General features: G+C 38.9%; 1 protein-coding gene and 1 pseudogene across 2 annotated transcripts; both read right to left on the bottom strand.

Annotated features, from left to right (window-relative positions):
• Window positions 1-5,093: 5,093 nt before the first annotated feature.
• On the bottom strand, window positions 5,094-112,596 carry RNF128 (ring finger protein 128). Of its 2 annotated transcripts, none has more exons than XM_028089746.2 (7): window positions 112,191-112,596; window positions 39,356-39,603; window positions 24,303-24,374; window positions 21,203-21,285; window positions 13,594-13,690; window positions 12,341-12,509; window positions 5,094-5,227 (listed from the first exon to the last, which is right to left on the bottom strand). In XM_028089746.2, exons 1-7 carry the CDS (start codon window positions 112,594-112,596, stop codon window positions 5,094-5,096), a joined length of 1,209 nt encoding a protein of 402 aa, XP_027945547.1. The 2 variants fall into 2 exon arrangements, with proteins under 2 accessions (XP_027945547.1, XP_027945546.1); XM_028089745.2 differs by lacking the exon at window positions 112,191-112,596 and adding an exon at window positions 64,400-65,128.
• Window positions 37,778-37,907, bottom strand: LOC114198374 (U4 spliceosomal RNA; annotated as a pseudogene).
• Window positions 112,597-115,333: the final 2,737 nt, after the last annotated feature.

The raw sequence follows: 115,333 nt of genomic DNA on the forward strand, positions 1-115,333 counted from the left end.
TGTTTTTATTTATTTCGATAACTGAGACCGCCAGAATTAAAGAGTGCACTGAACGCAAAAACGGTTTTGTTCGAGAAGACAGAGTTGGGGGGCAATGTACAAAAAAAAAAAAAGGAGCTCTTGGTATGCTCTTTTGAGAATAAAGCCTCAAGGCCATTTCACTAAAAAAAAAAAAAAATGGGGTGGGGCACAACCAGGAGCCAAAGATCTGTGCCTTGGAGGAGTGTCTCTGGCTTACACCTCGCAAGATGTGGGCCAGCTCAAGGGAGGCAGGCGTGTGCTACAGCAGGGATTTTTTTCTTGGGGATGAGAAAAGGGTCAATTTGGGATTCTCTACTGCTAAAAGGTGGTAAATAGTCCCAAGGCAGCTTTCTGGAGAAGATGGGAAGAGACACTCTTCCCAGAGCCCAAACTGCAATGTATCTTTGGGGAAAGCCATCCCAATTTGGATGTATACTAAGGAAGAGAATTTCTCATGTTCCTGGTAAAAGATTGGTAAATGTAGCAGAGATGTAAGGTGCCCCTTTTACCTTTCCTTCTCCTTTTAATTTTCTTCCTCAATAAACCACATTCTTTCCCAATATCCTTAATGGTTACAACTGTGACAAGGGCTGTCCGGAACTGGATAGTTCCTCTGTATAATATTGATTTAATCTTTATTAATAAACTTGCACATTTTTACATCCTTACTTTATAGATGAACAGCAGTCTCAGAAAATTTAAATAACTTGCCTAAGATCACACAGCTAAATAAGTAGCAGAGTTGGGGTTTGAACCTAGATCTGTCTGACTACAAAACATGACACTATACCACCTATGCATATGGTTTGTAGATACCTCAAATATGTGTCCAAAGCCAAACTTAATTCTCCAATATTTCCCCTGCCCAAAGTTATTTATCCTTCTAGGTTCTCATAGTTCAGAACACCACTGTTTATCAAGATGATCAAGCTAAGAACCTTGGAATAATCTTGAACTTCTTACTCTCACCACCTTCATTGCCTCACACACACTCACACACTCATCTACTCACCTCTACTTTTTTTTCAAAAGTCCATCCCATCCTATTACTACTTCAGATTAGCCTCACATCACTTTCCGCCTACACTCTAATAGCATCTCACCTCATCTGTCTGCTTCCATTCTTGTTTTCTGGTTTATCCAAGCCACATATTTATGGACATAATGTTATACCATGCAGAGATAATAACCTCATTTATCTAGCAGTCAATCTTTCAGCTGACTCAGCCTTCTAAATCATGGCCTAAGACACCTATATGAAAAGATACTAGAGGGGCACCTGGGTGGCTCAGGCAGTTAAGCGTCTGCCTTCGGCTCCAGTCAAGATCTCAGGGTCCTGGGATTGAGCCCCACATCGGGCTCTCTGCTCAGTGGAGAGTCTGCTTCTCCCTCTGTGCTCTCCCCCCACCTCTCTCAAATAAATAAATAAAATCTTAAAAGAAAGAAAGAAAAGGTACTTGAAAACCCTAAATAGCAATTCCAAACCCTATGCCATGGAAAAACTGAGGCTGTCAAAGATTCTACTGGATTCTTATTTGAAAGGAGTTTCACAAGCTTAGTTGACACTTTACAGCCTACGGCAGGTTGAGAAACAGTAAGATTCAAAACAGGCGGAGCACTGCTGGAGGAGAACCATTTAAAGGTTTGCTGCTCAAAATCCGGACTCTGGTCCAGCAACATCTGTGTCACCCAAGAACTTGCTAGAAACTCAGAATCTCAGACCCCATCCCAGACCTGCTGAATCAGAATGTGCATTTTAACAAGATCCCTAGGTAATTTGTAGGCACATTAAAATTTTAGGTGCATTGATTTAAGCAAATTAGATATTTGAAAATCAAACTCTACAACAACTTGGGGGCGATTAATCATGTTTCCATTAAGACCTACATAGGCATCTTTTAAAAATAAGCCTTGTTAAAGATTTTTAGATGACTGAATTGCTTTTTAAAAAAGTTTGTATCAGGACATGCCCATTAAATTTTTCTAAGGCAGTGGTTGAGAATTGGGGTATTGATTGAAGGAGAAATTGCCACTATCCATGCTAAACCCTATTTATATATACTATTCTCTAACCATCAAAATCTAGGTATGTCCACAAGTATCTCACATTCATGATGTTTTTGGAGAAAAAAAGCTAGTGGGGAGTATTTTTAAATCTTTACACCAAATTAGCTCTAAGGTAGAGGACAATGAATCTCTGGAGGTCAAAGTGTCCACTGTAATCAATTTCTTAACGTAGTATGTAAATATAAATTTTTATATTTTTTAATGTTTAAAAACATATTTAAAATTCACTCACTCTGAACAGAAGAGGCAATTATTTGTTACAGCCTAGGGTGATAAAATTTCTCCGGATGTTACAGAGTTTAATTAAAATACTTAGTAAATGAAAACTAGATGGGGGTGGGGGAAAGGAGTGTTCCTAGCATTCCAACTGTGTCTTTAAATGCCTGGGAACCATTATTATTATTTGTAATATAATACAAATTAACTTCTGCTAAACCTATAGATGAACTCTCTGAAAACCCCTCCTTAAGTTGGAGACTCCTTGTACATATATTTCTCCTGCCACTGTTAAAGGAATCAGTTTATATTTTGATTATTATGTGAGAGTAATATAAAGTCTGTTGCTCAAATGATCTGTTCTCAAAAAAAAAAATTCACAAGTGATATGGAATTCCTCTTTGTATATGCTGAAGAGAATTGAAAACATACATCTACACAAAGACTTGCACATATTCATAACAGCATTATCCATAGTGGATAAAAGTGGGAAAAATCCAAGTGTTCATTAACTGATGGATAACCAAATGTGGAATATTCATACAATGGAATATCATTCATTGATGAAAAGGAATGAGGTAGGTGCTGATGCATGCCTCAAACATGAATGAGCCTTGAAAATATGCTAAGTGGAAGAAACCAGTCACAGAAGACCACACACATACTGCATGGTTCCATTTATACGAATATCCAGAATAAGCAAATCTATAGAGATAGAAAGCAGATTGGTGGTTGCCTGAGTCTGGGAATGGAGCAAAAATTGACTGCAAATGGGTATGAGGGAACTTTTTGGAGTTAGAATGTTCTAAAACTGGATTGCCATGACAGTTGCACAACTCTATACATTTGCTAAACATTGTGGAACTGTACATTTATAATGGGCAATTTTTTGGTATGTTAATTATACTTCAATACAGATGTTGACAATTTTAAAAATTATAAATTCCACCCCAAAAAGAACCCCGCACAAAACAAGAAATAAGAATATAGGTCAAGTTTATTGTGTGGCATCACACACGTATACCTGGCATATTGCCTCATAAGACATATGTGTACCCTGGTTTGAAAATCATGGCTCTGAGGTGTCCCAAGCACATTTATTCCTCCCATGTTTGACAAAAAAGAGATATGCACTTAACTCACTAACAGCATCCCAGCAACCATATTGCCAAAGAGAAGGCTGAAGGAAAAGAAATTTTAAAGTAATAAAATGGTTTTATGTCTTGGGTAGTATAAAGATGGACTGGCATCAATGTGTTTTTCTAAGCTTATCAGTGGTCAAGCTCATTATTTACCTGACACTGAAAAATAATTCATGGTAGTTCAGTTATATTACAATGATAGCAATTCCTCTTTATGAAATGAAATGTATAAATATATATCTCAAAGTTTTAGTTTTTATTCATCAAATATATCAATGACCATTTATATCAACCATTTTTTCCCTCCCAAATCCAAGCATATGTGAAAAGTTAGTATAGGCTAACTGAACTAAACACCAGACAAAAACTTTTATTGGAATATTTTATTTACATTTTATATTTAAAGAGAATCAATACAAATCGGGAAATATTTACAGCATTTCAAATCAGTGTACAAGAATGCAATGGTTTTGTCCATTCTACATTTAGCAAACAAAAATACGTGTCTGTTCAGCTTTTGCCTAAATTCTGCTGGAATTTGCACTGGAAACACAACTTTAAAACCAAGATAAGCCACACAGAATACAAATAAAGTGCATTTTTAAGTAGCTCTATTTTACTTTGGTGGATGAAAGCTTCAAACTTTATATTAAGGCACCTGGAATTCTCCCCCCCCCCAATTCTTTTTCAAACACCAAGAAAATGCGTTCACAAAATTTATAGCTATATGGACAAATTTTAGTTTACCTAATGTAATTTTAGCCCATTTAGGTAAAATGTAAACTCAATTTTCAAAGTTGACATTGGAAAACATTTTCTACAGACTGATTTCTGCAGACTAATTCATACACAAAGATCAATTACCAATTTTTGTGTGACTTACTCTATCATTTTCAAATAGTATGATAATTTATATACTCTGCTTTTGAAAATCCCATAATTTTGAGAAATAGTTATACAGCATTTTTATAAAGAATCTTATGGCTATAATCTTATGTCAAATTGGTGTCATTGATATACCAATCAATCCAGTCCAGTCCATATTCTCTGATAAACTATGCTCAACACTCACATGAAGTACATTTAGCCTAATTTTTAAAAACAAGAAATTGTTAAAATGAGTATTTTGCTTTAATCTTGTTCTATCAACTTAATGTAGCCTAGAGAGACATTTCATGAAGTACTAGCCTAAGTTTGCATTGCTTTTTACATTACAATTCCAGATCAATATAAGCACCTGGAGAAAAACCCTGACACATATAGCCCAAGCTAAAATAGTAGTATTTTTAATTAAGATACTATCATAAAATAAAGTGATTACAGCTATTCCACATTTTAAAAGCAACATGTTTTTATAAGAAAATTGTTATAAATGAAAAACATGACTACTTGAAGAGAGTTTTAAATGTTTAAAAATGTTGCTATCACTACCAAGAGGACACTTGCCTATGAAAAACATTATGTTTGTGGGAAAAAGTTAATAGATTGAATATTTTAAGTAATTTAACTATAGCATTATAGTAGTCATCTCAGCACTTTCAGTATCATTCTTATTTAATTAAGTTTATCCAGTTCATTAATAGTAAACTAGCCCTGATTGGCAGTTCTGTTATTATTAAGGTTTCAAGTTTTCTATTGACACAGATTTTATGATTTAATTTCTCGAACAACAGTCTCTTGATCAGGAGTTTCATCTTCTTCAAAGGTTGGGTTGTCAACATGAGGAACAACATCCACTGCCACGGAACTTGCCTCATGGTTTACTAGCTGGAGATTTTCATCTTTAAAAAGAAATGGCAATTTTAGGATGATTTAACCCCTCTCTTAAGACAAAATTCAACACTCACATCTAAGAAACCTTTCTTGTCTATCATACTCTGATCATTATACTCATTCCCTATTCCTTTAGTAATTATATGACTTAGGCTATGTCTTACACAAGGCATATATGACCTTATTAAACTGATTTACAATTACTTTCTTTTATTCACATGTGTGTTTACCTAGATTATAGCCTCCTTAAAAGCAAAAGTTATGTCTTCTGCTGCTTTTTCATCCTTAAACCTGGCTTCACATTTCAATCACCTAGGTGCTTTAAAAAATACCTATGCTTTTTCATATGCACAGATAGATACACAGACTTATAAAGCAAACAAACAGGAAGGTAGAAGGAGTTCCCCAAAAGGAGTACAAACAGTAACAGATGAACATAGTTATATAACAGAGGAAATATAGAACCATCCTGAAAACAGTGGGGAAGAAAAGAACTTAACCTAAGTAACTTAGGAAAACAGTATTTTGACTATATCCGATAAGGCTAAAAGCAAAAAGGACACTTGTTAGTGAAATTGTGAGTTACAAATAAGGAAAAGGGAAGGCCAGAATAAACTCTGTGGTGTTTAACTAGAATCAGATGTATCAGTATTGAGCTCACTGTTTTTCAGATAGAGAGACAGATGTATATAGATGTGTGTGTATGCATTTTTCTGAGTACGTACACTTATTTCCTAGCTTTGTTCACTGAAAGGGCTAATAGCAATGATACTCCCATAGCAATGATCATATCTAGTGCCCAGATCCTGGTTTTGAAGTACTGTTCTCCAAAAAAGCCACCCTCCCCCGAAATGGATGATTCTAGGGCTAGGGCAAGGAGAGTACAAGATTAACCCCTTGTAACCTAGAGGTCAGCAAACTACAGCCTGCAAGTCAAATCAATAGCTTAAGAGTGATTTTCACATTTTTAAAAGTTTGTAAGTCAAACATTTCCCCCTCCCAATGCAGCAGAGACTTATGGCCTTCAAAGCCTAAAATATTTACTATCAGACCCTTGACAGAAAATGTTTGCCAATCCCTGGCTTAGAACATCTTGTGGTACCAGAAAGTGCTCAAAAAAATAACGAAGCATGTTGAAAGAACACAGAAACCACCTTGAGGGAGTTCCCAATGACCAAATCTAGGACAATCTAAGCAATGAATAAATCACGAGAAAATTACAGAATAAAAGAAATATCTATGAGTCCATACTATTATATAAAAATAACTGAATAAATAGAGAAAGGATAGCTTTTCCTTAAAATAGAAGCTTAATTAATGTAGAAAGAGGGATGGAAATAGAAAATTATCATTTGGCACACAATTCAGTAATAATTATTGCAAGGAAAAAAACATCAATTGCTAAAATTAGTGGTTAAAAACATGAGAAACAGAACATTTGCATAGCCTCCAAGTGTCTCTCTATAAGATAATAATTACAAAGGGAAAAATAGTAACTTGGCAGACACTATCTTAAAAAAAATAGAAGCTTGGCAGACACTATCTTAACCAAGTAAGCAAAACCATCAGTAATAAGACAAGAACATCATGTGCTTCATTATATGATAGGAGGCAGAGAAGGGCACAATATCACTTTGGTGGTATTCTTGTCAGAAATACACAATAGACAATGAATTTAATCACTGGGAAACAGACAAGTTCAAAGTGAGGGACATTCTACAAAATAACTGACCAGCAATTTTCAAAGTGTCCACGTCACGAAAGACTAAGGAACAATCACAGATTGGACATGAAAAAGACATGACCATTAAATGCAATGTGGACCTCTCAACAAATTGGGTGGAGAAGAAATATATCCAAACATAATAAAGGCCATTTATGACAAACCCACAGCTAACATCATGCTCAACAGTGAAAAGCTGAAAGCTTTTCCTCTAAAATCAGAAACAAGACAAGGGTACTCACTCTTACCAGTTCTATTCAACATAGTACTAGAAATCATAACCAGAGCAATTAATCAAGAAAAAGAAATAAAAGCCATCAAAATGGAAAGGAAGAAGAGCAATTATTTCTATATGACATGACCTTATATCAAGAAAATGATTAAGACTCCACCAATAAGGCTGTTAGAATGCATGAATTCAGTAAAGGTGTAGGATACAAAATCAACATACAAATACCAGTCACATTTCTATACACTAACAATGAAATATTTGAAAGAGAAATAAAGAAAACGATTCCATTTATAATGACATCAAAACAATAAAATACTTATGAATAAATTTAACCAAGGAGGTAAAAGATCTGTCCTGAAAACTATAAGACATCGATGATATTGAAGAAAATACAAATAAATGGAAAGATATCCATGTTCATGAATTAGAATACTGTTAAAAAAAAAGTGTTCATATACCCCAAAGCCATCTACAGATTCAATGCATTCCCTATTAAAATTCCAATGGCATTTTTCACAGAAATAACAATCCTAAAATTTATATGGAACCACAAAGACCCTGGATAGCCAAAGCAATTCTGAAAGAACAAAGTTGGAGACACCATACTTCCTGATTTCAAATTATATTACAAAGCTACCGTAACCAAAACTAGTATACTGGCATAGAAATAGACACATAGACAAATGGATCAGAATTGAGGGCCCAGAAATAAGCCCATGTACATGCAGTCACCTAATATTTGATAAGGGAGCCACGAACACTCAAAAGGGAAAAGATAGTCTTTTCAGTAAGTGGTGTTGGGTAAACTGGATATTCACATATGGTAGAATGAAAATGGACCCCTATCTTACACCAGCCACAAAAATGAACTCTAAATGGATTAAGGACTTAAAGGTAAGACCTGAAACCATGGAATTCCTAGAAGAAAACATAGGGGGAAAGCTCTTTGACATTGGTCTAGGCAACAATTTTTTGTATAGGAGGTCAAAAGCACAAATCAACAAGTGGGACTACCTCAAACTGAAAAGCTTTGCACAGCAAAAGAAATAATCAACAGAATGAAGAGGCAACCTACAGAATGGGAGACAATATTTGCTTATCAGATAAAGGATTAATATACAAAATATAAAAGAAACCCCTACAACTCAGCAGCAAAAAAACAAGTAATCCAATTAAAAATAGGCAGAGGAACTGAACAGATATATTTTCAAAGAATACATACAAATGGCCAACAGGTACATGAAAAGATGATCAACATCACTAATCATTAGGGAAATGCAAATCAAAAACACAATGGGCTAATCACCTCACACTTGTCAGAATAGCTACTATCAAAAAGACAAGAGGTATAAATGTTGGCGAGGATGTGGTGAAAAGGGATCCCCAGTGCATTGTTCATGGGAATGTAAATGGGCACAGCCACTATGAAAGATAGTATGGAGGTGCCTCAAGAAAATTGAAAGTACAAGTACCATATGATCCAGCAATTCCAGTTTGGGGTATATATGCAAAGGAAATGAAATCACTATCTTGAAGAGATATCTGCACTCCCATGTTCAGTGCAAGATTATTCACAATAGCCAAGATATGGAAACATCCTAAATATCTGTTGACAGATGAATGGATAAAGAAAATGTGATACACACACACAGAGGAATATTACTCAGCTATGAGAAAGAAGGAAATCTTGCCATTTGCAACAACATAGGTAGACCTTGAGGGCATTTGTGCTAAATGAAATAAGACAGAAAAAAGACAAATACTGTATGATCTCACTTATCTGTGGAGTCTTAAAAAAAAAAAAGCCAAACTCAGAGAGTAGAATGGTGGTTATCAGGGGCTAGGGGCTAGGGGCAGAGGGGATGGGGAAATGTTGATCAAAGGGCACAAACTCTCAGTTTTAAGATGACTAAGTTCTGGGGATCTAATGTACAGCATGGTGACTACAGTTAATAATACTATATTACAGACTTCTTAAAGTTTATACATTTTACTATACTTAGCTTTTTTAGTGTCTTATTACAGTATCATTGTCTATGTCCTTATGCTGTGCTTTTTATTCCCATGACTTATTCATTCTATAACTGGAAGCCTGGATCTCCCAATCCCCTTCCCGCATTTTACCCATCTCCCTCCCCTCTGGCAACCATCACTTTGTTTTCTGTATTTATAGGCCTGATTATGCTTTTTGTTTATTCATCTGTTGTTTTTTAGATTCCACATGAGTGAAATAATATGGTATTTGTCTTTTTCAGTCTGACTGATTTCACTTAGCATGATAACCTATAGGTCCATTCATGTTGTTGCAAATGGCATGAGCTTATCCTTTTTTACAGCTGTGTAATATTCCATTGTATTATATATACCACATCTTCCTTATCCTTTTGTCTATTGATGGACACTTAGGTTGCTTCCATATCTTGGTTATTGCAAATAATGCTGCAATAAACATAAGGGTACATATATCTTTCTGAATTAGTTTTTGTTTTCTTTGGGTAAATAGTAGTGGAATTTTAGATATACTTGAAAGTTGCTAAGAAAGTAGATCTTAAATATTCTCACCACATACACACAAAATTTATAATTATATTGTGAATTTGTTAACTAACCTTATTGTGGTAATCATTTTGCAAATATAGGTGTATCAAATCATGTTGTATACCTTAAACTTACACAATTTTATGTCAATTATACCTCAATAAATCTGGAAAAAAAAGAGTGAAAGGGAAATGCAATGTGGGATCCTGGGACAGAGAAAAGGACATTAGTGGGTCAATCGGTGAAATCTGAGTTCAGATCTCTCATTTGGTTAATAACATTTTATCAGTTAAATTCCTGGTGTTTATAATTATATATGATTATATAAGATGTTAACATTTGGAGAAGTTGAGTGAAGGGTATATGGGCATTATTTGTACCATTTTTGAAATTTTTAGTCAGCCTGAAATTATATCAAAATTAAAATTAAAAATTAAAAAAATACTTGTCTTGGGCCACACCCCTCATGGATTCTGATTTAACCATTCTGGGGAAGAGCCCAGGCATCAGTAATGTTTAAAGATTCTCTGAGTGATTTTAATGTGTAGCTAGGGTTAAGAACTAGGGCCCTTATTTAGTGGTTCTCAAAGAGTGGTCCCTGGACCTGCAGCATCAATATCACCTAAGGAACTTATTAGAAACAAAAATTCTCAGGTCCTCCTCCAAACCTATGGAGTCACAAACAGGTGGCAGCCCATCTGTTTTAACAAGCCCTCTAGGTGACTTGATGCACGTGTAAGTTTTAAAACCCAGTGTTCTAACAGAACTTACTGCAATGATGGGACAAACAGACATGAACAAATCAATTATATGTTTGCAAAGTTATTTAAATCAACTATCACCACAATAATCAATAGCTAATGGGCAAGATACCCAAACTAGTAATATATAATCATAGATAAAATTAAAATCTACTCTATATGGTCATTCATTCAACATCTGTTTGAGTATCTACTACATGACAGGCTGTTCTCAGTGCTGGGTATACAGTAGTGACTAATAAGACACTGTTCCTATCCAAAGGAATGTTTAAAAGTTTTAATACAATTCAGTACAATAAATGCAATAATGTAAGTTCTATGGAAGCAGACAGTAGGGTCACACATGTGAGTCAAGGGAGGCTTTTCAAAAGAGGTAAGTTTTAAAGGATGAACAGGAATTAGACCAGGCTTCCCCAGTTTCTTGGGAGAAGGAATGAGAGTGGAAGGAATGAGCAGAGAGAAAACAGTGGCTCAAATTATGACTGTGGAATTAAGGTTGGGTATTAGGAGATGGATTAAAGAAAGGGATACTGAATCAATAAGAAAGAGAGGGAAGAATCTAGGAGCTCCCTAGTTTCTGGTTTGAGGCACCTGAATGGGTGTTACTACCATTCATCCAGATAAAGAATATAGGGGGAGGAATTTGGATCATTTCATTTGCTTGTCATATTCTCTGCAAAAACTGTTCTATTTACCACCCTGCCTCACAAGAAGAAGAGAACACACAAAAAACGTAAATCAGAACTTTAAAAAAACAACAAGCCTAGCAATACAGTGAATTATCCAGTACACTCTCCGTTATCATCACTGAATTCTATTACCACACAGTTATGGAATCAAAAAAATCACCTGGGGCAAATAGACAATGATTCTCTATTGTAGGTAGAATAATCTACAGATTACTAAGATTCTTATGATGACTTTGTACTCCGGGAAATGTTTGAAGATTAGATTACAAGAAATATGAGGTGTATACTTGCATGAGAGTACTCCTCGTGACATCTTCAGGAATGATGTGTATGGTACTGATAAGTCTATACTGAGGATAAAGGCTTATGTCAATAGGAAGCTGAAACTCTCACAAGTCATCTTAATATCTAGTTTTCTTCTACTTCTATGCCAGGATTAGGTTATTTCAACATGAGGATTGAGAAAACCAGCAAACCAACAAAAACCATGAAAAAGGTGGAAGTTAAAGAGAAGAAAACTAATTTCTGCATGAGGGTTTTCCCTTCCTAAGGAAGAAGGTAACAAAAGTCCCTGAACTTTCTCCACTGGCACATTACTAAGTTACAACGCTGACTCAATTCACATGAAGTTTGAAAATAATATATTCAATTTTAGTTTCCACGGTTTGTTAATTTCATGGTAAATAATCAACAGGTGGCAGCACGTATTCTTACAGTCTCCGATCTGTGCAAAAGATGGGTTCCTAGGAAGTTGTGTATAAATCAAGTTTTTGTAAACTGAATTCTCTCTTACCATTTCAGGACTCAGTTATCTTAGTTTCTGATTGCTCTACAATAAACAATGGTTTCCAAAGCTTAAAGTTTCTCCTCAGCCTCTGTAAGTTAATAACCAATACTTAAATGCATCAGAGAGAAGCTATCCTATAAAAAATCTTTTTAGTCTGTGAAGAATGCCCACTCCTGATGTATTTCATCTGTTTCAGATACACTTGGATATGTGCCTATTAAGCTAAGGTAGGGGTGTGTCCTGCACTCCATCATTGTTACTAGAAAAAACCTGGAATGTGTTTAATGAGATGAAAGGAACAAACAATAAAAAGCAGGAGCCCTCTGCCAGGCATATATGCTCCACAATGTATCACTGTCGGGCACTCACTGCCCCTCAGCATGGTGCTTACTTGCTGACTGCACATGTTCTTCTAAAGGCGGTTCATCTGCTCCCTGAACAGAAGCATAGCCAGACGATGCAGTCTCACTGCGATTATCCTCTTCATGAGGAGAGGCACTATTTGATGTTTCATTGGAAACAGGGACTTGTAAAGACACTGATCCATCTTCAGCATCCACCTTTGGAAAGCATTGGAACAAATTAAAAGACTCTCAGAGTACCTGTTTTTTCCTGACATGTCATTACAAAATTTCTGCATAGGTAACTTATTGGAGCAATGCTTCTTAACCTTTTAAACCTATAATCCCTTTTGATGATCACAAAAATCTCTTGCTGGTCCTAGCCAGAGCAGTTGGAGTAACTGGGTCCAAAATGGGGTGGAAGATGTTATAGGCAGATTGCCTTCACATCTGACATTCATCTGGTTGATCCCAGTGCTTCATAACACAATGCCTGCTACAAGGTAGGCACTCCACACAAACAAACAAACAAACAAACAAAAAAACAAAAAAAAACCTCCACCCTGAATCAAGTTCACCTCCCGGAGTTTTCAAAAGGCAGCTGCTGGTAAAATTCTAATGAAGTCTGAAGTTTAGTTAATAGCAATGACCCAATGTCAGTTTCTTACTTTTGACAAACATACCACAATAATGCAAAACGTTAACAATAGTAAAAACTGGGTGAGGGTTATGTGGGAACTCTCTGTATTGTCCTTTCAACTTTTCTGTCAATCTAAAATTATTCATAAATAAAAAATTTATTTAACAACAACATCTCATGCTGTCCCCTAAGGGATTTGAGAATCAGTACCATCTATGTATCTCCTGAAGTCAGGAAGATTTTGTTGAGCTTGACTTTCTGTTGCTGGTGTATTGTAAAATAGGTAAGTTTTACTTCATTTACCAAATACAATTATACTTTAATATTTATTATGCTTTTTCAAAATAAAAATGCTCATCTAACTACAAGTTCAGTCGTTGTGCAATAGTAAGAGCAAAAATGCAAGATGTACCAGAAGCCAGTTGGTAGTGTCTGTGGTCATCACTTAAAATTCTGACCAAATAATAAGAGAAAAGAAGAAAGAAAATGGAAGTGGTCCAACATGGCACCTTACCGTCATTATGATGTAAATAGGTCCAATTTTTGATATAAATCACAAGTCTAGCATATTACACAGCTAAAAACTAAGGATGTTACTTTCTTGAAGGCCCAGGTACATAAATAACTTAAGTTCCTTCATATAAATAGTTTAGTAATGTTTACCTCAATTCCCAAAGCTTTGAGTATGTCACATTTGCACATGGGACAAGTCCTGTGTTCTAACAGCCATGGGTCAACACATGTCTTATGGAAAATATGGCTAATGAAAGAAAAAAAACACACATAATTTGGTTATCACTTGTGAAACAGCAATAACACTTAGCCTAATATACTAACAGGTTACCTTATATATTTATTTAGTTTTTTTAACAGATGTCGGTTTTTCCTTTAAGCATACCATTACAGCATAAACACTACAAAGGAGCCACAGAAACAAAATTAGGAAGTTTCATAATACAGTACTTTCACTTTTTAAAAATTTTTTATGTTAATCAACACATTTTTATTGTCTCTTACTCTATGCCAGGAGATAATCCCTCTCATGAAATTATTTACATTTTTTTAATTAATAAACAATGTATTATTTGTTTCAGGGGTACAGGTCTGTGATTCATCAGTCTTAACACAATTCACAGCGCTCACCATAGCACATACCCTCCCCAATGTCCATCACCCAGCCACCCCATCCCTCCCACCCCCTGCACTCCAGCAACCCTCAGTTTGTTTCCTGAGATTAAGAGTCTCTTATGGTTTGTATCCCTCTCTGGTTTTGTCTTCTTTCATTCTTCCCTCCCTTCCCCTATGATCCTCTGTCTTGTTTCTCAAATTCCTCATATCAGTTAGATCATATGATAATTGTCCTTCTCTGATTGACTTATTTTGCTTAGCATAATACCCGCTAGTTCCATCCACGTTGTTGCAAATGGCAAAATTTCATTTCTTTTGATGTCTGCATAATAGTCCATTGTATATATATATACACCACATCTTCCTTATCCATTCATCTGTTGATGGACATCTAGGCTCTTTCCATAGTTTGGCTATCGTGGACACTGCTGCTATAAACATCGGGGTGCACATGCTCCTTTAGATCACTACATTTCTATCTTTGGGGTAAATACCCAGTAGGGCAATTGCTGGGTCATAGTGTAGCTCTATTTTCAACTTTTTGAGGAACCTCCATACTGTTTTCCAGAGTGGCTATACCAGTTTGCATTCCCACCAACAGTGTAGGAGGGTTCCCCTTTCTCCCATCCTCACCAACATCTGTCGTTTCCTGACTTGTTAATTTTAGCCATTCTGACTGGTGTGAGGTGGTATCTCATTGTGGTTTTGATTTGGATTTCCCTGATGCCCAGTGATTTTGAGCACTTTTTCATGTGTCTGTTGGCCATTTGGATGTCTTCTTTGGAAAAATGTCTGTTCATGTCTTCTGCCCATTTCTTGACTGGATTATTTGTTCTCTGGGTGTTGAGTTTGATAAGATCTTTATAGATTTTGGATACTTCATCTGATATGTCATTTGCAAATATCTTCTCCCATTCTGTCGGTTGTCTTTTGGTTTTGTTGACTATTTCCTTTGCTGTGCAAAAGCTTTTTATCTTGATGAAGTCCCAATGGTTCCTTTTTGCCCTTGCTTCCCTTGCCTTTGGTGGTGTTTCTAGGAAGAAGATGCTGCGGCTGAGGTCTAAGAGGTTGCTGCCTGTGTTCTCCTCTAGAATGTTGATGGAATCCTGTCTCACACTGAGGTCTTTCAACCATTTTGAGTCTATTTTTGTGTGTGGTGTAAGGAAATGCTCCCGTTTCATTCTTCTTCATGGGGCTGTCCAGTTTTCCCAACACCATTTGTTGAAGAGACTGTCTTTTTTTCCATTGGACATTCTTTCCTGCTTTGTTGAAGATTAGTTGATCATAGAGTTGAGGGTCCATTTCTGGTCTCTCTGCTCTATTCCATTGATCTATGTGTCTGTTTCGGGGCCAGTACCATACTGTCTTGATGATGACAGCTTTGTAATAAAGCTTGATGTCTGGAATTGTGATGCCACCAGTTTTGCTTTTCTTTTTCAACATTCCTCTGGCTATTCGAGGTCTTTTCTGGTTCCATACATATTTTAGGATTATTTGTTCCATTTCTTTGAAAAAAAGTTGATGCTGTTTTAATAGGGATTGCATTAAATGTGTAGACTGCTCTAGGTAGCAAGGACATTTTCACAATATTTATTCTTCCAATCCATGAACGTGGAACGTTTTTCTATTTCTTTGTGTCTTCCTCAATTTCTTTCATGAGTATTCTATAGTTTTCTGAGTACAGATCCTTTGCTTCTTTGGTTAGATTTATTCCTAGGTATCCTAGGGTTTTGAGTGCACTTGTAAATTGGATCGACTCCTTAATTTCTCTTTCTTCTGCCTTGTTGTTGGTGTAGAGAAATGCAACAGATTTCTGTGCATTGATTTTATATCCTGCCACTTGACTGAATTCCTGTATGAGTTCTAGCAGTTTTGGGGTGGAGTCTTTTGGGTTTTCCACATAAAGTATCATATCATCTGCAAAGAGTGAGAGTTTGACTTCTTTGCTGATTCAGATGCCTTTTATTTCTTTTTGTTGTCTGATTGCTGAGGCTAGGACTTCTAGTACTATGTTGAATAGCAGTGGTGATAGTGGACATCCCTGCCGTGTTCCTGACCTTAGGGGGAAAGCTCTCAGTTTTTCCCCATTGAGAATGATATTCGCTGTGGGTTCTTCATAGTTGGCTTTTATGATATTGAGGTATGTACCCTCTATCCCTACACTCTGAAGAGTTTTGATCAAGAAAGGATGCTGTACTTTGTCAAATGCTTTTTCTGCATTTATTGAGAGGATCATATGGTTCTTGTTCTCTCTTTTATTAATGTATTGTGTCACATTGATTGATTTGCGGATGTTGAACCAAACTTGCAGACCAGGTATAAATCCCACTTGGTTGTGGTGAATAATCCTTTTAATGTACTGTTGGATCCTATTGGCTAGTAGTTTGGTGAGAATTTTTGCATCCATGTTCATCAGGGATATTGGTCTGTAATTCTCCTTTTTGATGGGGTCTTTGTCTGGTTTTGGGATCAAGGTAATGGTGGCCTCATAAAATGAGTCTGGAAGCTTTCCTTCCATTTCTATATTTTTGGAACAGTTTCAGAAGAATAGGTATTAATTCTTCTTTAAATGGTTGGTAGAATTCCCCTGGGAAGCCATCTGGCCATGGGCTCTTGTTTTTTGGGAGATTTTTGATTACTGCTTCAATTTCCTTCCTGGTTATGGGTCTGTTCAGGTTTTCTATTTCTTCCTGGTTCATTTTGGTAGTTTATACGTCTGTAGGAATGCATCCATTTCTTCCAGATGGTCTAATTTGCTGGCATATAGCTGCTCATAATACGTTCTTATGATTGTATTTCTTAGGTTTTGGTTGTGGTATCTCCTCTTTCATTTATGATTTTATTTATTTGGGTCCTTTCTCTTTTCTTTTTGATAAGTCTGGCCAGGGGTTTAATCAATCTTATTAATTCTCTCAAAGAACCAGCTCCTAGTTTTGTTGATCTGTTCAACTGTTCTTTTGGTTTCTATTTCATTTATTTCTTCTGATGTTTATTATTTCTCTTCTGCTGGGTTTAGGCATTATTTACTGTTCTTTCTCCAGCTCTTTTAGGTGCAGGGTTAGGTTGTGTATTTGAGACCTTTCTTGTTTCTTGAGAAAGGCTTGTATTGCTATATACTTTCCTCTTAGAACCGCCTTTGCTGCATCCCAAAGATTTTGAACACTTGTGTTTTCATGAATTTAATTCTTCTTTAATTTCTTGGTTGACCCATCCATTCTTTAGTAGGATTCTCTTTAGTCTTCATGTATTTGAGTACTTTCCAACTTTCCTCTTGTGATTGAGTTCTAGTTTCAAAGCATTGTGGTCCGAACATATGCAGGGAATGATCCCAATCATTTGGTACTGGTTGAGACCTGATTTGTGACCCAGGATGTGATCTATTCTGGAGAATGTTCCATGTCACTAGAGAAGAATGTGTATTCTGTTGCTTTGGGATGGAATGTTATGAATATATCTGTGAAGTCCATGTGGTCCAGTGTATCATTTAAAGCCTTTTTTTCCTTGTTGATCTTTTGCTTAGATGATCTATTTCAGTGAGGGGGGTGTTAAAGTCCCCCACTATTATATTGTTGTCAATGTGTTTCTTTGCTTTTGTTATTAATTGCCTTATATAATTGGCTGCTCCCATGTTAGGGGCATAGATATTTACAATTGTTAGATCTTCTTGTTGGATAGACCCTTTAAGTAGGATATAGTGTCCTTCCTCATCTCTTATTATACTCTTTGGTTTAAAATCTAATTTGTCTGATATAAGGATTGCCACTCCAGCTTTCTTTTGATGTCCATTAGCATGGTAAATTGTTTTCCACCCCTCACTTTAAATCTGGAGGTGTCTTTGGGTCTAAAATGAGTCTCTTGCAGACAGCATATCGATGGGTCTTGTTTTTTTTATCCAATCTGATACCCTGTGTCTTTTGATTGGGGCATTTAGCCCATTTACATTCAGGGTAACCATTGAAAGATATGAATTTAGTGCCATTGTATTGCCTGTAAAGTGACTGTTACTGTATATTGTCTCTGTTCCTTTCTGGTCTATGTTACTTTTAGGCTCTCTCTTTGCTTAGAGGACCCCTTTCAATATTTCTTGTAGGGCTGGTTTGATGTTTGCATTTTTTTTAGTTTCTGTTTGTCCTGGAAGCTTTTTATCTCTCCTTCTATTTTCAATGACAGCCTAGCTGGATATAGTATTCTTGGCTGCATATTTTTCTCATTTTGTGCCCTGAATATATCATGTCACCACTTTCTGGCCTGCCAGGTCTCTGTGGATAGGTCTGCTGCCAATCTAATGTTTCTACCATTGTAGGTTACAGACCTCTTGTCCCGAGCTGCTTTCAGGATTTCCTCTTTGTCTCTGAGATTTGTAAGTTTTACTATTAGATGTCAAGGTGTTGACCTATTTTTATTGATTTTGAGGGGTGTTGTCTGTGCCTCCTGGATTTTGATGCTTGTTTCCTTCCCCAAATTAGGGAAGTTCTCTGCTATAATTTGCTCTAATATACCTTCTGCCCCCCTCTCTTTCTTCTTCTTCTGGCATCCCAATTATTCCAACATTTTTTCATCTTATGGTATCACTTAGCTTTCGAATTCTCCCCTCATGATCCAGTAGTTGTTCATCTCTCTTTTTCTCAGCTTCTTTATTCTCCATCATTTGGTCTTCTCTATTACTAATTCCCTCTTCTGCCTCATTTATCCTAGCAGTTAGAGCCTCCATTTTTGATTGTACCTCATTAATATCCTTTTTGATTTTGACTTGGTTAGATTTTAGTTCTTTTATTTCTCCAGGAAGGGCTTCTCTAGTATCTTCTATGCTTTTCTCGAGCCCAGCTAGTAGTATATTTATAATTGTCATTCTGAACTCTAGTTCCGACATCTTACTAATATCTGTATTGATTAGGGCCCTGGCAGTCTGTATTGCCTCTTGTTTTTTTTGAGGCAAGTTTTTCTGTCTTGTCATTTTGTCCAGAGAAGAACAGATGAATGAGAGAACAAAATGATAAAAGGGTAACAATGACCCCAGAAAAATATACACTAAACAAATCAGAAGAGACCGAAAAGTGGGGGCAGAAAGAAAAAAAAGAATATGATCAGGCTGGTGAATAGAACAGAGCCACACACTAGATTTTGTGTTCATTTTGGTCTTTTAGAAGAAACTGCTTCCCAAAATTTTAAAAAAGAAAAACTTATATATATATACAAAAATAAGGGTAAATACGATGAAGGGATAGAATATGACTGTACAGATGAAAATTGGAAAAGATTTTAAAAAAGGAATGGTTAAGAAAGATGTTGGTTGAAAAAGGAAAGAAGAAAAATTAAAAAAAGAGAGAAATAGAAAAGGAAAGAAATAAAGAAAAATTTAAAATTCAACTTTGAAAGAGTAAAAAATCATGGGAATAAAGCCATGAATTCTATGTGCTGTATTCCCCTAGCTCTGTGGTTTTGTCATTCTCATTGATCGATAAACTTGGTCTTGGCTGGCTGTTCTTGCTGATCTTCTGGGGAAGGGGCCTGTTGCAGAGATTCTCAAATGTCTTTGCCAGAGGCAGAATTGCCCCACCCTTGCTGGGTCTGGGCTAAATCATCTGCTTGGGTTTGCTCTCAGGAGCTTTTGTTCCCTGCAAGCTTTCCGGACGGCTTTGGAGGCAGAGAGTGAAAATGGCGGCCTCCCAATCTCCACCCTGGAGGAGCCGAGAACTCGCGGCCCCACTCCTCAGCGCGCCCCCAGAGAAAAGTGGTCAGTCACTCCCGTCTCCCTGGTCTCCGGCCGCACTCTGTGCTCACCCGGCCTGTGACCGTGTGTTTCTATCTCTGGCACCCGACCCCGTGTGGAGTCTCCAAACCCAGCAGATCCCTGCGGTGTGCTTCCGCGCCGCTCCTCCCAGGGGAGGAAGGGGAGTCTCTCCGGATCCGCCGCTTGTTGGGTCCTTGCTGGAGGAGCAGTGGCCCGAGTGGGCCGCGGATCACAGTTTATGGCAACCCTGAGCCGAGAGCCCACTCCCTGGCTCTGTGTCTGCAGCCGGCTTCCCTGCTCCGATACCTGGGAGCTCTTCCACACTCAGGCACCTCCGGCCTTTCTGTGACCCCAAGGGTCCTGAGACCACACTGTCCCGCAAGGGTTCCACCCTCTGCTTAGCCACTGGAGTGACATCCCTCAGCAGAGCTGATTTCTAAAAGTTCCAATTTTGTGCTCTGCGGCTCTATCACTTGGTGGTAGTCGGATGATGGGAGCCCCCTGCAATCTTCCCAGGTCTATCTTCCTGAATATCACCTTGGATTCACTTCTCCACACGTCCTACCTTCCAGAAAGTGGTTGCTTTTCTGTTCAGAGAGTTGCTGCTATTCTTTTCTTTGATCTCCTGTTGAGTCTGTAGGTGTTCAGAATGGTTTGATAACTATCTAGCTTAATTCCTGGGACCAGGCGAAATTTAGGTCTACTCCTCTGCCATCTGGCTCATAATATAGTACTTTTAAATATAAAAGCCTCATTACCTTAGCTTCAAAAAAAAACTATTTTCAATACTTATTACTTCAAAAATGGCTAAGATGTTACCTGACCTAAGACTTTGTTCAGTATTTCAGATCTTTATTATCTTGTTATTCCCTAACTATAAAAATAGCACAGTCATTCTCAATAATATAGTACAGAGTACAAGATAATGCTGATACTTTAGGTCATGTGATCAGTTCTAGGAACACCACTATTTAATAGCTAAAAGAAAGAGTGTTAAGAACAACTTCCAGGAGAAGGGTAACAGAAAACTAAAGAATGAATACTTCCAAATAGGTGGCCACTGAGTTGATTTATATTTTTTCCCTCAATAGGATTCTTAAAATGATTTTAAATAATCCAGTTATCTATCTATCTATCTACCTCTCTATGCATGTGTGTGTAAATTATGGTGTCGCTGGCTAGGTTCTTAGTTTTATATGGAACTAGTTTCTAAATTGTACCAGATTATGGGAACTTTATATAATTAGCCTTATACCAATTTCAATGATATTAATATATAAAGCATTCACCTATATTTAAATGAAAATACTTTCTTTACATCAATTTGGAAACATTCAAAATAGTTTCCTTCATTACAATCATTTCAATAAGCCAGATATTCTTATTGATGATATAAAAGAAAATCAAACTTACTTGCAGGTTAAGATGCGCACCAAATCATTTGGTTTATATAGTTCAATACACACAGCACAACTATCTCCATCAGGGCCAATTTCCTATGAGCAAATAGTTATTGTTACTCTGATGGATAAGAAAAGATACATTAAACTACAGAGCAAGGTCAGAATATGTATGTACTTAAATTGCATAGATTCTTTCAATAAGCGATGTAAAATTTAGACCTGACTGGAATCTAAAAAAAGGTCAAACTTTTAGAAACAGAGAGCAGCCAGAGGCTGGAGGATGGGGGAAATAAGGAGTAGATGGTCAAAGCGTACAAACATTCAATTATAATACGATTAAGATCTGAGGATCTAATGTAAAACATTGTGACCACAGTTGATAACACTCTTATACAATTGATTGAAGATCATTTAGACTTAAAAAAGATAAAAGAATAAAGTCAACCAAAATAGGAACAGTACAAAGAAGAATAGGTAACATTTATTTAAAATGCCATTTGTACAAGTTCTATAGCTATGTTTTTCCGCTTAAGAAAAAATTAAGGTAAAATTCACATGCAGTAAAATTCACTGTTTTTAGTATACAGTTTTACAAATGTGAACAAATATGCATTCACTCAATCCTCACTGCAATCAAGATATAGGATAGTTCTACGGCCCCAACAAATTCCTCTATACCCCTTTGTAGCTAACCTCTACTCTCACTCCCATCCTCTGGAAACCACTAATCTGTTTTCAGTTCCCATACTTTCTGCTTTTCCTGAATGTCATATAAATGGAATCGTGCCTCTGTGTTTGGCTTCTTTCACTTAACCTAATACATTTAATAATCATCCATGATATTATGTGCATCAACAGGGTCTCCACTGACAACGCAAACCCTTTTGTATTGCTAAATGGTATTCTAGGATGTGGATGTGCCACAGTTTGTTCATCCATTCACCATCTGAAGGACATCTGGGTTCTTTCCATTTTTGGTGATTATGAGTAAAGCTGCCATGAACAATTATGTACAAGTTTTTATGTAAACATGCTTTTTTCTTCTAGGTTAACTATCTAGTAGTTGAGATTGCTGGGTTCTTTGGAAAGTGTTATTTTTGACTTCACAAAGAACTGCCAAAGTGTTTTTGAAACTGGCTATACATTACATTCTCACCAGCAAAATGCATAACAGTTCCAGCTGTTCCATATCTGGCGAGCTCTCCGGTATTGTCAGTTGTACTGGTTTAGCCATTTTAATGAATGTGCTGTGGTATCTCATTGTGGTTTTAATTTGCACTTCCCTAATGACTAATGATGTTGAACATCTTTTTTATGTGCTTTTTTGCCGTCCATATATTTTCTTTGGTAGATGCCTGTTTTGCCCCTTTTTCCCTACGCTGTTTGTTTTCTTACTACTGAGCTTTAAGAATTCTTTATATAGTCTAGATACAGTCCCTTCTCAGATATGTGATTTGCAAATATTCCCTCCCAGTCTGTGGCTTGTCTTGTGTTTTCATCCTCTTAACCATGTTAAAGAACAACAGTTCTTAATTTTGACAAAGTCAAATTTCTGTTGTTTTCTTTAATGGGCTTGTTTTTGCTGTCATATCTAAGTACTCTCTGCCTAACCCAAGTCTTGAAGATATTTTTCTCCAAAGTTTTCCTAAGAATTTCATAGCTCTAGGTTTTATATTTAGGTCTGTGACATATTTTGACTTAAATTTTGTAGACAGTATGAAGTATGGATAGAGGTTCATGTTTTTTGCATAAGGATACCCAATCATTGCCTATGGAGGGCCAATAATTGACTACCCTTTTTCCATTTAATTGCCTGTGTACCTTTGTCAAAAATCAATTGACCATATATGTGTGAGTCTATTTCTGAACTCTCTTCTGTTCCACTGATCTAAAGATCTATCCTTTCTTCAATACCACACTATATTGACTACTGTATCTTTAAAATAATTCTGCAAATTAGGCAATATGAGTCATCCAAATTTGTTCTTCATTATAAAAATTGTTTTGGTTATTCTAGTTCTTTTGCTTTTCCATATAAACTTAGCATCAACCTGTCAATAAATACAAAGGATCCCACTAGGATTTTAATTGGAACTGCACTGAATCTATAGATTAGTTGGGGGGGTTCGGACATCTTGACAACAGTGAGTCTTCTGACCTGTGAACATGGCATATCTCTCCATTTATTTAGGTCTTCTTTGATTTCTTTCATTGGTATTTTCCAGTTTTCAGCATACAGATCATGTACATATTTTGCAAGACTTATACCTAAGTACTAAATGGTTCTGGTGCTATTATAAATGGTAATTTTTAATTCAGTATGTTCTATAGCTATTTTTTGATACATGTTTTACACACCAAAGGTAGTTCTTAACTGTCCTAAATCTAAAAAAGGATGTTCAAGTAAAGTTGCACTAAGGCATTGTATTAGTTTCCTGGTTTTGCTATAAAAATGACCATAACTTAGTGGCTTAAAATAACACAGACTTATTCTCTTGTTCTAGAAATCAGAAGTCTAAAAGTCAATGTGTTGGCAGTGCTATGTTCCTTCTGGAAGCTTCAGGGGAGAATCCATTTCCTTGCCTTTATCTAGCTTCTAGAGGCTGTCTGTATTCTTTGGCTCATGGCCCCTTTCTTGCATCACTATAACCTCTTACTTCCCTTGCTAAATATTCTATTGCACTGCAGTCAAATCTCCCTTTTCCTCCTTCTTATAACAACAATCAAATGTGATTATATTTAGGACCCACGTGGATAATCCAGGCTAATCTCCCCATCTCAAGATCCTTAACTTTCATCTGCAAAGTCCTTTCTGCCATGTAAGGTAATATTTACAGGTTCCAGGGATTAAAACCTAGATATCTATGGCCCCAATGGCCATTATTCAGGCTACCTCCAGCATCATACAGATTAAAAAAGTAAGATTGATAAATTCCACTGAAAAGCATACTCTGGAATAACATTTAGTTTTAACGTTAACTTGGTAGCATTGCTTTAAAACAAACAGCATTTAAAAGTCAAATATGCACCTTGTCTCCTTGTTTCAATAAAAAAATTAAAAATAAAATAAAAAAAATAAAACAAACAGCATTTAAAAGTCAAATATGCACCTTGTCTCCTTGTTTCAGTGTACGTAGTTGAAGCCTTCCAATAGCTTTTTTAGCATCTGCCTTTAATTGTCTCTGTAATAGAAATAGCAGGTATTAGAAAAACTATTTTAAAAGGAATAAGATTAAAATGGTAGAGAGGATTAATAAATATCAGGTACAAGTCAATGTATAAGTGTATTTTTAAAAAGATATAATTTAATTAACCATAATAAATGTCCTATTTATCTGCTATCAGGCAGAATTTTCAAATTACTAAACTATTCACTTATGTTTCCCAACGTTCTTAAATAGCACCTTTGGGCTACAATGACAAATCTACTATTCCAAATGGATTCAGATGCTATGAATTTTCAAAGCAATTTTCCTATTTTCAGCCTTTGAGTATCTTAAAATGCATCTTTTCCCAATTTCTCTTTTGAATCGTGTCTTGTTTGGTAGAAAGTGCACAGGATTTGGATTTAAATGGACCTAGATTCAAAATCTCTGTTTGTCACTTACTAAATGAATAATCCTGGACAGGTAATTAAATTGCTGAGCTTGTTAACTCACCTATTAAAATGAGGATAATACCAATCCATACAGTGTTATTTTGCATTGGGGGAAAATTGCTGTTTATAACCACTACTGCCTCATTATAAGGAGGGTGGATTCTGAAAGTAATAAGCCTTTCTTGTTTCACTGAACATATACGTATATCAGTCCAGATATGAAACAGCAAGCCCAAGGCTCATTTTAGGAATAAGGACTAAAATATGCATAACTGATCAGAAGTGAAGTTGAGGGATTCAAGATGGTGGCATAGGAAGATCCTGATCCTGATCCTCCCACAGACACAACAAATTAACATATGTAATAATTTCCTCTGAAAAAGAGCTAAAAACCGGATAAATAGAATGGAACCTCCATAACAAAGGATCAGCATCAAAATGGGTGAGAGAGGCAGAGATATAGTCTCACCAAAACCAAACAAACAAAACAAACCACCCCAGATACAGTGATCCACAATTGAGAGGGATCTCACAAATATGGAACTTTTCCCTAAGAAGCAAGGGGTCTGTGCTTCACATTAGAAACCCCAGCCCCTACATCTTGCATAGGTGAGACAAACCCCCAAAATGCCTGGCTTTGAAAACCAACTGGGATTAGTTCCAGACGTAGAGGGAACAGAGAATCCCCTCTCAAAAGGCTCATGCACAGATTCAATCACCACCAGACCCAGTATAAAAACACCAGTTTGAAGTGTCCGCCAGAGAGCCAGAAACGTGTTGGGACTCTACTGGGGGATGGAGACACTAGTAAGTGCCATTTTTGATAACTCATTCTAACTTGCTGATGCTGGTCCTGGCAGTGACAATTGGGAACTCTTCCTCTAGCCTGTTGGTGCTAGAGAGTACACCCCACTGAGGGCTCCACCCATCCCCATGCCAGAGCTGTGGCCCCACCAAAGCAGGCAGTAATGCACAGCTCACACAGAGGTCATCCCTTGAGGGCCTGGTGCAGGTGGCCAGGGGCATAGCACTTTGGAGCTCTATGGGACATCTCTTACGCAAGGCCGCTCCTTCAAGGCTGGGAGAGGTAGCTGATTTGCCTAATACACAGAAATAAGCATAGAACATCAGGCAAAATGAGAGGAATATGTTCCAAATGAAAGAACAAGGTCCAGAAACCCCAAAGAATTTCAACTAAGAGGAACCCAAAGAGATCCACACCAAGAAACACTATAATTAAAAATGGTAAAAGTTAAAGATAAAGAGAGAATTTTAAAAGCACCAAGAGGAATATAAATTGCTACTTATAGAGGAAAGCCCATAAGTCTACCAGCAGATTTTTCACCAGAAACTTTCAGGCGAGAAGGGAGTGGTATGACATATTTAAGTGCTGGAGGTAAAAAAAAAAAAAAAAAAAAAAAATCCATACAAGAATTCTCTACCCAGCAATGTTATCATTCAGAATTGAAGGGGAGATTAAGAGGTTTCCAGATAACTAAAAACTGAACAAGTTCATGACCATTAATTCAGACTTACAGAAAATGTTAAAGGGACTTCGTTAAGCTAAAAAGATGTAACACTAATCAAATAACAAGAAGATTTTTACAGAAGTAAAAATTTCACTGGAAAAGGTAAATATATAGTAAAGATAGTGGATTAATCACTTACAAAGCAAGTATAAGATCAACAGCCATTATTAGTAAATTTAACTAAGACTATAGTAATTATTTAAGGGTTGCATAAAACAAAAGATATAAAATGTGACATCAAAGATATAAAATGCGGGGGAACTAAAAAGTTTTGGAATGTGCTCAAATTTAAGTTCCTACCAACTTAAAACCAATCATTATATACCCATTATGTTATATGTAAACATCATGGTAACCACAAGGCAAAAACCTTAGTAAATACACAAAATAAGAAAGAAATCTAAATGTTTAACACTAAAGAAAGCCATTAAACCACAAGGGAAGAGAAAGAGAGGAAGGAAGAGAAGAAACTACCAAAAAAGCCAGAAAACAAGTAACAAAATGGCAGTAAGTACAAGCCTATCAATAATTACTTTAAATGTAAATGGACTAGATTCTCCAATCAAAAGGCACAGAGTGGGTAAATGGATTAAAAAAAAAGACCCAACTTTATGCACCAGCATATAGAAAGCAAATATTAACCAACCTACAGGGAGAAATTGACAGCAATACAATAATGGTAGGGGACTTTAACACCCCATTTACATCATTGGATAGATCATCCAGACAGAAAACCAGTAAGGAAACATCAGCCTTAAACAACACATCAGATCAGGGCTTGATAGGTATATATAGAACATTCCATTCAAACGCAGTGGAATACACATTCTTCTCAAGTGCATATGAAACAGTCTCCAGGATAGATCACATGTTATGGCACAAAACAAGTCTCAAATTCAAGAAGACTGAAATCACATCAAGTATCTTTTCCAACCATGCTGGTAGAAAACTAGAAATCAATTAAAGAAAAGTGGAAAAAAGACACAAAAATGTAGAAATGAAACATGCTACTAAACAACCAATGAGTCACTAAAAAAAATCAAAGAAGAAATAAAAAAAAATATCTAGAGACAAATGAAAACAGAAATACATCATACCAAAAACCTATGTGATGCAATAAAAGCACCTCTACAAGGGAAATTCATAGTAATATAGGCCTACCTCAAGAAACAAGAAAAATCTCAAACAAATGGAACTTTACACCTTAAGGGAAATAATAAAGATCACAGTGGAAATAAGTGAAACAAAGACTAAAAAGACAGTAGATCAATAAAACTAAGAGCTGGTTGTCTGAAAAGATAAACAAAATTGATAAACCTTTCCTATGCTAAACAAGAAAAAAAGAGAGAGGGTTCAAGTAAATAAAATCAGAAATGAAAGAGAATTTATAACTGATACCACAGAAATACAAGGATCTTAAGAAATTACTACAATTATATGCCAACAAGTTGGACAACCCAGAAGAAATGGATAAATTGCAAGTAACACACAACCTTCCAAGTCTGATTATGAAGAAATAGAAAATCTAAATAGACTGATTTCTAGTAAGGAGATTAAATCAGTAATGAAAAACTTCCCAACAAACAAAAGCCTAGGGCCAAATGGTTTCACTGGTGAACTCGACCAAACATCCAAAGGATATTTAATACCTATGCTTCTCAAACTCTTCCAAAAATTGAAGAGGAAGGAACATTTCCAAACTCATTTTACAAGGCTAGCATTACCCTGGTACCAAAACCAGACAAGAACACCACATAGAAAATTACAGGCCTGGGGCACCTGGGTGGCTCAGTTGTTAAGTGTCTGCCTTCGGCTCAGGTCATGATCCCAGGGTCCTGGGATCGAGCCCCACATTGGGCTCCCTGCTCCGCGGGAAGCCTGCTTCTCCCTCTCCCTCTGCCCCTGCTTGGGTTCCCTCTCTCACTGTGTTTCTCTGTCAAATAAATAAATAAAATCTTTAAAAAAAAGAAAAAAAAAGGAAGAAAATTACAGGCCAATATCTTTGAGGAACACAGCTGTAAAAATCCTCAACAAAATTCAACAAACTGAATTCAACAAAACATTAAAAGGATAATTAAGCACAATCAAGTAGGACTTATTTCAGGGATACAAGGATGGTTTGGCATCTGCAAATCAATCAACCTGATACACCACATTAATAAAATGAAGGAAAAAAATCATATCATCATCTTAGATGGTTACCAGAGGGGAAGGTGTTGGACAAAATGGGTACAGGGGGTCAAATGGTGATGGATGGTAACTGGACTTTTGGTAGTGATCATTTTATAGTGCATACAGATGTCATACTATGTTGTGCACCTAAAATCTAATGTTATATATCAATTTTACCTCAATAGTACAAGAAGTGAATCTGGGGTTTAGGAGGAAATCTAAGAGGTAAGGTCAAGGTGAGAAAGAATCAGTGAAAGACTGTCCCTCTTTGTGGGGTGAAGTGGCCAAATGGAAAAAAAATCCCAGCTGGTGTGAGATACTTAGTGTTGATTTAAAATTATTTGTAATGCTGCAAATAAATCCTTCCTTCCCTTTCAGTTAATATCTATCACCCACACAAATGTCTCAAGTGAATATATGTGTAAATTGAAGAAAAGGCCAGCTTTCACACTTGGGCGGATGCTGTTTGGCATAGAGACACAGCATGTGCAGCATGGCAAGATTAGCAAATCTCCTCTTTTGTAGTGTAAAATGAACTTAGTAGAAATTCAGCAAACAGCAGGCACTCAGAACCAGCAGTCACTGTGACTATGTACCTCCATCCCCAGCAGGAAAACCCCCAACTGACATGAAGAATATGTGAAAATTAGAGATAATATAAAGTATCTAGCATCACATCTGGCATATCGCAGACACTCAATAAAATGTTTATTAAATGAACATATAAACTACTATTCATCAATAACCATAACAGGTTCTTATAACATGGTTATACACATCTGTAGCAAATACACTTTGGAAGGGAATAATCCATGAGTATAGGTATATGAGGAAATTCCTTAATGCCCAAACCTGCCTCCTATATGTCATTTTGTGAAAAGTATCTGGCTTAATGCCAAGGAGATTACTAGCCAAACTATTTGTTTGCTGTCTCAGGAACAGCAGAAACTTCTTAGATTGTTACCTGACGAGCAGAAATAGCTTAACAGAAAGTTAATAGGAAGGCCTAGCTAGTCCTTTGAAGGAAGGATGCTAATTGAGACACTTTCACTCCCACTTTGGGACTTAATTGTGAGTTAACTCAAAAGGGCAATTCAGGGGCACCTGGGTGGCTCAGTTGGTTAAGCGTCTGCCTTCAGCTCGGGTCATGACCTCACGATCCTGGGATCAAGCCCAGCATCACGTCGGGCTCTCCACTCAGCAGGGAATCTGCTTCCCCCTCTTATTCTCCCTCTGTGCTCGCTCTCTCTCTCTCAAATAAATAAAATCTTAAGAAAAGGGCAATTCAATGATGGTACTTTATGCTCACATGTTTTCAGTTCTGTTACTTGCATCATAAGTAAATAATAGAGGGACAATGAAAGGAAGTACACTTAGGAACTTTAGAGCTGGAAGAACTCTTAGAATTCATCTAATCTGACGGATAAGAAAACTGATGCCTACAGTGGAAGACGTAAAATCAAACTCACAGAGTTGGTGTCAGTCCCACTAAAGCCTAGAGTTAAGTGTTCCTTCCCCTAATATCAAGGTAGCATCTTTTCTTTCTTTTTTTTTTTTTTTTTTACTGTGGCTTGCAGCAGGAAACTAGTACTACTTCTTTATATTTATGTATTTTATCATTTAAAATTATTTTTGATGTCTATTACCTCATTTAATCCTAACAACCCCCTGAAGGAGATAATATTCCCATTTTAGAGATGAGCCAATGGAGGTTTGGATAAGTTAAATAACTCATCCAAAAGGGCACACAGCCTCGAAATGACAGAGCTGTTACTGGGACTCTGCTCTTCATATTACAAGATTCCATTACAATACATCTGTAATTCGGCTACCTTTTGAAGTTTTTCCAACTCCTAGATTCTATGATCTGTGAAATTGTGGCCAGTCCTTATAGTGAACAACCAGTATACCTAAGGGTCCTGGCCCTGGCCTAGACTTCCATACATCAGTATTTTCTTTTCACATAGATCATGAGCTATTTAGAAACCTAGATGTGAAAACTGCAAATGGTTTTAAAAAAAAAGGCGCCAAGAAGAAAAGCAGGAAAAGAAAAAAATGTGGCTGATGGTAAGTCTTTGACAATCATTGTGCACTTTGTCTTTAGAGCACTTCTGATTTAAACAAGCTCTGTGACATAATTGGGGAATTGTACTCACAAGGAGGTGATACATCTCTAGTGTATTTACTTGAGTCTATGTAGTCTGATTTCTCATTCCAAAATATTCAATTCAACACAATATAAATGCCTGAGTCTCCAGTGCTAGTGCTTATTAATTTATTAGGAATGACTGTGAAATATATAACTTTGTTTAATTATATGCAAGACTAATGCAAATTTGAGGGACGGGCTCAAAGGCAAGCTCAAAATGTAATGTCCAAGTCTACGCTTATGAGAATGGAACTCACATTAAGACCAATGCTAAAGAAAAAAAAAAAAAGCAAGGAGGATATAAAAACACGGCAAAATCCAAGATGCCAGAAGATCCTAGGCAAGGGACTTGATTTTGAAGGATCTCTAAAAGACTTGTATCATAGTATAAACCAATGTTTAACAAAGCAGCTTTGGAATTAAAAAAAGCTCTTTAAAAGGAAATTCAGGTAATTCCAATAACTCCTACTGAATTTTATAAAGAAAAGGAAAACCATTTTCTTTAAATATGGATGTGAGACACATGATTTTAGTAAGAAGCACAAACTGTGTTTTTAGAGCTTAAATGAAGATCACTCACAAAACTGCCATTAGTACTCAAAACAGTTCACTGTCACACTGATAGCAAGAGTTTCCCAGATGCATTCATTCCTCTAAAAACTGAAATATGAGAACATTAAGATTAAGCAGTTTATATTAAATACATATGTTTGGATATATTACTTAAATCAAACTTCTGGGTGCCCAAATATGCCTCTACATTTAAAGAAAATGTGTCCCAAAGCAAACTAATTTGTATTTTATTCCTTAAAAACAGAACTTCAAGCATATATCTAGTTTGTTCCACAAATTACACTGGACACTTTTTCGGTGCCTTTCCACCATTTCAGAATTCCCTCCTACCTTATAAATTCCAATAGCACATTGTTTCTACCTCTTTTTGTAAAAGTATTTATTTGAGAGAGAGAGTGTGCACAAGTGGGGGGAGGGGCGGGGGGGAGAGAGGGGGAGGGAGAGAGAGAGAGAGAGAGAGAGAGAGAGAGAGAGAGAGAGAGAGAGAGAGAGAGAGGGAGATGGATAAGCAGACTCCCTGCTGAGCAGGGAGCCAATGCGGGCTAGATTCCAGGACCCTGGGATCATGACCCCAGCCAAAGGCAGCCGCTTAACTGACTGAGCTACCCAGGTGCCCCTCTACCTCTTACCATATTCTGTAATTGTACTATTCCTGTGTCTTTCTCTCCTACTAGATTGCAAGTAGCTGGAGGACTGGGCCTTAAACATTTTTTTTAATTTCCCATAGAGCCTAGTAATTGCTCAAAGAATAGCTTCTGAACTTAGGAATCAAAACAGATTTTCATGATTTTTGTATCCAAGTCACAGCTGTACTCATTAAAAGCCTCTATTCTACAAAAACTGGGGAAAGAAAGGCTTGGGGAACAGGTATTGTCCCCCACTGTGGTCAGGTTCAACTCTAAGCTTTTTTTACATGTGTCATCTTGTTTAATCATTAACAACCTTATGGAATAGGTATTTTAATATCCAAGGTTTATAGACAAGAAAAGGTTCAGAAGCTTGACTAAAGTCCAGGCAGCTGGTTAGTTGCAGAGCTGTGATTCAATTCAAGTCCAGGTTCTATCTGGCTTTAAAGCCCATGATCTCTCCACTATAGTACACTGCCTCCATTGTGTAATAGCAAAGAAGCCTTTAAAAGGCTTCACATTCCTTGTGAAGAAGATAAATGAAAGAAATAAGAAAAAAAAAAACAAAAACCTCAAAGTCAGCTATTATCCAATCTTCAAATCCTTCCTAAATTCGCTACTTACTGTGATTTGGGGGAACTCTTTTAAGCAAGTATTTTATACCAACAGACTCTCCCTGCCTCCTCTCCAATCCAGAGATACCTGGTGTAAGAATATTTGGCAACAGACTTGAAGACTAATTCCAAAAAGCTTGGTGGTCGGCCAATTTTCTTAACAGAAGCTTAATGTCATTACTCTATTCAAAAGCTGTGATCATTCTAGTCACTCAAGAAATCTCGGCTATATAGTTTTCTTAGTTCTGAGTGAGACTTTATTTGGGCTGAAAATGAAAAGTCAAGCCAATTCTTATCCTATATTACAATGTTCAATTTTTAAATTATAAACTCAAAGATATTCTTAGTTTATTTGTGTATTTACATCTAACTAAGTAAAATAAATGTTCCAGGCTGGTGATCTGTCAGCCTGGTTTTTGGTCCCAAGGCATTCAGCTTTTAGCATAACTGAAACCCACATGAATAACACTAGGCATGTAGTCAAACCTAATTACTTGATGGGGAGCAGGGTATGCAAAAGCAAGAAAGGAGGGTGGATATAAGCAAACCAGATTTTCTTGCTTTAAGTCATCACTTCTTTTAAAATGAAAATTTTCATAAAAGTTTGACTCAGAATTTATAGAACAGAATCAAGATTTATGGTAACAGGATTCTTTCCCTCAGATCTATTCCTGTGAACAAAATCAATGTCTGAGTCATGTGGCTGTTCAGACATATGAGAAATGAAAGAAATCTTTTTTTTTCCAATAAAAACCTATGCATATTTTAATGAAGGATTCCTCAAGGAAAGAAGAGGTACAGGCTCTAAAACAGTTTCCCATAAGTCTATGGAACTATGGAGATGGGGATAAATAAGAGTACAGACTACTTGCCCGAAGGTGATCACTGTGAACAGTGTGAGGAAATGCACTATAAGGAAGAGCAGTGAGGGAAGGGGGAATCTGACCCAGTAGGTAAGTTATGACTCAGATTATTGCATTTTTCAAAAAAGACAATCAAAACCTTTAGAATTAGTGATGTAAATATAAGATTAGAGTAAGTAAATATACAAAAATCTTGAGACCCATTTTAAGAGCTTCCTTTTGTTCAGTGAGAGTCAGAGAAAGACTATAAAACTAGGTCCTACTAAGAGAATAATTTATTTAATCCACTCTTCTTATCTAAGAGCCAAAATAATCATTTTGCAAAAGGCTTCAATAAGTCTCAAATTTGAGCAGGAACAGATACATACGTATGAAGACACATATGTGTATATTGACAGTGGTAGATATGCAGACACCTGATAAGTCTTCCAGTTAATTTCATGTACTAGTGAAGAAAACCTAAAGTAACCAGAACTATTTCAGATATTTTTAGTCATGCTTTAAGTTCAAGGACAAATTTTAAGATATTAACGTATCTTAGTTTTCCTCATGTGAAACCACAAAGGAGTGCTATCTTTCTGGCAGCAAACTACAAAGACATGTGTGGCATATCTTTGCCCAGGGAACCAATTTGAGTCTCAGGGTCTGAGGCTCAGATGGGTGGCTGGTCACTAGATAATCCTGCTAGCAACTGGCCATACTGCCTGAAACTCAGGACCCCAACAATGAAAATAGGTGCATATCATCAATCTTGACTGTAGTGCCAAGCAAGCATGACAAGCTGGTACAACATGGTCCATTGCTCCAGGTGTGTATAACAAAATCATCAATAACTAACATAAAAAACACTTTGAGGGCCACATTCCCAAAGGCCAGTCATCATTCCCTTGGAGACTGGTAAGGAGTAAGCAACTAGATCTACTGTGCTGCCTTTCATCACAATCCATCCCCTATCTCTCTTTTTCTTTTTAGTCTTTTTTTTAAGTAGGTTCCACGCCCAGTGTGGAGCCCAACATGGGGCTTGAACTCATGACCCCTGAGATCAAGACCTGAGCTGAGATTAAGAGTCCGACCCTTAACCAACTGAGCCACCCTGGTGCCCCCCACCCCCTATCTCTTGATCAAGGTCTTTTTAACAACAAAATAGTCATAGTTATTTGGACTTCTGCAGTTAGTACAGCATTTATATGTAAGGTGCAGTAAGAACAACATAAGCATACCTAATACTTGCAGAAGCCAATGAAGGGCATAAATGGGCTTCTTTTAATCTGTAAGACCATTGCAAACATCTTTATATTGATGTACCAGTTTAATTACCTGTTTACTTCCTTGTTCTATGACTACTTGAACTTTGTGATAAAACTGTATAGAGCCATTTAATATGGTAATGGAACTAAATCTAATTCTTCCTCAGGCCAATCACTCTCCATTGGTATCATATTCTTTGGAGGTTTTAGTTCGGTTTCCCAATACATTTGACTATCACGTGATTTATTTATATAAGATAGTTGAATTTTGCCAACAATACTAGTATTACACCATATTACAATATGGTTAGGATACAGTTTGGTTTGGTTACAAAATAAATCAGGAAGTACCACAGAAGTGTTTATTAAACCTTCCTAGAAGAATTGTTCTTTGCCCACATACTAGATATTATTATGGACAAGTGTTATCACCAGTGAGGATGACTCTGTCATTTCTAGGTTCCATGTTAGCTGAGGAAAAAACAAATCACTTGGCTCAAATCACACTATTATATAGTTATATGTTCTCGTTGACTATTGTGCAGGAAAGGCCATCTCCCTCCCATGAAGAATACATGGGTATCATTCAATATTATTCCTACTAGCTCGTCTTATTTTGGTCCATCCCTTTGGTCAAGGTAAGTTAGAGATCAGCAATGTAAGTTACAATTTCACTCAAAAAATTTCCACAAGGTTGGGGATCTGCATGTGTCTCAAAGATGTTCTCCCTGAGCTTCCATAGCTAAAAATGGGAGGCCATTACTACGTGGGTCTTTGGGCCTCCATTTGTAGTAAAATAGTTAACAGACCCTGTTGTGTTAGAAACATGCTCTTTCCCAGTGTTGAGTGTTAGCACTCTCTAGCATTATGTACTGGGTCTGTATGACCATATTATCAAGGCTTTACCCTCTTTCCAAGTGGATTCCCATTTTTCCCCTCCTGGCAGATGATTCCTTCCAATGCCTAATTTCAAAGATTTTCTTCTGAAAGTCACTCTTCAAAAGTTAATTCAGCTTCTTCCATTATACCTAGGCCAGCTTCTATTTCACCTAGAGCCCTCTTTTATTTCACTAGCCAATGTTTAATCCAACACATGCCTTGTTGCCACTGAGTATTAACTGCTTAAGTACAGTTAGGCTACATGCACCACACACCAAAATTCTGGGTGTCCCATGCCAGAATCAAGTTATAGTGGTCACTCCCAAATTCATTAGTTTGAGCACACCATAAGGTTTTCCATAATCTTCCTGGTCTCAGGTTAGGGTTGTTCCCAGTGTGGACACAAATCCACCATGTAATGCCTGATATGTTATTTTCATTCACAGCCCATTGATACTTTTCAGTTGTTTAAAAGCTTTCTATGCACAGAAACAGGGATGATGTGTATTCTCACACATCGTACTATGACATCTCAGGCATGTGGCCATTATGTGCTGACCATTATATTTGGGCTCTTGGTCATCAAAATTTATGATTATGTATTCATCAGTTTGCCTGACATTATATACTATGCATTATAATAGTTCAGAGGGAAGACATTCCTGAATACTCTAATGAATTCCTCATATTCTAATGAAGGCAAGTTTCCATAACTCAGTTTCATTACCATTTCTACCTGTAAAATGGGAATAATGCGGTTAAGTATTTAGTGATAGTTATAACCATCATGTATATCAAGCTCTACCTTTTAAAAATAAATAGGAAGTCAGGAGGCGCCTGGGTGGCTCAGTCATTACGTGTCTGCCTTCGGCTCGGGTCATGATCCCAGGGTCCTGGGATCGAGCCCCGCGTCGGACTCCCTGCTTGGTGGGAAGCCTGCTTCTCCCTCTCCCACTCCCCCTGCTTGTGTTCCCTCTCTCGCTGTGTCTCTCTCTGTCAGATAAATAAATAAAAATCTTTAAAAAAATAAAAATAAAAATAGGAAGTCAGGAAAACTGAACAGGTAAATTACATTGTGACACCTTCAAATATTAATAAGCAAAAGGGATTACCAGTCATATATCTAATCCTTTAGTCACCAAAGGATACACAGAAATAGCCCACTAAGTAGTGAAAGAAGCCCTTTCCAAAGCCTTCTCTAAGAGGTGAGAAGTTTTAATGCTATTCTTTTTTTTTAAGATTTTATTTATTTATTTGAAAGGGAGAGAGGGCGCATGAGCATGCACGCACATGAGTAGGGGGGAGGGGGAGAGGTAGGGGGAGAAGGAGAGAATCTTAAGCCGACTCTGCGCTGAGCACGGAGGCTGGCGCTGGGAGCATGATCCCATGACCCTGAAATCATGACCTGAGCCAAAATCAAGAGTCATACACTTAGCTGACTGAGCCACCCAGGCACCATGTAATGCTATTCTTTACACAACTTAATTTTCATAAAATATATTATAAACTATGAAAATTACTTAAATGAATGATGAGACCAGAGTTAAATATTCAATGGAAGTTATGTGACACCAGTCAGTTCTTTATAAACTGTATTACTTTCTGATAGCGTTTAATGCCATGTTAACAGATTATAGCACTTAGAATTCAGAAATACATACCCCACCATGAACATATACAAACCAAACACTCTTGTCATTGTATCCATAACCTTTAATAGTCATACTGGATACCAATTTCTCTCCAACCTCAGAGATAAAAACAGCACAATATATAAATGTCAAATATTAACACACTGTGAAACTATTGAATGGCTTGGCATAAGAATTTTAAACATCCTTTTGACCACAGCTAGTAACAGGCTGAACCTGCCACCAATGTGATAAGCTGCTTCTCTCAGGAGAGGTACAGAAGTTAATTAACTTTAAACATTGAGATAATCATCATTCATTACCATATACTGGTGTCTAATCTTTATGAAGGTTTTATAATAAGATTTCAATTTCTAGTCTGTTCCTAAATTCAATTAACCTCAATATAGAAATCTTCACTGCTCCCCCACTCCCAAATAAATTGGGTTCACCTTTCCTTCTTGGAAAGAGGGTACATAAGTGGCCAGAATTTCATTGCCTTGGGAGGAACTTCTCAGTACATATAAAAATGTATTCCTGCCCTTACTATATGATCAGCTGAATGCATTAAATCCCTACTGAGCATTCTGGAGAAATAGCACCGCACAGTACTGTGTTGAGAATACCTGAGAGGCGGAGGAGCTAAGAAATGATGATGGCTGGGACCAGGGTGGAAGCAATGGAAGTGGTAAGAAGTAAGTGGATTCTGGATATTTAATGAAGGTAGAACCAACAGGATTTGCTGATGGAAGTTATATGGGAAAAGTTTTCAATTAGCAATAGTCGCGCCTCGGATAAACCTCATTGGCTACAATACTGCCACTGCACAAAGCTTGATGGAAGTTATATGGGAAGTGAGAGGTAAAAGAGAAATAAAGGATAACTCCAAGATTTCTGGCCTGGGATCAAGAGAAGTTCTTTTGAAAAGGGAAGCAATAATAGCATGTTTGTGTGTTCACAGTGACAGAAGACAGGGCAGAGGACATAGGATACAGACACAGATACACACAGATGAATAGCTGTGGTGGAAGCAAGGAGAAGTACTCTTTGGATCATTTCAATTTCCTCAGTGGGATAAGATCCAAACTACAAGCAGAGAGTAAAGTTGGAGGAGGTGCTGCAGGTTTAAGGAGAAAGGAACATGTATGATTAGTTACTTGTGAAAGCAGGGGGGTGGCTAAGAAAACGTAGTATGATTGTTGGCAGCATTAAGGGCTCACTCCAAGTTTGTGGTCATAAATTTAAAGTGAGATTAGTCTGTACTGAGGTCAGTGTTTTTTCTGCTACTTCAAAGTGCAGGCACAGAGTAGGGAGGAAGTAGGATTTAACCAGGGTTGGATTTTGACAGCAAGTGTAACAAAGAGAGAGAAGGACCAAAGGAACTGAAGATGTATTCGTGGAAGTGACCATGGAAGTGAAGGTGGGGAAGGAGAGAAGTAAGGATATCAAGGAGATGAGGGACAGTTTAAAAGTGCTAGGATCAATGGCACACAACCACAGGTAATTCCCTGGTTCAGTGATGCTTCTGTGTTTTCGCTCTACTAATTCTATACTTTGTACCTATTTATACATCAGTTGTTAAAATATGATATGATAGAAATTATGAATATGTGACTGGAGCCTAGCAATATATCATGCACCATCAGATCTTTAAACCCGCCTTCTCATGATATTCAGCTTAGTCTCTCTTCCCAGCCCTGATCCCACACGCAAATACACACATGCACAGACACACACATACATGTAAAATAACAGTGGTTACCTTTCGGTGGTGACTGCAGTTTTTTGTTATATGGGGTTTGGGTGAAGGTTTTTTCTTTGTACTTTCTGATTTCTAAATTTTCTATATAGAGCATGAAATGCTTTGATAATTTAGAAAAAAATTAAAAGAACATATGCGTTTACACTCATATATAATTAAATGCTGGCTGTGCTCCCTAATGAGGTGTCAGAAGACTTAATCAAGCAGGATTAAGGCCATAGACAAATTACAGAAAATAAAACTTTTGAGAGGATGGAAGCTGGTATGCGTTAAAAACTACCAGTTTTCATAAAACATGCATGGACCACTGTCTAGCAAGTGAAATATATTAAAATGCATGACTCTGAAACTACAATTAAAAGAGTATTTTGGGGGCTCCTGGCTGGCTCAGTCAGTGGAGCATGTGACTCTTGATCTTGGGGTTGTGAGTTTGAGACCCACGCTGGGTGTGGAGATTACTTAAAAATAAAATCTTCTTTAAAAAAGTGTTTTTAGATTGGAAGAAAGAACCACTGCAAACCTGTTTCCTGCTTTGAGCTCTTGCATTCCGTAATCTTCGAGCAGAATAAAAGATAAAATAGCCCACAGTTGCTGCCGTAATAATAAAAAAGGACACAGAAACGAAGAAAATTGAATAGTGATTCACCCACGGGCCATGTTTTTTCCCTACTTCGATGACCATTGTTACTTGTATGCCTCTTTGAATAGATTGTAGAATTTTTGTGCCTTTCAGATTGCCAATCATGATTGCAACAATGTCTCCTGCACCTGTAAAAGAAAAGAAATTCAGTTTTAGTTTTGGTAAAGCATTCTGAGTATAAAAATCCAATTGCTAAAGTGATTTTACAGTATTCCCAGTGAGACAATGGGAGGATACTCATTCATTCAATTAACGTTTATTGGGCACCTACTATGCATATATGTTATAGGGGATATAAACATGCTGAGACTTGGTTACTGATCTTAAGGACCTCATAGTTTAGTAAGGAAGCTATGACATATAACAAACACCTCCCCTCTCTTCAGGTTAACCACCTATAATTCAACAGTATTGAGCTTAGGGCCAAATTTGCCTCTTACATGAAGGCTTTCTTTTTTTTTTAAGATTTTATTTATTTATTTGACAGAGAGAGAGACAGCGAGAGAGGGAACACAGCAGGGGGAGAGGGAGAGGGAGAAGCAGGCTTCCCGCCGAGCAGGGAGACCGAGGCGGGGCTCGATCCCAGGATCCTGAGATCATGACCTGAGCCAAAGGCAGACGCCCAAAGACTGAGCCACCCAGGCGCCCCACATGAAGGCTTTCTTAAAGATAAATAGTCCTCCAGATGGTAAAGAAGAGGGCTTACATCCTAGGGAATCTGAGATTTGGGGAAGACAGAAATACTTAACTACATACTTTCCCAGTTTATAAGGTGATAGACTGTCTCATGAGCTCACTACTAAAATGTATAAGAATTTACATATCAGGAGTAGTAATCTGAGATGTTTACCAGCCCAAACATACTATCTATCTATCTATCTATCTATCTATCTATCTATCTATCTATCTATCTCTATGTGCCATTTTTCCATATCCTCTAAAGCAATATAAAATTTGTCCAAGGTACTCTAAAGTTTTTCACGGACCTAATCAGGTTAGCAATGAATAGAGCATGTAAAATTAATAGTAACGTATGGTTCTATTCAACACCAACTAAGGTCAAGGCTGAAATTAGACTAACAGTCTAATAGGCTAAATCTTAGTCTAGAGGCTTAATCTCTTTGACACCTCCCTCTCTACCCCCAACTACATAAATCTTGTGAAAAAAATAAAGGACAAACATTATCTTTCCCGGTGTTGTGAGAACGTCAGATTACTCATGCCATTCCAATGCTTATCAAGGTTTATATTCCTTCTAATTTATATGACCTGAGACCAATAATCTTAAGCAAAAGAATAGAGTTCTTTGAATGTTAAGAGATTACCAACCAGAGAAACCTCCTGCCGATACTAGGTTAAGGTACTAATCTTGGTTAATGATCAAACTCCAATCTGGAATAAACACAACCCCACACCCACCCACACAGTCACCTGTGAGTGCGTACACACACACACACACACACACACACACACACACGACTCTAAAAGGCTTAATCTCTTTAACTAGACTTAACTACATAATTTTCTCAATTTATAAGGTAATAGACTTTAGAATTTAAACACAAAAGTACATTACTGAAATAGTATTCATACTTTCAATGGTCAAATTATGAGTACAAACCTTAAATGGCAATATACATAGCAGAATTACTACCCGAGTAATCCCTTAAGTTTATGGTCCCTAGTGGCCAAAGTCTTCAATAGATCAAGATGATCTTACTTGAAGTTACTAATTCAAAAAACAGAGTCACAGGGTATTATTACAGATCCTTAAAGTTCTAATGACACTTTTTTTAAAAAATATATGAGAGCCATTCAATTAAAACCTTTTACAACTTTGCTAATTTGCCAATACTTAGTTTGGTAGATATTGACTTACTCTCTTCTCATTTACATGAAAATCTCGAAAGCAATGGGAAATGGAGGGGTCTGAAAAGCCTTTTGATATATCTTTTCCCTCTATTAGTATATGACCCAAATATCCCTTACAGATCTAGAGAATTGGCTATTTTGCAAGACAGCAGCTAATTTTTCTATTTATTTGGGAGTTTTACATTTCTAGCTTTGGCACTAAAAGCACAGATATTATTTCAATTCTCTTTTGTCATTATTTGTCTTTCCTCTACAAGCCATCTGTCAGGAAAATTTTGGGTTATAAAGATTTATTATATAACCCAGCATTTATTTCTGATATTGTAACCTGTATAATCTTTGAAAAGTAGAGATAATTCTAAAAATCAAGCTTTAGAATTTAATCTTAAAGATTTCTTTTTAAATCACAGATGTGTCCTAAACTTTTTGACTAATAGAAATAAGTTTTAATTCTTTTAAAAGATATGAGGTGGGTGGCAGGGGTGGATGCTCAGGAACATATGGACCATTGTGGTCAGATGGAGATTAAAAAACAAGGAAAGTCAAGAAATGTACTTTGTCTACACATAGGGAACAATGCTGTGCTTCAACTGTCCCAAATTCATATTCATACATGCGATATATAGTCCAAATATCTACTGAATTAGTTTTCTAATCATATACAAGACCTATTTCTAAATATTCTTATACATCTCCTCCTCCCCACACCTTTGCAACTATTTAAAAATTGCTCCCTCCTTCCCTTCCCAGTCACAGTTAATGGTATCACAACCCTCTGGTCATCCTTTGTGAATACTCAGAATCCTGTCTGAATACTCACTGCTAACCTAGTCAGTCACATAGATGCGATTTCCTTGGTGTCTCCCATTATCAGATCCTTCCTTCCATTCCTGCTACCTATTTAATATAGGTCCTCCTAATTTCCTTGCCTGAACTCCTTCAGTAATCTCCTAATTTGTCACTCTATATCCAATATTTCCCTGTCCTTTAAAGTTTCATCAGAGTTTACCTTCCTGGTTGACTTTTGCCATCACTTGGTTGCATCATGCCTCTTTCTGGCTCTAAAGTCTTTCCTGACTCGTTGGCCTAGCATTTAAACACTTTTATGATCTGGTCCCACCTGACCTTTCCAGTTTGATATATCTCCACTACAACCCCATCTCATGAACACTCAGATCCAGGCACATGGCATGGGCTACTGTCATTCACTTTTTATAATTCTTCTTTTTGTTCATTCTGTTCCCTCAGACTAAAATCTCCTATATCTGCTGACACTCCCCCCTCCTTCTCTGCCTGTGCATCACCCAAATCCCAGCTCACATGCTGCCTCCTATATTCTTTTCCCAAGTTCCCAGAGAGAACGTAAATGTTCCCTCTTTGTTCCCTTGTCCCTTGGTTTTTAACCTTTGTCTAATACTTCATTTTCCCTTGCATTTCAATTGGCGTGTCGTAGTCCCTCTCTAAATTAAGAGCATTTTAAGGAAAGAGACTGTCTTTTAATGAACTATAGTAATGCTTTCCTTTAACTGGTATTGTCAGGCAATTAGATATCCTGTAAAAGTAAAACTTCCAAGTAACAAAAGGTTTTATACAAATAATTTTAAAACATTTAAAAAAGTAATCTATACTGTCCTAGTTTCCTGAGATATACTGATTATGATTTATTATTGACAGTGGATCATCTTTGTGAGCCATTATTTGAGATGGTACTGGTAAGGTTATTTGTCCCCAAACTGTTAAGATTTTCCACCAAAGCCATAGATTTTTGGAGCTAGAATGGACCTTAGGGGTCATCCAGTCTGACTCATTTTTTTTAAAATTTTTTTATTGTTATGTTAATCACCATATATTACGGAGACGAACCATGAGAGATGATGGACTCTGGAAAACAAACTGAGGGTTCTAGAGGGGAGGGGGGTAGGGGGATGGGTCAGTCTGACTCATTTTTGAGTTCTCACTTTGGGTAATTTTTTTTTGGTCGGGGGGTGGGGGAGGTTCTTATTTGTTGCCTCTAGCAGTGTCTCTCCCTCTTTCTAATTTTATACTTCCAATCTGCTTTCAACCCTGAAAAGTCAATGAAGCTTTGGTCTAAAGAAAAAGTAAAACAGACTTCCAAAGAGAGCTGGAGGGCTTCAGTTGCAAGTACCCTCTGATATTTATATTGGTTGCTCAGTGACATTTTTGTTTGCTTCCTGAATCCTGGGTATGCTCTGGATAATTGAGGTTGCCAGATAAGATTTATCTATAAACTAGACCCTGTTCTAAGTGCTTTACATGCATTAACATATTTAATCCTCATATCCACCCCATAAGGTAGACATTGCTATTATCTCATTAAAGATAAGATCGAGTAACTTGCCTAGGATAACACAAGCTAGTAAGTACAGAACTGGTATCTGAACGCAGAAGTTTGGCTCCGGTGTCTCTTCACCACCATTCTACATCACAGTGAAACCTAAAGCTATTATTTTACTGTAAAATGAAAATTAAATAGATACATTCAGGATGAGGGGGGTTGTGGCAAATATTTAACAAGGAGGAAGCCTTGATGTGTAGTGCGTGTGAATTTCCATGGTGTAAATAATCCTCCCTTGGCCATATGAGTGCACAGTTGGGAAAATATGGGTACAATTACCTTTTTTTTTCTTTAAAGATTCATTTATTTTGAGAGAGAGCGCCCGCGCCTGAGCCAGGTGGGGCAGAGGGAGAGGGAGAGAGGAAGCCGACTCCCTGCTGAGCACAGAGTCCGAGAGGGTCTCAGATCTCAGGACCCTGATATCATGACCTGAGCGGGAAACCAAGAGTCAGATGCTAAACTGACTGAGCCACCCAGGCGCCCCTGGGTACAATTATCTTGATAGCATTCACTCAATTCAAGAAGGAATCCTTGAACTTGCTACTTAAAAATCATTAACACCACCAAGGAGCTCAAGTTTTGTTTTTTACATTTTCACTCGGCTACCTAAAATATTTTGGGAGAAGGGACAGATTAGGAATAGGTAACAATTATGCAGAAGAAATACTCCAGTTTCAAATATTCAACAGTGAATAATGGTTTGTGCCGGTGCCTATCTTGGGAACAAAGGTAATAAAATAGACTGTAGCAACTCTTATATTCTTACAGAATATCATTTAATTAAAATGTTGATATAAATAAAGTGTGTCCATCCTTGGCACTACTGGTGAAAGACACTTTCCAGTTATGATTCATAATATATAGGAATTTGATCTCAGATTCTGTTGGTGGCCCAGCCCTTTCATTTCAAATCTTCAAAAAGCTAATGATATTATGGTTTTGGCCTAATCTTACTGATTCGTGAACACAGACAAATTCACTGAACAAATATTTATCAAGTACAAACTATGTAGTAAGTTCTGTGCTTCTGGACCTTCCCCCCCTACATTTAAATATTAATGTGTCAAAATGTAAAATAAATTCTAAAGCATTTTACAATATATGAAATAGTCTAAGTATAATGATGGCACACCTCCAGCACTGTGGCGTTCAAACACAAAATACAAGGGGGTGTGGAATGCTGTTCTAGTATCTCTTTCAACCAGTATTCCACTTTTAATATTAGGAAAGAGGGTATCTGCAATGAATGACTTCCAAGATTAGTAAGGGCTATTGAAGGCCAAAGTAGCTCTTCCAAAACTAAGCTCACATTCAATATTGCCCAACATCTTGATAATATAGTGAGGTCAGCACTTCTGAATTCACTCATATGTAGGATGAGTAAGATCTAGGTGTGAAGAATTGCAGTATGATTCTCCAACAAACATTTCCTCCATTAGAAAATCTAGAACCAATTCAAGTAGACTTCTGAATATTCATTTTGTTCACTGTAGCTTTCAAAGACTCAGTCCCCCCCCCCATAGCAATTAGGGTAGGTCAACATATTTCAACTTTGGGCAACTAGGGAAGGTCAATGTATTTCAAAGAGGAACACTAAAGGTCTTAAGACCAAGGAGTCCTAAGTGGCATTTTTTAAATTAGTAAAAAAAAATTATGTAAACTTTTAAGCCTGACTAGCTTATCTTTCTTCAAATTCCTGTTTTGTGACTTTTTTTTGCCCCCTTTTGATTGCTTCCAGCCACAGATGAACCAAATTTAGGTTTCTTAAATTGACTTCTTCACATCAACTCTCTCGATTAAAAAAATAGTTCTACCATTGCATCCCAACAGACATACAAATGATTTCTCAAAGGTATTGGAAATATAGGCCTGTGATTCACTGGGAATCAGACAAATCAGTACTGCACACCTCTTTAAATATGTCATTATGCTCCTAATTAGCCTTTTAGTTAAATTCTAGTCTGTTGCAGGATATGAAACAGGCATTAGTACAAGTTAGCTGTTGGGTAAAGCAATGGTTCTTAACCTTCTGTATTTTTTTTTAAAGATTTTTTATTTATTTGTTAGAGAGAGAGCATGGGCGAGAGAGAGAGTGAGCAAGGGTACAAGCAGGGGGAGCTGCAGGCAGAGGGAGGAGAGAGGCTCCCTGCTGAGCAAGGAGCCTGATGCAGGACTCGATCCCAGGGCACTGGGATCATGACCTGAGCTGAAGGCAGACGCTTAACCGACTACCCAGGCGTCCCAACCTTCTGTATTGTTAACAAATTACCTTTTTTGGGGGAGGGATGGTGACAGCAAAAAAAACTAAAATCACCTTTTATTATCATTCTTTTTAAATTTTTAAATTTTATTCATTTATTTGTCAGAGCGGGGCACAAGCAGAGGGAGCAGCAAGGCTCTTTGCTGAGCAAGGAGCCCAATGCAGGACTGTAATCATTGTTTTAAGCCAAAAAAAAAAAAAAAAGATGCTGAGGTGGACAACCATGCCTAGTATGGCAAGTTGCTTTTCTTTCTGCCCTGAACCCACAGATACTTCTGCTACAGGTATTGAAAACAATACTACATTATGGAATAGGTCTCAGATTTGATATAGCACCAAAAATCTCTGGCACTGGGGAGTCCTCAGAAAACAGCATATTAAAGACACTAGGGAATTAGAAGCAGCACTGTTCAAAGGTCACATTTTCATAATTTGTGGATGACAGGTTATATTCACAGGTAAACAATTCTTAGAATTATTATTTAAAAATACCTAGCCCTGTCCAGACTATTCTGATTTTCATTAGGGTATGTTTAGCATATTGTTAAGAACCAAAGGGCTAGATAAGCATTTCTCCAAGTTTTTAGTCTCAGGACTCCTTTATACTCTATAAAGTTATTGAGGAATCCAAAGAACTGCTGTTTATGTTCATTATTTCTATTTATAGCTACCATATTAGAAATAAACAGTGGGAAAATTTTTCTAACACTGGAAAGTTTTTAAAATATTCATTCAAAATCACAATTGTGAATAGATGTTAATGTAACAGACTTTTTTTTATAAAGATTTTATTTATTTGAGAGAGAGGCGCCCCTGAAGCAACCTTTCTTTAAACAGCTCCTTTTTAACTTAGAAGTACTACTGACAGACGATTAATAAGACTTGGGTATCTGGACGACCTTTTCTAAAAATTGAATCAAGTGAGCCTGTCATTTCAAGGGAAAAAAAATAACAGCATTTGTTGCTAATGGTAAAATGTAAGTGTTCAAGCAAAAATTAGAATTTTGGAAAACTTTTATCCACCACATGAACTTGACAACTTCCTAATACTTAGATTTTTCTGATGAGATCAGTGATGATATTAAATAACCATGATTTTTTGATATTGTATAATCTTGAATCACCATAAGATCTGCATAACTCAGGGAACCAGTACTTTCCAAATGACCAATGCATGAATTACAAAACCATGCATGGATAAAGGATCCATTTGCTATGTAAGACAGATCCATGCATTTTTATTTAGTACAAAGAGTTCACCGATACAGTTTCAAATTCTACCTTGCACCTAACCTTTAAGAAACTGCCACTTGTTGGGACGCCTGGGTGGCTCAGTCGTTAGGCGTCTGCCTTCGGCTCGGGCCATGATCCTGGGGTCCTGGGATCGAGCCCCGTATCGGGCTCCCTGATCGGCGGGAGGCCTGCTTCTCCCTCTCCCTCTCCCTCTCCCCCAGCTTGTGTTCCCTCTCTCGCTGTGTCTCTCTCTGTCAAATAAATAAATAAAATCAAGAAAAGAAAGAAAGAAAGAAAGAAAGAAAGAAAGAAAGAAAGAAAGAAAGAAAGAAAGGAAGAAAGAAAGAAAGAAAGAAAGAAACTGCCACTTGTTGAGTTTTGGTGCAGTACCAAAGATGTCTACAATTATTTCAAAATGCTATTAAGTGCTATAAATATAATTTTCTAATTACCAATCTACATGAGTACAGATTTCCTTCATTTACCTAAACCAAAAGAACAGATCACAATAGATCTAATGCAGATATGAAGATCCAGCTGTCCTCTATTAAGTTTGACATTAAAGAGGTTTGCACAAATGACAATGCCACTCTTACTACTTTTTTGGGGGAAATATTTTTAATTAAAACAGTCTATTACGGGATTCCTGCGTGGCTCAGTCGGTTAGGCATCTGCCTTCGGCTCAGGTCATGATCCCGGGGTCCTGGGAATGAGCCCCTAGTGTGGCACTCCCGGCTCAGCAGGGAGTCTGAATCTCCCTCTCTCTCTGCCCCTCCCCCTGCTTGTGCTCTCTCTCTCTCGCTCTCTCTCTCAGATAAATAAATAAATAAAATCTTTAACAACACAAAAAAAGAAAGGCTACTTCAGCTCACTACTCAGTCATACAAGTGCTTTTCCTTCTGACAACCCTCATACTTTGGTATATGGTGCAGAAGTGCTTTATGCCTACCTCCCATTTCATCGCAAAGAATATTCCAAAAAAGCTGTGCATGACAGGGCAGAGATTTAATATAATTAATTATGCATACTGATTCATCAAGGACATTCCTAAGTGAAACTGGATTTTTTTTTATTATAAATGCATAGAGGTATAGTATACGCTACGCTACATCTTGGTGCCCCTGTCTTAATTTCTGCTAAAGGTGCCAACAGTATTTTCCCACCGTTGCTTCTACACCAGCTGTGTAAACATCAGCACAGTGAATATGGCAAATTATGTCTATGTATTATTACGAAAACCGTTTTCAATTCATGGACCCCTGAAAGAGTCTGAGGGACCAGTGGTCCCAGGTTATATTTTTAAAATTGTTGGGCTAGATTAATGGTCCTCAAACTTTAATATGCATGATGATTACTTGCGAAACTTGTTACAACACTGAACTCCCTGGGCCCCATTCCCTGATTCAGTCTGTCTGAGGCCAGACTCAGAAATCTGTAATTTAACAAGTTCTCGGGTTCTTTTGCTGCATGTGGTCTGTGGCTCATACTTTCAGAGATACTAGGCTGGAGTTTGAATTATAGCTTGATGTTATGGTCAAGGAATTTCAAGATAGTGGTTCTCTCTGGCCAGATCAACACTAATCCTTCACTCTGCATAGAAGAACTCCGCCAATGGAATTATTTTGCTTTTTATCAGTAAGTACTTCATACAGAGAAGTTCAAAAATTAGCCACATCAGAAACAGGCTCATTCTCTTCCTGTTAGAATACATCTCCGTTGCCTCTCCATTGTTTCTTACCTAAATCTCTATAACAACCTAACTGGTCTTCGAGCCACCGGTGTTAGCCTCCAATTCATTCTTCCACAGCTACCAGATAAATTTTTCTAAAGTGGAAAAATGTTCATACTATTCCTTTGCTAAAGGCCCTTAAAGGAGCTCTATTTCACCTACAGAATAAAGTTCAACCTCCTTTTATAAGATCCCGACCCATCTGGGTTAGGAATTCAGCTTTCTACTGTCTAGCACAGACCTCCCTTGAAGTTATCTGGGTTTTTTGAGTTTTGCTAACTATGAACTCCTTCAGGTTAGGGACTGTCTTTCATCACTGTATCTACAACATCTAGCAGAGTGCCTGGCACATAATATACGTCATATAAATGTTTGATAAATGTCATGTTAAGTATGCTGTACGTAGTGATAATCTGAATCGTGATTCAATCTTATCCTTAAAGATAATGGTGGAGAACAGAGTCTAAGGTGTGCCTCCTCCTACAGTCAAAGACGGCTTATCTTGATAGGGCATGTCTGCCTACAGCAAGGACACATTATATATACACAGATAACAAGTTAAGCACTAATTCTACTCTATAGACTTTGGGTTTAATGTGACGCCTACTGCCACAGGGAAGCACTAATGGTGGTACTAATTCCTCTCCAACCCGGGGCCTGACCATACCTCAGTTTCCCATTTGCATTCAGGAGCTAGGACAGATGCCATTTCAGCCCCAAGCTCAAGTTAGAACCCAGTCATCCTGGCTCACTGGGAGACTGGTAATTTAGCCACTTATGAGGAGGTTCAGAGGACATAAAAGAGAAGTCTGGAAACAGCTGGAAGAGGTTTAATGTCTATACAACCTTCAATTTGTGCTGATACTAAGGAGAAGAAAACAATAGGATATGCTATTGCAAGACTATGCAGAAACTATAGTATGTATGTTATTTCATTAATAGGGTATTCTGTAATTGTAGTAAAATTTTTATGCTAAAGTTCTATTGTCAAAGTTTTTGTTTTGGGGTAGTAAGGTTTCTAGAAAGCAAATTCAACATTTGTTGTTGCTGTTTATTAATGTTTTCTGGAGGAAGGTTAGTCGGTAAACTCTACAGCATCAATGTATTTATTCAATCCTTTGGGATAATAAATTGTGCAATATCCAGAGCTGTTCAGACTCTGATAAGATAAGAATATTTGATGGTGCAAGGTGAAGCAACTACTGACTAGCAACATCGACACCACAGGTTAAAAACAATTATATTTGTCGGGCAGTAAAAAAGGATAAATAAGAGATTTAGGGGTTTCGGGCAAAGGAAACTTACACAAAAGAGTGTAAGAAATTATGGTGATCCTTTGTCCTTGTATTAATCAGTTCTGTTTCCCTGTAACATAAGACCTTGGGACGGAGAATTCCAGTGAATAAATTGTTGCTGTAACCACAGGGAAAATATGAGTACAAAACCAAGCCACAACCTAGACTTCCAATGAAACTGGGACATGGTCTTCACTACTTGCCACTTTACCCTCAACCTTTCAGACCAGGTGACACTAGTACAAGAATGTATGGAAGGGACATGCACTTTGTACCTTAAATATTTCCAAACTCTAGGGAGTGCCATTTTTGTGTAGATCTAAAAAGCCCCATCTAAATTGATGTTTTAGTGTCAGACTAAAATATCATTGGCCAAAAAAAAAAAAAAAATGCAATAAGGGCTGAAAAGCAGGGCTCCCTGGAAGAAAAGGACCACATCATTGTTTATCTTTAGCTACTCCCTGCTCACTCTTCTCCTACCACAACACCCAGCACAGTGCTGGTCATAAAGGGTATTCAAAATTGTGTTTAAATTGGAACTTCTTTTTGCACACATTCTCTTTAGGTACAGTTTGTGATAGGGGAATTACACTGGAAATTTCATTAATCATTAAAATTAGGAAGAGCATTGTGTTTAGAGATCTGGTATTCATCTTGACCTGACCATAAGAACCCAAGGGCACAAAAGTCACAGATGTCCCATTAGTATTCTATTAGGTCTCTGGATTAGAGAAAAAGAGAATTTGGTATGCCTTTGCAGAAATTTTGGTATCATTTAGTATTAAAAAACTCATAAACAAAGACACTCTACTGAGAATATTAAATTTCCTCCTGTGTGAAGTATTACAAAAGCTAACTTTTTGTACGAAGGTTCACACACTAAATATAAAAACAAACATAAACTGGTTTCACTTGTGTTTTTATACTTTCACAATAAATTGTTTCTGAAAGTCAGTAAGGAAAATAAGCCTAGCCTGTAGAGAACTATACTTTGAAGTCACATTAACTTGATATAAAAGGTACCAACCACAATTAGTACAAAGAAATAGAACTAAAATGTTTGTCATCAACGGTCTAAAACATGCTGTTCTTATCAGAGTGAGATAACTAGTTTAGTCACTCCTTAACACTGACAATACTTTGATACAGTTGAAATCTGAGGCCAGGCTAATAAAATAAGGGAGGAGGAAAGAAGGAGGGAGGAGTTATCAAATGCATGGCAATATCAGTGTTTTCCAAATTCTATTTCAGGTGGTAAGTGTTTTAAGAAAAAAAGGGTTCTATAGATCAGTGAGTTTAGAAAATGATCCATGGAACAAAGTCGAACAGTGCTTCTTTAGCGTATCAGAGGCTCTGAGAAGCCGTGCCGTGATCTGCTTTGCCAATCTCCAAAAAAAAGTGCTACAGATGAGGGTAAGGAGGTTGTTAAACTATCCTTTAAAGAACCTGGCTGTGTAGTACTTCGTGCTTTATATGCTATTTGATTTATCCCTCACAATAACCCTACAAGGTAGGTACGATTATCACCTCCCATTCTATAGATGAAAAAACTGAGTCTTTTTTCGGTAAAGATTTTATTTATTTATTTGACAGAGAGAGACACAGCGAGAGAGGGAACACAAGCAGGGGCAGAGGGAGAGGGAGAAGCAGGCTTCCTGCTGAGCAGGGAGCCTGATGTGGGGCTCGATCCCAGGACCCTGAGATCATGACCCGAGTCGAAGGCAGATGCTTAACGACTGAGCCACCCAGGCGCCCCGAAAAAACTGAGTCTTAAAGGGGTTAATCTGGCTAAGGTTATAAAGCTATTACATGACAGAGTTGGGATTCAAATCAAAATCCATCTGATTCCTAAGTCCCCTCTCTTTGTCACCATGCCATTAAAAGGTCCATAGCCATTTCTATTGTTATAGTCTAACATCTTGATTTTAAGGAGTTGTTACTGCTTAAAATGGAAATGCACAGGGAGAAGAACAAGATAGTTGTTTCAGCTTCTTGATTATGTGATTTCTCCCTGCGTTTCTCAAAAACTAGCCAGAAAAACAGCAGTTTGGATGTCATGGGTTTTTTTCCCCCCTGCTTTTACATATAAAACAATTACATATTTCAAAACGTGGTAGTGAACAGCTACAATAACGGAAGGAGAAATACTACGTTTAGTAACAAAACCGTTAGCAAAAGGTTCAAGAGAACTAACATTTGCTAAATGTCCCTCCATGTCAAACATTTTATTTACAAAATCACAGAAAATGGGTATTGCTATTCCACGTTTTATGAACAAGATCAATGAAGTCCAGGTTCGCAACTTGCCCAAGATCACATATTTATTAATTCGTGGAACTGGAATTCAAGCTCAGCAGTCTGACTCAAGGACACCCATTCTTCCATTGTAATATGCTATCTTTCAATTTCAAATAGAACACATTCATCCTTGGTACACTAGATTGAAATAAAAACAGAGCAATCAGGGCGCCTGGGTGGCTCAGATGGTTAAGCGTCTGCCTTTGGCTCAGGTCATGATCCCAGGGTCCTGGGATCGAGTCCCACATCGGGCTCCCTGCTCCTTGGGAGCCTGCTTCTCCCTCTGCTTCTCTCTCTCTCTCTCTCCCTCTGTCTCTCATGAATAAATAAATAAAATCTTTAAAAAAAAAAACAGAGCAATCATGTAGCTCTCCTTATCATCAAAGAATAATCTGTTAGTCTTTAATTACATTACTCAAGGCAAGTCAACAACCTCTTCTTCACCCATTCAACCAAAAAGCATCAGTCCAATAGGAATGGCAGAAAGGGTTGGAGGACGGGGGCTAGGGCAAGGGAGGTGACTGGTGGGCTGGCACTAGCCAGTTTCAGTCTCTCTTAAACATCCTTGTCCTCTTGCCAAAAATGAAATGAAGGTGGCGGAAAACAAGACTTTGAAATACCACTAGGCTCAAAGTATTTTGGGACAATGTTAAACACAGGTTGCTCATAGGTCTATGAATGGAGACCTCACTCAACATAATCACATTTTTCTAGCCTTCATCTAAATGATTGTTGAGAGCCTCTAAAATAGAAAAGATGCACCACTTGAAAATATATTAATGGCTAAGTTACAAATCATAGTTATGTTCTTAAAACTTTTGGGAACATTACAAATGCTATTAAAATAAGCCAACTTCTGAGATCACCATAGGTTAGACCACAGGTTAGAAAAACAAATATGTAGGGGCGCCTGGGTGGCTCAGTTGGTTAAGCGACTGCCTTCGGCTCGGGTCATGATCCTGGAGTCCCAGGATCGAGTCCCACATTGGGCTCCCTGCTCAGCGGGGAGTCTGCTTCTCCCTCTGACCCTCTTCCCTCTCGTGCTCTCTCTCATTCTCTCTCAAATAAATAATAAATAAAATCTTTAAAAAAAAAAAACAAATATGTAGAATCCTTAAGGTGGAACACATGGAAAAGGTAAGCTGGAGCTAGAGTCAACATTACAAAGAAAATAAATAAGCAGAGAAAATCCTAAACCAGCATGATTGGGACAAATATAACAAACTGTATCTCACCAGGCTATCATTATGAACAAAAGTCACACAGGAAACCCTAATGGGTTGTGTTTCAAAAATTCATTTTAAGTCAGTTGTTGGGAAGCAGAGGCAACACATTTTCCCATAGTAATGTTGCTAAACAGTGTTTGGGTTCCCAAATGAGCCCACAAACGATTGCACGTGAAAGGCTTTGAGGACTAAAAACTGCAAAGCAAATATGATTATTTAACCCATATTTGTAATAAAACTTTGCAGGAAAGAGTATCACTGGAATACCTAAAGCAAAACCAACAAAAGCATTTCAAATTTATCTTAAATATTAGGACATAAGAAAATATATATTTAATCAGGAGGATTACATGGCTCTTGGGAGGTTTTTGTGGAGATTACAGGAGTAAATTATGGACACATTCAAGGTTGTTAGATATGACCGCAGTGATTTGTTATGATGTTTAATTTCACTTCAAAAGAAGTGGAACAACATAGAAGAAAGCTCAGACTTTTTAAAAGATTTATTTATTTATCTGAGAGAGAGAAAAAGAGAGTGTGTGAGCTGGGGGAGGGGCAGAGGGAGAGACAGAATCTCAAGCAGACTCCCCACTGAGCAGGGAGCCCGACTGGGGCTCCCTGAGATCATCACCAAGCTGAAATCAAGAATCAGATGCTTAATCAACAGCCACCCAGGCACCCTGGAAGCTCAGATTTTTTAAAAACGAAGAGGGGGCTCCAAGAGTGTGTGAGGGTGTGTGTGTGTATGTGCAAGATTATCTAAGGTAGAATTAATCAAGCTATAAAGGCAGGGGAAGAGGGTGGAAAAGTAGGATACAAAAATCTGTCCTCAGAGGAAAAGAAGTGGTACAGAAGGTACCCTTGAATTTGAATTTCTTATGTGAACTGCTAATTGGTGGAGTTTTGTCTAGCAGACTATCACTTCAAGGGAAATGCTAATTTTAAAAACAAGTAATTCAATGTTAATGATGTCTTAAATATCATCTTGATTGAGCTTGTATGTTCGGCATATCACCAATAAAATGTAAAATAAGAACACCATGATTCTCCTCTGCCCTTACTCTAACAAATTTTCCTCTTTTCTTGAATGACAAAAACTACCGTCATCAGATGAACCCAGTGTGTCATAGGTAAGAATTGCCAATGTATCAAATTCTTCATACAAAGCTGTTAAACTTAGCAGCGCTTTTCTTAGAAGCACTGAAAAGAACAGATATTGAAGGGGGCAAGTGAGGGGAAGCAGGCTTCTTATGGGAAAGAAACAAAAATACCGAGAAAGGTGAGAGGTGTGCGGATGTGTAAGCGGGGGTGGGGGGGTGCGGGGGTGGGGGGGAGGGGAAATATATAGTGATAGGAAGGGTAAAGAGAAATAGTTCATATTAAAATAGGAAAAGTCAGTCTTTAAAATTCTTTGGTGTTCAAGGTTATTTTACATATGAAGAAACCAATTAGTGTTAACAAGAAAGGACCACGTTAATAATTATACGGGTTAGATATATTCAAAAGGCCAAAAGCAGTTCTTTAAATTTTCGTAATAGTCTGTAAATCATTTCTATTATCAGATAGGATTTGCTCCTATTGTTGCTATAGTCACATTATTAATGCTTTCTTTAGGATTATCAATGCTATAGGAATATTTTTTGGGTTTTTAAAAAATAACTGATTTTTTCTGATTACAAGTATAAAATATATTCCGCATAGGAAATTCAGAAAATACAGAAAAACATGATGAAAAGAATAATAATCGTCCATAATTCTGCCAACCGGAAATAGTCAAGGTTAACATTTAAACTAAGACTTTTTAGTTGCAGGCAGCATTTCACTAAGCTACTTCAACATTTTATCTGAAACAATAATGACTAATATCTTGAGAGAAACACACACACACACACACACACACACACATCATCATCATCATCATGATGTGAGTTCTAGACCATCTTCTTTCAAAAAAGCTCAAAATAAATAGGGTTAACTTAAAATTACTGATTTGTAGCTAACTTGAGCTTTCAAGCATTAAAACCAAGTAAATCACGACTAGGTTCTGAACCTAACAGCCTCCATGAAGTCAGGCATGAATCACCAAACTTTCTTTTCCAAAGAAATCAATATTGTAACAAACCTATGGGTAAATTCAAGCAGCAAGCATGTGCCCTGATATATAGAAAGACATACATACATACTTAAAGAGAAAAAAGAACAGGAAATAGGACAACAAAGAGCCCTTGTGCTCTGCTTTGCTCATTGGGCTCCAAAGTGGGTGTTAACAGCAAAATGTAGCAACTCTGAACTGGCTTGGTAACTGCATCAAAAAGGGCACGTCCTCTGTGCTTGGAAAGCACTCCCCTACAGTATGTAGCTGAGGATCACCACAGGTAACTAGCTCCAGAGCAGCAAGGTGACGGTTTCTGTGGGTGACTCAGTTCCTACCACACGCTAACAAGAGGTCACTCCCTCAGGACATAAACTTCAAAAATTCTTCATCTTGGGGTGTGACGTAGTCTTCAGGGTTCTGGTACGGTTCTGTTTCTTGATCTAGGCGCTTGCTGCACAGGCATGTTCACTTTGTGAAAATCCACTGAGCTACAGACTAATGATTTCTGTACCCTTTTGGTATGTTACACTTCAACAAAATTTGCATATACAAAAAATTCTTCATCCCCAGAAAATATTTGTGGTACCCTATCAAGTAAACTCAGGGCAAAACTCCAACAACAGTGTACAGTTCAGTGGCCATCATGAAAACGAAAAGCCATTTTAGCCAATAAGGTGCTACTTAACCAAGCAACAGGGAAACTAGGTGCAAACCTCATTTGTGACAAAGAATCACTTCTAGGAATATCATAGAAGAAGAGGAACTAAAAGCACACAGGGTGATCATTGTATGCTTTTTAGTTTTTTGAGAGGTGATCAAACCTCTCAAAAGATCAAGGCCACAACAGGCAACGCATATGGGTTAGACCAGATCACGTTTATGGCCAGAAGTATCCATTTAGGTAAAGCTCTATAGAGCATATTTTTTGTTTTAAATTTTCCAATTCATACCCCTCCCTGTCACCATTTCTGCACTTCCTTTCTGCTGGTTAATGAAAGAGAAGATTGATCCCTAACCCCCCAGTCAAAAACTACCCCCTTCAACTTATAAGGAAATCCTCTATTTTTAATTACATGGGGAAATGCTTACAATAACAAGTTGGATACAAAATCGTACATACAGTATATAATTATAATTCTTTAAATATATATGCAGAGCAAAAGAAGAAAATGACAACAAAAACACCCCAAAATGCTAAAATGGTTATATCTATAGATTTTTATGTTTTTCTTTAAATTGTATTTTAATGCTACATTAATATTCGTTAAAAAACTGTTATGATCAAAGCAGGATATAAAACCCTATCTATACATGAAAAAGGAGACAAGAAGGAATATTACTGGAATTGTGGAATTATGCATAGCTTTTTAGTTTTATACTTTTCTGTATTTTCCAAGTTTTCTGCAAGAAGCGGGATTAATTTTATCATCAGAAATAACATGGAAAATGTCTTTGATACTCCCCTGTTTACTCCATTTAAGCCTGGGAACAGAGATTAAATATGGCATTCTGTAGGAGATAACACATCTTCCAGGGACTGAGGGGGGTGTGGAGTTCTTTATGTGCCTAAAAAAACAATTTGCTGATCAAGGTATATTTCTTTTTTTTTTTTTTTTTTTTAAGGTTTTTATGTAATGGAATTCCACATATCACCAACATGTTCAATGGAAGCATTTTGATTGGAGACATAAATTGAATGCTGGTGTAAACCAAGTTTTTAAAACAAAACAAAACAAAACAAAAAAACAGAACAGGGAAAGTTCAATGTAAATACTCTCACTATCTGTTACCTAGGTCATTTCATCATTAAAACCCCATAAACTGGCCTATGATGGTAATCACCATAAAAATTAGGGGGCTTGCAATCTGGAAGCATTTGTACACTCTTATTTCTTCTACTTTACCTTAATTATTTCAGATATTCAGGCAAGAAGCTCAGTATGCATACAATAGATCCTTGATAAAAGCTCAATGAATTGAACTTTTTAAAAGATTTTACTTATTTGAGGGAGAGGGAGACCGAGGGAGGAAGGAACATGAGCAGAGAGAGAAAAACAGACTCCCCGCTAAGCAGGGAGCCCTGATACCAGGACCCTGAGGTCATGACCTGGGCCAAAGAGCAGATGCCTAGCTGACTGAGCCACGTAGGCGCCCCTCAATGAATTGAACATTAATCCCCTTCCCTATTAGATACTTTTCTAGCGAATCTTATGACCCTCTGGCATTCTTGGGTACTTAGAGCAACCCAACAAGCATTTTTAGAGCGTAGAGTACAAAGGTTCCCATGAGGAAGATGAAAATTAATCAAACGTTACAGTCCAGTAGGAAGGTAAGGTAAGTAAACATATAACTACCAGCGAAATGCAAAAAGTACTATAAGACATGGAGTGCCATGAGAGCAAAACAAAAGGATTATTTTGGTTTTGGTGTGGGCTGTGGTGGGAAGAGGAAAAGAAGGAATTGAGAAAGGTTTCAAAGATGAGGAGGCATCTGTGTTGGGTTCTGAAGGATAGGTAAGTTTTTGGCCAGCTGAGCTGGGAAGAAAAGGGTATGGAGGCAAAAGCAGTACAAAGGAATGATAATGAGAAAGGACAAAGGGCATTTAGGGGTCAACATGAGAGAAGAGGTATATAGAGCTTTGAAAGGGTGTCGGGACCAGATTCAGAGGCTTATGTGCCATGCTGGGAAATACAGTCTAAAATTCGTAAGTAATGGCATAGATGGGATCAGAGCTGTGTTCCAGTGGTATATGTGTAAGAACACCGGGAAGAAACGACTGGAGGTGGAGACCAATTAGAAGCCTAAGCATTGGGGCGCGTGGGTGGCTCAGATGGTTAAGCGTCTGCCTTCGGCTCAGGTGATCCTGAGGGTCCTAGGATCGAGTCCCGCATCAGGCTCCCTGCTCCCTGGGAGCCTGCTTCTCCCTCTGCCTCACTCTCTCTCTCTCTCTCTCTCTCTCTCTGTCTCTCATGAATAAATAAATAAAATCTTTAAAAAAAAAAAAAGAAGCCTAAGCATTTGTTCCTATGAGAAGACACAGGAACTAAAAGCAGGGTAATAACAGTTGAAAGGAAGAAGGGGACATTATGTGAGAAGATTTAAAGTGATAGAAATCATCTGGACGTTGCAGTTATTCATCGGAGGTTGGGGCTGCTGGTGGCCTGGGTGTGAATGTAAGGAAGAAGAGGTGTTGGATGAATGAATTAATAAAACAACAGAAATAAAACAAAAGAGAAGCAAGAGAAACAAGACTGCTTGGGAGAATTTCAAAGGAGTGGTCAACAGTGTTAAATACAGTACTGCAGAGATATCAAAAAGGATGTATCTAGAAATTGATTTTGAACCAGTACTTTACATTGGTAAATCATCACGACCCAGTCTCTTCTCATCCTCTTTGGAAACTCTCTATTAAAAAAGGTTCTTTTCAAAGTCAACATCCTAGACAAAAAAAAGCAGACTAAAAATTAAATGTCATGTGGCTGACAAGGGACTGGGTGGTGATAAATCAGTGTAAAATATTATCTCAAAGTCCTTTGTGAAGGAGAAGACTGGTAGCTTGAGGGAGAAGCAGTTATATGAAAAAAGAATGACAAACACAGGTGGGCCCAAAGATCATTTTCTTGTAAAGAATTCAGTCGACTCAGCCAATTCCTAAAGTGTTGAAGTTAGCATTTTAGGTAATGTGGACTTTGAAGTACTCCAGGCTATTCATCTTCAAATGATGTACTACCAACATCAGATTCCATTTTTGTTTTCTAAAATACATTTAACTATCTTAATTGTCATAAAAACACTTTTTTAGTAGCTTCCAATATGCCAGGCACTGTGTTAAACACTGTATTTGCATTATCTCATTTAATCCCTGAGATCTTTTTTTTCAAAGATTTTATTTATTTGTCAGAGAGAGCGAGAGAGCGAGAGAGCAAGAGAGCGAGAGAGAGAGAGAGAGAGAGAGAGAGAGAGAGAGAGAGCACGCGCACACCAGCAGGGGGAGCGGCAGGCAGAGGGAGAGGGAGAAGCAGGCTCCCAAATGAGCAGGGAGCCCAATGCAAGACTCGATCCCAGGACCCCGGGATCATGACCTGAGCCGAAGGCAGCTGCTTAACCGACTGAGCCACCCAGGTGTCCCTCCCAGCGATCTTATGAGGCAAGGTTATCATTATGCCCAACCTAAACAGGAGAAAACAGAGACTTAAAGAAGTAAAATGGCCTAAGATTTTAAAAATAAAGAAAGTCCCTGACTTCTGATGATTCAACTTAATGACTGTATCAAAGCAAAATGCATTCAGTAGAAACTGTACTTCACATTTGGAACGTTGATCTTTTCGGGAGCTAGCAATTTGCAGGAGATCCGCTCTTAGGACGCTGGGCAGCGGCAGCCACCAGGGACTCCCAGTCAGACAAGCGGTCATGGTGGTAAACAATCTGTACATTTATATCCCTTCTGTACCATACAACCATTCTGTTTTTCCCTTTCATTTCAGCATTCAATAAATCACACGAGACAGTCAATACTTATCAAATAGGCTTTGGGTTAGATGATTTTGCCCAACTGTAGGCTAATGTAGGTGTTCTGAGCACGTTTAAGGTAGGTTAGGCTAAACTATATTCGGTAGGTTAAGGTGTATTAAACACATTTTCGACTTAATATTTTCAACTTACCATGGGTTTATCAGGGACGTAACCCCGTCATAAGTGGAGGAAGTTCTGTAGTTTAAGTGGCAGAGCCCGACCTCTTAATGTGTTTCAACAATGTATACAAAGCAACTGTTTTATACATCCCGTTGGAGACCACCAAATCATTGACTTAAACTGCTTGGTTTATTCACTTTTTTTTTTTTTAACAGCCCTCAGGAATAACGCTTCTCCTGTCATGCCTTTGAATATGTTTCAAGTTCCTGTAAATGTGTCATGGATTAGAAAGGTTGTAGCTCTCTTTCAATTAATTCATGTCTGCACATATTGACTCAAGGAAAATTGTACAAGCAAGTACCTACACCACTGCAACCTGTGGGCTGTGCTCAATTAGACAGCATGCAAGGTTCAGGCCCATCTGCCTGGGAAAAGCAGAACAGTTAGTTGCACAATAGCAAGTGCAGTGTGTCTCACAGTGACAATTCTACATTTTACATGGCTTTTGTGCTTACTCTCAGTTTTGGTTGCTTATTTCATTCTCATACTTCAGATAAGCTATATGAATAGTGATTAACCTTGGAAACCAAAAATTTCTAATTTTCTTCCAGGATTCTGGATCAATTTGATTGAAAAATACCCAGAGACTGCAAGACAAACTGTTAGTAAACATCTATCATTTGCAATTATTTATCTGTGTGAATCAGGATTTTCTGGACACTTTGCAACCAAAATGAGATATGGGAACAAACCGCATTGCTTGATGCAAGGCTAAAACCACCTTCTGTGACATTTTGGTATATATAAAAACAGCCTCAGGGTGTCTGGGTGGCTCAGTGGGTGAAGCGTCTGCCTTTGGCTCAGGTTGTAATCCCAGGGTCCTAGGATCCAGCCCCACATCTGGCTCCCCACTCAGCGAGAAGCCTGTTTTCCCTCTCCCTCTGCCCTTCCCCCCCCACCCCAGCTGGTGCTCTCTCTCTCTTTCTCTCTTGAATAAATCAATCTTTAAAAAAAAAGCCTCATTTTCCCAATTGAATGCTCTTTAAAGTGGAGTTTCTCTCCAATAAACAAAAGTTTTAAAGCAACTGCTCTAAACCAGTTAGTTCTGTTACTTCAAAGAAATGGGTCTTCATGTTCCCAGGCCTGTGATAGGTGAGAGTATGGATGTTCAGCATAAACTTAAAGAACAAACAATTCCAGCACAGGCTCCGCTGAGAGTGGGTCAAGGGAGGTTTCATAAACACCTAGGACAGCAATGGCTTTTCAACATTTGGTGGCCCTTGTATAATTCAAGCCAATACTCATTGAATTAATCAACACTTAAACCTCAATCCCACCTCTTTGCCACGAAGATCCCGGGTAAGTTGTTTCTGACCAGAGATTACAATGAACCTTAGGCTTACTCTCAGGAATGAACAAAGCAAAACACACAGAACTTTGGGAACAAATGTTCAACAACACACGTGCATGAAATGCAAAGTGATTTTCTCCCCCTGTGTTGAAAAGCCGTTTCTCTAGGAGTTTACAGAAGAAATGTGATTCTATACTTAAAGTAACTAGCTAGTTTTTTGATGGCTAGTTACCCTAATGGTAAAGTTTGCTATAGTTATCATATCCGGAAGAAATTTTAAAGTCACCAAATACCTTTCTGACTGTAATTTAGCTAAGCGGTCAATATTTAGGGCTTTATTACTATATAGTATCCTAAAACAAAACAGCCATGATTAAATTCAAACTGACAGCTGCATGAACATTTATCTGTATGTTTTCTGCATCTTGTTAGCATTAACCTATTGTAATAACTAACTTTAATTGAGTGTAATTACTATCTGCTAGGTGGTTTAGATTTATTATCCTTAAGAATCATGGCCATGTAAGTATCTCCATCTTACGGAGGCACAAATGGAGTCTCAGTAAAGTTAAAGAACCTGACCAAGGACACAAAGCTATTGTGTAGTAAAACCAGAATTTGATACCCATTCTTGACTACAGTGCCTGTGCTTTTCCTAGTGCACCATATGGTCTCTGAATAACATATGAGTAAGATGTATGTAGAGTGCCTGGCACTCAGTGGGAGCTCAACAAAAGTTAATTTTATTGTCCCTCAAAACTATCGGACAAATATAAGCCTATATTCTTAACAGAATTAGGATGAAAGCACTCTAAACGGGAATTTTAATTAAAGGGTACTCTTCATTTCCCAATCATCTATGCAAATGAATCTCATTTGGAGGAGACAAAGTCAAACCCTTCCATTTACCTAGCCAATGGAAATTTAAGGACTTTAAATTTTACCAAATCCTTCGCTGTCATTTTTATTAGGCGTTAAAAAGTAATTTCATTCTAACCAATGAATTATCAACCAAGAGAGACACAGCTGCTCCTTTAACAGACATTCAAATCTAAGAATCACAGCAATTTAGAGCTGGAAGGGATCTTAAGAGTTCATCTAGTTCGCTTTTGCCTCTGCACACTCTGCCAGTTTGGCCTCCACCCTCTACCTCTCTATTATTATTTGGCTAGTGAGTAATTTGTACAAGGTCACAAAACTGCTAGAGGCACAGAAGGGACCAAAAGAACTCGGGTCTCCTGAGTTCCAGTTCAGTGCTCTTTCCATTATACCACCCAGCCACTCAATGCGAATGCTCTCTCTAGGCAGGGCCAAAACCACTGCTTTTAAGAAAAACGCAAAACCTCTAGCACTTAAATAAGCAGATTCATCTCCCCAGTGACTCCCTAAAAGACTAATCCTATCAGCTAGCCTTTACTGAGAAGGATGATGTGTTAAACTCTTTACAGGCATTATTTCATCTCATCCTCAAGGCAAACCTGTGGGAGTAGTTCTTTCTTAGTTCTTTCCCTTTTGATGGATGAGGGAACACAGACTCCAAGACTTCAAATAAGTTGCCGAAGGTCACAGGACTAGTTAGCAATGGAGCCGGAATCTACCCAAGGTCTGACTTGGGCCCCCCAGCTCTCAACAACTATGATATACTACTATTATGTGTCCCTTCCCTTCTATCCAATTTTTTTTTCTCTGTCCTTTGGGGCTTAGGATCATACATATGCTAAGACTACCTAATCACAAATAAGGTTTCTGGAAGAATCACCGAACAGGGAAAAACAGTAACCCACAACATCTCCACAAACTGAAGACCCACCCGGACTACTTTTTCCCGAACGTCTGGGCCTTTGCTACCCTCATGCACAAAGCTCTTTTTTCAGTAACATTAATCACCTGTTTCGCCACTCAATAACCTAAATCGGATTTTTCAAAGGCCAACAAAAGCACTGATACCGACAATCACTTGGGACCTGAGACCCCCACCCCACACCCCCCGGGGGCAGAGAAGAGCCCAAGAGCTAGGCAAACTTTCTGCCCAAACTGCAATGAGGTTAACAGGACACAGTAACACAATCTCGTACCTGATACTAGGAAACATGGAGAGAAAAACAGGGAGAGAAGAGGGAAAGCCCTGCCTTGGGCCTGAGGCTGTTAAACAGGGAAAGAGTGAGGAAGGGTTTTCCAGGCCGCCTTCTCTCCAGTCATTATTTCAAAGCCAGTGCCCACCACCAAAGCAGCCAGGGCAAGACACCCTTGTGGAACACCAAGAAAAGGCGACGCAAAGAGCCCAAACAGTCCTCGAGTTGCCAGCCTCCGCACTCGGTTTGTCTTACCCTTTTCCCCCCAGCCAGGCAAAATCTGGAGGATTTTTCTCGCCCAACCCCCCACGCAGGGTGAAATCTCGGGAAGGAGAGGACCCTGCCTCACTCGGTGGAGACAGAAAGGACACTCGCTTTCCTTCGGAGCAAGGGGATAGGGGGAAGACAGCACGGAGGAAAATAAGAAAGAAAAAAAAAAGCCACAAAAAACAAAAACTGGCCTCGGCAGGGGGTTGATGGGGTGCAATGTAGTAGCTGCACTCACCCGGGTGAGACATGGGGATGACCTCATTGCGGGTCCCCGGGAAGTTAAAGATGACGGCTCCAGACGCCCCTCTCTCGTAAGCCAGATGGATCTTGTCCGCGAAGGTGCAGCCCCCGCCGCGCTGGATGAGGGCCAACCAAGAGACCTGCACGGTGCTTCCCCAGTCCCCTGGGACCGTGGGCACCGTGAAATTCGTGTGCGGGTTACAGGCGTTGAGCGCCCCTGGCCCGTCGGGCGGCACCAGGACCCCAGCCACAGGCTCCAGTGGCGAATCCTGGCCGTACACGCCCTCCTCGCTCAGCTCCCACACTGTGCGGTTCACTCCGGTGTGCGGAACCCGCCAGGACACGTTGAGGTACGCGGTCCACACTGCCTCGGCTCCCCGGGAGCCGGGGGCATGGGGGCTCAGCGCCAGCAGGAAGCACCACGCCAGCAATCGGGAAAAGCCGCAGCCGCCGCGGCACAAGACCCCGGCCCCGGGCGGCGGCCCCATGGCGCGCGCGCTCTGCGGTTCCCGAGGGCCCCTGGCACGCGCCCTCCCGGCTCTCCGCAGGACCCCGGCCGGGCCCAGGTGCGTGCCAGGTGGGGAGGGGCCGGCGCGCGCGGGGAGCGAGGTGGGAGCCGCGAGGCACGTAGCGTCGCGCCGAGCGGTTGCGGCAGATGCAGCTCCTCGCAGCTCCGGTCCTCTGCTCTCCGCTACTGCTGCGGCCGCGTCGGGCTCTGGGGCTTTAGCAAGAAGCTCCGCCCAGACGACTGGGGGTAGAGGTGGCAGGGAGGGAGGAAAGGACACTGCGGGATCCGCCTCTTAAAAGGGTAACGGGATGGGCAGGCGTTAGGGTAGGCGTTCAGGCTGTGCGGCCAGGTGTGTCGCGGCGTGTTCTAAAAAGATGGACAGGCCGGGAACTACAGAATCTGCGACCATAAAAGCTCTCCGGTAGGATCCGAGTCCGTTTTGAATTGCGAGAATGGGTTTTTCCCTCCGAACATTTGCCTAAAGGCCGTTTCAGGCTTAAGGTGCCAGAATGTGAAAGTACTTCTGAAAAGCACAGATCCGAAGGGTCTGAGCTGGAGTCAAGGGATTTTTGGGTAGGTGGGTGGTGCTGGGGGCAGCTGTTCATATTGAGTCTCCGGGGGGGGGGGGGAGAAGGGCAGGAAAAGTGCGTGGTTACTTTTTTTTTTTTTTTTAACCTTTCTCCTTTCCAGCTCCAGACAGGCGTCATACCTGGGTATTTTCTTACGCTTACCTCATGCTAAATAGACTGCATCAGAAGCCTCTTCTGAAAGTAATCTTAGTCCTCAAAAGAATTAACGTTTCCATACACCTCAAAACTAAGCCTCTTTTCTTCATCTTCCACAGACCAGGTTTACTCAAATCTATATATCTGCACTATTTCTGACCTTAACTACACAATCCTTCCCCATTTCCCGCCAACTGAAAGGGCCCTGACTCACCTTGGCGGTTCATTCATGGCACGGTTGCATTATGATTCCTCCTTCCTTTAAGTGTACAAGTTTTATCTACCCAGTCTATTATTGCATTTAATAAGTGCTCCAGATTGAACTGAGTTAATACACCTGTTTTATGACTGGATTGAACTGAGTTAATACACCTGTTTTATGACAGCAATGGATAACTTTTGACCTTGGGGAAATTACTTCTCTGTGCCTCAGATTCCTCATCATCTGTAAAATGGGGATAATAATATTACCTACCTCATAAAGTTGTTCAGACGATTAAATGAGTTCATACGTGTAAAGCATGGAGAACAGTGCTTAGCAGAGTGTAAAAAATATATCTGTTAAATACTATTATTACTAAACAGGGTCAGGGACCCCACCATACCTTTTAAATAATCTTAAAGTTGACACTTTGAGATAAAAATCAGAGAAAATGATGTTCAGGATGTTTTAGCCACTTTTTCAGTTCAAAGGGATATAATTCACTTTATCCAGCCCAGCATTTGTTAAATTCCCAATCAATCAGTCCCCTCAGTCCTTGGCCCAACATTTACTTAATCAGTATTATTCCCAAAGATTAAGCATGGGACAGTTCTTCACTTGATACTCTTATGGCTTGAGAGAAACCTAGAGGAAAATTAACACCATAACTAAACAGCCTGTAGAATCCAAATAAATGGGCAGTTCTGTGAAACATAAACCCTATATACTGAAAAGGATGTTATGTTAGAGGTCAAGGCTGGTATGGGAGGCCAATAGCATGGCACCCCCAACTACTGATGATGTTAATCTCCGGGATAAAAATTACCTAGGGAAAAAAGAAAGGGTAGGATCGATCCTCTCTAAGAAATGGTAGTTCCAGGAATTGTCTGAATTTGTTGGCGAAAAACACTCAAAATTCAATAACTATTGCCTGCATGGCAATCAGCTATATTGTACTTTAAAGAAATGTTGTGTTTAAAATTAAAGAGATCTGTTATAAGGCATCTACAAAAATGACCGTTAGATATTTGTTAGTATCCATTCTTAAATATTTACGCCACCTCAACTGTATGCCAGCCATGGGCTAAGCATTGGGGTAAAAAAAATCAAATAAGACATTAACTCTCCTGTCAAAAAAATTTGTAAATTAGCTTTTATGAGACAAACAAGCAAACTGATAGTTGCAGTATAGAGTGCTATATGTATATAGTGCAAATGCTATGACAGGTGTGCACAGGGCAGTAATGGGTAACAGAAAAGAGGAACCTCACCCAGACTGGGAAGTAAGGAAAAGCTGCCCAGAGGAGGTCACACCTGTGCTGAGCTTAAGAAGGTTAGCCTGCCTAGGCCGAGAATAATACAAGGGAATGAATGCACTGAGGCATGAAACTGACAATGTTGGGAGACAGCAAGTACTACAGGCTCTATAAACACAAAAGGGTTGGAACCCAGAGTATAAGACATAAAGTTCAGCAGGTACATAGAGGTCAGTTCTTGAGAGGCCTTTCATTAAAGCTAGGGAGTTTGGACTTTATCCAAACGCAAGGAGTAATACAATCAGAGTTTACGCATGGAGTAATATAAACAGATCTGAATTTGAGAGATCATTATGGCTTCTCTGTGGATAATAGATTGGAGGGGACAAGACTAGAAGCAGGGAGCCCAGAGAGAAGATTTTTGGCAGTGCTCCAGGTGAGAGATGAAGGTGGCCCAGCCCAGACCCAGGAGATGAAGAGAAGTGGACAGATTGGAAATGTATTTTAGAGGATGAAAGAGAGGGATGAATTAGGGATTGCTCTGAGGTTTTTGGCTTGGAAGACTGGATGGCATTCAATCGGGAGGAGGGTTTTAAATGTGTAGAAAGGGTAGGAGGAGAGATGAGCTCAGTGTAAACCTGTTGATCTTGAGGTGCCAATGATGTAACTAGGTAGCACTGTTTGGTGGGCAGTTGGATTTTCTGATTACTGAACACCTGCCAAGCACAAGCCATTGGCGAGGTGTAGGTATACAGAGACCAAAAAAAAAAAAAAAGTCCCTGCCCTTGCCCTCAATGAGTTCACAGTTTAGTAGGAAAGTCAGAGAGGTAAACAGGTAATAACAGCACAGTTTAATAAATGTTATGACTGAGAAAAACACGGAGTACTATGGCAACATGGGTGTGGCTGAGTCTTTAGGAACAAATAGAGTTAACCAAGCAAAGAGAATAAGGATATTGAGGCAGAGGCAATAGTCTATTACTTGAAAACACCAGGAGCTTTCAGGGAACTAACATTAATTAGTCAAGTATGGCTGGGAGGCAAGTAGCAAAGGGAAAGCCAGGGGAAGTGAAGCTGGTCAAGTAGGTTATGCCAGAACATGAAGAGTTTAGAAAATTGTGCTAGAGAGTGTCAACTCATTGCATATGTACTTACACACACACACAAAGTGAATATGGCAAAATGATAACAACCATTGAGTTTAGATGGTGGGTCTGTAGGTGCTCACTGTACTATTTTTTTCAACTTGTCTCTGTATTTTAAGCATTTTTCAATGATGAGTTTTAAATCGTGAATTTATATGAAAGTCAGTGGAGCAAATAAATGATTGTTGTCAGACCTAAGCTTAAATAGAGCATCTGAGTTGTACGAGGACAAGACCGGAGGCAGAGGGACTAGTGAGGAAGCTAACCTCCACAGCACTATTATGGAGGTCTAGCCCAGTTGTGGAGATGGAGGTATCAGACGATGAACCGTTAAAATCATCCTATGAACTCCCCTTGCTCTGAGTCCATTCTCACCAAGCAACCTTATTATCCTTCAGTGCCTTATGTAAATATGCCTACAGGGAGATAATGCACTGATCAGCAAACACCAGTGTCTGGTCCACTTGGAAGTTTTACTTCTCATTATAAATTAATCAGTTGGCATTCTGGCGTATGTATTGGTCTCTCGTGAATTTGGTGAAGTGTGAGTCAGTCCCCAGGAGCCCAGTCTCTGGTTATACTACCAATCAAATTTCAAAGCCTACAAAGCTAGGAGCCAGACTGCGCATCACGACTGCATCAAAGTCCTTCCCCTCTGTGGGGACTTGTCTGGGTAACTCCATGGCTTTCTCCGATCATATCCCTCTGTCTCGCTGTGATTTCTTTTCAAACTGCAACAGAGCCTTGCTGCTAACAATGAGGTCTGTGGATCAGGAGCATCAGCATCAGCAGGGAGCTTGTGAGACATGAAGAATGTCGGGTCCCACCCCAGACCTGCTGAGTCAGAACCCACGTTGTAACAAGATCCCCAGCTGATTTGTACACGCACATAAGTTTGAGAAGCCCTGGGGTAGACTAGAGTATTCCTGATGGGTAGCCAGCACCCAGCCTCTGCTTGAACACTCCCAGTGTCAGAGCATTGCATCCTGAGTAGTGCTATACTTTCCTTGCTGGGAAGTTTGTGTAAGCTCAGTTTGATTTTGCCTCAGTCCTGGGACCTCACTTTATTCATATATATATTCCTTATACCCTCAAACCAAATGTCCTAGCCCTAGATGTATTCCCTCGGGGTCCTGCCGTCCCTAAGGCTAATTAATAACAGCTGCTGTTCATTGAACGTTTATACTCTGTACTTTACATGCATTATCTCATTTAACTCTCACAATCGTCCATTATTATCCCCATTTGCAGAAGAGGAAACTGGCTCAGAGAGAACTAGCAACCTGCCTAAGGTCATATGACTAGTCACAGAATCAGGATTCCAGTGCAGTTCTGACTCTTAAGTATTAACAGCCGTATCTTCCCTCTGGAGGGTGCCATTCGCATTTTAACATCGGCCTTATACCAAAGGCAGTTCAAGTGAAATGTTTCTTGTATGCATTTCAGGCACTGTAACCCGTGAGGGAGACGCACTTGGGCCAGGAGCCTTTTTGAATTCCTCAAATCCTACCACAAGGCTAACCCTGCCAAATATTTGTACCAGCAGTACTGAAATGAAAGCTGCCCTGAGCGGTGCACTATCTAATAATGAACTCATAAGCCGAGAAGCATCCTGCAAAAGCAGCAGCAAGGCATGACTGTGGGCCGATTAAGTTTCCCATCACACTGAGTTGCTGCAGAGGCTCAAAGAGGGACGATAGCGTTCCACCTTTAATATGTCTGCAAGAAATGAGACATCACATCTGGCTTCTTACCATTAGATAAATGGCAAGGCACCATCTGGGACAAATAGTATCCTGGCATCTAAGCAATGTCGTGGCTACGCAGCTCCACAACATAGGTGTAGAGAATGCCTAGAGAAGGGATGACCACAAATTTCTGCTCCAGGCAGCTGTTCTGCACATAGCAAGAAGAAATGGATGGGGGGTGTGGAGAGAGTGAGCAGCCAAACAGAACAAAAAGCCCAAAATGGGATGGTGCAGCATACTTCAAAATAACATCATTTCTGAGTGCAGGTACCTCTCAGCTCAGGTGGGTATACAGCCATTAGAAAACAGGGCATCTTTTTTTTTTTTTAAACCAAGCTTTCATGCACTCAAAGAAAACACAGAATTTCAGAGAGGGGTTTTACAATCGTGGGGCTGCTGTATCTGAAGCAGTCTTCTCATATCCATAACATTAATAGCTACCATCGAGAACCTACCGTAGGCCAGGTACTTTCTACCTATGAGGTAAGTATTATATGCTACTTGTTACAGAAGAAGAAACTGAGGCTCAGGTTAAGTAACTTGCTGAGGTGACCCATGGTAACCAAATGGCAGAATTGGAATTTGACGCCATGTCTTAGTACAAAGCTACGCTCTTCCCATTACACCACTTGCCACTCTATCCAACAGTGCCTTCAAAAGTAGAGGTAGGAAGGCAACGTATTTATTGAGAACTTACTATGTGCCAGACACTGTACATGCCTTAATTCTATCAGTTGATTCTTAGAACAGGTAATGAAATCCCATGGTACTTATAATTATTATAATTCCCATTTTTTTTCAGATGAGGAAGATGAGGCTCAGAAAGGTACAGTATCTTGCCAAAGGTCACACAGCCAGTATGTGGCAGAGTTGGAACTCACACTGGGAGTATGACTCCAAATTCTCTGCCATTTTCACTCTGCCATATGTCTCTCCACATACATAGTAAGGATATTATTAGAGGGTGGAAAGAATGGGTGTTTTTTTGTTTTGTTTTTACGTTCAGTTAGCCACTGTATGAGTTTTTGGTGTAGTGTACAACAATTCATTAGTTATGTATAACAACCTAGTGTTCATCACCACACGTGCCCCCCTCAATAAGGAATGGGTATTTTTACAGCCACATCCAGTGACATACTTTAATATACTAAGAACCCCCTCACCAGAGTGCCCTGATTTCCTGCCGTGCAGCCCCCAAATTCCTAAACAGAGGTTATGAAAGTACATTTAGTCAAGCGCATCATCGTCATTTATAAATGCCTACGTTTTCCGTTGAGCACACTCGCACTCATGAATGTGTGGAGAGGAGTGCCTGAACGTGTGTCATGTACAGAAAGGGCGTTTTGTGTCCATTGATGAAAACTGGTACAGAAAGGAATTGTATTGATGGAGGACAATGCAGAAAATTTGTGCTCAACTGTGTCGACTTGGTTGCTACTGGGGGATCAGATTAGCTATCTTGAGTTTGGAGAGATGATTGAGGGGATCCCGGATTGCTAAAGAGGAACAAGGGTGGGGAAGAGCCCAAGGTATGGGGAGAAGGAAGGGCTTCAGGGAAACGTTGGGCAGGGCTGGTGCTGGGGGGGGGGGGGCAGGGCCGGAAAGGACTATGGACTCGAGTGGGAGTGGTTTTTACCCTCCACTGCCAGTATCAGGAGACTCATCTGGTCACAGGCAGTCTCCTCTGCTTGCCTTTTCAGACGAAGGTTTCAAAAGAAATAAATCTGTGACCATAAGAGATTTACATATATGCTATGGAAAGAAAGGAAAACAATTACTTGGGAGAAAATGGGAGAGAAAAATGTGGTTGTTTTTTTTAAGATTTTATTTACTTATTTGTCAGGGGGGGAGAGAGAGAGCACACAAACAGGGGGAGCGGCAGGCTCCCCACTGAGCAAGGAGCCCGATGTGGGGCTTGATCCCAGTACTCTGGGATCATGACCTGAGCTGAAGGCAGACGCTTAACTGACTGAACCACCCAGGCATCCAGAGAAAAATATTTGTAATGAATTTGCCCTACAGATATGAACACATATTTGAGCTTTACTTCCAACCCATTCCTGCTACTTACTAGACTAGATTCACACAACTCCCCCATTCCACCTTTTTGTTATTTTTAACTTTACTGTTGACTGGTTATGTGACACTGAGGAAGTTTCTCTTTCTTCTTGTTCAACTATAAAACAGGGATAATAATAATAATGCAAAATTACATAGCTGTATTTTGAACCACGTAATGTTCCCTCAGATTAAAGCCTAACAAATCAGATATTATATCTAAAGAATTATCTCTGATCTTGCGACTGCCCAGGACAAATGACAGAAGGGAGTGGGCCTGGCAGGCGAGGATAGGATCTGTTTGCTAAATTAGTGAGGAGGGGAGGTCTTCTTTTGTTTAACCTACAGACAGAATGGGATTAATTTTTTAATTATTTTTTTAATATTTTATTTATTTAAATTTATTTATTTATTTATATTATTATTTATTTATTTAAGCAGGGAGCCCAACTTGGGGCTTGATCTCGGGACCCTGGGATCATGACCTGAGCCGAAGGCAGATGCTTAACTGACTGAGCCACCCAGGCACCCCTGGGATTCATTTTTTAATAAGAACATAATCTGATAATTCCCAGTAGACCTGGGATTTCTGAAAAGCAATTTAAGAATAAACATGCTTATATTGTATCGCAATCACCTACTGAGGTCAAGCCTTGCTTTTTTAGAAGCTCAAGTCTGCCTGAGTGTGGGCAAAGGCAGCCTTTGTATTCCAAGGGGCAAAGTCGCAAATTCTCAGATGCCAACTATATGCATTAGGATTAGCCACAGCTGGCCAGGGCTCAAAACTGATCAATGACACGTAGTAAACAAGTATTTGGCAATAAGTGACCCGGTGCTATCACATAGTTGAGACAACTGAAATTGGCTGGCTTACCACTCATAATTCACACAATAACTAAGTTCTGTCACACCAGAATTAGATAAGTGTTATGGTTATATTGGTCGCAGGAACCAGGCAAGGGACAAGCAGACCTTCAACAAAAGGTATTTGTGGCTACAAAACTTACTTTGGTTTGACTTCATCACAAATCATGCCGCGTAAAGCGTAGAAATATTAATGGGGGAAAAGTGCTACCGGGAACATCCAAAGGAAAAAAATGTCCAGATCCACTGAACCACAGCACGCTCTGGAATCTACAAAATGCCTCTCCCTTAGCTGACAATCTTCCAATTAGCAGGGGGCAGGTTCACTTTTTTTTTCCTAAGTTGTCTCTGTGTAACTTTGGGGGCAGATAGCATCAGTATACTTCATGTTCTTCATAGCAAACTGGTGCAGCCTCGGAAGTCAGTGACTGCTTAATATTCTGGATGTTGTCAACTCTGGAGCCACAGAAAGCCTTTCACCAGAGGCAATGAAGTGGCTCAGTAATGTTTGCTCTTCGTGAGGAAAAAAAAAAAAAGCAGAAATTGAAAGCCTGAAGCTCTTGTTTGTTTGAAGAAGAGGCTCGTCAAGTTTACCTGCAATAATCGCACCAGTTCATTAAGTGTCTTCGTTTTTCTGAGGTGGGGATGGCCGAGGTGTTTAGAGACCTGATGAGAGCATATGCTGGGGACCTACACACCGTTTTTACCGTGGCGCACCCTGCTGATTTCAGGACCTGCTATTTGGTTGGATTCAAGACGGGATGAAAACTTCACACACATTTCAAGAAGGCAGCTATCAGTGCTTTCAGTTATGCCCCTCATAGGCATTTTCAGCAGAGGTTCTAAGAGGTAATAGTGAAAAAAAAAAGTGTATTTATAATGCCTGCTTTCTTTTTTTCACAGAATCTTACCCCTGTCACTGCAAGTTGTGTTAGGTAGCAGTGAACAAGCAAAGAAGAAGCAGACTTTCTGGGGGAGAAAACTGCCAGACTAATTCCACCCAATCGCTGCAGTCAGTATATAAATTTAGGGATAAAACATTTTTACTAACCTTGACCCTTTGGGCTGTCTGACATACAAAATTGTAAGCAGCAAGTATCATTGGACATGCAGGAATTATAATTTTCTCTTTTGGAGTTTCAGTGATTTAAAATGAAATTCACCCATTATCTAACTTATTCATTAGAATAATAAATTTTGGGGGACGCCTGGGTGGCTCAGTCGGTTAAGCATCTGCTTTCGGCTCAGGTCATGATCCCCGGGGTCCTGGGATCAAGCCCCAAGTGCACTAGGCTCCCTGATCAGCGGGGAGCCTGCTTCTCTCTCTCCCTCTGCCCCTCCCCCTGCTTGTGCTCTCTCTCTTGCTCACTCTCTCAAATAAATAAATAGATCTTTTTTAAAAAAAAGTATAATAAACTTTTTAGGGCTTTTAATATCTACAAAGTCTTATGACAGTTGCTGGGGAAGATAAAAAGATCAATGCAACATGGTCCCTCCATTAAATATCTCAGGCTACTGGGGGTAAATTGTATCAAGAAAAATTTTGTGGGTCTTCTCTTTCTTTGTTTTTACCTGCATGCATCTAGATTATCAGCAATACAAGCTTTAATTGAAAGCTTCGTCCAATCTCAAATGTCTACTAATGGAACAGTGATATTAATTTTCTTAGACTATTGTAAATAGCTTTCTAATTGATCTCTCTGCTTTTTGTCTCTCCCCACTCCACACCATCCTTCATCTTACTACCATATTATGCTTTTTGAAACATAGCTATGATTCTGTCACTTCTCATTGCATATTGAATAAAATATAAACTCTTAAACTTGAAAGGCTAGTCCTCCACAATCGCGGTCCATCTGAGCACTGCTTCCTTTACGCCTCCACTGTATCTGACTGGACCTGTATTATATAGATAGCATCTTCCAGACTCTGCTACTTTTATTTCCCTAAATATCTATCACCTCCATCAGGGACAGTTCCTTGAGAGGAGGGACCGCATATTTTTCTTCTTGGTAGCCCCAGCTCTTACCCTGGCACCTTAGTGTATGTTGGAAGAATGAGTAAATGGCTGGCCAGAATTGAAGGGCAGACTGTTTATCTGGTATGAACTTTTCCCATTGTTTTTGTTAAGGTATAATTTACATACTGTAAAACTCACCCTTTTTAAGTGTATATAGTTCTGCAAGCTTTGACAAACGTATAGTTGTGTAGCCACGACCACAATCAAGACACAGAACACTCTCATCACTCCCCAACTTCCCTTGTGTTATGTCTTTATAGTCAAAACCCTGCCCTGCACCCTTACCCTGGCAACTCCTAGTCTGTTTTCTGTCCCTATGGTTTCGCTTTTTCCAGAATGTCAGATAAATGGAGTCATTCAGTATGTAGCTTTTTGTGTCTAACTTCTTTCACTTAGCAAAATGCATTTGAGATTCATCCATGTTATTGCGTTGGCATGACATTTAAACAAAAGAGTTGTCAAAGAGATGGGTGCTGTGAGGGGTACAAAGTCCTGTGTGAGTATAGAGGCAGGAATGTTTGCTTCTGACTCAAGGAATTAGAGGAGATTTCATGGAGAAAGTAACATCTGAGCAGGGCCTTAAGGGACAGGTGGGGTTTTTATAGGTATGAATGGCAAGGGACGGTTTATCAGGAAAGGATACAGCAGGAACAAAAGCTCAGAGTCAGGAGAGAGCAGAGTGGATTTAGAAAACCCTGTTAAGCTTCGGTTAGGGTACAAGAGGAGGAGAAGTGGGAGACGGCAGAAAATGTAGGTTAGGGTTTTGCTGACCTTGAATACCTATTTAAGAATTTGGTCTTGATTTTATGAGGCGGTGGTCAGCCATTGAAGGTTTTCGATTCAGACTCTTCTCTGAGGAGAGTAATACTTCTGCCTGCAGGTAATTAATGCTGTCCCGCCAGAGCTGAAGTAAGTTGTTGTCCCCTGTCGGGGTGAGTGTGCAACTGTGACTCTTTTTTTTTTTTAAAGATTTTATTTATTTATTCATGAGAGACGGAGAGAGAGAGAGAGAGAGAGAGAGAGAGAGAGAGAGAGAAGCAGAGGGAGAAGCAGGCTCCCAAGGAGCAGGGAGCCCGATGCGGGACTTGATCCCAGGACCCTGGGATCATGACCTGAGCCGAAGGCAGACGCTTAACCATCTGAGCCACCCAGGCGCCCACAACTGTGACTCTTAAAACAGGGCAACAAATGACATCGAAATATATCAAAAGCATACAAAAGATATAAAATATCTGCACTAACAGTCCTTGCTAGAATGTGTATTCGTGATATGACCAAATCCAACACCTACAAAAAGCTCCCTTATCTCTCCATTCATTTGTATTCGCTCAATTCTCTCTATAGTCAAGGTATCAAAAAGCCCAGTATTGTTCCTGGATCCTCTTTTCCTAGTTTCCACGGAAACATCTTCACAGGGGCAAGAATTTATGTTAGGGCTTCTATCTTCAGCAGAGAGCCAATAAACAAGTCCCAACTTAATGGCATTAGTTCCTTTTGTAAAACCATATTACCCACCAGTATTACCCAGATTTCTATGTAAAAAGAACCCCTTCCTACTTTGGATGCTTTTCCTCTGAGACTAGAATAGACATTTGACCAAAGAGGACATGCAGATGGCAAATAAGCACATGAGAAGGTGTTTAACATCCTTAGCCATTAGGGAAATGCAAATCAAAACCACAATGTGATATCACGGGGTGCCTCCCAGAATGGCTTAAAAAAAAAGTAGTAACACCAAATGATGATGTGGATGTGAGGAAACCAGATCACATATACAAATACATTGTTGATGGGAATGTAAAATGGCACAGCCAATCTGGAAAGCAGTCTAGCCTTTTCTCCCCCCCCTTTTTTTTAAGATTTTATTTATTTATTGAGAGAGAGCAAAAGCGAGAGAGAGCATGAGTGGGGGAGAGGGACAGAGGGAGAGGGAGAAGCAGACTCCCCACTGAGCAGGGAGCCTGATGTGGGGCTTGATCCCAGGATGCTGGGACCAGGACCTGAGCTGAAGGCAGACGCTACACCGACTGAGCCACCCAGGCACCCCTCTTGAACAAGTCTGGCAATTTCTTATAAAACTAAACATTCAACTACCACATGACTCAGCAATTTCAGTCATGAGCCTTTATCTCAGATAAATGAAAAATTATGGTCACTAAAATCTGAATGCGAATGTTCATAGCAGCTTCATTCATAATTGCCCCAAACTGGAAACCACCCAGATGTTCTTCAATAGATGAATGTTTAAACTGTGGTACATCCATCTCTGGAATACTACTCAGTAATAAAAAGGAATGAACTATGAATATATGGACCAATCTGGATAAATCTCCAGAGAATTATGCTGAGTTAAAAAAAAAAAAGCCAATCCCAAAAGGCTACCTGCAGTATGATTCCATTTATATAATGTTTTTGAGACAAGAATATTATAGTAATGAAGAACAGATTAGTGGTTGCCCAGAGTTAAAGAGAGAGTGTGGGGTGGAGGTGGGGTGGCTATAAAGGGCAACACGAAAGAGCGTGTAGTGATGCAGTTGCTCTGAATCTTGACTGTGGTGATGGTCACACAAACCTACACACGTGATAAAATTGCATAGCACATGCAGATGAGTGCCTTAAAACTAGTAAAATCCAAAGAAGGTGGGTGGATTAGATCGATGTCAATTTCCTGGTTGTGATATTTACACACTCTAGTTACTTAAGGTAATATCACTGGGGGAACCTGGATGAAGGGTATAGGATATCTCTATTTCTTTTTTCTTTTCTTTTTTTTTATTATTATGTTATCTCTATTTCTTACAACTACACGTGAATCTACCATTTTCTCAAAATAAAAAGTTTTTTAAAGAGAGGAATATGTGTTGGTTGTAGAAATGTATACTGCATTACTTGAATTAACTTCAGGAAATTATTTTTGTTTTTTTTGCCAAGGAATTTGGATGTTTTCTTATGGCATTAAAAAAAAAAACCCCAACAGTAAAATTTCCCATGTTTCTAGTTTCAGCTATGTTGTTAAGAAACAAGGAGCCCAAGGAGGGCAACTACTTCTGCTTCTCCTAGAGTGGTTCTAAACCTTTTTTAAGAGTCAGAGCTACTTCTGGGACACCTGGGTGGCTCAGTCAGCTAAGCGTCTGCCTTCAGCTCAGGTCATGATCCCAGGGTCCTGGGATCCCAGGGTCCTGTGATCGAGTCCCACTTAGCAGGGAGCCTGCTTCTCCCTCTCCCTCTGCCCGCAGCTCCCCTGGCTTGTGCTTGCTCTCTCTTCTCTCTCTCTGACAATTAAATAAAGTCTTAAAAAAAAAGAGTCAGAGCTACTTATGAAAATTTGATGAAACTTATGTACAGAATAAATGAGCACATAGTTTTTTTAATAATTTTTTATTGTTATATTAATCACCATACATTACATCATTAGTTTTTGATGTAGTGTTCCATGATTCATTGTGCATAACACCCAATGCTCCACGCAGAATGTGCCCTCTTTAATACCCATCACCAGGCTAACCCATCCCCCCACCCCCCTCCCCTCTGAAACCTTAGTTTGTTTTTCAGAGTCCATCGTCTCTCATGGTTCGTCTCCCCCTCTGACTTACTCCCCTTCTTTCTTCCCCTCCTGCTATCTTCTTCTTCTTTTTTTTAACATATATTGCATTATTTGTTTCAGAAGTACAGATCCGTGATTCATCAGTCTTGTACAATTCACAGTGCTCACCATAGCACATACCCTCCCCAATGTCTATCACCCAGCAACCCCATCCCTCCCACCCCCCACCACTCCAGCAACCCTCAGTTTGTTTCCTGAGATTAAGAATTCCTCATATCAGTGAGGTCATATGATACATGTCTTCCTCTCATTGACTTCTTTCACTCAGCATAACACCCTCCAGTTCCATCCATGTCGTTGCAAATGGGAAGATCTCATTCCTTTTGATGGCTGCATAATATTCCATTGTGTATATATACCACCTCTTCTTTATCCATTCATCTGTCGATGGACATCTTGGCTCTTTCCACAGTTTGGCTATGGTGGACATTGCTGCTATAAACATTGGGGTGCACGCACCCCTTCCGATCCCTACATTTGTATCTTTGTGGTAAATACCCAGTAGTGCAATTGCTGGATTGTATGGTAGCTCTATTTTCAACTGTTTGAGGAACCTCCATACTGTTTTCCAGAGTGGTTGCACCAGCTTGCATTCCCACCAACAGTGTAGGAGGGTTCCCCTTTCTCCACATCCCCGCCAACATCTGTCGTTTCCTGACTTGTTAATTTTAGCCATTCTGACGGGTGTGAGGTGGTATCTCATTGAGGTTTTGATTTGGATTTCCCTGATGCCGAGCGATGTTGAGCACTTTTTCATGTGTCTGTTGGCCATTTGGATGTCTTCTTTGGAAAAATGTCTGTTCATGTCTTCTGCCCATTTCTTGATTGGATTATTTGTTCTTTGGGTGTTGAGTTTGATAAGTTCTTTATAGATTTTGGATACTAGCCCTTTATCGGATATGTCATTTGCAAATATTTTCTCCCATTCTGTCGGTTGTCTTTTGGTTTTGTGGACTGTTTCTTTTGCTGTGCAAAAGCTTTTTATCTTGATGAAATCCCAATAGTTCATTTTTGCCCTGGCTTCCCTTGCCTTTGGCAATGTTTCTAGGAAGAAGTTGCTGTGGCTGAGGTTGAAGAGGTTGCTGCCTGTGTTCTCCTTTAGGATTTTGATGGACTCCTGTCCCACATTTAGGTCTTTCAACCATTTGGAGTCTATTTTTGTGTGTGGTGTAAGGAAATGGTCCAGTTTCATTCTTCTGCATGTGGCTGTCCAATTTTCCCAACACCATTTGTTGAAGAGACTGTCTTTTTGCCATTGGACATTCTTTCCTGCTTTGTCAAAAATAAGTTGACCATAGAGTTGAGGGTCCATTTCTGGGCTCTCAATTCTGTTCCATTGATCTATGTGTCTGTTTTTGTGCCAGTACCATACTGTCTTGATGATTACAGCTCTGTAATAGAGCTGGAAGTCCGGAATTGTGATGCCGCCAGCTTTGCTTTTCTTTTTCAATATTCCTCTGGCTATTCGGGGTCTCTTCTGGTTCCATACAAATTTTAGGATTATTTGTTCCATTTCTTTGAAAAAGGTGGATGGTATTTTGATGGGGATTGCATTGAATGTGTACATTGCTCTAGGTAGCACTGACATCTTCACAATGTTTGTTCTTCCAATCCATGAGCATGGAACATTTTTCCATTTCTTTGTGTCTTCTTCAATTTCTTTCATGAGTATTTTATAGTTTTCTGAGTACAGATCCTTTGCCTCTTTGGTTAAATTTATTCCTAGGTATCTTATGATTTTGGGTGCAGTTGTAAATGGGATCGACTCCTTGATTTGTCGCTCTTCTGTCTTGTTGTTGGTGTATAGGAATGCCACTGATTTCTGTGCATTGATTTTATATCCTGCTACTTTACTGAATTCCTGTATGAGTTCTAGCAGTTTTGGGGTGGAGTCTTTTGGGTTTTCCACATACAGTATCATAGCATCTGCAAAGAGTGAGAGTTTGACTTCCTCTTTGCCGATTTGGATGCCTTTGATTTCTTTTTGTTGTCTGATTGCTGTGGCTAGGACTTCTAATACTCTGTTGAATAGCAGTGGTGAGAGTGGACATCCCTGCCGCGTTCCTGGCTTTAGGGGAAAAGCTCTCAGCTTTTCCCCATTGAGAATGATATTCGCTGTAGGTTTTTCATAGATGGCTTTTATGATATTGAGATATGTACCCTCTATCCCTATACTCTGAAGAGTTTTGATCATGAAAGGATGCTGTACTTTGTCAAATGCTTTTTCTGCATCTTTTGAGAGGATCATATGATTCTTGTTCTTTCTTTTGTTAATGTATTATATCACGTTGATTGATTTGCGGATGTTGAACCAGCCTTGCAGCCCAGGGATAAATCCCACTTGGTCATGGTGAATAATCCTTTTAATGTACTGTTGGATCCTATTGGCTAATATTTTGGTGAGAATTTTTGCATCCATGTTCATCAAGGATATTGGTCTGTAATTCTCCTTTTTGATGGGGTCTTTGTCTGGTTTTGGGATCAAGGTAATGGTGGCCTCATAAAATGAGTTTGGAAGTTTTCCTTCCATTTCTATTTTTTGGAACAGTTTCAGGAGAATAGGTATTAATTCTTCTTTAATTGTCTGATAGAATTCCCCTGGGAAGCCATCTGGTCCTGGGCTTTTGTTTGTTGGGAGAGTTTTGATGACTGCTTCAATTTCCTTAGTGGTTATAGGTCTGTTCAGGTTTTCTATTTCTTCCTGGTTCAGTTTTGGTAGTTGATACATCTCTAGGAATGCACCCATTTCTTCCAGGTTATCTAATTTGCTGGCATAGAGTTGATCATAATATGTTCTTATAATTGTTTGTATTTCTTTGGTGTTGGTTGTGATCTCTCCTCTTTCATTCATGATTTTGTTGATTTGGGTCATTTCTCTTCTTTTTGATAAGTCTGGCCAGGGTTTTATCAATCTTGTTAATTCTTTCAAAGAACCAGCTCCTAGTTTCGTTGATCTGTTCTACTGTTCTTTTGGTTTCTATTGCTCTGATCTTTATTATTTCTCTTCTCCTGCTGGGTTTAGGCTTTATTTGCTGTTCTTTCTCCAGCTCCTTTAGGTGTAGGGTTAGGTTGTGTATTTGAGACATTTCTTGTTTCTTGAGAAAAGCTTGTATTGCTATATACTTTCCTCTCAGGACTGCCTTTGCTATATCCCAAAGATTTTGAACAGTTGTGTTTTCATTTTCATTGGTTTCCATGAATTTTTTTAATTCTTCTTTAATTTCCTGGTTGACCCATTCATTCTTTAGTAGAATGCTCTTTAGCCTCCATGTATTTGAGTTCTTTCCGACTTTCCTCTTGTGATTGAGTTCTAGTTTCAAAGCATTGTGGTCTGAAAATATGCAGGGAATAATCCCAATCTTTTGGTACCGTTTGAGACCTGAATTGTGACCTAGGATGTGATCTATTCTGGAGAATGTTCCATGGGCACTAGAGAAGAATGTGTATTCCGTTGCTTTGGGATGGAATGTTCTGAATATGTCTGTAAAGTCCATTTGGTCCAGTGTTTCATTTAAAGTCTTTATTTCCTTGTTTATCTTTTGCTTAGATGATCTGTCCATTTCAGTTAGGGGGGTGTAAAAGACCCCACTATTATTGTATTGTTGTCAATGTGTTTCTTTGCTTTTGTTATTAATTGCCTTATATAATTGGCTGCTCCCATGTTAGGGGCATAGATATTTACAATTGTTAGATCTTGTTGGATAGACCCTTTAAGTAGGATATAGTGTCCTTCTTCATCTCTTATTACAGTCTTTGTTTTAAAATCTAATTTGTCTAAGGAGTGCCACCCCAGCTTTCTTTTGGTGTCCATTAGCATGGTAAATGGTTTTCCACCCCCTCACTTTCAATCTGGGGGTGTCTTTGGGTCTAAAATGGGTCTCTTGCAGACAGCATATCGATGGGTCTTGTTTTTTAATCCAATCTGATAGCCTGTGTCTTTTGATTGGGGCATTTAGCCCATTTACATTCAGGGTAACTATTGAAAGTTATGAATTTAGTGCCATTGTATTGCCTGTAAGGTGACTGTTACTGTATATTGTCTGTGTTCCTTTCTGATCTATGCTGCTTTTAGGCTCTCTTTTTGCTTAGAGGACCTCTTTCAATATTTCTTGTAGGGCTGGTTTTGTGTTTGCAAATTTCTTTAGTTTTTGTTTGTCCTGGAAGGTTTTTATCTCTCCTTCTATTTTCAATGACAGCCTAGCTGGATATAGTATTCCTGGCTGCATATTTTTCTCGTTTAGTGCTCTGAAGATATCATGCCAGTCCTTTCTGGCCTGCCAGGTCTCTGTGGATAGGTCTGTTGCCAATCTAATGTTTATACCATTGTAGGTTACATATCTCTTCTCCCGAGCTGCTTTCAGGATTTTCTCTTTGTCTTTGAGACTCGTAAGTTTTACTATTAGATGTCGGGGTGTTGACCTATTTTTATTGATTTTGAGAGGGGTTCTCTGTGCCTCCTGGATTTTGATGCCTGTTTCCTTCCCCACATTAGGGAAGTTCTCTGCTATTATTTGCTCCAATATACCTTCTGCCCCTCTCTCTCTTTCTTTTTCTTCTAGGATCCCAATTATTCTAATGTTGTTTCGTCTTATGGTGTCGCTTATCTCTTGAATTCTGCCCTCGTGATCCTGTAGTTGTTTATCTTTTTCTCAGCCTCTTTATTTTCCATCATTTGGTCTTCTATATCACTGATTCTTTCTTCTGCCTCATTTATCCCAGCAGTTAGTGCCCCCATTTTTGATTGCACCTCATTAATAGCCTTTTTGATTTCGACTTGGTTAGATTTTAGTTCTTTTATTTCTCCAGAAAGTGTTTCTCTAATAACTTCCACACTTTTTTTCAAGCCCAGCTAGTATCTTTAAAGTCATGATTCTGAACTCTAGGTCCGACAACGTACTAATGTCAGTATTGAGTAGGTCCCTGGCAGACGGTACTACCTCTTGTTCTTTTTGCTGAGGTGATTTTTTCGTCTTGTCATTTTGTCCAGAGGAGAACAGATGAATGAGAGAACAGAATGCTAACAGGTTAACAACGTCTCCAGCAAATATACTGTATACAAATCAGAAAAGACCTGAAACCAGGGGACAAGAAAGGGAAGAAAGAAGAGAAAGAAAAAAAAGGAAAAAGAAAGATAAAAACAAACAAAAACTGAACAAAACAAAAAGAACCCAGAATATGATCAAATATGATCAGGCTAGTGCATAGATCAGTGCCACATACTAGCTTTTGGGCATATTTTGGTCTGTTAGAAGAAAGTGCCTGCTAAAATTTTAAAGGAAGAAAGACTTATATATGTACCAAATAAGGGTTGATACAATGAAGGGATGGCAGATGACTGTAAAGATGAAACTTATAAAAGATTTTATAAAAGGAATTTAAGATAAGTTGTTTTTAAAAAGAAAGAAGAAGATTTAAAAAGAAAAAGAAAAAAGAAAAAAAAAGGGAGAGAATGTGATCAGGCAGGAGAATAGAACAAAGGCATACACTAGTGATTTAGGGTATATTTTGATCTCTTAGAAGAAATTGTATCTCAAATTTTCAAGAGAGAACAACATATATATATGCCAAAAATAAGGGTAACTACTATGAAGGGATAAAAATATGACTCTAAAAATGAAAAATAAAAAATATTTTTTTAAAAAAGGGATTGATAAGATGTTGTTTTAAAAAGGGAAAAAGAAAAATTCAAAAAAAACAGTTAAAAAATTTAACTTTGAAAAACTAATGAATTATGGTAAAAAAGCCATGAATTCTATGTGCAGTATTCCCCTAGCGCTGGAGTTCTCCCATTCTCCTTGATCGGTAAACTTGGTTTCGGCTTGCTGGCTGTTCGTGCTGATCTCCTGGGGGAGGGGCCTGTTGCCGTGGTTCCCGAATGTCTTTGCCGGAGGCAGAATTGCCCCGCCCTTGTGTGTCCGGGCTAAGCAAGCTGCTCCGGTTTGCTCTCAGGAGCTTTTGTTCCCTGCAAGCTCTCGGTACAGCTTTGGAGGACCAGAGTGAAAATGGTGGCCTCCCAATCTCCGCCCAGAGGAGCTGAGAACTCGGGGCCCCGCTCCTCAGTGCGCCCCCAGAGAAAAGCAGTCACTCCTGTCTCCCCGGTCTCCGGCTGCACTCCGTGCTCACCCGGCCTGTGACCGAGCGTTTCTATCTCTGGCACCTGACCCCGTGTGGAGTCTCCAAACCCAGCAGATCCCTGCAGTGCGCTTCCGCGCCGCTCCTCCCGGGGAAGGAAGGGGAGTCTCCCCGGATCTGCTGCTTGTTGGGTCCCTGCTGGAGGAGCAGTGGCCCGACTGGGCCGCGGATCACAGTTTATGGCAACTCCGAGCTGAGAGCCCGCGCCTCGGCTCCGTCTCTGCAGCCGGCTTCCCCGCTCCATTCCCTGGGAGCTCTGCTGCACTCAGGCACCCCCCGGTCTTTCTGTGACCCCGAGGCTCCTGAGACCACACTGTCCCGCGAGGGTTCCACCCCCCGCTTAGCCACTGGAGCGACGTCCCTCAGCGGAGCCAGCTTCTAAAAGTTCCGATTTTGTGCTCCACGGCTCTAGCACTTGCCAGAAGTGGCCAATGGCGGCCCCCTCCCCCGCCGTCTATCCTCCCAAATATCGCCTCGGATTCACTTCTCTGCACGTCCTACCTTCCAGAAAGTGGTCGCTTTTCTGTTCAGAGAGCTGTTACTCTTATCTTCGATCTCCTGTTGAGTTCGTAGGTGTTCAGAATGGTTTGATCCCTATTCAGCTGAATTCCTGAGACCAGACGAAATCCAGGTCTCCTACTCCTCCGCCATCTTGCTCCGCCCCCCCAGCACATACCGTTTTGTGCCCAATTTCAAGGGGTTTTATGGGCCTCCTGAAGTTTATCCAATGACCCCATGTTAATGTTGGTCTACAGCTATACTGTTCTATATGGTAGCCAATAGCCCCATGTGACTATTTAAAATGAAATAAAATAAAAAATTCAGTTCTTCAGGCACATTAGCCACATTTCAAGTGCTCAATGGCCACAGGTAGCTAGCCTGTAGTTACATATTAGTACAGAGGCAGAACTGAATGTTCTAGTGAACTGAATTGCTGTAGAACATTTAGGTTAAGATTTACTTTATATTTTAAAAAGCACGTACTTATAACTTCAAGAATACTTTAGCTGCATAAAGACCCTGTGTGACCCACCTGTGCACCTCCAAGGACCCCCCCCCGCCACGCCCAGCCTAAGAACCTCCTCTTTAGGTGGATTATATTTTATCTATAAATGTTTTCTTTTCTATTGGGTTTAATCAAGGGACTAATTTAAATCCCCTTTGAATTAAGTAGACTATAGACCAAAATTATGATCATTTCAATTATTATATACAATGGCAGAAGAAGACAGGGCTGGCATTTGCAAGTATGAAGCATTGTTTCAAGTGCATGAAGTACTTTTGGAGGAGAAGATAGGTATAGATGAATAGATATTAGGAGATAGTCAAGAGTCAGGCTCATCTACATAATAACAAAACAATCCGTTAAAAGTGGAACATTCAGTTGCTTTGTTCAACTAGGATTTTTATTTATTTTAGTGTCATGTAAACACATATGACACTAACTGTGGTAAAAGTTATTAAAATAGAAAGAGAAGGAAGAACAAGATTTTAAGTGCTGTGATGGGAAACAAATAACTGAGTGAGTAACATTTTATTTTTAAATTTTTTTAGATTTAAATTCGAGTTAGTTAACATATAGTGTATTATTAATTTCAAGGGTAGAATTTAGTGATTCATCAGTTGCATGGAACACCCAGTGCTCATCACATTCCAAGTGCTCTCCTTAATGCCCATCATCGTTACCCCATCCCCCCACCCACCACCCCTCCAGCAACCCTCAGTTTGTTTCCTGTAGTTAAGAGTTTCTTATGGTTTGTCTCCCTCTCATTTTTATCTTACTTTATTTTTCCTCCCCTTCCCCTATATTCATCAGTTTTGTTTCTTAAATTCCACATATGAGTGAAATGACATGGTATTTGTGTTTCTCTTACTGATTTATTTCGCTTAGCATAATACCCTCTAGTTCGTGCATGTCATTGCAAATGACAAGGTTTCATTCTTTTTGATGGCTGAGTAATATTCCATTGTATATATACCACATCTTCTTTATCCATTCATCAGTTGATGGACATCTGGGCCCTTTCCATATTTTGGCTAGTGTGGACATTGCTGCTATAAACATTGGGGTGCATATGCCCCTTCAAATTACTATTTTTGTGTCCTTTGGATAAATACTAGTGCAATTGCTGGGTAGGGTAGTTCTATTTTTAACTTTGTGCGGAACCTCCATACTGTTTTCCAGAGTGGCTGCACCAGCTTGCATTCCCACCAACAGTGTAGGAGGGTTCCCCTTTCTCCGCATCCTCACCAACATCTGCTGTTTCCTGACTTGTTAATTTTAGCCATTCTGACCCGTGTGAGGTGGTATCTCATTGTGATTTTGATTTGTATTTCCCTGATGATGAGTGATGTTGAGCATTTTTTCATGTGTCTATTAGCCATTTGTATGTCTTCTTTGGAGAAATGTCTGTTCATGTCTTCTGCCCATTTCTTGACTGGATTTTTTGGTTTTTGCTGTCGAGTTTGATAAGTTCTTTATAGATTTTGGACACTAGCCCTTTATCTGATAGGTCATTTGCAAATACCTTCTCCCATTCCATAGGCTGCCTTTTAGTTTTGTTGACTGTTTCCTTCGCTGTACAGAAGCTTTTTATCTTGATGAAGTCCTAATTGTTCACTTTTGCTTTTGTTTCCCTTGCCTCTGGGGACGTGTCTAGTAAGAGTTGCTGTGGCTGAGGTCAAAGAGGTTGCTGCCTGTGTTCTCCTCTAGGATTTTGATGGATTCCTGTCTCACATTTTTAGATGTGTAGGCAGAAAAAAGGTAGAGAAAATGTAAGGGCACTTGTGTCTTGCAATAAGTAGCTTTCTGGTTCACTGAATTTGTCAAGTCTTTAGGAATAGAAGGCATTCATGCTTTAAGTGGCAGTCATTTACAAAAGCTCTGATGATCTTTTCCTTATTAGAAGAATTATATTCTTTTTGGTGGGAGAAGGGCAGAGGGAGAGAATCTTAAGCAGGCTCCAACTCCAGCATGGAGCCCAATGTGGGGCTTGAACTCACGACTCTGAGATCATGACCTGAGCCGAAATCCAGAGTCAGATGTTTAACTGAGCCACCCAGGTACCCCTAGAAGAGTTATATTCTTAAAACATAAACAATATCCTTACCTCCCTGGTTTTCTCCTTCAAATATTGAAATAACTTTTTTTCTTTTTTGAATTGAAATTCATTTTCCACCTAAAGCTAGGTACACATCAGAATTCTTATATTGAATATATAGTTTTCTCAGGGTCATTGTTTCTTAGTCTCCTACAAAAGAATTGAGTGAGATCTCAATTATAGATACTAGTAGATGGGAAGCAGTGATATAGATAATACAAAACAGCAGACAATCAAAAGACACTTGGAGTTGGCTTTGAAATGCATTTTTCAGCACGTTTTCATTTTATGTTTTACTCAGGCATTCCCTTCAGACCCATAAGAGGTGACTCTGAAGTAGCATGAGTGATCAAAGACAGTTAGCCTTAGATTTCAGCATTGACAGTGGACTAGCTGAATTCAGATAATTAAATTATTGGCATAACTTAGCATATTTATATCCTGTATATCACCTTACTCCCGTGAGCATGTAACCACTAAAGAGAATCTGTGGACTCATGGGTCTTATTCATTCTGGGAATTTATTTACATCATCAAGGCGCTTGGTTTTAATCAATCAATTAGATTGATTTTTGTTTTATTCAAATCTATTTGGCTGACCTTGACTAACTGAGTATCTTAGTGTTTTCTTTTTTTTAAGATTTTATTTATTTATTTGACAGAGAGAGAGACAGTGAGAGAGGGAACACAAGCAGGGGGAGTGGGAGAGGGAGAAGCCGGCTTCCCGCTGAGCAGGGAGCCGGATGTGGGGCTGGAGCCCGATGTGGGGCTCGATCCCAGGACCCTGAGATCATGACCTGAGCTGAAGGCAGACGCTTAATGACTGAGCCACCCAGGCACCCCCTTAGTGTTTTCTTAATTGAAAGTGTTGCCATATGGTGTCAAAAGACATTGGAAATTGTGATTCAGATGCCGAGATAGCATGTTACTATTTAAATATGCTTAAGTACCAAGGTGTTTGTATTAACCATGAAAATGCTCAACGTGCCCTCTGCTGGGCCTTTCTAACGTTGGAACAGAAAAGTGCTGTGTCATCTGGTTGTACAGTGGGTTGAAGAAAGGTATTCCACTGTAAGTACTACATGTGATGAGCAAACCATAAATATCAATTCACAAGTCTTTCTGGAATGGATGTCTGGCTCACGTAGTTTCAAAAGGAAGATTTAAAATGCTATCTAGATGCAAAGAAACCGAAACTTTGTTATGTGCTTAGGAAATCCCCTGTGTTTTATGAGATGAAATGATTTTATTGTCCAGTAATCTCTCCGTAAATACGCAAACCAACTAAATAATCCTACCATCATTACGTTACTGTGTAATTATTGCATTACTATGTAAACCAACTCAGTCATTCTGCCACAAGAGGACAGCTGTGAGGAGTTGAATTTGAATTCAAGAATTTTGCAGGGTTTGCAAAGATGCATTTCCATCCACTGCCCCCGTCCCCATGGTTTTCTCTGAGGCCCAATCTTATAAATCAGTATGTAGTCCTATAAATTAAATGGGTGGTTTGCTTATGAAGAAGATTGGGGGAATTAGAGTCAGTGTTTTCTTTGGCAAAAGTTATTTATACGTTTTTCTTGGATCAAAATATTTTTTAACAGCCTCTGTGGTAAAGTAACAAATATCCAGCAACTATCTTCCAGACAACCACCTTTACAGCTAGTGGAGTTGTACGCAACTCAGTTGTGTAAATTGTACACATAGCCACATTTTAGTTGACCACATTTTCCTGCTTATAGCTTCAAAAGAAGCAAATCCTGAAACTACACGGAATCTAGAGAGACTATTGTTTCTACTCTCCCCAGCGCCAACTGGCACTCAAAAAATAGAACTGGCCAGAATATAGCTGGCTAGTTTCTTTATGAATTTCTCCCTAAGCACAAAGATCAGCTTCTCACACCCCTGGGAATCTAAAAGGTTTCCATTTTATCACACTGAAAGTTCTTCTGGACTATTTCAGTCAATGCCTTCAATTAAATCATTGTTCTCTGAGTTTTCTAACACATTGTCCTCAGTTGCTTACACCATTATCAAATAATAACAGGTGCAAAATTAATGCTTGGAGCACTAGAAATTTGCCTTTTGCTGTGTTAGTTCTCACTGCTTTCCTTTTGGTATGGATGTTAGTGCCATGTCAAAGACGGGAGAAACTGACTCAAGGACAGGAAAACAAGTATATTTAAAGGAATTGGGATTATACATTTTTTTCATATTTCAGTAGAACATGGTACTTCACTGTTTAGCTTCTCAGAAATCAGAATACCATCTATGCAGTAATTAAGGGTAAGAGTTTTTATTTGTCTGTTTTTGCCATTTTGTTTGGCAGAAGGCAAAGAAATCCTGAATCACCCTTCTACTCTGAGTAATGTTTTCTTTGTCTAAAGTGCAAATGGGTATTGTGACTTCGGAAGACATTCATAGAGAATATGCTCTCTCCGAGATCTTTGATTTTACTGTAAAGAAATGGAAGTATCCCCATAAGAAGTTATACCAGAAAATGTCACAGATGAACATCAAAAAAAAAAAAAAAACCCACAAAATACCACAACTTCATGTTTTTAAAATGTAATTCAGGCTAAGGGCACAGGCCATTAAACAGAAGCCTAAAGTCCCAGATTTGTAATGTATTACTGCTTTAAGGAGACACATTTTGTCAGTATTTACCACTTCACTAACATTTTAAGTGTTCATAGAGCGAGGATTAACGGGCTGTGGACAAATATTTCTTCAGAGACGTATTAATAGCATATCCAATAGTTTAAACAGTTTTTGGAAACAACGTGGATATTCTTTTAGATTTAACTGTTTTCGTTGCTGGAAGTACAGTCCAAGAATGCAGAGTAAAAAAAATAGAACTCTACTTTCATTATGAAATTATTTTGCAAATAGAGTAGAACTTTACTAAATCAGAGTGGCTTGGAGTTGGCAAGTTCTATAATTGGAATTACAGTACATAGAAAGCTTTCGTTATTTTGGAGAAAGGCTAGTACTCATTCTATGATGAAAGGGAATTCATGGTGTCTCTAAATTCTGCACTGGGAACAGTTACCTTGAATGAGAAAACCAATTTTTCTAGTGCTTTAGGAAATATTCATTTACATAAAGCAATTGGACTATTAATTAAAACCATTTACATTGTTTTTTGAAGTAGAGTCCTATATTTCATTAGCCTTGATTACGTTACTATAGATGTCTAAAAAGCTATTTTAAAAAAATACCCCTCCAGAGTTCATTGATTTCCTGTCAGATAGGGCTTCCTCTGAAAGTTTTAACAAAATACAAAATGCAGCTTTATTATTTTCAAGTAATACAATAACACAAATGAATTGCTACTAAAATCATGCCAAAGAGAAGCACTGTTGGATGTCCTTTAATGAAGGCAAAGACTATTTGCAGGAAAAGAGTTGCTTTTATGTACTGCTTTAACAAGAGTTTCTATTCTCTGAAGGCACTTCATCATCTCCCCACTCCTTCAAGTGCCAACCCCAGATTTTTAACTTAGATTAAAAACTGGCAAGAATTAATGAGGGTTTTACTACACTCTTCCCAAATTCACAGAGCACAACGCAGATCCCTACATCTGCAACAGCTTATACAAATAAGTGAAAGAGTAATGTTAATTTCACAATACTCTGCAGCGACACAAGGCCTGAATGGGAATCTGGGTGCTTCACTCCATGACCCCGTGGGGGTGTAAGCTCTCTGTGTAGGTGTGTGAGTCACCGGTGGTAATCTAGGCAGTTCCCATTGCCAGAGCTTTATATAGAAGCAGCCTAACAAAGAAGTCATGTCTCTGGCTGCTAGCTGAAGGTGAGACACCAGATAGCCTCAGGGAGAGCTGACGGTAAAAGCCAGCTAGGCTGTTAACAAGCCGAGGAATCCCGATATTTCTGGTGTGACCACACTCCATTGGCTAGAGAGAGAATTAGCAAGGTCGGTAATATTGATTGGGATGGGCATATACTCCCCTTTTCAGCCTCGTTCATTCATTCCTTCATCACTGAGGCCCAGCAGTAGTCACTGTGCTCAGTGCTATGTATCCTGAGATGAACGAGACGAAGTCGCTAGACCTCCAGTGGTCTGCCACAGCGTCCAGGTCATGCCTTATCTTATCCAATATTTTGCTCTCAAGTCACTATCAATGATTTGGTCCCTGCTGTGGGTATCAGTTGTGAAGGTGAAGATGTTACCTTTCCCAGGAGCACGTTCCTTTTAAACAGGGCCTCAAAAACCCTAGAGCTTTTTAAAACCCAATGGAATGCTGCTTTCATGATGGATGGAATTTCAGATATCACAGGGAGGAGGATCTTGTTGGGGCAGGGGAAATCCTGGGACCCAACAAATTGCATCACACAGGTGACTGGCTCCTGAATTCTCTCCAAGACTCAAAGAGTGAAGTCATTCTCAAGACGCAAAGGCAATGCCCCCTCCCCATCAACAGGAAAAAAAAAAAAGATGATAGCGGTAAGAAACATTGACATTCAACTTTGCCATTAGCAAAAAAACCAAAAAGTCAATACCACTGACTGAGAATTGAATGGATGATATAAAGCAAATAGGAAGGTAACTTCATGTAGCGAACAGTTTAATCCTATATTGATCCTAAAATAAACCTATATTTAGTCCTATGTTGTTCAAGAGGGCACAACTAGGAGCAATGTGTGAAAAGATAGAGGGAGGTACATTTTGGTGTAGTTTGGAAAATAACCTCCTGAAAACTTAAGCTGTCCAGCAATGAACTGAACTGCCTGCCTGGTGAGATGGTGACATCTCTGTCGTTGGAAGTGCTCAAGTAGTAAATGGATGGCACCCGGATGCAACGGTAGTTGAAGGGATTCGTGATGTACATGGAAGACATGTTCTTTTATGTTTGCTCTGTGAATCTATTACTCTACGAGAATTAGGAATCCAGGAGGGACACAAATAATACATAAGAATACAGACGAATAGGCAAAAAGCAAATGAACATGACCCATGTTTATAAGCATCAGCAAGGTGCCAAAGAATGGAGAGATCAGGGTAAACTGTGAGTCGAGAAAGGTTTCGAATAGCACATACCTTTTGTCCAAGTTTTTTTTTTTTTAATTTTTAAAAATATTTTATTTGTCAGACAGAGAGAGCACAAGCAGGGAGAGCGGCAGGCAGAGCAGGGAGAGGGAGAAGCAGGCTCCTTACTGAGCAGGGAGCCCGATTCAGGACTCGATCCCAGGACTCTGGGATCATGACCTGAGCTGAAGGCAGACGCTTAACCGACTGAGCCACGCAGGTGTCCCTTGTCCAAGATTTTAAAGTGAGAAAGAGACATGGACAGGTGAAGAAGAAGAGGTAGAATAAACCAAGAAGGGGGATGCCTTCATCAGCATTATCTTACTATTACCATATTTTTGTGTCTACTATAGAATAACTACCATGCTAGCTGCTTTCTTTACATGTGCCATTTCTTTCTTTTATTTACTTTTAAATATTTTATTTATTTATGAGAGAGAGAGAGAAAGAGAGAGAGAGAGAACAAGTGCGGGGGGGAGGGGCAGAGGCAGAGGCAGAGGGAGAAGCAGACTCCCCGTGAAGCAGGGATCCGGATGTGGGGCTCCATCCCAGGACCCTGGGATCATGACCTGAGCCGAAGGCAGATGCTTACCCCACTGAGCCACCCAGGCGCCCCTACGTGTGCTATTTCATTTAGTCTTTACAACCGCCCTGTAAAGTAGTACTGTAGTGTCCGCATTTTGTGGCTGAGATGCCTGAGCTGAGAAGAGTGGAATCCAGAGAGGTTAAATAACTTGTCCAAGATCACACAGCTAGAAAACAAATAGTAGGTCTGATATTCAAACACAGGTCCATCTCCCTACAGAGCCCGTGCCCTGATTCACTACCACATTCCACTGCTTCTCATTAAACCCATGCTGTTTGCCTGAGGGCTCAGAGAGAGAACTCTGAAATGTAAAATGTGGCAAGGCAAGACACATAGTTGGTCCTCAATAAATATTTGTTGAGTGGATAGTAAGCCATTGCTTTTTAGATGAAAAAAAAACCATTTTTATGTCTTATTTTATTCTCATGTTAGAAAACCTAATTGTGAGCCAGTTTGCTCTCCTAAGGGTTTACTGCTGCAGAGCTTCCCTGGGCCCAGGCTATGGTTATGTAAACAAGAACAAATAGCTCCCCAGGGCTTTATACTCTAGGGTTTAACCTCAGGTATCATGGAGTAATATGCATCAGGTTAGAGCCCTCGTATTTCTCTTTGGAATTCTTGAATTCCTCTTGTGGAGCCAAAAGGCTGCAGTTTTCAGGGTAGAAAGAATGTGTCTGTCAAATGGTCAGAGAAATTATACATCTTCCTTTAGCCAAAATGCAACTTACCCTTCTCTCCATCTGAGTTCTGTTCCAAAATTTCTCCACAGAGCCCTTTGGTAAATATGGCCTCTTTGTATCTTCTGGCTTTTTGACAAGACTAATTTTTTTATTATTTATTTATTTATTTATTTATTTATTTATTTATTTATTTATTTATTTTTACGGTATAATCTCCAGGCAACCTGGCTTAAGATTTTTTTTTAAATTTTTTATTGTTATGTTAATCACCATATATTACATAATTTGTTTTGGTGTAGTGTTCCATGATTCATTGTTTGTTCATAACACCCAGTGCTCCACGCAGAATGTGCCCTCCTCAATACCCATCACCAGGCTAACCCATCCCCCTACCCTCCTCCCCTCTAGAACCCTCAGTTTGTTTTTCAGAGTCCATCATCTCTCCTGGTTCGTCTCCCCCTCTGACTTACTCCCCTTCATTCTTCCTCTCCTGCTATCTTCTTCTTTTTCTTTTTTTTTCTTAAAATATGTTGCGTTATTTGTTTCAGAAGTACAGATCTGTGATTCAACAGCAAGACTAATTTTTTTAAGAGCATTTGCCTCTATGTTTGGGATGGTACTAAATTTCTCAGAATCAACGGCTGTGACCCCCAACTGCAGCTAACCTTACCGTGTATAAGTTACTGTGCATTTAGATGCCGGTGTTATCCTGCATGAGGCTAATAAAAAATAATCAATGGAAAAATTATTTTGAAAAATGGTTATTTGGTCCATGTAGACATTTTTAGAGCTAAAATAATGTTAAACATCCTATTTGACTGATTATACACTCCTCCTCCTCATCCTCCACTGAATCGACTGCTTTGAGGAAAAGAACTCCATTTCCATTTCCATTTAAAAGCTAAAAATATACACAAGCAAACGTAGATTGGATTTAATTCAATTCTGGGATGCAGGGCATCCAGGCATTTAATGATTTGCAATTTTGACATCCTAAGGCCTTGACTACGTTTCTACCAGTTTTTACTAAAATCCTAATCTCTTCAATGCAGAGATAGGTAATTAGCATTCGTCATAACAAACAGATCATTTCCCAGGACATTTGATTGATTAAAATGCCTGAAAGAATTCTATCGTGTGCTCCTTCTTTATAATGATTTCACATTTTTATGCAACATCCTCCAGATACTCAGGTAACACTCAACTCAAGCCCCAACTTGCACCTGACTGCAGACGTTAAAACAGTTCCATTTGGAACCTTCCAGCTTGTTAGTTTGACGTTCAGGCCTTTCAGCACCTGTTACCTTCCACTGTATTCTCCCTCCTTGCCCAATCCCCCGCCCCCACCCCGCCTCACCCTTGTAATCTGCAGCCACAGCTCTAGGACCCTTTTGGTCTAAATTCTTTCATATTTTTATCTCTACCATATTCAGCTCTGCTCTTCTCAGCTCCTCCAAGAGTGCCTGCTCTCTTGTGAATAATTCTCTTAACCTTCTGTGTGCACTGCCAGCCTACACTGCTCCCTCAAGTCCTGGACTTGTTTGAGATACCTTGATTCCAGAATTTAGTTTGAAACCTTTACACTGTATGCCCCCTGGTCTCACATTCCTGCCATCCTTAGTTATTATTAACCCAGTTGGAAGCTAATTTGGTTCATATTCAGTTCTGTTCTCCCCTCTCTATACTGCTCGTTCATCTTTTACTGCTCTCCTCCCATAAGTTTCCACTGTGTCTTCAAGATCTCTGGCTCCATGACACATGCTTCACAGGTACAATTTTCTCGTTTCTCTTCAGTGAGGGTTTTACGAAGTCTTATGATGTTTCTCTGTGGTCCCCGACCTATCTTACTACCCCTGAAGATACCACTTCTCCTTCAGTAACTTTCAGTAGAGGCAGCTCATTCTTCTGTACTCCACATATTTCAGGGCTATAAGGGGTTTTCTCATTCCCACGTGGTTTCCAGACCACTCTCCCCTCACCCTCATGAATAAATCTCCGGTTTCTTGGAGACTCGTGGGTAGTCAAGGGACTCATGGCACTTGGTTTGACCACCCTCTATGTCTTCCCGGCCTGTTGAGTCATGGACCAACATCCCAGGCATTTGCCCACATATATGAAGACTGTCACTCAAATCACAGTCATCCTCTCCACGCTAAGTCCTTCCTTCATCCAATACTCTGGACTCATTGTTATCTAAATTCTGGGAATTGGCCTCCATTCCACTTCTGTCACCCCACTGCCATGGCCATACTCTGGCCATTATCATCATCTTGATGTGCTCAACTTCTGAAACCCTAACAGAAATACCCTACTTTCTGATGGCCTACCATGTTGCTCTCCCTTTTTATTAAAACAAGATTTTATTTATTTATTTACTATTTATTTAATTTGAGAGAGAGAGAGAGAGAGAGAGAGAGAGAGAGAACTCTCCCTTTTAATATGCCCACTACTAATCTTTGACTTCTGTGCTAACATCTCTAACTTTAACATCCATGCTGATGACCCTTCCAATACCCTGACCTCATAATTTCTTAATCACTTCAGCTCCAATAACTGTAACACTTCTTTTTTTAAAAAGATTTTTATTAATTTATTTGTCAGAGAAAGAGAGAGCACGAACAGGGGGAGCGGCAGGCAGAGGGAGAAGAAGGCTCCTCACTGAGCAAGGAGCCCAATGAAGGACTTAATCCCAGGACCCTGGGATCATGACCTGAGCTGAAGGCAGCCACTTACCTGACTGAGCCACCCAGGCGTCCCTTAACACTTTGATTATAGTGTCATATACTGCCTTCTACAGATTGTATACATATCAGTTCTCCCTACCACATTTTCCTCCTTGAGGGCAATGATCAGGTTTTTGTGCCATTTTTCATTTAATACAATACCTATCAAAATACCATCAATTTTTTTCAAAGAAATGGAACAAATAATCCTAAAATTTGTATGGAACCAGAAAAGACCCCGAATAGCCAGAGAAATGTTGAAAAAGAAAAGCAAAGCTGGTGGCATCACAATTCTGGACTTCAAGCTCTATTACAAAGCTGTAATCATCAAGACAGTTTGGTACTGGCACAAAAACAGACACATAGATCAATGGAACAGAGAGTCCAGAAATGGACCCTTAGTTCTATGGTCAACTGATCTTCAACAAAGCAGGAAAGAATATCCAGTGGAATAAAGACAGTCTCTTCAACACATGGTGTTGGGAAAATTGGACAGCCACAGGCAGAAGAATGAAATTGGACCATTTCCTTACACCACACACAAAAATAGACTCAAAATAGATGAAACACTTAAATGTGAGATAGGAATCCATCAAAATCCTTGAGGAGAACACAGGCAGCAACCTCTTTGACCTCAGCCACAGCAACTTGTTCCTACTAACATTGCCAAAGACAAGGGAAGCAAGGGCAAAAATGAACTCTTGGGACTTCATCAAGACAAAAAGCTTTTGCAGAGCAAAGGAAACAGTCAACAAAACCAAAAGGCAACCGACAGAACGGGAGAAGATATTTGCAAATGACATATCAGATAAAGGGCTAGTATCCAAAATCTATAAAGAACTTATCAAACTCAACACCCAGAGAACAAATAATCCAATCAAGAAATGGGCAGAAGACACGAACAGACATTTCTGCAGAGAAGACATCCAAATGGCCAACAGACACATGAAAAAAATGCTCAACATCACTCAGCATCAGGGAAATCCAAATCAAAACCTCAATGAGATAATACCTCACATCAGTCTGAATGGATAAAATTAACAAGTCAGGAAATGACAGATGTGGGCGGGGATGCAGAGAAAGGGGAACCCTCCTACACTGTTGGTGGGAATGCAAGCTGGGGCAGCCACTCTGGAAAACAGTATGAAGGTTCCTCAAAAAGTTGAAAATAGAGCTACCCTACGACCCAGCAAATGCCCTACTGGGTATTTACCCCAGAGATACAACTGTAGTGATCTGAAGGGGTACGTGCACCCCAATGTTTATAGCAGCAATGTCCACAATAGCCAAACTATGGAAAGAGTCTAGATGTCCATCAACAGATGAATGGATAAAGAAGAGGTGGTATAAACACACACACACACACACACACACACACACACACACACACACACACACAGGAATATTATGCAGCCATCAAAAAAGAAATCTTGCCATTTGCAATGACGAGGATGGAACTAGAGGGTATTATGCTAAGAGAAATAAGTCAATCAGAGAAAGACAAGTATCATATGATCTCACTGATATGAGGAATTTGAGAAACAAGATAGAGGATCATAGGGGAAGAGAGGGAAAAATGAAACAAACCATTGAGAGACTCTTAATCTCAGGAAACAAACTGAGGGTGCTGGAGTGGGGGGGGTAGGGATGGGGTGGCTGGATGATAGACACTGGGGAGGGTACGTGTTATGTTGAGCACTGTGAATTGTGTAAGCTGATGAATCACAGACCTGTACCCCTGAAACAAAACATTATATGTTAATAAAATAAAATAAAATAAAATAAAATAAAATAAAATAAAATAAAATAAAATAAAATATGCATTTTACCTCCAGCCTGGCTGGAAGGAACCATAAAAAAAAAAGATTTTGTGCCATTTTTGTACAGGGCCTTGCATAGTATATGATCACTGGAGAGGAAGTATCATGTACTAAATGAAAGCACAGACTCTAGAGTCAGGATATTAGGGTCCAGACCCCCGTTTTGCGACCTACGGACTGTATGACCATGGGGAAGTTAACTCACCTCTCTATGCCTCAGTTTCCTTATATGTAAAATGGAGATACTAACACTATGTGCCTCAAGGAGTTACCGAGATGATTACACTTAGCAGAATGCTTGGCACATAGTTAATAAAATACTATTAACAGTTGCCTCCATAAAGGGCAAGGGAAAACAAATTTTAATAAGAATTAGATGCAATATTGAAAGAAAAAAGAGCTCCACTTATTAGGAATAATGATACTGAGAGACAGTTGTTTAAAATAGAAATGGAAAGCAAGTGAATTATTAAGCAAATTTTCATCTCTCTCTATTTGTACTTCCCACAGAGGGGATGCTAATGTTATTTGTTGATTTTTTGCCAGAGACCAGTTTATTTGACCACATGGTGTCACTATCATTGCATGATGAAGTCATTAGAAGGTCCCGCTGAGAATGTATGTTATTAAAAATTTGGATAAAAATATGATATACATCGAAAAATCCAGAAAGTTGTAACTAATGTTATTATAATGTTAAACACTTATTTGATGGTGGCAGGTTCTGAGTGTAGGTGGAATAGGTTGTTGCTGACATGATGTGATGAGGGGTGCTCTAACATCTAATTTACTCAAATTTACTGTGGCATGGTTCTGTCAAAGGTCCTGTTATTATCACCAGTTGGAAATCGGGTTTATTCACATAAGTTATGTTGTTTCCAGGGGTAACAAGTGAAGTTCCCTCCTGGATACTTGATCAAAGTAGTTCCTGCATATCTAAATATTCCCTAAATGAGTAGGACATAGGACTCGCGAGTTTAGGTGGAAATGGGTAAGACTGATTTACGTGAAGTCCTTGCTGCCTAGGGAAGGTAGGTTTGAGTAACGGAAGAGGGGTAGCTGGGGTAAGAGGACTTAGGAATCATGGATTGCTGAAAAGAGAGGGAGAGAGTACTTAAGGGGAACTAGCCTATTTGTACAATCCTACTCAGGTATTTCTCTGTGTGTATTCACACACACACACACACACACACACACACGTGCATGTGTACATTCTTTCCTAATAATTATCAGTAATGTGAGGGAAAATCAATGTCCCGGCAGCAAATCACAGTATAATAAATAAACATTAAAAGCTTCAGAGGAAGGGGCCAAGAGTTAAGCAAAGAATATGTTAATGAACAAAAAGCATGTGTTTAGACCCTTACAAAATATTTCTTGATTTTAAAATGGAGAAAAGGGAGATAAAAAGTACTTTAAAGAGCTCATAGTGAATTGACTCATTTTGTTTTTTTTCCCTGAAACCATCATCCAGAGTTACTGTACCTTTGACTTCCCCATACAAAGATAAACTCTTATGTGATTACGTATGTATGTACTTCTATGGAGGCAGAGGAGGGAAGAGAGAGAGAGAAAGAGAGATAGGGGCTCTTGGGAATATATGAGAAAGAGGTATCAAAATCCTGTTATTGTAAGCTAGGTTATATTAAGGCTTGCGATGTTTGCAGTGTCATGGGTTGTAAGCATAGCTGAGATATTTTCCAGACCTAACATGTTATATATTTGTTAGTACATCTCATGATCATACCAGTTTTTAAAATAACTGTCATTATTTTTAAAAGAGCATTTTTTTAAGATTATTTATTTATTTGACAGAGAGAGACACAGCGAGAGAGGGAACACAAGCAGGGGGAGTGGGAGAGGGAGAAGCAGACTTCCTGCTGAGCAGGGAGCCAGATGAGGGGCTCGATCCCAGGACCCTGGGATCATGACCTGAGCTGAAGGCAGATGCTTAACGACTGAGCCACCCAGGCACCCCTAAAGAGCATTTTTAAAAGATTTATTTATTTACATGAGAGAGAGAGGGGAAGAAAGAGGCAGATGGAGAGGGGAGAGAGAATCCCAAGCAGACTCCCCTGTTGGGTGAGAGCCTGACATGGTTCTCAATCTCACAACCCTGAGATCATGGCCTGGGCCGAAACCAAGAGTCAAATGCTTAATGGACTGCACCAACCAGGAGCCCCTAACTGTGTCATTCGTTATTTAACTTGTCATACAATGTGATTGTTAAATATTTTGTTAATAAACCTGTCCTTTTTTGCCCATGTTTTTCTATTTTACATCTGTTTCTACGTTTATTATTCACTACTGTTCACTTTATCTTGTTTTAATAAACAATTTTTCTAATTTGTCAAGAGGCTTTTACATTTTGTTTGTGTTTTACAACCTGACACTCAACTTGGAGTCATATGTATAAGCAACAAAAATGTTTTCAATACTGTTATTCAAGGTACCAATAAAATTATATCTAAAAAAAGGAAAAACAAAACTGTTCCTTTTACCTATTATTTCAGTGTTTCACTTTATTATTTCCCCTAAGTTGACTGTAAACTATTGGGTTTCCCTTTGGGTCATATTCTACAATAGTGAACATATCTGATCTATATCTACATTGATCTACACATATATGTATCAATATACATATGTATTTATATCCTAGCTTGCCAGTAAGAATAACAAGATCCAGAAGCCTTACTGAAGCCCTGAAATTTGATAAAGGGCATCTCTCAGAAACTTCTATCAAACAACACAATAGTGGAACAGTGGGAACATTTTTTAGTAAAATCACGATCAAATTAAGGATGTTCACGATTATCATTACTAGAGCCCTAGACAATGGAATAAGACCACTGGAAAGAATTAAGAGATGTAATTAATATAAAAGACAAGGCAAAACTTTGTGGAGACAATTTTCATTTATCTTGAAAATTCAAGAGAATCAATGGTCAAACTATTTAAATTAATAGGAGTTAGACAAGGTTGTCAGAGGCAAGATCCATATCAATAGTGGTGCAAATTCAATGTCAATAGCTCCCTTAGGTATCAGCAATAATTATGTTCATTGAAGTAAAAAAAAGCAGAGTTGAAAACAACCTAAATGTTCATTAATAGGGGAGTGGTTAAGAAAATTATGTGTGTGTACACACTATGAAATATTACACAATAGTTCAATTAATTAGATCTAATGTAAATGTATTAGCATGGAAATAGCCCCAAGTCCTACAGTTGAGTAATAAAAGCAAGCTGCAGAATAATTTCATCAATGTTAAAAATAAAACACAAGTTGACTGTATTTTCTATAGGTTTTATATATGTGAAAATCAATAAAAAAATCTGAAAGGTTACCTACTGGATGAATAACAATGGTTTTTTTCTTGGGAAAGGACCGAGGTTGGGGATGAAAATCAAGGGGGACTTTAATCTCTAGTGTTTTTTTTTTTTAAAGGAGAAAGTACTACTTGTGTAGGTAAAAATAAAAATAATTTTAAAATGCAATAGTTTGCTGAATTCACCTAATTTCACTGAAATTTGCCCATATTTTAATATGTAAAAGGAAATTGCTTTCTAGTTTATTAAACTTTGATTCATTCAACAACTAGTGAAGACCACAAGTTATGCTCAGTACAATGGATACAATAGCAAGCAGGACAGACATGGTTTCTGCCCTCCTGGAACTTACAATCAAGTGGGAGAAGCAGATAACAAACAAATAACGAAATAATTACACATCATAAGACATTTAAACAGAAATGAGCAGCAGGGTTTGATGGGAAATACTGTGGTTGAGGCAGACTGCCCAAAATAAGAGACATTTTGATCACATATTAGGCCACAAAACAAGCCTCAACAAATTCAAGAAGATCGAATTCATATCCTGCATCTTTTATGGCCACAATGCTATGAAACTAGAAGTTAACCACAAGAAAAAATCTGGAAAGATCACGAATACAGGGAGGTTAAATAACATGCTACTAAATAGTGAATGGGTCAACCAGGAACTCAAAGAAGAAGTAAAAAAAATAAATAAATAAATTACACGGAGACAAATGAAAATGAAAACACAACAGTCCAAAACCTCTGGGATTCAGCAAAAGTCATTCTAAGAGGGAAGTTTATAGCAATACAGGCCTACCTTAAGAAGCAATAAAAATGTCAAACGACCTAAACTTGCACCTAAAGGAGCTAGAAAAGGAACAATAAAAAAGCTTAAAACCAGCAGAAGAATAGAAATAATAAAGATGAGAGCAGAAATAAATGTTATAGAAACTAAAAAAAAAAAAATAATAAGAATAGATCAGTGAAACCAGGAGCTGATTCTTGGGAAAAAAAATCAATAAAACTGATAAACCTCTAGCCAGACTTATCAAGAATAAGGAGAAAGGATTCAAATAAATAAAATTACAAACGAGAGAGGAGAAATAACAACCAACACCACAGAAATACAAACAATAATAAGAGAATATTATGAAAAACTATATGCCAACAAATTGGACAATTCCTAGGAACATATACTACCAAAACTGAAACAGGAAGAAATAGAAAATTTGAACAGATTGATAACTGGCAAAGAAATTGAGTCAGTCAATTATCATATGGTTTCACTCATATGTGGAACATAAGGATAGCGTGGAGGACCAGAGGGGAAGGGAGGGAAAACTGAATGGGAAGAAATCAGAGAGGGAGACAAACCATGAGAGACTCTGGACTCGGGGAAACAAACTGAGGGTTACGGAAGGGAGGGAGGTGGGGGGATGGGCTAGCCAGGTGATGGGTATTAAGGAGGGCACGTGTGGTGATGAGTACTGGGTGTTATACACAACTAAGGAATCGTTGAACACTACATCAAAAACTAATGATGTACTATCTGCTGGCTAACTGAACAAGATAATAATAAAAAAAGACTAAATAGTAAAAAAAAAAAGCCCTCTGAAATTACATACATGTAGTTTAACCAAGGCCATCTGGAAATAATCCTTCATATTTGTCTTTATTGTCTTACTCCATGGTTCCTGAATGCCCATCCCAAATTGGTGCCAAACTGGTTGCATCAGAATCATTTTAGTTTTGGGGAACACTTGGGTGGCTTAGTCGGTTAAGCATCTGCCTATGGCTCAGATCATGATCCCAGGGTCCTGGGATTGAGCCCCGTGTTGGGCTTCCTGCTCATCAGGGGAGTCTGCTTCTCCTTCTCTCTCTGCCACTGCTCTTTCTCTCTCAAATAAATAAATAAAATCTTTAAAACAAAAAAGAAATTGAGTCAGTAATCAAAACACTCCCAACAAACAAAAGTACAGGACCAGATGGCTTCACAGGCAAATTCTACCAAACATTTAAAGAAAAACTAATACCTATTCTTAAACTATTCCAAAAAATAGAAAAGGAAGGAAAACTTCCAATTTCATTCTATGAATATTGCCCTAATCATAAAACTAGATAAAGACACGATTGAAAAAGAGAACTACAGGCCAATATCCCCGATGAACATAGATGCAAAAATTCTCAACCAAATGATAGCAAACTGAATTCAACAATACATTAAAAATATCATTCACCATGATCAAGTGGGATTTATTCCTGCGATGCAAGGGTGGTTCAATGTTAGCAAATCAATCGATGTGATGCATCAAATCAATTGATGTGATGCATCACATCAATAAGAGAAAGGATAAGATCATTTTACAGCTACCTGATCATTTCCATGCATGATAAAACCCTCAACAAAGTAGGTTTATTTTTTATTATTTTCTATTAAAGGTTTATTTATTTATTTTAGGGAGAGAGAACGTGCATGTGCACGTGAACACGAGTTGGGGGAGGGGCAGAGGGAGAGAATCCTCAAGCAGACTCCCTGCTGAGCAGGGAGCCCAATTTGGGGCTCGATCCCATGACCATGAGCTCACAACCTGAGCCAAAACCAAGAGTCAGACACTCAACCAACTGATTCATCCAGGCGCCCCAACAAAGCAGGTTTAGAGGGAACATACCTCAACATAATAAAGGCCATATGAAAAACCCACAGCTAACATTATCCTTAATGGGGAAAAAACTGAGAACATTTCCCTTAATGTCAGGAACAAGACAAGGAAGTCCACTCTCACCACTTTTTTTTCCCATTTTTAATTTTATTATGTTATGTTAGTTACCACACAATACATCATTAGTTTTTTTATTTTTTTTAATTTTTTATTGTTATGTTAATCACCATATATTACATCATTAGTTTTTGATGTAGTGTTCCATGATTCATTGTTTGTTCATAACACCCAGTGCTCCATGCAGAATGTGCCCTCTTTAATACCCATCACCAGGCTAACCCATCCCCCTACCCTCCTCCCCTCTAGAACTCTCAGTTTGTTTTTCAGAGTCCATCATCTCTCATGGTTCCTCTCCCCCTCTGACTTACTCCCCTTCATTCTTCCTCCAATCAGACAACAAAAAGAAATAAAAGGCATCCAAGTTGGTAAGGAAGAGTCAAACTTTCACTATTTGCAGATGACATGATACTATATATAGAAAACCCAAAGGACTCCACCAAAAAATTGATAGAACTGATAAATGAATTCAGTAAAGTTGCAGGATACAAAATCAACATATAGAAATCTGTTGCATTTCTATACACCAATAATGAAGCAGCAGAAAGAGAAATCAAGGAATCAATCTCATTTACAATTACACCTAAAATAATAAGATATCTAGGAATAAACCTAACCAAACAGGGGAAAGATCTGTACTCTGAAAACTTTAAAACACTGATGAAAGAAATTGAAGATGACACAAAGAAATGGAAAGACATTCCATACTCATGGATTGGAAGAAAAATTTTGTTAAAATGTCTGTACTACCCAAAGCAATCTACAGATTTTCTGTAATCCGTATCAAAATACCAACAGCATTTTTCACAGAGCTAGAACAAGCAATCCTAAAATTTATATGGAACCAGAAAAAAACCTGAATAGTCAAAGCAAACTTGAAAAAAGAAAAGCAAAGCTGGAGGCATCACAATTCCGGACCTCAGGTTATATTACAAAACTGTAGTAATCAAAACAGTATGGTACTGGCATAAAAATAGACATATAGATCAATGGAACAGAATAGAAAACCCAGAACAAACCCACAAGTATATGGTCAATTGATATTCATCAAAGCAGGAGAGAACATCCAATGGGGAAACAGTCTCTTCAACAAATGAGTTGGGAAAACTGGACAGCAACATGCAAAACAATGAAACTGGACCACTTCCTTCTTTTTTAAGATTTTATTTATTTATTTGACAGAGAGAGACACAGAGAGAGAGGGAACACAAGCAGGGGGAGTGGGAGAGGGAGAAGCAGGCTTCCTGCTGAGCAAGGAGCCTGATGCGGGGCTCGATCCCAGGACCCTGAGATCATGACCCGAGTCGAAGGTAGACGCTTAACGACTGAGCCACCCAGGCACCCCACTGGTACTCTTTCTTACACCATACAGAAAAGTAAATTCATAATGTATTAAAGACCTAAATGTGAGACCTGCAATCATAAAAATCCTAGAAGAGAATGTAAGCAGTAACTTCTCTGACAACTGCTATAGCAATTTCTTACTAGATATGTCTCCTGAGGCAAGGGAAACAAAAGCAAAAATAAGCTATTGAGACTGCATCAAAATAAAAAGCTTCTGCACAGTGAAGGAAACAATCAACTAAACTAAAAGGCAACCTACTGAATGGGAGAAAATATTTGCAAATGATATATGTGATAAAGGGTTATTATCCAAAATATATAAATCACTTATACAACTCAACACCCAAAAGACAAATAATGCAATTAAAAATGGGCAGAAGACATGAACAGACATTTCTCCAAGAAGACATCCAGATGGCCAACAAACACATGAAAAGATGCTCATCATTACTTATCATCAGGGAAATGCAAATCAAAACTAAATGAGATATCACCTCACACGTGTCAGAATGGCTAAAATCAATGACACAAGAAACAAGTGTTGATGAGGATGTGGAGAAAAAGGAACCCTCAAGCCCTGTTGGTGGGAAGGCAAACTGGTGCAGCCACTGTGGAAAACAGTATGGAGATTTCTCAAAAAGTTAAAAATAGAACTACCCTATGATCCAGCAATTGAACTACTGGGTATTTCCCCCAAAGAATACAAGAACACTAATTCAAAGGAATACATGCACCCTGATGTTTATAGCAGCATTATTTATAATAGCCAAATTATGGAAGCATCCTAAGTGTGGATCGATACGAGAATGGACAAAGAAGTTGTGAGAGATATACACACACACACACACACACACACACACACACACACATATATACAATGGAATATTATTCAGCCATAAAAAGAATGTAATCTTGCCATTTGCAATGACATGAGTGGAGCTAGAGAGTATAATGCTAAGCAAAATAAGTCAGACAAGGACAAATACCATACGATTTCACTCATATGTGGAATTTAAGAAACAAAACAAACAAGCCAGGAAAAAGAGAGAGAGAGTGAGAGAGAGAAACCAAGAAACAGACTCTTAACTCTAGAGAACAAACTGATGGTTACTGGAGGGGAGGGTGTTGGGGATTGGGTGACATAGGAGATGGGGATTAAGGAGGGCACTTGTGATGAGCACCGGGTGGTGTACGGAAGTGCTGGATCACTCTGTTGTATGCCTGAAACTAATATTACACTGTATGTTAACTAACTGGAATTTAAATAGAAACTTAAAAAAATAATGCTTGGAGGTCAAATCAACAGGACTTCATGTTTAATGAGATATAAGGGTGAAGAAGAGGGAGGTGTCAAGTACTTTCAGGCTCAAGGGCAGGGAAGAGTTCAGAGGAATGGAGGGACTGAAAGGAAGCCAGTGTGGCTAGAGCTGAGGGAGTGGCGGGGGTGGGTGGGGGCAGTGGAGGTGGGGAGGCGGGGAGGTTAGAGGACATGAGGTCAGAGTGGTAGGCAGGAGCCAGGTGATTCACGGCTAGGTAAGGACATGGGAGGGAGTTTGACTTTACTCTAAGTGCCATGGGAAGCTACTAAAAGATTTTAGACAGGGTGTGGTTTATCTTTTCTCAAAAGCCACTTTGGCTTCAGTGTGGGGATCGGCTTGGAAGGGGCCAAGAGAAGCAAGATCAGTGAGGAAGTTGTTGGAACGGTCTGAGGATAAAGTCTTGGAGATGGTACAACTGGACGGATGTGAGATTCCTTTGAAGCGGAACTGATTACTTTTCTTGAATTAAGTTCTTTATGTGTATATCTGAGTCTAACCTTAGTGAAGTTTTTAAATTATTTTCTCCATTTAGGTACTATGTGTTTATTTCCTCTTTCATTTCTAGAAGAAATTTTCCCAAAACATTTAGCATTTGCATTTGCTGCTCTGATTAAATCCTTCCTATCCCTACATTTACTTGGTCAGGAATTGATGAGATTGGAGGATTCTGAAACGCTTCAAACCTTACCCTGAGACCCCCTTCATTTGACACAGTTGAAATGATAAAAACGTAAGAACCATTTTATCCCCTCCAGATTATTGACCTGGCTGAGATAAACTGCATTAAAACCTAAGCATTTCTTAAGGCAATTTACCTATTAACAGCATAGTTCACTTTCAGGACCTGTTTACTTATCCAGTAAGTACTTAACAGGCTCCAAATTTTAGACTTTCATAATGGGCCTCTTGATTTTTCTTGCATGTCTGGGACAGAACGGGATGGATGTCTGGAACATTTGGGAAGGGTTGTTAAGATGTTACATCATTACTTAAGGATACCATAAGCATATCTTCCTGTTTCCAACACCGTCAAAGGGCAAAGTCAAAACAGACGGCAAATTGGACAACGTTGAATTAAAGATTCACCTCCAAGCATTAGGCTATCCATTATTCCTCCTCAGTGGACACTCTTCTCAGACCGAAGTTGTCCCCTTCAGAAAAAAGAAGCCTGCTACTAGGGAGGCTATAAATAGACTGGGTCCAGGAGTAAGGACACTCTGTACCCACATCATGAAACCATGAGAGGCAAGGAGTGCAGAGGCATCCTTTATGTTTGTTGGGGAATTTGAAGGCAGCCTAGAGGGGATGAGGAGGCCCAGAAATATAAAATGGCGGTGGTGGTGGGCAGTGGGAGGAGAATGTATTTGCACCACAGTAAGGCACGGGCATAATGTATTGTCAGTGAGAAAGAGACAAGCAGCCTCTGACATCTGGAACCCAGCCTGCCACTATTAATTGGGCCTTGGTGTTTTCTTGTTGAACATAGTCTCACAGAACATCAACATTAGGGAAGGTCGCTCTGCAACCATGACAGATGAAGACAAAAATAAGACCACTCCACCATCATATCTGAACATAGTCAAAAGATGAACAGTGTCCAATCCACAAAAATTACCAAACATCTCCTATCCTGGCTAACACAAGTGACTGTTGTTTCTTTACCAGTTACTGCTCTAGCTTCAGGTCAGTCTTCCCCATTTAGAGAGAAGATTGATTTAGAAATCCAGTCGCAGAATTGCCCCCACTTTCTGATAGCCTCTAAACCAAGAACAAAACCAGCTAGAGTAGTTGACTCAGCCTGGTTTCCCCAGGAATTTCCTGGTTTAAGCACTGAAAGTCCCACATTCCAGGAAATCCTTCAGTCCCAGGGGAACTGGGATGGTTGGTAAATGGCTTGCTTCCCTAAACCCTCGTCCAGATCATCGAAAGCAAGCCCAAATCCTTTAAGTCCCTTCTACCACCCTCTTATTGATGTGCCCCATGGCGTCCCATGGTGCGTATTCTCCCTTTGCTGCAGTAAATAATAAACCTAACTTTTCCAGCTACAGGTCTGCCCCTAGTGGTCTTTGGTCAGAGGGCATCGACATCAGTAAGCAAGGAGGCACAACATTGTGGAAAGGCTCCCAAGGCCCAGCATGGAAAAATGGGACCGAAGGAATGCAGAGGTAAGTGGAACAGGGCAGGACGGAAAGGGTGCTACAGCCCTGAGGGGGCCAGAGTGCGATTTTCTGAAAAGGTGGTTTTTAGGGGTGATAAAAGTTGAGGTGATGGAGATGAAGCTGGGAGGTTTTGGAGGAGGAGGAGGAGGAGGATTTGTTGCCCCACCCTCTGTGCTTAAACAATCATTGAACACTACATCAAAAATTAATGATGTACTATGTGTTGGCTAATTGAACATAATAATTAAACAAATAAAAAAGAATAATACAAAAGTAAAAAAAAACAAACAAACCCAGAACACTAATGAAAAGACAGCAAAAATTCACACCATTTTGGCTTCTGTTACAAAATAGTGACTCGGTTTTTAATGGTCCGGAAGTTGATCATAGAGTTTTTGTATCCACACTTGCTTCACTGTTTGTTGACTGCATCATCTAATAATTTCTATGTAAGGGAAATTTCTGGGAAGGGAGAACTCCAATAACACGCTGCTTGACAGGTCTTATAACTGCAAAACACTATACTTACAATTTTAATTCTTCGGGGTTGAGAACATTGAATGTTAAAGATCAATAATCAGAAAGGGAGACAAACCATGAGAGACTCTTAACTCTAGGGAATAAACTGAGGGTTGCTGGAGGGGAGGGGGTGAAGGGATGGGGTAACTGGGTGATGGGCATTAAGGAGGCCACGTGATGTGATGAGCAGTGGGTGTTATATAAGATTGATGAATTACTGAACTCTACCTCTGAAACTAATGATGTACTATATGTTGTCTAATTGAATTTAAATAAAAAAATAAAGTGGTAATAGGAAAAGTGAAAAAATAAAATAAAGGCCCAACAACAGTGCCTGACATATAGTAAAGGGCAACAAATATAAACTGTTACAATGACTATCATTATGCTCTCTTTTTCAATGCACTTATTTGAAAAGAGGGACAATGCAGTAGTTTTAAAAAATGTTTTTGATCACGTATCCTTGAGTACGCCGGAAGCACATATTGAGTGCTAAATGTAACTGCCTTGTTTTTAATACTCTGCTTGGAGTCAGATGTTCAGATGACGGTGTGCATGCCTTTTGGCGAGATTTACTATAAATGACCTTTGGTAAATCTTTTCAAATCAGTGGTTGGGTCCCCACATTCCACTAGATGTTGGCCCCTACTGCACGTTGCAAAGCAAGTTTTGAAAACAGGACTGCTATTTAGTTTGGTACTGTTTACACTTCAAAAATAGCAGGGGAGTGAAAACAAGGCGATTGTCCATGTAAAAGGAAACCTAGAGCACTCAGAATCCAAGTTGAAACATTAGGGAAGTAGGTTCCTCAGAACAGGTTGAGTTTCTGATTTTCATGAGAAGGCTGTCTCTATTTCTACAAAAATAAAAGTCACCTGTAAAAATGTAGGAATACACAGGGAAGGCTTCTGGAGTTCTCTGAACTCCAAAAGAAAAAAGTGTGAATGCCTGAGCTCTGGGAGTGTCCAGGATATATTACAAAAGTTAGTGAGTGGCGTTTTGTACATTTATGATGATTTTGTATGGCTGAAAGACCGTCTTTACCTGGCATTCTGATACCCAGAGAAACAACAGCTTGGTTTTCCCACATTTCCTGCATGTTCCAATCGCTACTATTCTTAACACAAATTTGATTTTCTCTCTTTTACAATTCTGAAATGTGTTGAATTTACATTAATTTCCTCAGGGGCCAAGTTTGGTGGTGATAACCAGTTATCCTGATATTGTGTTTTTGCACCTCTTACCCTGTTTGAAATTCTTACCTTCTTTTTCTTTTTTCTTTAGCCATCTGGGGCTAGAAATACCCATTCTTGCCCATAGTTTAGAAAACTTGGGTAAGAAATCTAGCTCTTTACTAGTTTAAACACCATATACTTGGAAAGTGGCATTGTTTCACAAAACAAATAAAATAAAAACAGTAATTCTCGGAAGTAAATTCCAATACGAAGTTAATAAATTAGATGATTATATTTACTTATGAAGTCCTAAGTAAATACTTCTAAGGGCAACTTTTACTTTTGATGTAAATTTCAGTGTGATCCTATTTCTACCATGCCTTTTCCAATGTATAATTTTTCTCAGTAGTTTTATATGTATTAGTCCCACAAACAGATTCAAATCTCATACACAGCAGATAGTCGAATTCTCATTTCTGTAAACATTTTGTATACTTACAATATGCTATTGTTTACTCATAATAATTAATCAGTTTTATAGTTACTGCATACTTGAATACGTACAATCCTTTCTGCCTAAGAAAATGAATCAAACTGAAAAGCACAAATTGAAAATGGATATAAAATATTTATGTTTTCTTTAATGTTCAGAGGTAAGGTACATTTTCATAAAAAGCAGTTATGTAATAAACAGTGAGCAAACTAATACAACTAAGAAACTTGTGAAAGAAGATAGGGATCACTTCATGAATTGTTTTTGTCCTTGGAGCAAATTAATTACAAATATTAAGTAATAATAGTAAAGTGATTCCAAGTAGTGCTGGGCAAAAAAAAAAAAAAAAATTAAGTAAATTGTTTTACAATGTCATTGCCAGATCTTAGAGTAATTCTAGATGGAAATACCATTTTAAGATAAACAAAGACATAAACCCTCTTTGGTACTTGGACATTACTTACCGAAATTGGCCATCTGTATCGTCTGGTTGCCAGTGTCTGGAGCATTGTAAATCACAACAGCATCTGCGTTTCTTCTGCCCGCTGCTTGAATTTTTTCCGAAAATGTACAATTACCTCTTTCTATCAGCGCAATCCAGGGACTGTTAGTATTAGTAAACTCAGTGTTGTAGTCACAAGCTTGGTAGTTATTGTTCTTAGGGATGCTCACCACCCCCACAGCGTTAGCCACTGGCGAAGCTAATCCATAAACACCACATTCACACCTCTCTGTTGTAGTGTAGTTGCTGGTTTCATTGTAATAAGTCACAGTCACATAGGCATTCGTTGAAAAAGACGCTGTGATTTTAAATAAGAAGGTAAAAATTACAAGCAGCCGAAAACAACTGGACTTACTCTCCTGGTTCATTGCTCGTTCATCTGAGCATAAAACTTAAGATGTCTGCCGGTATTTCCAACTATCAGTCACCATTTGTCCACTCAGGTCCCTACTAAGCAGAAGTTTGAAATTTCAGTTGCGAGTAGGTAACTGATCTCACCTCTAGCAACGTAAGCTCTGAATACATCAGCTCTATTTCACTTTAGTTATCTACATTCTCCCTTGCCTGCCCCTCCTCCAGCTGTACACATGTAACCTTTAACCAGGACTACCTTAGCAATAAATAACACCATAAACTTTATTCTACATGTCAACTTATCAGGATTGGATGACTTCTTGCACTGAGATTTTTTTCTTAATGTGCCAGCTAATGCAATTTCATAAACATGGAGTGGATCGGAATGAGGAACTGGACTCTTGGGAATCCCACGTGACGAGGCTGCAAGTCACCTCTCTCAGAATATCTAAAACAAACTGATTTTCCAAGCCCTGCTAAAATATGCTATCAACCAGTTCAGCCAGGAGTTAAGATCCAGAAGTTTAACTGCTATGGTAGGAGTGGAATTGGTTTCATAGCCTTTCCCCCTTTTCTTTGTGGAATTTTTCTTAACAGGCTCCCCAAGGAATATCTTCTGCCACCTTGTTTATCCATTGAAAAGTAAACATATTTCAGTGGCTAGGGATCCTTCCAAGTACAGTGCCTTGCCCATGGTAGGCACTCAAATATTTGTTGATTGCCCGATACCTGAGTAGCTGCATTCCATTAATTGTTATGTCCCATGTGTTATACTGTAACAAAAGATTGGTCAAGGTTTAATTGTGAATATTTAGTATTTTTAATTCTAGTGCTTTCAGATGTCTAGACAGACTTTTTATTTTGTCACTTCCTTTATTATAAGCTCTGCTTTTAATCAGGAGTGCAACTGATATGTATTGCTGAGGGGTTAACCAGTCTGGGCAAGTGGCCGGACTAGGGAGATTGCTATATGTGCCAAGGGCTGGTGAAGAAGTAGATAAATGGACAACAAGATAGAGATATCAGGAGTCTGGGCCAAGAGTCAGCAAATGAGACAAACAGGCATCAGGCTCTCAGAGAAGCCGAGGACACCAGGTCAAAAGGAAAGCAGGCACAATGGTGGTCTGAAGTCCAAGGGAAGTAGTCTGGAACCAGAAAGACTACTAGAGCCAAGGGAACAGGACAACAGAAAATAGGAAAGTAGGAGACATTGTTGAACGAGATAATCAATGAAGATATTTCTTCCCCTACTTCTTGTCTATCCTTAGGCATCTGAGATAACAGCGTTGGAGTGGACCCTGCGGTAGGAATGAACAGTAACACTATTCAGCAGAAGGGAGGAGTTCAGGAAATGTGCAATAGAAACTGATGAATAAATCCCAACAGATGCACGCTACAGATTTAACCTTTCTATCCTATTATAGCTGTCGGTTACTCATCTGTGTATCCCCTCTCCCCACTACCTATTATTATAAACACCTACACATAGTAATCAGTTAATAATTATTCATGGAATTGAACTGGAAAGTTTAAAGGTCTAGGTGTATTAGCTTGTGATCTACTTAAAAGTAAATGCAAATAGTTTATTATTTTGCTATTGAGACTATGATTTCAATGTTCAAACTCAAAATAAAGCCTGTCCTCACTGGACAAAGAAAACTGTCAAATTGAAAAGGGAAGTGTTACTATTGCTAAAACCATTAGTTTGCTGATTGCCAATAGACATCTCTGATAAATGCAACATTAGCATGCAACGTGCAAATAATTAATCAAGTCCTAGAAATTTTATTTCGTTTTTCCTACCAGGTATCAAATTGCTTCTCAAGGAGAAACTTCTCATGAAATAGTTTAAAAACAGATTAGTGAGAAATTAGCTAAATCCATTAGAAGTTAAGTTTTGTTCATCGTAACTTAATAGTTTCAAATCTTCACATTATATTTTTTGTAGAAGTTAAATCATTACAGGCCTTAAAAATGACAACTTTCCTGTAACATTTTGTGGCAGTGCTGGTTATTAAAGATAATTTTACTAAACTCTTTAAAATTGCTCTGAAGGTTGAAGTGCATGACTTTATATGGTAACCAGCATTATATATCTTGTACATAGGTGCATTTATGTTTCCTTTTATGACTTTTAGAGAGAGAGAGAGAGTTGTAACTTACAAAGATAATCTTAGATTGTTTTTAAAAATTTTGCAAATAAGTAAAATTAGTCCCAGAACAATAAACACCCACCAATGTAATTTTTCTGTTAACTCTTAAGGTAATTTGCTGGGGTGTGAGTGGTCTAGTGCTTATTCAGTGTTTCTAAAGTTTTTTTTTTCAAGATTTTATTTATTTGAGAAAGAGAGAGAGAGAGCACAAGTGGGAGTGGCAGAGGGAGAGGGAGAAGCAGACTCCTTGAGGAGCAGAGGCTGACGTGGGGCTCGATCCCAGGACCCTGAGATCATGACCTGAGCCGAAGGCAGACACCTAGCTGACTGAGCCACCCAGGTGCCCCTAAAGTTTTGTTTGTGGAACACCTACATTATACTCGGAATTTTATTAAAAATGAAGATTTCTGGGTCCCACCCCCAATCATCCTGAATCAGAATCTGAGGGAAATATCTAGGAATTCACATTTTAAATAAGCTCTCCAGGTAATTCTTATGCACTTTACAATTTAAGAACTTGAGATCATAAACTTGTACATGATGAAAATGGTGCAGGATCTAGTTGTAGTTTTGACAGACTTGCGCCATCATTTTATTT

Source organism: Eumetopias jubatus, unplaced genomic scaffold (genome assembly GCF_037043125.1).
Source record: "Eumetopias jubatus isolate StellerSeaLion01/CBP00866 unplaced genomic scaffold, mEumJub1_p1.0 scaffold_11, whole genome shotgun sequence".
Lineage (NCBI taxonomy): Eukaryota > Metazoa > Chordata > Mammalia > Carnivora > Otariidae > Eumetopias > Eumetopias jubatus.

What these genes read in the sequence shown, in the direction of transcription:
- RNF128 (XM_028089745.2), bottom strand. Translation starts at nt 64,892, where the DNA reads ATGGGGCCGCCGCCCGGGGCCGGGGTCTTGTGCCGCGGCGGCTGCGGC. An exon ending in GAGCTCAAAGCAGGAAACAG is followed by an intron (nt 24,375 to 39,355) that starts GTTTGCAGTGGT and finishes TTTCTATTACAG; the next exon opens with AGACAATTAAAGGCAGATGC. An exon ending in AGAACATGTGCAGTCAGCAA is followed by an intron (nt 5,228 to 12,340) that starts GTAAGCACCATG and finishes TTCTTTTTAAAG; the next exon opens with ATGAAAATCTCCAGCTAGTA.